Genomic DNA, 144,179 nt, shown 5'->3' with positions numbered 1-144,179 from the left:
GTCTTGAAGATTAGGGTCCATGTCAATGGTACGAAGCCAGGCAAGGCGACACATAGCTACAGAGCAAGCAGCTGCTCAGGCAGACAACTCGAAGGCATCATAAGATGACTGGAGGAGATGTAATCGGAGTTGAGATAAAGAAGCAAGGACTTCTTGAAATTCAAAGTGCTTTTGAGTATCCAAATAAGTCAAGAACTTTGATAATAGAGAAATGAGGAACTCAAAATAAGTAATAAAATGAAAATTATAATTGAGGACTTTAGAGGACATCATGGCATTTTGATAGGTACAACATCCGAATTTGTCCATAGTTTTCCCTTCCCTTCCAGGAGGAACGGTGGCATAAACCTTGGAAGGATGGGACCTCTTCAAGGAGGACTTGACAAGCAGGGATTGATGAGATAACTATGAGTTGTCAAACCCTTTGCGATGCACAGTTTTATATCTAGAGTCCAATTTTCCTGGTATGGTATAAGGTGTCTCCAGGCATCAACCAAAAGTCTGATTCAAAAGCTTATGAAGAGAAAGCTTAAGTGACTCTGCCGGAGGTTGAGGAAGATGACTTTGAGATACTCCTTAGAGCAGTGATGGCTAACCTTTTTGAGCCCGAGTGCCCAAACTGCCGCACAAAACCAAAGAATTTCCTCAAAGTGCCAGCACGTCAATTAAAACTTAATAACAAGATTTTAGTATCTAAAAACTCTTTATAAAGTTGCCTGAACTATGTAACATCATTTTTAAAGGTTGGAATCTTTGTATTGTCAGAGAATCAATTTGATTCACAATCCTTTGGATTTCATTTCAATTTATTGGCAATTTATAATGTTTTAATGATTTCATTCATGGGCCGAATACACACATACTTTTCTCTGTCACCGCACTCTTTGACCAAAAGATTTGTAAGCCTGCAACCACGTCAAGGTAGACTCCTTCAGCAGCTCCCCCCCTCCCCCTTACCTTTGTGGCCAAGTCAAAATGATCTACCAACAATAAAATTTTAAAAACACAAAGCACGCTGTATGCAGAGAAAATGTTAATTATCATTTATATTCCGCGGGTTTTCAAAGAGGTCAAGGCAGATGACTTTATGCAATGTCACCTCAGTAACAACTATACAAAAATAGACAAATATTCCCCCTCCCTTTTTACTAAACCGCGATAGCGGTTTTTAGCGCAGGGACCTGCGCTGAATGCCCCACGCTGCTCTTGAAGCTCATAGGCTCCCTGCGCTAAAAAACGCAATTGCGGTTTAGTAAAAGGGGGCCAAAGTGCAAAATATAGACAGCATATATAAATTCTCAAAACGGACACATTTTGATCACTAAATTGAAAATAAAATCATTTTCCTACCTTTGGTAATTTCATCAGTCTCTGGTTGCACTTTATTCTTCTGACTGTGCATCCAATATTTCTTCCCTTTTTTCAGCCTCCTGTATGCTTCCTCTCCTCCAGACCTCATTCCCTCCCCAAACTTTTTCTTTGTTTCACCCTGCCCCCTTCTTTCTTTTTCTCTCTCTCCATACCCCCTTTCATTCTGTATGTCTGTCTTTCTCTCTCTCTGTGCCCCCATTTTTCTTTGTTTCACCCAGCCCTCTTTCTTTTTTTTTTTTCTGGCTCCCTGTCCCCCCCCTTTCTTTCTTTTTCCTTGCCCTCCCCTATGCCACCACCATTGGGAAAATGCTGCCATCGCCACTGGGGAATAGGCTGCCACTGCCACTATCGGGAACAGGCCTGTGCCAAGTTCACCCTGCTTCTCTTCCCCGCGGGGCCGACCAACTCTCGCCACTCGACGTCAATTCTAACATCGGAGAGGACATTCTGGGCCAGCCAGGCAGCGATTGGCTGGCCCAGAACGTCCTCTCCGACATCAGAATTGACGCGGGTGGCGAGAGTTAGTCGGCCCCACAGGGAAAAGCAGGGAGAACTTGGCACCGGCCTGTTCCCAATGGCGGCGGTGGCACTCAAGTGGCTAAAGAGATGCAGTTTGCCAGCCTAGGGAGAACACTGGAGGGTGGCCAGCTGTGCACCCCCTTGGGGCGTAAAACCGGGGCAGACCGCCCCCACCCCCAACTTGGTATGCCACCTTGGTATGCCACTCCCTCCCTATGACCAAAAATTCTCCTTTCTTCTATTCCCCGTGTACACAACCATCTCTTTCCCTCCCTTCCTCTCTCCCAAGTTCATGCCTTCTGTGTCCAAAAACACATTCCCTCCCCCACCTCAGCATCTATTTCCCTCCCTTCCTCTCTCCCAAGTCCATGCCTTCTGTGTCCAAAAACCCATTCCCTCCCCCACCTCCGCATCTCTTTCCCTCCTTTCCTTTCTCCCAAGTTCATGCCTTCTGTGTGCAAAAACCCATTCCCTCCCCCACCTCAGCATCTCTTTCCCTCCCTTCCTCTCTCCCAAGTCCATGCCTTCTGTGCCAATAACCCATTCCCTCCCCCACCTCAGCATCTCTTTCCCTCCCTTCCTCTCTCCCAAGTTCATGCCTTCTGTGTGCAAAAACCCATTCCCTCCCCACCTCAGCATCTCTTTCCCTCCCTTCCTCTCTCCCAAGTCCATGCCTTCTGTGTCCAAAAACCCATTCCCTCCCTTCCTCTCTCCCAAGTCCATGCCTTCTGTGTCCAAAAACCCATTCCATCCCCCACCTCAGCATCTCTTTCCCTCCCTTCCTCTCTCCCAAGTTCATGCCTTCTGTGTGCAAAAACCCATTCCCTCCCCCACCTCAGCATCTCTTTCCCTCTCTTCCTCTCTCCCAAGTCCATGCCTTCTGTGTCCAAAAACCCATTCCCTCCCTTCCTCTCTCCCAAGTCCATGCCTTCTGTGTCCAAAAACCCATTCCATCCCCCACCTCAGCATCTCTTTCCCTCCCTTCCTCTCTCCCAAGTTCATGCCTTCTGTGACCAAAAATGCATTCCCTCCCCCACCTCAGCATCTCTTTCCCTCCCTTCCTCTTTCCCAAGTTCATGCCTTCTGTGTCCAAAAATGCATTCCCTCCCCCACCTCAGCATCTCTTTCCCTCCCTTCCTCTTTCCCAAGTTCATGCCTTCTGTGTCCAAAAATGCATTCCCTCCCCCACCTCAGCATCTCTTTCCCTCCCTTCCTCTTTCCCAAGTTCATGCCTTCTGTGTCCAAAAATGCATTCCCTCCCCCACCTCAGCATCTCTTTCCCTCCCTTCCTCTCTCCCAAGTTCATGCCTTCTGTGTCTAAAAACCCATTCCCTCCCCACCTCAGCATCTCTTTCCCTCCGTTCCTCTCTCCCAAGTCCATGCCTTCTGTGTGCAAAAACCCATTCCCTCCCCCACCTCAGCATCTCTTTCCCTCCCTTCCTTTCTCCCAAGTTCATGCCTTGTGTCCAAAACGCACTCCCTCCCCCTTTTGTGTTCCCCGTTTGTCTCCCAGCCCATCTTAGCAACTTTCTCAGCAAAATGTAGCTCGAGCCGCGTAGGCTTGTCTTCTATTTCCTGCCTGTCCCGCCGCGCACACATAGCCGATCAGAAGTCTTCCCCGACGTCAGCGCTGATGTCGGAGGGTGGGCTTTGCTTAAGCCTTCCCTCCGACGTCAGCGCTGACGTCGGGGAAGATTTCCGATCGGCTGTGTGAGCGGCAGGGCAGTCGGAGTAGAAGACGAGCCTCGCAGCTCGAATTATATTTAACCCTGCAGGTCCCCCATCGTCCCCGTTCAGCTCTCTCTCCTGTGAACCCCCTGGTAGTACTGCCCTGACGGCGGCCTACGCGTGCCAGCTGCAAGGCCTTCACGTGCCACAGTTGGCACGCGTGCCATAGGTTCGCCATCGCTGCCTTAGAGTATTTGGAGCCAGTATCTAATGGAAAATCCAAGTCCACAGCCATCTGACGAAGAAAAGATGAGAAAGATAGTTTATCTGCCAATAATTTGCCTCGAGAAGGACTCGAGAACGTCAAGACAGCCTGGGTCAAAGATGAAGCTTCGGCAGGAAAAAAGGCATCAAAAGAATATGGAGACTTGGACGAAGCAATTGAAACCACTGCATCTTCGAGGTTCGGCATTGGAGACCTCGAATGAGGAGTCGGTGGTCTAGTCGAAATAGGGGTAGATCGAGGCTTAGTTGAAGAAGGTCGTTCTTTAAAAGAAGAACCATGCCTGGAAGGATGCCTCGATGAAGGCCTCGATCGTTGGTGAGAACTGTGCCTGGAAGCAGATCTCAAAGATCGAGGAGACTTCGCCTCGGAAACAGAAGCAGCCGATGCTATCAAAGAATGGATAGGACTGGAGGCTGTAGATCGAAGCTCCAGAGGCTTGATGGAGGAACCTCGATGCACTCCCAAAGACTCTGCTCCTTGTATAGAGTGTGAGGATTCCTGCTGAAGCAGTTTCAAAGATTCTGCTCCTTGCTTTACGTGCTTGGAGGCCAGACCAGACACTCACAGAGACTCTGCTCCCTGCAAAGAATGTGTAAGCTTAGACTGAGGCAAAGGAAGCGGCTTGACCTCACGGGAGTCTGCTGAATGCCCAGGCTGGATGAGAGGAAGAAGCTTCGGTCCCATATTAGTAAGGAACTGAATGAATTGCTTCTCCAACATGGTCTGGAAAGAAGCCGGCAAGGATGGATCCGCATCTGAAACCAGACCACCTGCTCTGGCTGGAGGTTCCACCGAGGCAGTGTGATTGTGCTTTGACTTGGAAGACTTAGGCACTTTAATCACTACTGCTGGAACTGTTTGCTGAGCTATCTGACCTGAGGAAACAGGGGAAGATACAGCAGATGCCGTCGAAGAGAGAGCCGCTGCAAACGACGAAGGTCTGATGAGGCTCGAGGTGGAAGCATTAGAAGCAGGAGGGGCCTCGGTCGAAGTCGAGGCCAAGGTCGCCTTCGAAGTCGAGGGATCAGAGGAAGAATCCATCCCGAAGAGCTTATTCACCAAAATACAACAACGGTTGAAGGCTCGAGGTTGAAGCATAGCACAGCGCAGGCACGACTTTGATTGATGTTTCGGCCCAAGGCATTTGAGGCACCGACGGTGTGGGTCCGTAAGAGAAATCACACGCTGGCACTTGCTACACTTCTTGAAGCCCGTGACAGGCTGGGAAATAGAAGAAAAAATAGCCGCCGTAACATCAAAGGCCTCGGGCTGCGGCCGAGCGGCCTGTTCCGGCAAACGGACGAAAGATGAAAAAAATTTTTTTTTTTAATCTAGAAATAAAACAAATAAAATAAGAACAGTGATTCATGAGGAAAAAAATACAAACCACGATTTAGAGAAGGCACGAAGTAACGAAGTTAAACACAGAGAGTCAAAGATGGACTTCTCGGCTCCACGGAAAACTGAGAACTGAGGAGATGCACTCTGTGCTGGGTGGGAAGGCACTCGCACATGCGCGGTGCGGGCAACTCAAAACTTCTGGTTTATTCAAGCAAGTCTGCTTGTGAGGCGTCCGCATCCGGGCTCCGTTGATGACGTCACCCATATGTGAGAATAGGCTGCTTGCTTGCCCTGGGATAAAAGTTTTTACCTTTAGTTCCCCCCTTCCTTTGTTATTCTTCCCTTGTGTGTTCTCTTTCTCTCTATCAATTGTAGTTCTATCCCTTCTTCCCTTTTGTTCTCGTTCGTCAATGTCTTTAAAAATTGTCATTTCCCCTGGTTTGTTTCTGTTTAAATTGTATTTTATTTGGTGCATTGTTTTGGTGTTTTTGTACACCGCCTAGAAGGCTTGATTGGGCGGTATAAGAATTTTTAAATAAACTTGAAACTTATTATGCAGACTTAGCAGGCAGCTTCATTTCAATAAATTGGCTTTATCATTAACCTTGAATATTTGTTTGCTATCATCTCTTAAAAAGCTATTTTTTTGCTGTGGCACCAAATTTATGGAATTCCCTTCCTGATGATCTATGACGAGCAAAATTAGAAGCATTTTCGCAAACTACTAAACACGGCTATTTCAAAAGCATTTATGTTATTTTAGTAACATATTAATTTCTGATATATGTATACCTAATTTATGCATTTTTTTTTATTTTCATTTTTGCTAAGCTAATGGTCTTTGGACTATAGTTTATTACTGTAAACCATCGAGCCTTTCTTGGTGTCTGACGGTATATAAAAATTACTATTACTATTCTGCATTAGATCTCTTAGATAAAATGTTACCAGCAGTGGCTCTGTTTTGCATAGACACAACTCTAATGAGCCGCTTGCTACAAGTATTACATTCCAATGACTGTGGAAAGACAGGTACAGCTAATTTAGCCATCATTTTTTCAGAACTGCTAATTCTAACAAGTTCCAGGAGGGAGATTTTAAGATAGCCCTGATTTATTTGTTTATTTCTTTTGAAAGGTTTTACCCTCCTTATTTACAATTCAAAGCAGGAGTGAAATAAAGCATTCACAAAACAAATAAGACAATCACAAGATACAAAAGACTGCACATAATTCAATATAAACTTTGCAGAATATACCAGCAACAAGCTAAGTACTCCAAAACATTAGGAATGATCTAGTATGGACAAAAGAGTGGTTACTCCAAGCTTAAAATCACCCAGTTTTCCAAATTTATAATTTCCCTAGAATACCATCAAACATTGTAAGAACATAAGAATTGCCGCTGCTGGGTCAGACCAGTGTTCCATCGTGTCCAGCAGTCCGCTCCGCTCCCGCGGCGGCCCCTAGGTCAAAGACCAGTGCCCTAACTGAGACCAGCTCTACCTGCGTACATTCTAGTTCAGCAAGAACTTGTCTAACTTTGTCTTGAATTCCTGGAGGGTGTTTTCCCCTATAACAGAAAAAGTTGTCCTCGAAGAGCGCTCACAAAATTGTACTTCACCCCTGTCAATCGGAATTTAAAACTGGCCACAACACAAAGACTGCCTTTACTTCCCTTCAAAATGTCTACCACTTTTGACAATGGAAAGATTGCCTTAGTTGTCTCCTTCAACCTCTCTGCAACCTTTGATATTGTGGATCATCAGATATTATTGTCTAGACTAGCAAAGTTACAGGCACAAACCATTGCTGGTTTGTGTCTTATCTTCCATTGCCGTTATTCTTCATTTTCAGTGCATGTTTCATCCTCCCAATACCACTTTACTTGGGTCCTATAAGGCTCCATCCTTGCTCTGCTTCTATACAATATTTTCCTCAGCCCTCTTGATCTCCTTATCCAATCCTACAATATTAGTGCACATTATAGAGAGAAGCTAACGTGGAATATAAGACCAGGTCTGCAGCGGTCAAAACGGCAGTTAGGGAGGCCAAACTTCGAGTGGAAGAAACTCTGGCGAAAAACATTAAGAAAGGGGACAAATCCCTCTTCAGGTATATTAGTGATAGGAAAAGGAACACAGACGGGATAGTACGCCTTAGGAGACCAGACAGAAACTACGCGGAAGCAGATTCCGATAAAGCCGAACTACTGAATGAATACTTCTGCTCAGTCTTCACCTGCAAGGCACCGGGACACAGTCCACAGTTGAAGGCAAAGCAAATCGCGGAGGACCCGTTTCAGAATTTTGAGTTCACACCAGGAGACGTATACAGCGAACTGACAAAACTCAAGGTGAACAAAGCCATGGGACCGGACAATTTGCTCCCAAGAGTGCTCAGAGAGTTGAGCGACGTCCTGGCGGAACCGTTGGCCGTGCTCTTCAATCTCTCACTTAGTACGGGGAAAGTTCCCTTGGACTGGAAAACAGCTAACATCATTTCTCTGCATAAAAAGGGTTGCAAGGCAGAGGCTGCAAACTATAGACCGGTGAGTCTCATATCGATAGTGTGTAAACTCATGGAAACACTAATTAAACGTAGATTAGACATGATCTTGAATGAGGGGAGTCTACGGGATCCCAGTCAACATGGATTCACCAAGGGTAGATCCTGCCAATCCAATCTCAACAGCTTCTTCGATTGGGTAACAAGAAGGTTGGATCTGGGAGAGTCCTTGGACGTCGTGTACCTGGACTTCAGCAAAGCCTTTGACAGCGTCCCACACTGCAGGCTGCTGAGCAAGATGAAATCGATGGGCTTAGGAGACACGCTAACTGCATGGGTCAATGATTGGCTAAGCGGCAGACTTCAGAGGGTGGTGGTTAACGGTACCCTCTCTAAAACATCGGAGGTGACCAGCGGAGTGCCGCAGGGCTCAGTCCTGGGTCCACTCCTTTTCAATATATTCATAGGTGATCTGACTCAAGGGCTTCAAGGTAAGATAACATTATTCGCTGATGATGCTAAACTATGTAATATAGTAAGTGAATGCAATCTACAGGATACTATGGCGCAGGACCTGCTTACATTAGAAAGTTGGTCCTCGACCTGGCAGCTAGGCTTCAACGCCAAGAAATGTAAGGACATGCACCTTGGAAGAGACAATCCATGCAGAGCTTACACCTTGAATGGAGAAACTTTAACTAGGACTACAGCAGAACGAGATTTAGGAGTAATCATCAGTGCAGACATGAAAACTGCCACTCAAGTGGAGAAGGCTTCATCTAAGGCAAGGCAGATAATGGGTTGTATCAAGAGAAGTTTCGTCAGCCGGAAGCCTGAAGTCATAATGCTGTTGTACAGAGCCATGGTGAGACCTCATCTGGAATACTGTGTGCAATTCTGGAGGCCACATTACCGTAAAGATGTGCTCAGAATTGAATCGGTTCAGCGGATAGCCACCAGGATGGTCTTGGGGCTCAGGGGTCTCTCATACGAAGAAAGACTGAACAAATTGCAGCTCTACACTCTCGAAGAACGTAGGGAGAGGGGAGACATGATTGAGACATTTAAGTACATCACGGGACATGTCGAGGTGGAAGATGATATTTTCTTTCTCAAAGGACCCTCAGCCACAAGAGGGCATCCGCTCAAACTCAGGGGAGGGAAATTTCATGGTGACGCCAGGAAGTACTTCTTCATGGAAAGAGTGATAGATCATTGGAACAAGCTTCCAGTGCAGGTGATCGAGGCCAGCAGTGTCCCAGACTTTAAGAATAAATGGAATACCTATGTGGGATCCCTACGAGGATGAAGATAAGGAATAGGGTCACTAGGGTATAGACTTAAGGGGGTGGGTCAGTGGAGTGGGCAGACTTATGGGCTATAGCCATTTTCTGCCGTCATCTTTCTATGTTTCTATGTTTCTATATGGGTGATAATTCTCTTAATTCACTTGTTGAATTTGATAAGATTGGGATCTTCAGAATGACTATGTCTGCTATTCCTAATTGGTTACTTTCCAGCCATCTTGCCTTTAAACCAGGGGTGTCCAACCTTTTGGCTTCCCTGGGCTGCATTGGCCGAAAAAAAATGTTTCTGGGGCCGCACAAATGTGCAAAAACTGCAGCAAAACAGAGGAGGGAGCCGGCAAGATGGTAAATACCCGGGAGCAGCAGAGGAAAACACTGCATCGCCCTTGACCAGGGCTGCACAAAATACTTCACGGGGCCTCAGGTTGGACACCCCTGCTTTAAACCCTCAAACTACCGTGTGTTAGCTGACAGGTTACCCTCCTCAGCTACTTTTGTCCCCCATTCTATGTGGTTGATATGTTACCCTTGTTGAAGAATTTAAGTATATAGGTATGATACTGGACTACTAACTTGCCTTCAATAAACAAAGCCTTCTCAGACGTGGGGAACTTGTGTGCTCACTTATTGAGCAGTAGTGGCTCGTGGCCAGTAGGGGGTGATGTTTATGGGACAGTAATGGAATGGATATCAGAACATGATAGTGCAGTATTTTTGTAGAGTTTTTCTACAAAAGTGCCTGTTTTTCGTATGATTCTGGGTAACTCTAGTTAGATACAAGCATATGTGTCAGTTAAGGCCATGCCCAATAGAAGCATACGAAAAACGGGTGAAGAAAAATCTGAATATGGATGCAGTCAAGGCCAGAAAAACACACTACAGATTAATATAAGGGAAAGTATAATAATATTATTTTTATGTACTTTGCTATTGGGCTAGATCATGGAGGAAATCAGGATGTGCATGGACTCCATTTTGTGTTCAGTTTTTTCCTTGTCTTTGTTTAGTTTTCACGCTTCTCAGCATCGTGGTGTTAATTGATACCAGATGTGCCTTAGGCTGGGTAGGAAAAGTATATTGGATTACGTATCCTAAACTGAGATATAACATTTATGAAATATGAATGGCCGAGATATGAATGAAAATTATGAATGCTTGGGCCCAAGCAAGTGCTGAATGTGTGGTATGAATGGATTTGTAGTACTTAAAATGAAATGGTTAAGTTAGAATCAGAGATCTGATTCTGATTCTGTAACAGTCTTTAGCAGGGAGAGGGGGAAAACAGCCCCTCCTTTTCGTCCTCCTTCTCCTTTATTGTAATGACAAGCAGGCTGACTAATTTTCAGCACTGTTTGTAGATAACATGAAACAGCTGACAGGCAAGCTGAGAACATTTCAGCACCTTTTTAATAAATGATGATCTTAATATACCTTTGTGAAAAGGATAATGTATATTCAGAAATGAATGTAAACCAACAAATGTAATTTCTGAAACTTTTTTCTTTGTCTAACTTTAAACACCACCTTTGTTGATTTTTATTGGCTGTCAAGCTGATGATGTCACACTGAGTCAAAAGTATATAATGGGAGTGTTTCAAAATATTGAACTGAGCTCGTTATCAGAAGGCCAGCATTTTGGCAACAATAACGATCTCCCGCTAACGTAACTGCTAATGCAATTATGCTTTATTCTTTTGGTGTCATGATTGGAAAAATTAAAACAATAAAATTATTTTGGTAACTTTACGTTAGCGTCATGTTGCATTTTTAAAATTATTTTTCACACCTTGAGTGAAAGCTAGCAGCTTACTTTACAGCTGCAGCTTATGAGTGTGCCAGCGTCCAGTTCCCGTGCTCACTTATTCAGAATGGCACAGGACCAAATAGAAAAGAAAATAGTTTGGACAAAAAATAATCTCCGACAGGCAGTCACATCTTTAAGGCTGACAGCTGGAAGACACCTTTAGCTAGAGCAGTGCACAAGAAACAACCAAATTGGATGAGTGGTTTCTCTGCCATCATCTACTATGCTATCAAAATGGCCGCGGCTTGTTCTTGTCTCACTTAAATACACTCACCCAGCCTGGACTGCTGATGATGATGTCACCAAAGAAAAAAGAAAGGGGTCAATATTCAGTGGGATTTATTGAGGTAGGAATGGGTCCTACCCATACAAGTTCCTCTGTCCAGGTATATATTAGGATTTTCAACAGCATTATTCTAATCAGACTTTCTTAGTACTATCCAGGTAGTACCAGGGTTGAGTGTACATGGAGCTGGGAATTACCAGTTGGTGGTGATGTTCAGTCTACCTTCTGGGTAATAGTCTGGATAGTTAGGACAAAAAAAAGCTATCCAAACTTTAACTGTTTACATATCTAATCTAATCTTCCATTTGTGAGTCACAGAAACCTATACAAGCTGAAGGCGACAGATCAAAGAGGAAGTGGGAAGGTTGTAGGGGGGGCAAGGAGAAGCAAGGGGAGGGGCCTAGAAGTAGGGGCTGCTATACAGAAGTTGAGACAGTTAATTGTCAAAGAGATGGGTCTTCAGGTTTTTCCTGAATGCTGTGTAGTTTGTCTCTTTTTTGATTGCTTCTGGTAGGTCATTCCAGGTTTTTACACCCAGATAAGTTAGCATAGAGTGGGAAATTAGCTTGTAGTGGAGGTATTTTGTGGATAGCAGGTTTAGCTGAACTCTGTTAAGGATTCTTCTTGATGTTGACCATACAGTAGAGAATAAATGGATGAGAGGGGCTGCTGAGTTTCCGTATAGAATCTGGTGTAGGATACATGAAGTTTTGAAAATTATTAAGGAAGATATTGGGAGCCAGTGTAGTTGCCTGATGAAGGTTGAGATTGAATCATATTTCTTTAATTTGAAGAATGTAGATTAGTCTAATGGCTGTGTTCTGGATGAACTGCGGTTTGTGGATAAGAGTGGTGTTGATGCCAAGGTAGGCAGAATTGCAATAGTCCAGTTGAGGTAAGACCATCATCTGAACGATCAGAGCAAAGTGAAGTGGGTGGAAGTATAGTCTTGTGTGTCGCAGTTGACGCACCAGGTACTGGTGTGAATAAGCCTGCTATATGACTAAATGGCACCACTGTTTCCTCTGAGTGGGAGTCCTCCAATCACATTGTTGTCAGTGGGGAGCAGTACTTCAATATTGTATTTTCAATCACTAGAGATAGGCAGGTTCCTTGGGGTCCTGACAGCTTGATTGAAACAGCACCTCCCACTGGCAATGTCCAGGAAGAAGGAGAAAAGCACCTTAAAAAGGTGCTCAGAGGGAACAGTGACTAGAACCAGCTAAACAGTATCTGGACATGCAGTGCCATCCAGTACCCAGATTCAGGTTCTCAATATTGAGTTATACATAGGCCTTATGTTTCCATGTTTCTATCTAGTCTGCCTAACCGTGCCATCTCCCCCCAGAGAACCAACCTACTTGTCCCAAACTTTCTTGAATTCAGATACACTTTTTTGTCTCCACCACCTCCACAAAGAGGCCATTCCAAACATTCACCACCCTTTCCGCGAGACAGTATTTTCTGAGGTTACATGGAGCTTCTGAATCTATCCCCTTTCACTTTCATCCTACACCCCCTCTTTCCAGAGTTTATGCCACATAGGTATTTATTTAATTCATTTTTTTATCCTGTTCTCCCCAAAGAGCTCAGAACAGGTGACAGGTTAAACATACATAGTATACAGTTAACAGGTTAGATTTTCCATAGTTACAATCCAAGATTTTTTAATACAAGTTTTTATCCTAACGTGACACATACCAATCATCTAGTACCAATATTATATCGCCCCTCTCCTACCGTTCCTCTAAAGTATACATATTGAGATCTTTAAGTCTGTCCCCGTATACCAGTGGTCTCAAACTCAAGTCCTGGGGGGCCACATGCGACCCACCAGGTACTATTTTGAAGCCCTCGGTATGTTTATCATAATCACAAAAGTAAAATGAAACTGTTTCTTGATCCTATGTCTCTTTAGCTATAAATTACAATATTATTAAGACTTAGCCAAAAGGAAAGATTTATAAACTACTAGCTGATGCCCCGGCGTTGCACGGGTATTTAATTATAGCAATAACACTGTAAATGGATTCAAATAAAGATACTTTATAGTGGTGAATGAAATTATTTTTTTACAGCTTAATAAAAATTATAATGTGAAATATTTGACAAAATGAATACAATACAACTAACGCAAAACGTGATTATAAACAACAATTTTAGTTTCATCTCCTGGAGCAAGAACATATAAATTATTGGGTGAACCCACCCTTGAGCAAGCAACATAGAGTTGTGGGCCGCGAGACCCCCAGAACACATCACCCCAGGTAGTGAGGGATCTGCATACCAAGTTTCGTTCAAATCGGTCAAGTCGTTTTTGAATTACTGTGAGAATGGCAGCTTTTTACATTTTTTCCATTGACATGAATGGGTGAAATCTGATTTTCTGTTTGTAGCTCCGCCCACGTGTGCAGGTGGGCCGCAAGACCCCCATAACATATCACCCCAGGTAGTGAGGGATCTGCATACCAAGTTTCGTTCAAATCGGTCAAGCCGTTTTTGCGTGATCGCGGCACATACACACATACATACACACATACATACCTCCGATTTTATATATATAGATATATATAAAATCGGAGGTATGTATGTGTGTATGTATGTATGTGTGTGAGTATGTGCCGCGATCACGCAAAAACGGCTTGACCGATTTGAACGAAACTTGGTATGCAGATCCCTCACTACCTGGGGTGATATGTTATGGGGGTCTTGCGGCCCACCTGCACACGTGGGCGGAGCTACAAACAGTTAATCAGATTTCACCCATTCATGTCAATGGAAAAAAATGTAAAAAGCTGCCATTCTCACAGTAATTCAAAAACGGCTTGACCGATTTGAACGAAACTTGGTATGCAGATCCCTCACTACCTGGGGTGATATGTTCTGGGGGTCTCGCGGCCCACAACTCTATGTTGCTTGCTCAAGGGTGGGTTCACCCAATAATTTATATGTTCTTGCTCCAGGAGATGAAACTAAAATTGTTGTTTATAATCACGTTTTGCGTTAGTTGTATTGTATTCATTTTGTCAAATATTTCACATTATAATTTTTATTAAGCTGTAAAAAAATAATTTCATTCACCACTATAAAGTATCTTTATTTGAATCCATTTACAGTGTTATTGCTATAATTAAATACCCGTGCAACGCCGGGGCATCAGCTAGTATATAGATAAAGAGTTTTACCTCATGCAAAATTGTCATTTCTTTAAATAACACAAAAGAAAAATCTCTCAACTCCCCAAAGAAACAAAAGGGTAAGGGGGAGAGATAGCCCGAACAACGTGCAATTATAATTTGAGTTGTGATTGCACGTTGTTCGGGCTATCTCTCCCCCTTACCCTTTTGTTTCTTTGGGGAAGTGGGGAGATTTTTCTTTTGTGTAATTTCTTGTTTTTTCTCCCCTATTTTTGGGTTTTGTTGGATGTTCTATTTCTTTAAATAAGACATTAACTATTTTTTTTTAGGCCCTCCAAGTACCTACCAATCCAAAATGTGGCCCTGCAAAGGGTTTGTGTTTGAGACCACTGCCGTATACCTTATAACAAAGAAAATTGACTATTTCAGTAGCCTTCCTCTAGACCAACTCCATCCTGTTTATATCTTTTTGAAGATATGGTCTCCAGAATTGTACACAATATTCTAAATGAGGTCTCACCAGAGTCTTATACAGAGGCATCAATACCTCCTTCTTCCTACTGACCATTCCTCTCCCTATGTACCCAAGCATCCTTCTGGCTTTCGCCTTCGCCTTTTCAAAATGTTTGACCATGCTATCACATCCAAGTACGAAGAAAGACTAAACAAATTGCAGCTCTACACTCTAGAGGAGCGCAGGGAGAGGGGGGACATGATTGAGACATTTAAATACATCACGGGACGTGTCGAGGTGGAAGAAGACATCTTCTTTCTCAGGGGACCCTCGGTCACAAGGGGACATCCATTCAAACTCAGAGGAGGGAAATTCGATAGTGACATAAGGAAGTATTTCTTCACAGAAAGGGTTGTAGATCACTGGAACAAGCTTCCAGAGCAGGTGATCAAGGCCACCAGCGTTATTGACTTTAAGAATAAATGGGATGCCCTAGTAGGATCCTTACGAGGGTCGAGTTAAGGAACTAGGTCATTAGTACTCAGACTTAATGGGGTGGGTCAGTAGAGTGGGCAGACTTGATGGGCTATAGCCCTTTTCTGCCGTCATCTTTCTATGTTTCTATGTTTCTAAGTCCTGCTATTCTTTTATATACAAAAGTTCTTCACCTCCCAAACTGTACCATTCTCTCAGATTTTTGCTGGCTAAATGCATGGCCTTGCATTTCGTAGCATTAAATCTTAGTTGTCAAATTTTGGACCATTTCTTAGGCTTTACTAGATCCTTCCTCATGTTATCCATACAATCAGGGGTATCTGCTCTATTGTAAGTAAAAGGTCTGTCATGGTGGCTATCATTTTATAAAACACTGATTGCCACCGGTTGAATATCAAGGAGAAAGTTTTTAGTTTTTTAAAAATGAAACATTATAAGACATTTGTTATGTTATTCAGGTTTTCTATTCTGCCTTTACCTATTCAGTTTAAGGTCGGATTACATTACAAGAGGTTGGGTCTGTTACTCAGGAAGTTACAATGGACAGTTTGACATGGACATTCAATATGGTTGCTAGTACTGATACTGTTAGGTCATAGTTACAAATTCATAATTACAAGTAGGCCATCGTTGGCTCTTTGTTTTGTCCCAGGAGTTGCATTAAGCAGTTTAGAAATGGGCTTTTACAATTACTATTTCAGTTACTTCAGGGTTGGCTCCCTGTCTTGGTACAGAAATGCTTTTAAATGTTTTCTGAACCTGAGATAGTGGTCACAAGATCGTAGTGTAAGTGGTAGTTGGATCTGCAGGGTAATTAGTGCTATAACAATTAGCTTATAGTGGTTTGGCTCGCTCGTTCATGTCTAAGGGGAATAGCACTCATTCCAAACCAAGGTCCAAACTTTTTGGTTGTCTTTGCAAACAGATCAGGAGGGACAAACTGGTAAATACAGTCTTTATTACCAAAATAGAAAAATGTATAGAAACATGTATCACTTGCATAAAACACACTACTGATTATCTAAATATATACTGTTACATAAACCATTGGTAAATACCGGCATACCCTCAGCACCAGAAGTAAATATATTGCACATAATATATATAAACTAAGATCTCCTAGAGAGATAAACAGCTATGATTCACACATGGCTAAATCACCAAAGTCCTGTAACCTTCCTCACACATACAAAAAAGGCATTTCTAAACTAAACCCCAAGTGAACTGTTAAAGGAATTCCTGCTCACCATTTGATCCCTGTCAATCCACAAGGCAGCCAGACCGTCTCTTCCAGGACAATGAGCCTGATGTGGACCCCCAGTTCTCTGGGCAGTTGCAGAATTTCAGCATGGGGAAAGAAGTCGCAGGTCTTACGATAGGATCGACCTGAGCTATCAGCTGATATCAGTCTTAGTATTTGGAGGAAAAGCTCATAAGTCCCTATGAAGAAGAGGGGTCCTCTTTTACGAGGAACAGCACACAGGAATTCTTCTCTGCAATCTTAGATCTGGTATGGCACAGCTTCTGTCCTCCTGCACAATCTTGTATGTTGCTCTTCCAGGCAACAACCGTTTACTTCTCTTTTTCTCTTCCTTTTTAAGGTGCTTTTCCCCTTCTTCCCGGACATTCTCAGAGAGACCAATAGCCATGAAGCCTGCTGGACAATATCAGATGTATCACAAATCATCCAATAGATGACTTGCGGTGCTAGATATCACATTGCTGCAGATTTAGTCCTTTCCCCACACATTCCATTGGGGAAAGTAAAAGGGTTCAATGTTTCAGTGTTGCTACAAGGTGACCTTGGCTTCACACACACAGCTTGCAGAAATTCCAAGATGCTTTAAAAGTGAGAGAAAATGGTGTTTGCTACTCAGGCCCTGTACAAAATGGAGGTGCATAAATAGCCCTACAGTTCTAGCATTTTGCTAATTCAAATTGTATGGATAGGGTGATTTGCATGGTAGGCTTTATATTGTTGCATGTTGGGAATTTTAAGTGGAAAAGATTTCTGGTGGAATATCTGTTGGAGGCACCCCGGTGTAGGGTGGCCAACTTTGTTAGGTAGGTGGAAGTATTCCCACTTAGGATGTTAAAGGCAGTGATATCTAATTTAAACTTGATCCTTGTGGTTATGGCCAACCAATGTAGTCTCATATAGTGGGTCTGAAGGTTCCAATTTCCATACTCCGTATATGAATCTTACTGCTACATTTTGAACTAGTTGAAGACGCGATAGTAACATTTTAGAGCAGAGAACTAGTGTTACATTACAGTAGTCCAGTCAAGATATGATTAGGGATTGCACTAAGATTCGGAAAGCCTCATTATGATTATTCAAGTAAATAGGCAATGTGTTCCAAAGGCTAAGATCTCTATGGAAAAAAATGAGAACGAACAAGGCTGATAAACTGATAGAACATCATGCAAACTGGAACCCAAACAACATAGAAGGTGTGCAGGTTTACAAATGTGTAACAACACTAAAATGTTAGAGGGGCCTTACCATAAAGCACAAAGAATCACAGCCAATATCACACACTTAAAGTCCCACTGAATAAGCTCAATATTATTAACATTCAGAGTTAATTTTTGGCAGATACAAATACAAGCCACTATATCTGCCATCAAATGATATTTCACATCTAAATTAGTTAAAAATCTACAGAGAGGACTCAAATATGAAAAGGAGTAAACCAGGGGGAAAAAAAAAGCCAACACATACCTGCTGCTGTCAATTACTCAAAAAAGATAGGAACCATTTGCAATATTCAGTGGGAGATACCTGGCTATCTCCCACTGAATATCCCTTTCAGCAGATTGGCCAGTGACCAGCTACATCACACAACATAATCAGTCACCATCAATATTCATCAGCTCAGCAGTTAAGTCTAGTGGGCAGACAGTCCCACCTTAAAGAATAGGTCTATCTTTGGCTGCTAGGCCGTAGTTGGCCAGCCGAGTCTGCAGTGCCAAAATTTAACCTGGAAATTTAATGTTGGTGGCTGGATATGGCCTCGGCATTGAATATCTGCATTTACTGCTGACTGTGGGAGGTAGCCAGGCTGCCTCCCATGGTCTAAAAATCCAGCCTATGTGGCCTATCGAGTCTGCCCATCCCTGTAATCTACTATCCCTTCCTCTCCCTTAGAGATCCTCTGTGCTTGTCCCATGCTTTCTTGAATTCAGATACTGTCTTCATCTTCACCACCTCATGATTAATGGAGACAAAGTTTACATTTGAACAGAAATATATATCTGAATCTAGTACCAGCATCAAAATCTCAATGCACCAAATATATACTTTATACCAGTGTCCCGCAAACGTTTTGTAGTCGCAACCCACTAAACTTGGGGCTGCAGCTGCGGGGCATCTGGAAATGCATGGACGTCGACACGATGATGTCATGTTCATGTGTGATGTCATCACAGGGATATCCGCGCAGACGGGGCCCTCAGCCTGTTATCACTATGCCGGTGAGGGATGCTGAAGGAGGAGAGGTGCTGGTGAGGAGGAGAGGCGCCAACGTAGGCGCTGGCTGACTGACTACAGGACACGCCTCTCGCCAGCACCTGCACCTCTCATCCTCATTGTCATCTTGCGGCACACCTGGAATAGTGTGCCTTGGCACACAGTTTGCGATACACTGCTTTAGACTATTAAGGTCTCAGTGCTATCACATGACCGGCAACCATATTGGCTGTGCAATTGTTTCAAAACAACAATAACCAAATCCAAAAAACCCCACCCAATTAATTGAAATTCAAGAGCTAGCTAGGCACCTCAGTACCACTTGCAAGTGAAAGAAAAAGCCTCAGATTCTTGGTGAGGTGAAACCACCCTCTACTAACCCATCACAGGCAGAAAAAAACTTTTGCCAATAGAAATATGTATAAAGCAAGGATATTACCATTAGAAATTCTATGCGCTGGTCAATCTCACTAGGTATGCTATGTGCAGCCGATGATTGTTTAATGGCAAACTGCACCACTTCTTCAGGGCCTCAAGATCAGCATAGCTATCTAATGGGTGAAAGTTTCCTCTGCGTCTTCAAAACAATCATCTTGATCACCTAGCCAAGAATGGTAAAACAAAATGGATCTATAATTTGTGAGAATCAATTTATCAAAATGAAGGTTCTTAAAAATAAACCAAATAACATCTTACTTAAGACGATCTGTGTTTTCCACTCAGAAAGACATCAACAATTGAGGCAATAGCATTGCAACCATAATCTCAAATCTCTTTCAAAATATGCGTAACACATGGATTAAGGAGATGTAATTCTTGTACTTACCCCCCAAATTCAAAAATCACTAGAAACAGAAGCACAGGTATCCCATATATCATCTGAATGAATGGGCAGACTCTAGAAAGTAGAATCTGGTAAAAATTTCAAACCATGCAGAATGAAATGAGTTATCAAGTACAGCAACCTCACCATCCAAAGTAGAACATGTAAGTCATGTCCAGATCTGGCAGTTATCTCATCAGTTTTCTCCTGGAAAAAGACATAAATAGCAGACTAGAAAAAGGAGAGATATTTGCATGACCTGCAGAATGACTTAAAGTGTTAGCAATCTATATATATATATATATATATATAAAATCGGAGGTATGTATGTGTGTATGTATGTATGTGTGTGTGTGTATGTGCCGCAATCATGCAAAAACGGCTTGACCGATTTGAACGAAACTTGGTATGCAGATCCCTCACTACCTGGGGTGATATGTTCTGGGGGGTCTCGCGGCCCACCTGCACACGTGGGCGGAGCTACAAACAGAACATCAGATTTCACCCATTCATGTCAATGGGAAAAAAGTAAAAAGCTGCCATTCTCACAGTACTTCAAAAACGGCTTGACCGATTTGAACGAAACTTGGTATGCAGATCCCTCACTACCTGGGGTGATATGTTCTGGGGGTCTCTTCACCCAAGAATTTATATGTTCTTGCTCCTGGAGGTGAAACTAAAAATGTTGTTTATAATCATGTTTTGTGTGTGTTGTATTGTCTTCATTTTGTCAAATATTTCACATTATAATTTGAATATTGTACTTTTTATAAAGCTGTAAAAAAATATTTTCATTCACCACTATAAAGTATCTTTATTTCAATCCATTTACAGTGTTATTGCTATAATTAAATACCCGTGCAACGCCGGGGCATCAGCTAGTTTAAAATAATTCTTACACACAATTATCAGCTGATTGAATCTTTCTTGAAAAGTATTCTGTCAAACAGGTCTTTAGGTAAATGCTTGTTCCAAAGGCACTCAGTTTCACTGCCTGAAGCTCCTTGGAAAACTCTGCTGGCATTTCACACCAATATCTTTTAAAGCAGGGGTGCCCAAATGGTTGATCACGATCGACCAGTAGATTACAAAGGCAAATTAATTAAGACCACTTTGTTCGATATGTTTATTACTTAGTGAGTTTTATTATTGAAATTTTATTTTACAAATATTTGTATTTTTTACTATATTATTGTATTTTGCTGATTGTCTAGTTCTTTTTAGTGTAAACCCCCTAGAACTTTGGGTTATAGCAGTATAAAAGAATAAAGTTATTATTATTATTTACGATCGGTCGTCCTGTCTCCCTGAGCCAGGCCAGGCATGTACAAGCGCTGGACCCACAAGCCTTTACCTCCGACATCAATTCTGATGTCAGAGAGGAAGTTCTGGGCCAGCCAATCGCTGTCTGGCTGGCCTGGAACTTCTTCTCATTAGGGGGAAAGCTTGTGGGCCCGGCATTTGTATGCGCCAGGCCTGGCTCGGGGAAGCATGGAGAAATCGGCACGGTGGCTTGGGGGGGGACAGGGGGAGAGAGAAAGATAGACAGGCAGGCAGGGGGAGAGAGAAAGACAGAAATAAAGAGGGGGAGAGAGAAAGAAAGAGAGACAGAAAGAAAAAGGGAGGGGCAGAAAGAAAGAAAGGCAGAAATAAATAAATATTGGATTTACAGAAAAAGGAAGTGCAACCAGAGGCTCATGAAATCACTAGATAACAAAGGTAGGAACAATTATTTTATTTTCAATTTAGTGATCAAAATGTGCCCGTTTTAAGAATTTATATCTGCTGTCTATATTTTGCACTATGGCCCCCTTTTACTAAACCGCGATAGTGGTTTGTAGCGCAGGGAGCCTATGAGCATCGGGAGCTGTGAGGGGCATTCAGCGAAGTTCCCTGCGCTAAAAACTGCTATCGCGGTTTAGTAAAAGGGGAGGGGGTATATTTGTCTATTTTTGTATAGTTGTTACTGGGGTGACATTGCATATTTTAAAATCATCTGCCTTGACCTCTGAAAAAACCGCAAATACAAATGATAATTAACATTTTATCTGCGTACGGTGTGTTTTGTGTTTTTAAAATTTTTATTGTTGGTAGATCATTTTGATTTGGTCATATTAAAAGTAGCTCACATAAGCCAAAAAAAAGTGTGGGCACCCCTGTTTTAAAGGAACAATTTGATCTAAAATTGGCAATGTCTCTGTTAGCCCATGTTTCAATTGGAGCTTGAATTCCATGGATTATGATCATAGACAAGTCAGGCTTCCATTAAATCTTCCTTCTACAAACCCTTATGGTTAGTGCAGTGCCCTGAGAACCAGGGGAACTGGATTTAGTTTCCACTGCAGCTCCATGTGACCCTGGTCAAGTCACATACCGTAATCCTCCATTGCCCCAGGTACAAAACTCCCCCCCCAAAATAATCCAACAACTAAAAAGTGTGAGCCCTCTAAGGCAGTGTCTCAAACTTTTTTTTAGCTCTGGTACACTAAACGGAGCAAATGTTTTTCATGACACATTATAATTGAAATTATAAAATTGCAAAACCAACAAAAAATGAAATTTGAGAGTTATTTATTGAAAGTTCTTTAAGTTCTGTATGGGTAATTGTAACAACAGGGAAACTAAAGTAGATAGAATAGAATTGCTAATCAGTGCGACGGATGTGTTTGTTTTTGACTGCAACTTAACTCAAAACGTGGCTCGATAGTCAACAAGCAAACACGCATTTCATCATCCACCAAATGCAGTTGTTCTCTTTTTTTTCAATTAAATTTCTGTCAGAGCTGGAAATCCAAGTTTGTAAAGATAAGAAAATCCAAATGGTAACAAAGCCTTGATTACTTTGTTGCTCAAGTTAGGATAACTACTACATAAAAAATAAAAATAAAATTACTTGCCATTAGTTTTCAAGGACCAATCACGTGAAAGAATGATGCTATTCTGGGCGTTGTTATCCTTATTGTGAGCCTGCCGGTGCCGGGTTTTGCAAATGGCCACCGAACAGTGCTCAGCGATTACCGAACTCGACGTGCCTTCAAAAGAAGTTGAAGGTCCTGCTGGTCTTAAGAGTAAAATAAAACAAAAAGTCAGGAACAATAAAGTTTTTCAATAAAACTGAGTCCAACTTTATTTCCTACGTGGCAAACTGCCACAGTTCAGGCTTTTAGCTCAAACATAAACACAAAATTGGGACTTGTAAAAAATACAGCCCACACCTTTCTTGCAGGTAAGTTCAAATGGTTCTAGTGTAGCCTTGCCCTGTCGGTCCCACAGTCACAAGGGCAAACTAAGGCTACAGGAATTACCCAGCCTTTACACTGGTCATTTGCCGTGTTTTAAACACTCTCAGAACGTGCTGCCTAGGCCTGGTTTTTAGCAGGCCTACCCTAGCCAACTTAACAGGTAGTTGGTGGGGGAGGGGAGTAGCTGAATCCACTTTATTTAAAGCTTGCCAAAGAATTGGCCCCACAATCCCACCCTGAGGATCTTGTGTGGATTCTCCCCACTTACTACCCCTTCAGCAATCAAGTCCCAAGCAAACAGCAACAGAAAAGGCAAAAAGTAAAAATGCCAAACAAAACCGCATTTCATTTAATGTCCCAAAAATTAAGGCTCCAACTCCAGCCGTGAGCTTAACACTGCTCACACTTGTGCTTTCAGACAATCCAAAAGAAAACTTCAAAATTCAAAAAGCACACAAACAGTCAGGAAATTCACTTAGCTCTCATCCATGTGGATTTCACCAGGTTCCATGGAGGTATCCATCAGCTCTATGGCATCCTGGCTGGCTGGCTGGTTTGCCTCAGGGACAGTAGTTGCATCCAGCATTTCAATGTCCTGATACTGTGGGGATTCAGGAGCCCAGTCCCTCGAGCCTCCTTCCTGGGCTGACCCAGGGTAGACTGACTTGTTCTTCCTAAGCACAGCCTCTAAAGCCCTGAGCTGGACACGCCCTAACCTGTGAGGGGGAGGAACAACCTGCTGCTTCTGCTGAGTTTTCTGTTTAGCCTTAATTGGCACCAGCAGTGGTTCATTAGCTGAGCTCTGAGCCTGACTCTTAGGCTGTCCTTTTGTGTAAGGCACCTCCCGCTGCTCCAGGCTGTTCTCCCACTCATCTTCCCCTCCCCAGGATTCTGTAACCTGATGGTTTGATAGGAACTCTGACCCTATCTGTTTGTCTGAGTTTAGCCTGTCCCTCTGATTAGCCCTTTTAGGGTAAGGCTTGGATTTGGAGGAGATAGACCTGGCACAACCCTAGTCTTAAGGCTGGGGTTGTGACATTATGCACACAGATGCTCATAACATTGACAGACTCTTGTGTACATTGACGTACATGTCATCTATTCTAGTGTATACTTATGAAGGGATTTTTAAAATTAAAGTACAATTCTAGAATTTCTTCACCGATTGTATTTGCTGATTGTACCCTTTCTCTGATTGTACTCATTCGCTGATTGTCCAGCCCTTCTTTATTGTAAACCGCCTCGAACTTCTACGGCTTTGGTGGTATATAAGAAATAAATTATTATTATTATTATTATTATTCAGGGCACACCGCTGTGCCATGGCACACAGTTTGAGAGACACTGCTCTAAGGACAGATAAAGCACCTCTGTATATTAAGTAAACTGCTTTGGTTGTACCATAGAAAGACATCATATGAAATGCATTATCCTTACCCTTTCTCCTCATCCCTAGCCCATCTCTTAGCAACCACAAAACAAGAAACGTCAATCAGATAATTATCTGACCAAGGCACAGGTTTGGAAGAGACAGAAACAGAATTTAAGTTGACCTCATGGTCATTAACAAAAGCTAAATCAAGCTTATGGGTAGGATCCTGAGCAACTTGAATCCAACCAAATGCAGACAATGCTTGATTAAAATTTTCACATTCAGAGGACAATGGGACCTCATCCACATGAATGTTAAAATCACCTAATAAAATGGTACGATTTAAATTAATTTGCAAATGTAAAAGAAACTCCAGCAAAGAAGAGTAGTTCTAGGATAATAACCCAGGTGGGCAATAAACTACGCAAATGCTAAAGACAGAGAGGTCACACATAAACTTCATACTGGGAATTAATATCCATACTCAATAAAATGATTTCCATTTGCAAATTGTCCCTAAAAGCCAATAACAGTCCACTACCTTGTTCAAACCACCGAGGCTTCTGTAAAACTTTATAACATGGAGGACAAAGCTTGTTCAATAAAACTGTGCTGGGAGCAATGATTAATATATCTGTAATACACAAGACAGCAATAGAGTTATCCCTAAGTAAATCATTAAAAAAAATTGGAGTTTTGTTTTTAACAGAACAAGTATTAAGTAAAAGAAAGTGATACTTACATAAGAACATAAGAATAGCCTTACTGGGTCAGACCAATGGTCCATCAAGCCCAGTAGCCCGTTCTCTCGGTGGCCAATCCAGGTCACTAGTACCTGACCAAAACCCAAGGAGTAACAACATTCCATGCTACCAATCCAAGGCATGCAGAGGCTATGGACTTTTTCTCCAGGAATTTGTCCAAACCTTTCTTAAAACCAGCTACACTATCTGCTCTTACCACAACCTCTGGCAATGTGTTCCAGAGCTTAACTACTCTCTGAGTGAAAAATTATTTCCTCCTATTGGTTTTAAAAGTATTTCCCTGTACCTTCATCGAGCATCCCCTAGCCTTTGTAATTTTTCTCAGAGTGAAAAATCAATCCACTTGTACCCATTCTACTCCACTCAGGATTTTGTAGACTTCAATCATATTTCACCGCAGCCGTCTCTTTTCCAAGCCCTAACCTTTTTAGTCTTTCCTCATACAAGAGGAGTTCCATCCTCTTTATCCTCTTGGTTGCTCTTCTTTGAACCTTTTCTAGTGCCGCTAAGAGGCAACAACCTACAATGAGATCATAGTCTAATCACCCTAATGACCACGTCTTCATATGTGTCTTTCCCTCTCACAAAAGGAATATGAGAGGCAGGAATGTCACCCTCAGGATTAAAGAAGACATCTTAGTCCTTACTCTTGGGTAAAAATGTATCAACTAATCAATGATATAGAGACACAAGAATGTGTACAAAGGCCATACAAAGCTCCATAGTGTTCTCTATTGTCATTGCACCATGGCTCTTCAATGCACCCATCAATGACCAATCTGGTTAGAAAGGGCTAACTAAGTCCTGAGCCAAAGCAGCATGCAGCTTTGATCCATCCTGGGCCAAAGAGGCAAGAGCAGATGGTCTTACAGGAGAGCAGATGGAAAAGATTCCTGATATTAGGTAAGTACAATGAAAGCCATATCCTGGCATAGTATGAGACCTGAAACTTCCATTTTAATGAGCAGAATCAGAAGCTACAACACCATACTGCTTTATGATGTAAGTTCAAAAAAAGGATTAGCCACAAAGCCTCCTACATAGAACTGGGTATCTTGGTAGCTCTGCTTGTTTTTCACTGTTTCCAGTGCTCACGGCACCTTTTCATAGGTATTTCTTTTTTTATATAATTAAATCTTTATTGATTTTCAATTTAAGATTCAAGCATAACACTTGTACAGAAAGCAATAATAGTAAATTATAATTGATTATACATCCGATAAAGAAAACATTAATTAACTATTTATGCTCAAGTCCTCTGAAATCCTCTCTCTAGATCCAAGTTTTAGAAACAGCGAAAAAATAACAAAAAATAAGGAAAAATACAATATATTATAGCAAGATGCTGAAAGCTATAGCACTGAAAATGAGGTCCCATATTTAATCATATTATAGGGTTCAAGATTTTCCTCCATCCAGATGAGACATTGCCACAAAAGTTGTCAATTGAGATGGTTCAAAGAACACATACTTAACAGAGCGGTAACACACATTACATTTACATGGATATCTCAAATAAAAAGTGGCCCCCAAAGATGTAACCCCAGGTTTCAAAAGAAGAAATTCATGGCGGCGCTTCTGCATCTCCTGTATAAGATCAGGGAACATCTGTATTTTACAACCAAGAAAAATTTTTTGTCTAGTTTCAAGTTTCAAGTTTATTGATTTTTGATATCCCGATCATAAAACAAATATCTGACCGGTTAACAATATAAAAAAATTTAAGATAGGAGAGAAGAACTAGTTAATGGTGTGTTTGAGAAATTTGCAAAAACATATTAGACATATACTGACAAACATGATAGTGAGGAGAGATGGGAAGGAAGGGAAAAGTTACATAATATTGGAGGAAATGAGATAGAAGGAAGGGATAAAACATGAGGGACAAGGGTGCATGGTATAAAAGATATGCGTAGAAATAAAGAAGAGCTTTTGGGACAATGATGAGTAAGTAAGTGGATATAAGTGATTAGGGATTGTTAAAAGCATCCTTGAATAGGAAAGTTTTTAGATTAGTTTTGAATTTAAGTAAATGAGTTTCATCCCGAAGAGATTGAGGGAGAGAGTTCCATAAAGTAGGCGCTGTTATAGCGAAATTGGTTTTCCTTGTATAAAAAGATTCTTTTAGGGAAGGGATGAAAAGGAGTTTTTGGTCCGTAGAACGTAAGGTACGGGGAGAACTTTGAGGAATAAGTAATTTGTCCAAAAATAAAGGCAGGTGGGAAAGTTTGATTTTAAATGAGAGCAGTAGAATTTTATAAACTATACGGTGTGTGACTGGGAGCCAATGAGCCTCCTTAAGAAGTGAGGTAACGTGTTCGAATTTGCCTATTTTGTAAATGAGTTTAATTGCAGTATTTTGTATAATCTGCAAACGGCGAAGTTCTTTTTGGGGTAGTCCATTTAATAATGAGTTACAGTAGTCCAGGTGAGAAATAACTAACAAATGAATGAGGATATTGATCGAGTTGGTATTTAGGATGGAGATAAGTGAGCGAATGATACGAAGTTTAAAGAAACAAGTTTTTACAACTGTGCTTATATGATCATGGAAAGTGAGATCTGTGTCTAGAGTAACGCCAAGTAGTTTTATTTTGGTATCCATAAGTAAGGGTGTGGATTTGATGTAGATAGTTCCTGGTAAGGTTTCGGATTTTTTAATGGGAAGGAGTAAGCCACAAGATTTAGCAACATTGAGTGAAAGTTTATTGGAGAACAGCCAATCACTTATGATATCTAATTTAGAGTTGAGATTAATGATATCTGAGGAGTTAGAGGTATTAATGGGGTAGAGCAGCTGAATATCGTCAGCGTAGGCGAAAATTGAGAATCCTAGTGATTGGGCCAGAGAAAGAAGAGGAGATAGAAAAATGTTAAATAGAAGTGGGGATAAAATAGAGCCCTGAGGAACTCCAAAAGATTGAGATTGTCTATTTTTAAAGAAAAGTCTTAACAACCATGTTTTATCTAACGGAAGCGCAACAGTTATAATCAAAGTTGCTGGTGATACTAAGTCTTTGTCAGAGGTCTCTAATAGTTCTGAGACATTTAAAATTTGTTGATCCAAATTTTTTTGCTGCTCTTCACAAGCTTTATCAGGTAAATAGTAAACACGTGAAAATGGTGGTAACATTTCCTCAGATTCTTCTAAAATTTCTACTAAATATCTCTTAAGCATATCTCTGGGAGTCACCATCTCAAGCCTAGGAAAATTAATTAACCTTAAATTGTTACTACGAGAATTGTTCTCAAGCATTTCAATTTTTCTTCTCAAGTTGGTATTATCTTTAATTAAAGTCTCTTGAAGTTGTTTAGACATGCACATTTCCTTTTCAAATTTCTGTATAGATGCATTAGACTTGGTCATTTCCTTTCTTAAATCATTCAGTTCTTTGATATGTTCTGTAATTTTCCCTTCCAAATATTGAAATTTAGGAGTAATAGACTTCGCAAAGCCAGCAATAAGGTCCCATAAGGAATCTAAGGTTACTTCAGCAGGTTTAATCAAAGAAATTGAAGCTTGTAATGTAGTAGTGTGCTCACCATTCTGTGGATGTTCTGGCCTTCTGGCCATCGCCCCCCTGTAAAGATGAATTATCACCAGGTATATCCATTAGGGCTCCTTGAATGTGAGCCCCAACCTCCAAGCCTTCTCCTGGATCCAAACCTGCCTCTGGGGGAAAGAATACCACAGGCTCCGGGGTTTCCCCACCCCTGGGAGAACTGGTAACTTGAGGTTGTGGGGGCGGCGCACTTACATCGAGGCTCAGAGTAGCATCATGCCCAGGAGGAACAACTATGGGTTCGCCTCCCTGTGTCCTCAGCAGGCCACCATCCGAGGTCCGTGAGACCTCCTGCATTCGCCTCAGGAGTTCCTCAATATTACCAAGAGGAGGAACTTCGGGGTGCCGCGAGGCAGCAGCAGCGTCCAGCCTCTTCTCTTAGGCATAACGGCAAGTATACAGAGCAAAAAAAAAATTTTCCGTTAGAGTCGCTAACCCGACGCGAGCAGCTCAGTGCGTCTAGCTTGCAGCAGCCATCTTGGATCAGGTATTTCTTTTTTCTGAGGTATAAATTCTCCAGAATGTGTTCACTCTACAATACCTCAGTTCATCACATATCCTTTCCACCATAGCTAGTTTCCCTCCTCTACACATCTCCGTAATTAAGGTATGTACCCCACAGAGAATACATGATTTTACATTTTGCTGCAAGAGGAGTGGGGTATGCATGAGTTGGGTAATACATGATTTTACTTACAAAATAGTGGTCAAGAGCAACTGAACTAACCAAATGTTTGGAGTTTATTTTACAGAATCAAACTTAGGAATTTATTGGAATTGCAGGTAATACACGGCTGCAGAGATGTGGACCAGGAGTGCCCACACTTTTTGGGCTTGCAAGATACTTTTAAAACAACCAAGTCAAAATGATTTACCAACAATAAAATTAAAAAATAAACCACAAAGCACATTGTACGCAGATGACTTTATGCAATGTCACCTCAGGAACAACTATACAAAAATAGACAAATATACCCCCTGCCTTTTTACTAAACCGATATAGCGGTTTTTGGTGCAGGGAGCTGCCCTGAATGCCCTGTGCTGCTCTCAATGTGCATCCAACATTTCTTCCCTTCTTTCAGCCTCCTGTATACTTCCTCTCCTCCAGACCTCATTCCCTCCCCTAACTTTTTCTTCCTCTCTCCCTGCCCTCCTTCCCTTTGTTTCTGTCTCCCTGCCCCCTTTCTTTCTTCTGTCTCCCTTCCCCCTTTCTTTCTGTCTGTCTTTCTCTCTCCATGCCCCCTTTCTTTCTGTCTCCCAGCCCCCTTTTCTTTCTTTCTGTCTGTCTTTCTCTCTCCATGCCCTTTCTTTCTGTCTACCTGCCCCCTTTTCTTTATTTCTGCCTGACTTTCTCTCTCCATACCCTGTTTCTTTCTGTCCCCCCCCTTTCTTTCTGTTTCCCTTCTTTCTTTGTCTCCCTGCCCCCCTCCCTTTCTTTGTGTCTCCCTGCCTGCCCCCTTTCTTTATCTTTCTTCCTCCCTGCCCTCCCCAAGCCACTGCTGCCACAATCGGGGAACAAGCCCCCAAGCCACCGCCGCCGAGTTCTGAGCTCTCCCTGCTTCTCGACCCCGTAAAGAGGACACAAAAGCACCGGACCAACGACCCTTCCCCACCCGACATCAATTCTAACATTGAAAAGGAAGTTCCGCAGCCAGGCAGCGATTGGCTGGCCCGGAACTTCGTCTCCAACATCAGAATTGATGTCGGGTGGGGAAGGCTGGTCAGCCTGGAGCTTCTGTGTCCTTTTTACGGCATCAGGAAGCAGATAGAATGCAAAGTCAACGCGAGTCTATTACAGAGCCCAGAATAGGCTCCGCGATTGACTCGCGTTGCCTTCGCGATCTACTGGTTGATCGCGATCAACCTTTTGGGTACCCCTGATATGTGTATAGTTTTAATTACAAAACCAGTGCTTCCTCATGGGTTGTACATGGGTATGGGTTATGCATGGTTGCCAGGCAATGGCATAGCGAGGGTGAGAGGTGCCCGGGGCAGTGGCGTCTCTCCCTGCCATTTTCTTTGCTCCCCCACCTCCACATGCCCTGTCCCCGCCCCTCCTGTCACACATGTGCTGCTTCCCTTCCTCCCTACCTCTGTAACGTTCCTGGCAAGAGTGGCAACCCCAAAGTTGCTGTTGCTCCAGCATTGGCTCTTCCTCTGATGTCACTTCCTAGGTGCAGGAACAGGAAATGATGTCAGAGGAAGAGCCAATGCTGGCACGACAGGAATGTTACAGAGGTATGGGGGAAGAGAAGCGGTGTGCATGCGTGGCAGTGGGGGGAGCAGAGAGGAGGATGGGTGCCAGTGCCCTCACCAAGACGGTGCCCAGGGTGGACCGCCCTCCCCCCCTTACTATGCTACCAGATATATAAGCAAAACTACAGAACTGTATGTAGTCTGGGCAAATGTACTTAATGCCCCATCACTAGGAGTGGGAGCAGCCATGGGAGAATGAGCCACAGACATCAACAATGCTTCTCATCCCTCAGCCTGATGCTTCTAAGAGCCATGTGGCAGACTGGCACTAGTGGCCAGAAATATTAGAAAAGCCACTGTGGCCACAGGGCAGCAGGAAGGGAATGCGGCAGAGGGAAGCCACGCGGCAAAGGGAAGGCCTTGTCGAGGAAGGCTGCTGCTGTTTTTTTGGGAGCTGCTGCACAAGGGGATGGGTGAGAGGTGAGGAAAGATGCTGCACATGGGGGTGGGGGAGAGGAGAAAAGAACAGAAAGAGGAAGAATTGGGGTGGAGGAGAGGAAGGAAGAGATGATTGTTGTACATGAAAAAAGTAAAACATTCACCAAAAATAAGCCCTAGTGCATTTTTTGGAACACAAATTAATATAAAACCCTGCCTTATTTTTGGGGAAATGCGGTAGTCCCCTTATTTTCTAACTCCTGTTCCTCTGACTTATCTATCTATATGTTCCATCTTTGCTTACACTCTATGCTGCCTATTAAAATGTTTGATTGCAATTGTAACGTAGCATAGTTTGCCATACTTGGTATTCTTATTTGAACATTTTTACTACAGTCATTGTCTATTGCTTATGTTTGACTTATTCTTCCTGTACACGGCCTTGAGTGAATTCCTTCATAAAGGCAGTACATAAATCCTAATAAATAAATATAAGTAAATAAATTTTCATAGGAAGAATCCTCCCCCCAGGCAATTCTCCCACCCCTAGAAAATATCCTGGTAACCTTAATCATAATCATGCCAAGCCAAGGTAGCATTAAACATACTGATCTGTTAGGCCTTAACCCTGATATCTTGTGAAATTCTGACCCCCAGAAGTAGAGGCTGTTTGTAATTATTACATTTTTAATAACAGTTGAGATTGCCTCTACAGTAGTATCTGGTATCTGGAAGTTTTCCCATTTGAGTTCTAAGGAATCAACAGCGATCAGAGATTCCTTAGTGGAATATTGAGGTCAAGACACTCACTCACACAGTTCTTTTTGTATGGACGTCATGGAACACTTTATAAATCCCACATGTATTATATATTGGCATAATTCTCTGGTCACAGAGATAAAGTGAGATCACCGTGAACATTATACCGACCTGGTCAACATCCTCCCAGAGTTGTTATCAAATTTAGAATATGCATGTTTCCTTTAACAAAGAGACCCTTGCGCATACTGTTAACAGCAAAAATTCAAAGCTGCCTGAATCCCCAATGCCCATTCCTGTTCATTGGGGCCATGTGCTTGATGTGTCACCTCTCAGTCAATTGCAACAGATTTGGCAAATTCAGTAGAAGAAACTATATGCACCAGCCAGAGTTGTTCTTAGCAGGAATAGGACCTGGTACAGTAAAGAAACAAAGGGTTTTACATACAGTGGCGTAATAAGGGTGAGCGGTGCTCGGACGGTGGCACCCTCCCCCACCATGCGCCAGCACCCCCTTCCCTTTCCCCGTACCCTTTAAACTTCTCTAGCATGAACAGCATGCTGCCCACATCGGTGTCGGCACCCTTTCACGTCGCTTCCTAAGCGTGGGTCCCGGAAGTGATGACAGAGAGAGCGCCAAAAAGGTAAGGAGGGAAGGCAAGAGGCACATGCAGCAAGGAGAGGAGCAGGGAGCAGGCGGGCAAGTGAGCGAGCGGGCAGGTGAGCAAGCAAGTGGTGGGGGCAGAGAAAAGGAGGGGTGCCGCCATGCCCTTAGGAAAACTGCGCTCAGGGTGGACCACACCCTCCCTTACTACGCTACTGTTTATATATATATATATATATATATATATATATATATATATATAAATAGCTACCCGCCCCCCCAATTCTGTATAATGGCTCCTTATCTTGTGCGTGCAAATTGGAGCACACAGCTAATTTGAACACATAACTTAATTGTTTAATAGGCCTAAACAGTGTGATAATTGGCAAATAACACCTTGTAATTGATGCAAACTGGTACTAATTAAAAATGACATGCATAACTTGGAAAGTGCAATTCTATAAAACATATGCAGGGCCGGCATTTATGGGGGGGGGGGGGTTGGGCAAACAGGGCAACTGCCTTAGGCCCCAAGGCTCTGGCAGGCCCCCATGGGCCATACGACAAAACAAAGAAAGGATACTGCAGAGCTGATGTACGAGGGCCGTTCAAAAAGTATCAGACCTTTATTTATAAAAAATACTCGTATTTAGATACAACAATCTTATACTAATCTCCTTCAAAGTAGCCCCCTTGGGCTGCCACACACTGCTTCCAGTGGTTCTGCCACTGTTGGAAGCAGCGCTGGAACACCTCTTTTGAGATTGCTCACAACTGGTCCGTCACATTCTGCATGATGTCTTCTCTTGACTGAAATCTGGTCCCTTTCAGGGGCATTTTCAGCTTGAGGAAAAGCCAGAAGTCACACAGAGCCATGTCGGGAGAATAGGGAGCCTGAGGAATCGCAGGCGTGTTGTGTTTGGCCAGGAAAACTCTGTATCAAATGTGAAGAATGGGCACGTTCCTTATCAGCTTTGGCACGAACTTCGCTGAAATTCTCCTGAAGCCCAAATCCTCAGTCAAAATGGAATGAACGGATCCAATGCTAATGCTCGCCTCGTCTACAAGTTCTCTGATCATGATTCAATGATCCTGTATCACCAGGGTCTTCACTTGGTCAATGATGATCTCATTTCCGGATGTTGAGGGCCTACCAGAACGTGCTTCACTCTCCACTGATGTGCGGTAGAGAATGACACGGTGAAAAAATTGGTCCCCGTCACCGCCCCGTCCCCGTCTCACCATCCTCTGCACCGCCCCGTCACCGCCATTCCCTTCACCGCCCCGTCACCGCCACTGCCACCCCATTCACCGCCCTGTCACCGCCACTGCAACCCCATTCACCGCCCCGTCACCGTCACCGCTGCATACATAAAAGCCTCAAACGGGTACGATTTTATATACTTTTCTTTATTTACGTATAAAGGAAATCTTCCACCACCCCTGGGGCTAGCAATGCACAGACATAAAACTACACAGTCTTACATGCAAAGGGGTTGGAAATAAAATAATCTTATTCGCTTTGCACTCTGATTAAAAAAAAAGAACCAGCTCAGTGCTGCAAGAGTAGCCCAGCCAGACTTCAGCACGGAGCTGGTCCTACTAGAAACCTCTAATGTGGCTTAGTAAAAGAGACCCTAAAAGCAAATAATCTCACCTGCATCAGAGCAAATGAAAATTTCAGCATGAGAATGTGTATGCTTTTGGAAAGAGTAGCTCAGCCAGACCTCAGCACGGAGCTGTTTGTTTTTTTTTACACAAACATTCCTTTCCTTACCTCAGCTTGTAACCGACGAAGTTTTCAGGTTTTCAAGAAGCTGTGAAATCCAAATCCTCTGCTCGGCTCCGAAATCACAATCGCTACTGCTGCACTACAAGCCATTAAATATCATGTGCGGCAGTAGCGATTGGTCCCCTACTTTGATCTGACAAATGAGGAGCCAGTATATTGGGGGGCGGAGTCAATGCGGCAACGTGCAAGTTGGATCGAGAGTTGGAGGAGACAGACAACATGGCGGAGACATCAAACACCCGGTCACGAACACGGTGAAACACATGTAAATAGCGGTTCCTAGAAGGGGGTACATTGGCCTGCGGGGACAAATCTTTTCACCGTTTTTGCGGGCGGTGAAAACTTTTGTCCCCGTGTCTGCGGCGATTTGGCTTTGGAGTCTCCATAACCCGCAGCCAAACCGCAGCCACGCCGCGGCTCCCTGCGGGGATCGCTCCCCGTGTCATTCTCTAATGTGCGGCTATCTCTGAAGTGGTTGTACCACTCCTTTATCTGTGTGGTGCTCATTGCTTCGTCCCCGAAGACCTGTTGAATCTTGCGGATCGTTTCCATTTGGGAATCGCCAAGCTTTACACAAAATTTAATGTAGTGTGTTGTCCAACTTTTTCTGTCATTTTGTCAAAAAAGAAAATCAGACGGCGCTCAAATACACTTCCTCACTCATTGGTAGTCTGCCGGCGACTGACAGCTTCTGTAGGTGGGAAAAAAATTCAAGCATGCGCATTAGTGTCGCCTACATAAGTGCACCAAACCACGCCTCCCTAGCTTTATTTGTTTACACAAGAAAAATTAAGGTCTGATACTTTTTGAACAGCCCTCGTACAAGGGTATAAAAGTCTAATTATTAAGAACAATGCAATGTAGCATTCCAAACAAATGGTCCTCTTGTTTGGAATGCTACATTGCATCGTTCTTAATAAAGATTAGACTTTTATACCCTTGTACATCAGCTCAGCAGTATCCTTTCTTTGTTTTGTCGTTTGACTTTTCTACTGCAGATTGGTTGGATTGTTTGTTTCTGGTTGTGTTAGGCCCCCAAAGGTTGGCATGTTTTCTCCCTTCTATCCGCCCCGATCTGATGTTGCCCTCACCTTCTCCTTCAGTCTTCTTGTTGACAAAATACATTTCTGTTGCAGGGGACCACCAGCCATGGCAGCAATTCTGAAGCGCTGCCTGTGCCCCCCCCCCCTCCAAGCTTTCCTTCAGGTGGAGCCAAGCATAATAACAATTCGTTTAGACATATAGACACAACTTTACACACTAGAGATAAACACATTGGCCCCTTGAGAACGGGTGTGAATCGCAGGTCTAAACTTAGCTTACATTTTGCCTGCCTCAAAGCAGGAGTACATGATGATATCCACAGGATTTTTGTTTTGTTTTTACTGTAGGCATGTATTCCAATTTTCAAATCAGAAATGCATTAATAGTTTTGGTTCTCACATGAACTATACCTAAACTACATCTATAACGTGCTTATTACATGCCCACTATATGTTCTCATCCAAACTATATATCCCGTAGTTTCCATGTAAATAGCAGCTTCCTAAAATTGCTGTCTAAATAGGTTGGCTATTTTCCTAAGTAAAAGGTATAAAAATGATATCCAAAGACCTACAAAACCTAGTAGCATGCAATAAAGGTTCAGAAATTGGAAGGTGAAATATATAAAGCCTGAAAGCGAAAGTACTAGAAGCCAGATTCTGCATGGAAAAATATAGAGATGCATTCCTCCTATACAGTAACTGAACAAAATACAAAATATTACAGATACACATTTCTAAAACTGACATATTCCATTCATTAAAATCTGAAAATATAATAGTATTTTTCTACTTTTGTTGACTATACTTTTATTAGGCATGTTTTGCCCCAGCAATAATGCTTATTTGGGAGGCTCCATTTATCTGTCTGCACAGATAGGCATAAAGACCCACCACACATTCACAGAGACACCCTCAAATATGATCACACAAAGAAATGTGCACTTCCCCATGTCTTTCACTCCCTGAATTGGCATGCATGAGTTTGCAAATGGAGGATGAGGAAATGTGCCATTTTGCCACATTAGTTGTTTTGTAATCAGCAATAGCTCTGGTCTATCCTTTCTACTTTCCTTTTATTTTAATCTTCTCTGAACACCTTTACTAGGGTCTCTTTTCAGTTTTCAGTTTTTCTTTTCTCTTGGTTTTTTTTCCTATCTTCATCTGTCCCTGACATTTAATTTTTTTTTTCTTTTCATCCCTTTGTTGTCCATTTATCTCGTCCATGCTTTTATTATTACCTTTCAGCCCTCCTTCTTCCCCTAGTTCTCAGACTCCCTCTTTTCAGCTCTCATCAGCTTTCCTTTCATTTATTTGCTTTTAAATATGCCTTACAAAGAAAACACAAAGAAAAAGAAAAGCTTTATAGTAAAAATGCATAAAGAAAACTAATATTCTGTCTAGTCCACTTTAAGAAGAAACATGCATCAGACTACAAGCTTGAAACAAAAATACAAAACAAGAGAGATCAAGTACAATAACTAATCAGAAATGGGTTTTCTAATCCCCACCTGCAAGTCTAAGTTAATGGTTCCTGGGCCACCTGACTCTGTACTAAAGGTTTGTGAACTAAGAAATGAAATGTTCCAGGTCGGAGGGATCCAATAATATGCATCTAATAATTGTTCCCATATGTGACTAAACATAAGCTAGTGAGCTCTGAAAGGAATGGAAGTTTGAGTGAAACACTCCGGTGAAATCTGCTCAATAATCAAGAACATCAATTCCAAACAACTTAAAAATATCTGAAACATAGTCCAGATGTCTTCAGGACAAGGTAATAAGGGCCAATCAGGGACTTCCTTAGACTCCTCCCTAAGGAAGTCCCTGATTGGCTGAAGCATACCAGGCCCCTCCCAAAGGAGGAGTCTGAGGCACCTCAGCCAATCAGGGCCTTAGGCCCAACCCCATGCATCACATGATGCACCGGGGCAGGGCCTAAGGCCACACTCGTTGTCATCGGAGGCCTGGAGCAGGCGGGACTGAGCACCCCTTATGCTCCCAACTGATTAAAGGTACGGGGAGGGGGTGGGTCCAGCTGGGAACCAGGAAGGGGTATCCCTTGGGTGGCAGGAGAGTGTCGGCAACCCTCCTGCCATTTGTTTTTGGGGGTGGGGAAGTGGTAAAGATGGCAGGAGGGAGTGGGAACCCTCCTGCCATAATTTTAAAAGTGGTGTTTAAAAGTATGGGGATGAGTGGGTGGGCCGGGCCGATGGCGGGTTTGTGATGGCAGGAGGGAGTTGGCATCCCTCCTGCCATATTCATTCGTTTGTGCGCGGGGGAAGGGGTGGGCAGCGTCGGGCCCGATGGCAGCAGTGGCGGCGGCAGATTTCGGTGCGGGGGGATTTTTTGATTCGGGGAGGGAGGCACACTGTCGGGTTAAAACCATGGGCTCACAAAGTTTTGCATTGCGAGCCTGTGGTTTTAAATGGCAGAAGAGGGCAGGAGAGTCGGTAAGGATAGAAGCGACTGGTTTTCAGCAGTTGCTTCTTTTCTGATCGGCAAATTGTTTAGTGAATCGCTGCCTTCCACAATTTGTCCTGGGAATTAGGCCATCCAAGGGCCGATTTATGCCACTTTTTGGATGTCTTAATGTTTTAAAATGCCCCTAATAGAACGATATGGACTCCTTTTAAGCTCTCTAAACTTAAAACTAGTGAATCTGGTAACTGCTGGAAATGTAATAAGAAACCAAGAACATTTCTCATTTATTATTCCATTGCTTCCATCTACAATCTTTCTGGTGTAAAATAAGAACATAAGAATAGCTATACTGGGCCAGATCAATGGCCCATCAAGCCCCGTAGCCCGTTCTCATGGTGGCCAATCCAGGTCTCTAGTACATGGCCAAACCCAAGGAACACTATTTGTTCTCCTCTCAACATTAATGAGAATTTAACATTCATCATTGTCATCCTTGGTTCTGATGGCCTCACAATACAAAATTACTATGAATACTGTTAAATTTGTCTATTAACATGAAATTTCATAAATGGAAAGTCAGTTCTTCCACTGACTATAACATTTATTGGAATACAGTATGCATTATGTCTAAATATGAAAGAGTTGCTGCTGAAAGGAATAACAGTGTGGCTACATTTGAGAAGATACGGGAACCTCTTAACGACTCTTAATAGGTTGCTCTATTAAATAACCTAGATAAGTAACACAATGGATCTCTCTTAATTATTGTTTATACATCCATGCTCTCTACCTTTTATGTTTTATAATTGCTAAATTTAATGAATATTATTTGTTATCCCTTATCCTTTTCCTTCGCCTTTACCTTTTATTTTTGTAATTATGTTCATAAATTAAATACAATATTATTGAACTAAAAAAAAAAAACAAAAACGAAAATTTAAGAAAAAGTGTTGTTCCTATAGCCAAAACCTTAGACTATAGGTACAGGAATGTCTTTCTCCTCAGTTGTGCTGATCTAGCCACTTCAGACATCATAATACCAGTTTGAAAATTATCGTTGGTGACAGAAATCACAGCAGACTGCAAGGCAGTAATCTGCATTTCAGTTTTATGTAAATCCCGTTCCACAATCACAATTCACTTATCATGATCAGAAATCAGTTCAGAAGCTTTCTCTAAAAATAAGAACATAATAATAGCCTTACTGAGTCAGACCAATGGTACATCGAGCCCAATTGCCCATTTTCATGGTGGCCAATCCAGGTCACTTAGACCTGGCAAAACCCCAAAGAGTAGCAGCATTCCATGCTACTAATCCAGGGCAATCGATTAAACCAGCTGAAAATTATTACTAAAGATTTGCAATTAAACCAAAATCATCAAATAATGCAAATCCAGGGCAAGCAGTTGCTTCCTTTATGTCTTTCTCAATAACAGACTATGGACTTTTCCTCCAGGAAATTGTCCAAACCTTTCTTAAAACCAGCTATGCTATCTGCTCTTATCACAACCTCTGGCAATGCATTCCCAAGCTTCACTATTCTCTGAGTGAAAAAATATTTCCTCCTATTGGTTTTAAAAATATTTCCTTGTAACTTCACTGAGTGTCCCCTAGTCTTTGTAATTTTTGACGGAGTGAAAAATTGATCCATTTGTACCCATTCTACTCCACTCAAGATTTTGTAGACTTCAATCATATCTCCCCTCAGCCACCTCTTTTCCAAGCTGAAGAGCCCTAACCTTTTTAGTCTTTCTTCATATGAGAGGAGTACCATCCTCTTGGTTGCTCTTCTTTGAACCTTTTCTAGTGCCGCTAAATCTTTCATGAGTTAAGGAAACTAGAATTGAACGCAATACTCCAGATGAGATCACACCCTGGAGTGATACAGGGACACTATAGCATTCTTGGGCCTTAATTCACTAAAGTCAGTGATCATTACTAAACCTGATTAGTAATAGGTTTAGCAATGATCGTTGTTAACAGACCCGATTCACAAAATGGCCCACTACTTGTTTTTCCCCTTGTTGCCCATTTTTCAGTCTGGCAATGCAAATTTGTAAAACCCCCTGCAAAATAGCCAAGCGATTGATTCACTTACATTGCTTGTCTATTTAGCATCGGGTTTTACCAATCCTAAAACCCAACTTTGTCACCTATCCCATGACTCTTTAATTTTCTCAGGAGCCTCTCTTGAGGAACTTTGTCAAAAGCTTTCTGAAAATCTAGATACACTACATAAACTAGCTCACCTTTATCCATATATTTATTTAAACCTTCAAAGAAGTCAAGCAAATTGGTGAGGCAAGATCTCCCTCGGCTGAACCCATGCTGACTCTTTCATTAAATAATGTTTGTCTACGTGTTCCACAGTTTTATTTTTTATAATTGTTTCCAACATTTTGCCCAGCACTGAAGACAGGCTTACTAATCTGTAATTCCCAGATCTCCCCTGGAGCCCTTTTTAAAAATTGGTGTAACATTGGCCACCCTCCAATCTTCAGGTACTACAAACGATTTTAGTTACAGGTTATAGATCACTAACAGCAGGTCAGCAATTTAATGTTTCAGTTCTTTTAGTACTCTGGGATGTAAACCATTCGGTCCAGGTGATTTATCACTTTTTAACTTGTCAATTTGGCTTAGTACATCTTCCAGATTCACTGAGATTTCTTTCAGTTCCTCCGCATCATCACCCTTGAAAACCATTTCCAGTTCAGGTAGATCTCTTACATCTTCTTGTATAAAGTCCAAAACAAAGAATTCATTCAGTCTCTCCACTATGGCGTTATCCTCCCTGAGCGCCCCTATGCTCCTTGATCATCCAACTGTCCCACAGATTCCCTCACAGGTTTTCTGCTTTTGATGTACCTAAAAAATTGTTATGAATTTTTGCCTCTTTGGCAAGTTTCATATTCTTTCTTAGCTTTCTTTATCAGTGCTTTGCATCTAACTTGCTAGTGCTTGTGTCTCTTCTTATTTTCTTCATTTGTATCCTTTTTGTTGTTGGGTTTTTTTTGTTTGTTTGTTTTTTTTGCTCTAATAGCTTCTTTCACTTTACCTTTTAACCATGCCAGCTCTCGTTTCTTCTTCTTTCCATCTTTGCTAATATGTGGAATACATCTGGTCTGGGCTTCCATGATGGTATTTTTATATAAAATCCATACCTGGTTTACAGTCCTAACCTTTGCAACTGATCCTTTTAGCTTCTTTTTAATCATTTTCCTCATTTTATCATAGTTGCCCTTTCAAAAATTAAATGCCTCTATAGTAGATTTCTTTTGTGACATCACTCCTGGTATCAGCTCAAATTTGATCATGTTATGATCACTGTTTCCCAGCAGATCCAGAACAGTTAACTCCTGAACAATGCTTTGCATTCCACTAAGGATCAAATATATAATAGCTCCCCCTCTTGTTGGGTCCTGGACCAGTTGCTCCAAGAAGCAGTCATTTATGACATCTAGGAATTTTACATCCCTAACACTCCCTGATATAACTTTTAACCAGTTAATGTTGGGGTAATTGAAATGAAATATAACCAAGAAAAGTTGTATGTGTGCTAGCACTTTTGTGTGAGAAGACTGAAAATTGCCAATTCTGAAATCACTTCAACAAGCCTTGCAGTACACAGTTAAATAAGTGGAGAAAAAAATCCTGAATTTGGCTTCATAGGTTTAAAAAAAACCCTCCACTTACAGTCTACAATGTATAAATTCTTCAGAACTACTTATCTGTACTACCACTTCAATTGTATCGAATTCACAGCATGGCTTATCAGTCAATCACACACTCCATTAAAAGCAAGCTCATAACTACACATTCAGCAACTCAAATCAGGTATAAGTGCAATAAAAGCCAGACTTAGCTGAATTTCTGTGAACAATCCTGCTCAATCTGCAAGTCTGATGCTAGTTCTTCATCACCCCCCAGCGCACCAACTCACAATCCAGTGCTAAAGGTCCAAAAGGGTTTCTCTGATTTCACAGCATCAAACAACATTGCAGGCAGATGCACGGTCACAAAAATCTTTCACCCAGAAGTGGAATCCCTGTTTCGCAAAGATTGATGCCTCAGGGTAGCATATCTGTAATGCACAATTCAGTGCTGAGTAGTCCATTTCCAGCAAACGGCGGCTGAGCTTCCAGATGCCAAGATCAAATCCACTATAACACTACTGGTCATATCCCTCCTTCCTATCCACCATTCAGATAAATCATAATGTCATCCTAAATTCAGGGGCATTCCAGACAGACTGCAACGACTCCAATCAGGCTAATAAGGTGAAAGTTTTCATATCTACCACTTAGTAGAATACTGACTATTCAATCCTGGCATCAAGCCCATAAGGGCTCACTGTGTTAAGCTCATACACCCACTGTTGCTCCCGCTGGCGCAAAAAGCGGCACCAGTCACCTCTTTTTTTAGATTGCTGACATCTCTCCAAAATCATGCACTTAATTTGATGAAACTCATGATGATAATGTCGGCAATGTTCCACCAAAGATTCTTCCAATCTACCCATTATCCTAATTAGAATAATTGACAATAAATTAAGTCTATAAGTAAAGAAATGAGCTAGGAATGGGCAGGAGGGAATGGAAACTAAGCCAGACCCTGCTCTGCCTGCCAGAGACTATCTCTAATACTAGGTTCAAGATTACAAAACTCTAGAACTATAAAAGGCTATTATTCTATGGAAACTAGCTAAGTAAAGTTTGCTTTTTTTAAGATCTAGCATTTCTCCCCAAACATATCAAAGCTCAGAGCAAAATAATGCATACTTACCCAAAGATATGTCTTCTACTCTTCTCCTCTTAGAAAGAGAATGTCCTTTTCCCTCTTTCTCTTCTCTCAGAAATCTGCACAACTGGACTAATGGGGGATGTTTATTAAAGTGTCATTAAAGTTGAGCTGTTACCAAACCTTGATTTACCATGAAATTCATCATTTTAATACTGCAAGTTATTAAATGCTGAGGAAAAAGAATAATACTGCTTGAGTGTGCCCAGGTGCATCAGGCCTCAAAGCTGAAGCCCAGTGTTCTAAGGCTGTATCTTATAGGGGCCATCAGAGCTTTCCCCCTCCCCAATCCAACTCCCAACCTCCTCCCATCAAGGACCCAGACCCCTAACTGAAGGCCCTACCCCAATCAAGAACCCAACACCCTGATCAAAGCCTTGTACCCCCCTCCCCCAAAGGGCTTCTCCCCCTGAAAGGACCTTCCATTTGATTCCCTAGTGGTCCAGTGGTCATCGGGCAGGAGTGATCCCCAGTCACTCCTGCTCTGTCTGATGCTATATCCAAAATGACACTCCTAGCAGTAGTGGCAAATAACATGAGTTAAAGCCCTAATGCAGCTTGATAATTTCCCCTCCCTTTAAATTGCTTTGTAGTGTCTTCTCCATTTTCAAAATAGCTGCTTAAATATATTTTAAAGAAACCTCATTAGAAGAAGGCACAGCTATTCCAGGAGCTAAATCAGTAGAAGACAATATACCAAGTGTAAATTTAACCTGGGTCAAGCACTGGAATCAAATTAGTAACTAAGAAGAATGTAGGAGAAGTTTCCCTCAGAACTCCTGTGATGCATCAGGTTGGGAGTTGGGATTTGCTTACCTGAAGATAAGGATATCACAGAAGAGAAAGAACACTAAGAAAGAAAAAAAGCAAAGAAACTAGATTAAAAAATGAGAAAAAGTAAAGAGATATTGAGCCAGAAAATCTAGCATGAGACATCAAAGGTTAGAAGCTTTTATTGCCTAATATAGAATATCCTGAGATCGAGTACAGAGTGTCTGACCTGGATGTGTCGCCCACACATAGCTTTTATATTAATAACATCTGGATTGTGTTTGCTGTTGTGACTTTTTCTAGTGTATAATCAACATATCAAATAGCCTGAGATTTTGAAAAATTGGGACTGAAATATTTTGAGGTCAAACAACTTAATGTGCTTTCAGCTGTATATTAAAAGTAGATGACTACAGTTTTCCGTGGGGATAGACTACTGGAAAATTCCAATTCTTCCTCCCCTCTCCCACCCCAGCCAGTCCCCAGTGAACTGCTTTCTTACTTCTGGCCAATTCAAACTATCCCAAAGAAGGAGTACCCCAAAAAGAAAAGCACAAATCTCTCTTTCTCTCTCTCTCTCTCTAAATTACATGGATGTAAATTACAAATGATTAAACCCAGGATATCTGTATCAGCCACAGAACAGATTAAAGAAGACCAACCTGAGTTCCACCCAAAAAAGTAAACAATCTTCCTAGTATAGTATTTGGACAAAAGGATAGGAATTAAAAAATTATTGATTGATTGATGTGTTAGAGCAGTGTTTTTCATTGCAGGAGACAAGTTTCTTTGCATCTAGCTTGTTACTGATCAGAATGAAGATCTCCGGGTGATCGTAATCTCTTCATTTTCTATAATTCTCTTAAGGTCATGATCCCACTGCTTTTCTAGTACAGCGATGTAATGTATACAAGGTTTCCAAAGGATGAGATGTGCCAGCTCTTTGTGCCTTTCTGTTATCAGAACTTTGTAGCCAGCGACCATTTCCAGCTCTTTTTTTTTTTTTTTTTACTGCATCTACAGATTTTTGTTGTACCAGTTTTTATCATGCTTGGTATAAACCATTTTATCTGTAATCCTGTGTTCAGGGCTGAAATTCTCAATTGTTCATCCTTAGGTTTCAATCTCCCTCTCCTTAACCATTCATGTGTCTGATTTTGGTCATGAAATAGTTCCTAAGTAACACTTTGTATTTTCCACTGTACTTATGCTTTTTTTTTCACTTGTTTTTTCCTTTCCTGATCTAACTTCTTGAAGAACCTTTTTCCTTTCTTATTAATTTCAAAATTTTAACACCAAGAACAAATATTCTTACAATAATGAAAATAATAATAATTTCGATAAAAATACAATATTTATTTATAGATATTGTGACAGGGCCAGGGGTAAGCCTAGCACTGGCAACCCGGCTCCCTCCCCAGGTGCAAGTATTAGCGCTTTTTGGAGGACCACTCTGGAATAAGCACAGCAGAGAAAAAGAAAAGGAAAAAAACTTTCACCAATTTCCAATTCCAAGTTTTATTATCCAGTTCAGTTTGCACTGGTTCTAATATAGCCACACCGGCTGATGATTCTTGGAAAACATTTATCACAAATAAAGTCCTCTTTTACAGCAAGTCCTTGCTTCAATCAGGAAAGAAAAAAACAAAGACATTTCCCTTTAAACAGGGTTTCTTTCTCACAGCTCCGCTGCAACTTCCTAGTTCCTGGGGGGGGGGGGGGGGGTCAGAAGAATGGACTCCCCCTCTTCCAGTGTCCTGGAGGGAGAGATGACCAAAGTCTTCAACTGGCGGGACTTGGGTATCCCAGCCAGCCATATTGCTGCTGGGTGGGATTGAGTCCAAAGTGGGTGGACATTTTTCCAAAGAGAAATAATGAAATGTCACAAACTAGCCAACTGCTCAGTCAGATAAATGGCTTCAAAGTATAGCAAATTAATACATATACCACTTTCATAGAGGATGCATCCAAAATATTCTCTATTGCGACTTTATCTACTCAGGAAAAGGCCTCAGAATTGGAGCCTACGCACAGTCCTATCATAGCAGTAAAATAGCAGTAAAATGGCAGTAAACAGGCAATATATGAAGTGATAGATACAGCAATGGCAACGCTGAGATAAGTGTTCAGTTGTCAAACATTTTTTCAAACTGAAAGAGAGATGCACCCATGAGTTAAAAATTTTTAAAAAAGTTTACTATTTAAAACGTTCACTATTTAGAATTATTTAAATTATTTTAAAAGTATTTAAAAATTACAAAAAATATTAAAAGATAATAAGAAATGGTTTAATAAGTATCAAAATAGAATCTCAGGTTTTTCTGGCCGATGACTAGAGCAAGGAGCAGAAAAAGCTACGCTGATGGTTCAGTCTATGATAGGACTGTGCGTAGGCTCCAATTCTGAGGCCTTTTCCTGAGTAAATAAAGTCGCAATAGAGAATATTTTGGATGCATCCTCTATGAAAGTGGTATATGTATTAATTTGGTATAGTGTTTCTTGAGCCACTTTGGGTGAACATATTTTTTAGGTTTCAAACTATAGCACACAGCAAGTATCTGTAAAATGAGGAAAAGGGTTCTCAGAAACCTGCTCAGAAACTGATAGAAAGAACTCAATCTCAGTCTCACCATCTGCAGATCTCAATCACTGAACCCAAACCTCCCCTCCCCACACACACACACACAAATTAAGGCACATTCTATGTGGACTAACACATTAAATTCAACATATATGTATTATAGCCTATGGGGTTCATAACCAAAAGTCCTAATAGCAGGGATGTCCAAGTGCCGATAATCAAAACCAACTTTCTGGACGTGCAGCAGCCCTTCTAAGCTGTTTTACTTTCAGAGTGCAAAGGGGCATGTTGTGAGGTGTGTTATGGGTGGGAATCGGACGGGCTTCAACTGGAAGTACCCCAGCCATAATCAAAAATTTCCTAGAGGGAACTTAGACGCCAGCAGTTAGATTTGTTTGAGTTCTGTTTAAGTTCCACAAAGGTGCCCAAACTAAAAGATCACTGGAGGATTTAAGGCATGACCCCCTTCCCCTTACTCCCCCAGTGGTCACGACCCCCTCCCACCACCCAAAGAGCAAAAAAAAACCCAAACCTGTAGGCTTCCCATCAGCTGATCGCTGCAGAGGAATGCCTATCAGCTAAGCTAGTTTCGGGATTCCTGGTGGCTCATCTGATGGGGATTCCCCTTGCCAGAATCAGCTGAGCTGCGGAGCCCTACATTCTTCTCCATGACATCCCCCTGACATCCTCCCTGAAATCCCATCCCCTTCATACCTTGATATCCTGTACCTCCCCCTGCCAGGATCAGCTGAGCCGCGGAGCCCTACATCCTTCTCCCTGACATCCCCCCTGACATCCCATCCCCCTTCATATCCTGACATCCCCCTGATATCCTGTACCTCCCCCCAACATTTCTGCCCCCCAACTTCCACATCCCCAGTCCCCCCCCCCCGTACCTTTGGAAGAGCAAATGGCAGGAGGGAAGCTCACTCCCTCCTGCCTATAGGGCCGTGTGCTGCAATGATGGGGCTTCCCCTTCCCACTGAATCTGAATATGCATTGGGAGGGGCCAAAGGCCCTGATTGGCTCAAAATGGCCCCTCCCAACACATCCCAAGAGGGGAGGGGCACTGGTTAAATAGACTGAGCATCCCTCCTGCCGGTGGATGTCTTTGTGGAGGTGGGAGGGAGACTGGTTGCCACTAAACTTATTGTAGCAGACACGATTCTCTATAGGACACCCATGTGCAATTTTTAAAAGCCTCCTAGGTGGCTTCTGAGACTTGCCTCCTTTTTTATTAAACTGTGTTAGCAGTTTTTAGTGCAGAGAGCCGCACTGAATGGCCCGCACTGCTTCCCGATGCTCATAGGAACTCTATGAGCATCGGGAGCAGCACGGGCCATTCAGCGCGGCTCCCTGCACTAGAAAACTGCTAGCACAGTTTAATAGAAGAGGCCCTAAGTATCCTATACAGAATCCAGCCCTAACTAGACATTTTCAGCAGCAGTAATCTGTTAAGTGCATATGGTCAGTTAGCTCCAGACAGGTGATTAAAATGGCCAGGAGTTCCTTTTTCTCCTTAGACATTCTTTAAAACATTTGAGGATGCTGGGGAGTTTTTGTGGACATATTTAAAATCTTTTTAAGATGAACCAATCTTTTGAACAAGTTTTGTTACTATTGGCTAGCAAATTTTTGTACACCTAAAAACCCCGAATTGGAGGTGCTGGAGAAAAAAATCACGCTCAAAAAATTAAACTCCAGTAAACTATTCTGCTGGGTCTGCCTTCACAACTCTACCCTCTTCTGCCAGGCTATACTAGTGAGGTTTCTGAGACCTTCCCAGACTCTCTAGTATAGCTTGGCAGTCAAGGGTAGAGTTGTGAAGGCAGATCCCGCAGAATAGTTTACTGGAGTTGTTTAATTTTTCTAGCAAATTGTTGCACACAAAAATGCTTTGGTGGAGTGTGTGTAATTATCTAGGTCAGTGTTCTTCAACCGCTGGTACGTGGACCGGTGCCGGTCCACAGAAACTTCCTGCCGGTCCGCAGGGCTGGCACGTGCATTGTGCCCGACAGTGCTCTTCAGCCGCTGGTCCATGGTGCAACGTCAGAGAGAAGGCTTCTGGTTCAGGTGCAGGATGTGCGTAGGAGCCTCTGCCCATGGCTTTGTACACTGCAGCACTGTGGAAGAGGGAGCCAGCCCGAAGATAACACCGGAGGGGGGGGGGACAGGCCAAAAGGCAAGGCACAGCATGGAGGGAGGGAGACAACAATGGTAGGGGGAATGATTTTATTTTTTAATTTAGTGATTGATTTACATCTGCTGTCTGTTCAGGAAGAAATGCATTTGTTTCTTTTCTTCTGGGGTTGTACTGCATGCAGAGTCTTGCATCTTAGGGTTTGTTTGTATATATTAGTACTTTTAGTTTTTGGTCCAGTATTTGCAAAGGGGTTATCTGTGTTCTGGTAGGAATTAATATTGAGAAGCATACATATTGTGTATGTATATATGAAAAATGAATGGAAAAAATGGTTACAATTAGTACTATTATTTATTTTACTAGTCTTTAAGCCCGTTACATTAACGGGTGCTAGAATAGATGTGTCTGTCTGTCTGTGTTTCTTTATCTCTCTCTCCTTGGCCGCTGTCTGTGTCCTTCTGTCTCCCCCCCCCCCCCCCGAGCAAAGCTGTCTGCCCCCCGCACACACCTCCCCCCAAAGCAGCCCCCTTTCCCTCTCCCTGTCTCTCCATGGCCCTCTTCTGTCTTCCCCCCCAGAGCCAAGATGTATGCCCCAAGCACATCCCTCCCCCCCCAAAGCAGCCCCCTTTCCCTCTCCCTGTCTCTCCATGGCCCCTTCTGTCTTCCCCCCAGAGAAAAGCTGTCTGTCCCCAGCACACCTCCCCCCCAAAGCAGCACCCTTTCCCTCTCCTTGTCTCTCCATGGCCCCTTCTGTCTCCCCCAGCACACCCCTCTCCCCAAAGCAGTCCCGTTTCCCTTTCCCTCTCCCCCTGGCCCCCGATATTGATCCGCTTCATACCTTCCCTCCATCCCGGCATCTTCTGGCCTGCTCCTCTTCAAAGCAGCCTGCGATCGTGGTGGCCGGCTTTAGCGAACCTTGCAGGCTGCTCTCCAACTCGGTAGCACATTCCCTCTGACGTGATCCCGTGCGTCAGAGGGAACGTGCTACCGAGGTTGGAGAGTGGCCTGCGAGGTTCGCTAAAGCCGGTCACCATCGCAGGCTGCTCTTTAGAAGAGCATCAGCAGCAGCAGCGGTGGCGGCGAGTGATGGCAGGACAGGCTGCTCTGAAGAGGAGGATCGGCGGCAGCGGCAGGGCCGCCATCAGGGCAGTACTACCAGTCCTGCATTCAGGGGCCCGGAGCTGACAGGGGGCCCGGGCTCCCCAGTGTTCTCCCCAGCGCTTTTCAGCCGGGCGCAACGCCCAGCAAATTTAGATGCCTGCCCGGCTGTCATCTGCTGAATCCTGCTGCTGCCACTGCATAATGCGCAGCCTGAAGAGCTGCCGAAAAACCTCCGGACTTAAAAAAAAAAAACAACCCCAGCGAGCGACTCGAACCCGGCTTCCCTCTGAAACCAGAAGTTATGTCGGGGGGGGGGGGGGGGGTAGAGAAGAGAAGCCGGCACGGACCATTAGAGCCCCGGAGCATGCGGGAGATAGACCAGCCACGGAGGGAAGCTTACTTGCTCTTGCTTACTTCGGGCCTTTCTCGCTGCCGGGTCCTGCCTCCTTTCTGTTTCCATGAAGGCAGGACCCGGCAACGAGAAAGGCCCAAAGTAAGCAAGAGCAGCAAGTTGTAAACTTCCCTCTGTCGTTGCCCTTTGGGAGATAGGTCAGCGACCAAGGGAAACTTGCAACTTGCCTTTGTCTGTAGCGAATCTGCCGGGTGTGTGAGACGGGGGGGGGGGAATGGGAGGAGTAATGCTGCTGCACCCAATTAGGGGGGAGGGGGAAGAGAAATGCTGCTTCTGCTGTACCCAATTGGGGGGGGGGGTGAAAGAGAAATGCTGATGATACTGCTGTACCCAGTGGGGGGAAGGGGGGAAGAGAAATACTGCTGCACCCAATTGGGGAGAGAGAGGGAAGGAGGGAGAAGGAAGATCAGGAAAAGGAGGAAAGAGATGCAAAGACCATGGGAGGGAGGGAAAGGAGATATCATACCATGGAGTGGAAGAGAGAGATGTCAGGGCATATGGGGTGGGAAAGCAGGGCCAGATTAAAGGATAGGCCCAGTAGGCACAGGCCTAGGACCTGAAATAATCAGGGGGCCTGCCAGTGCTGTGCTTTGGGGCCTCACCCTTGCTGGATTCGCTGGCAGCAGCAGCAGCCTCATCATCATCCCGGGCGACCCCCAACCTGATCCGACCCTCCTATCTCTCCTTCCTTCCCTCATCAGTGATGTGCCAGAGGGAATCACGGCAGGAGAAAGCCCTGAACCAGCCTGCTTAGAGTAGAGCAGTGCTGTTTAGAGTCTCGTGATGGGAGGGAGGGAGAGATAGGAGGGTCGTGGGGGGGAGAATAGCAGTCTGCCCCGGGTGTTCGACCTGGCATCATGAACTTCTTCGGCTAGCATCAGCATTTACAATTCACTGCTGTTGCCAGCTTCAGGCCTTCCTCTCTGCCGGGTCCTGCCTACTTCTGTTTCCATGAAGGCAGGACCCGACAGAGAAGAAGGCCCGAAGCTGGCAACAGCAGCGAATTGTGAATGCTGCTGCCTGAAGAAGTTCATGATGCCAGGTCATGGGTGACAGAAGGAGGAAAGGGAGCAGAGTGGGAGAGACTTGCTGCACCCAACTGGAGAGAGAAAGAAGATGAGGGAGGGAATGAAACGAGATGCCAGGGATTGGAGGGAAGGGAGGCAGGAAGAGATGCCAGGGCATGGAGGGAAGGAGGAAAGTATACCAGATCAAGGGAAAAGGAAGGGGGAAAGGAAGGAGGAGATGTCAGAGCATGGAGGGGGAGGGAGAAATGGAAGAAAAGGAAAGGAGTGAGATGCTAGAGAATCAGGGAAGGGAAGATACCAGACTGTGGGGTGCGAAGGAAAGAAAGGAGAAGAGAGAGATGCCAGAGCATAGGGGACGGGGTAGTGACAGAGAGAGAAAAATGGAGAGGTGGCAGAGCTGAAATCAATCATGTACAAAGGAGAAGAGAAGGGGCACAGGATAGACAGTTTATTGAAGGAGCATAAAAAGAGGGAAGATGCCATATGGAACGGGGAGAGGGCGGACAGTGGATGGAAAGGGCTGATGCTGTATGGAAGACAGAGCGGACAGATGCTGGATAGAAAGAAGAGTGAAGACAAGATGATTAAAGCAAAAACGACAAAAGGTAGAAAAAATTGTTTTGTTGCTTTTCGTAGAATCAAGTAGTATTGTATCTATTGATTAAAGTTTATAAATAGGAAATGGAAATGAGGCAGTTTTTTGGGGACTAAACCCCTTTCCTCAGGTCAGGACAGGATACCTGCAGGATAACAGCAGGAGTGCCCAAATGGTCGAGCGCGATCGACCAGTAGATCGCAAAGGCAATGTGAGTCGATCGCGTTGCCTTAGCAATCTTTTTCTTCCTTCCTCCCTGAGCCAGGCCAGGCGCGTAGAAGCGTCGGACTCACAAGACTTCACTTCTGACGTCAATTTTGACATCAGAGAGGAAGTTCTTGGCCAGCCAATCGCTGCCTGGCTGGCCTGGAACTTCCTCTCCGTTGTTAGAATTGACATCAGAGGTGAAGTCTTGTGAGTCAGGCGCTTGTACATTCCTGGCCTGGCTCGTGGAAGCAGGGAGAAATCGGCATGGTGGCTTAGGGGGTAGGGAAAGAATTGGGGAAGTGGAGAAATTGGCGCGATGGCTTGGGGGGGCAGGGAGAGAGAGAAACAAAGAGAGACAGAAAGAAAAGGGGAGGGGCAGAAAGAAAAAAATATTGGATTTATAGTCAGAAGAAGGACGTGCAAACAGAGACTCATGAAATCACCAGACAAAAAGGTAGAAAAATGATTTTATTTTCAGTTTAGTGATCAAAATGTGTCTGTTTAGAGAATTTATATCTGCAATAGCGTTTTTTAGCGCAGGGAGCCTATGAGCATCGAGAGCAGCACAGGGCATTCAGTGCATCTCCCTGCTCTAAAAACCGCTATTGCGATTTAGTAAAAAGGGAGGGGGTATATTTGTCTATTTTTGTATAGTTGTTCCTGAGGTGACATTGCATAGAATCGTCTGACTTGACCTCTTTGAAAACCCGCGGAATATAAATGATAATTAACATTTTCTCTGCATACAGTGTGCTTTGTGGTTTTTTTTAAAATTTTATTGTTGGTAGATCATTTTGACTTGGTCATTTTAAAAGTAGCTCGCAAGCCCAAAAAGTGTGGGCACTCCTGCTGTAGAGCCATTTCTTGTATGACTGGATGAGCTATATTTATCTTTTTTTTAGATGTTTAAATTCATGCAGAAATAAATGGCTAGATTGAACCTAATGACTTCATTAACGCCTGTCCCTTTTTTTAACTTCTATACCATTTGAAAGAGGGCAAATACTTCTTAAATTTAGTAAAAATATTCTGGCACAAGTGTCAAACCTTAAAAAAGGAAGTCATATTGAGCATTGGAAAATAATAATAATAATTAACTAATAAAAATAGAGCTCCTTTTACTAAGTTACGATAGTGGCTTTAGCGTACGCCACGCGCGCTAGATGCTAACGCCAGCATTGAGCTGGTGTTATTTTTCCCACGTAGAGCAAGGGTTTGTGCGCGCTAGACATATGTTAGTTTAGAATAGATAGGTATAGATTAGTTTAGTTTAGGTTAGGTTAGGGCCCTGCTGAAAGAGTCTATCTTGGAGGTTGCAGGCTTACAAATCTTTTGGTCAAAGAGTGCGGTGACAGAGAAAAGTATGTGTGTATTCGGCCCATGGAAGAAGGGGGGGGGGTCAGGGGGGAAGGGGTGCATGGGGGGCCCAATAGGATTGCTCAGTAAGGGGCCCAGAAATCTCTGATGGCGGCCCTGGGCAGCGGCGAATGAGGGCGGGAGGTGTGTTCCCTGCCGAGAATGCGGGCAGGGACAGAGCTTGCCTGGCCAAATGGTGAGTGAAGGCGGGAGGAGAGGAGTGGTCAGAATGTTCCCTGCCGCTGGGTTCTAAAATGGAACACTGCCACGGATCACACATCATGGTGGCAGGGAACACGAAACCCTAAGTGTGCATGTGCGCTTATGGTTTTATTATATAGGATTTATTTCTTCCATTTGTGTGTTGCATGTACCTCTTTCCGCATCCTCTGTCTAGTTCAAATAAAGCTGATAAATAATTGAAACTCTGTTATTCTGTAATTCAAATAACAAATCTGTAATTCTGATAAATAATTGTAAATCTGCCTGTCTAAGCAGACCCTAATGTAACTCAATGTAAACCGCCTTGAACTCGCATGGGTATGGCGGTATATAAAAATAAACTATTATTATTATTATTATTATTATACAAGCTCTAGGCAACATTACAGAGGAAGGGGTTAGAAGAGGGTAGGGAACACTATGGAGGGCAGGAAGGAGTGGAGAGGATAGAAGTAGGTAGAATATTTCATAGAAATTCCTAACTTTACAGAAAGGAGCACCATCTATGTAAATGATATCTAAATGAATTAAAGTAATTATGGGGATGGAGATTGGGTAGAGATGTGCGGGGTCTGGCCTATGACTTAGCTCAGTGTTCTTCAACCACCGGTGCCGGTCCACAAAATAATTATTTTATTTCTGCCGGTCCATAGGTGTAAAAAGGTTGCAGAACACTCATCTAGGTTACTTTATCTTCGAACCTGATTTTATTTTGTGGTAGGAAGAGAGAACCAGGAGGCCAGTGGAGGGAGAAGGATTCTTCACGTTTTTAGGGATTGGGCAAGGAGTTTCAAGGAAGTCTGGTGCATGCATTTGGCTGGAGTCTCCAACGGGTATTTTCAGCTCCTCGGAGAGAACTCAAGTGCTCTTGAATGTTCAGCAAACCTTCATCTGAACCCTGTTAGGCCTGCAAAGGATGAATCGCTCTACAGCGTCACTCTCTGCTTGAGAATCAGTGAATTAAGGGATACAGCTAGCAGCTCCAAGCAGGAGCTGACAACAGAAGGAGCATTGCTTGGCTGCAAGTTTCATGCCAGCTGCTCTCCATCATCTCACTGTGCCGTACTCTTTATTTTTCATGAAGCGTTCTGATCATAAATATTCAGTTATCAGAGGCGCCCAAACGATCTTGGGAGAAGCTAAACTCCATATAAATGACCTATTTTAAAACTCCACGAGGCTGAGGAAAGCTAATCACACAAGAGCGAGTTTACTGGAGACTGGGGAAGGTCTCAGAAGGAGGTGGAGGGGGCGTTTAGGAATTCTTTGCTGCTCTGCAGAATAACAATGCAGACTTCTTTGGACTGTTTTGCATGCAGATGCATGAATGACTTAACTTTCATTGCTATCCCCTGTTCATCCTCCTCATGACCTCCGGATTCTAATGTGAAAGGTTCCACGTGCTGGAAATTTAGTAATTATTCCCTTCTCATCTTGGCTCCTGTGTGTCCCATTTTCTGTTATTAGTATTGGAATGGAACAATAAGGAGATGGAGAGTGAAAGGCTGGCATCTAGTGGACAGAGGAAGAACGGCAACAGAAGGAGCTTGGAGTGAGCTGCATGCTTTCTTAAGTCACACCGTTGTTTAGATTAATTTTCAGTTAAAAATCTAGGATCCTCCTCCTGACTTCCAGGTTCTAGAATATGTTCCTAACTTAGATCAATACATCTAGGGGCTCAGATTTTTTTTTTTTTTTTTTTAATACTGGCCTCCAGCCTACTAAACTAAGAGTTAGGTTCCTAGATTTACCTAAATGAAAATCTCTCCCTGTTGAGAGCCTAGATTTAACGACTTTGAAAGAAAATGGTCAGGTTGGGAGAAGTAAGTTGCCTACCTAGCTCTAATAGACAGAAAATGAAGGAAAATAAACAGTGGGCCTAAAATATAGACCAATGGTCCATCAAGCTCAGTATCCCGTTCTCACGGTGGCCAATCCAGGTCACTAGTACCTGGCCAAAACCCAAGGAGTAGCAATATTCCATACTACCGATATAGGGCAAGCAGTGGCTTCCCCTATGTCTTTCTCAATAACAGACTATGGACTTTACCTCCAGGAATTTGTCCATACCTTTCTTAAAACCAGCTACGCTATCCGCTTTTACCACATTCTCTGGTAACGCGTTCCAGAGCTTAACTATTCTCTGAGTGCAAAAAAATTTCCTCCTATTTGTTTTAAAAGTAATTCCCTGTAACTTCATTGAGTATCCCCTAGTCTTTGTAATTTGGGACGGAGCAAAAAATCGATCCACTTGTACCTGTTCTACTCCACTCAGGATTTTGTAAACTTCAATCATATCTCCCCTCAGCCATCTCCTTTCCAAGCTGAAGAGCCCTAACCATTTTAGTCTTTCCTCATACGAGAGGAGTTCCATCCCCTTTACTATCTTGGTCAATCTTCGTTGAACCTTTTCTAGCGCCACTATATCTTTCTTGAGATAAGGAGACCAGAATATATTTGCAATATAGGTCCTTTTGAAGTGATATTTAATAATAAAAAGGGAGGCTATAAAGCCCTTTCCATGGGGGAATAAAACCAAAATGTGGGCTCTTTTTACAAACCTGTGCTAGTGATATTGGTGCAGCAAATACAATAAAGTTCATTCAAGTTCTATAAATTGGTCGCACTGGAGTTGCTGGTGTGGCTTTGTAAAAGGAGCCCAGTAGTTTTATTATTGCTGGATAAGATGGTGTAGTAACCATGTTAGTCCACTTTTAAAGGTAAAAATAATCAATAATAATAATTACCTTAGCGCGCATGCGCACTTCAATTTTTGTGACTCCGTGCATCCGTAGCTCCGTGGTCGGCAGACAAATTGGCAGAGAAGTTGGTAAAGCATGCGTGCGTGCGCGACGCTTGCGATGCGTGAGGCGTGCGCGCGCACGCATTCGATTTGCTTTGAGTGGCGGTTTACTTCTCCCAGCAGCGTTATTCTGTGCCGGTTGCCGTTTGCTGCTTGAAAAAAAAGGTAGGTGGGAGAAGGGGCGCAATAATTTACATCCCGCCTAAGATTCACAATATTCCCCCGACATCCCGGACCTCCACCGACATCCCCCTGACATCTCCACACACACGGACAGGGGCCAAACAAACAGGACTGACAGACTCACAGAAAAGGTGGCAGTGAAAGACACAGAAGGACAGGGAGCTAAACAGACAGGACATTGACAGACTGACAGAAAAGGTGGCAGTGAAAGACACACACAGAAGGACAGGGAGCCAGGGAGAGAGATTGAAAGAAAAATAAAAACAGATAGCGGACAAGGAGAGAGAGAGACACACAGAAAAAGACAGACAGACAGCGGCAAAGGAGACAGTCAGCAAAAAAAGACAGACAGACATACAGCGGCCAAGGAGACAGACAGCAAAAAAAGACAGACAGACAGCAAAAAAAGATAAACAGCGGCCAAGGAGACAGTCAGCAAAAAAAGACAGACATACAGTGGCCAAGGAGACAGACAGCAAAAAAAGACATACAGCGGCCAAGGAGACAGTCAGCAAAAAAACAAACAAACCCCAGACAGACATCAGCCAAGGAGACAGACCGAAATAAAGACAGACAGATAGCGGCCAAGGAGACAAAACAACAACAAAAAAAACAGACAGACAGACGGAGCCAGACATACAGAAAGAAATCAACTGTACAATGGATATTAAAGCTCTCACAGTAAGTTTTCAGTAAATTTTTTTAACTGTTAAGTCTGCACATCTATTCTAGCACCCGTTAATCTAACGGGCTTAAACACTAGTTAAAAATAAACCAGAACAAACAAACAAAAAAAAAAAAAAAGAGGAAAACCATGATATCTTTTTTTATAAGGGATCATCTTATTTTCTGATTTTTTTTATTTATGACCTTTTATTATTGCCTATCCTGTATATAGATTAACAAATGCATATTAGGGAGTAACGTCTGCCCATCAACTTGCATGAACTCGGATGTGTTCCCTGGTAGGTTAGGTAGTTGGAGGGAATTTATTGCATATACTAGAGTGAATCAAAAATTAAAGGCACTTGTTAAATTATGTGATAAACAGAAGAGAGCTATCGATTAAAGGGTAGGCCCAGTAGGCATGGGCCTAGGGTCAAAAATGGTAAAGGGGCTTGCCGCTAGAACCACCCTCCCTATTCTGTCACTGCTGCTTTCCTTAACCAGCAGCAGTGGCCCAGCTTGTGCTCCCTCTTGAGTCCCAACACTACCTTCTCCCTCCCTTCCTTCTGTGCCTCCCTCTGGCGGATGTTTCGCTTCTGGCCAGTTCCCTTGCTGCCTGCAGTTGCTTTTCTGTTCTAAACCACGGATGTCGACTCTTTGCGCGATCCACGGCTCCGTCAGAAGCCTTCTCTCTTCGGGGAGGGGCGGAGTGTGCTCCCACACCGGCAAGCCTCCCTGCCTGCTCCTGGGTCCAGCGATGTCGGCCCTGTGCAGTCCCGTCAGGAGAGGGGAGGGGCAGAGTGCGCTCCCACGCAGGCAAGCACCGGCAAGTTATGCACCATGCATAGAATCATGCCTAGCAGCATCTAAATTGGACTTTAGGCGCCAGTAGGTGTCTAAATGTTAGATGCCCCCCTATTTAAGCCAGAGTTTTCATGATCTAATACTAATGCCTAGGTTAAGCGCCTACATGCAAAACATGCCCATGATCTGCCCACTATCCACCCTTAACCATGTCTGCTTTCTGACAGGTACCTAGCTGAAAGTGGTAGGCGCCTAGAAAGCAATTAATTTTTAATTTAAGCCAATTATGAGTTTCTAACTGCTTGTTATTGGTGCCGATTAAGCTTTGTAAATAATTAATTCAGGTGCTTAGATCAGCTAGGCACACCAATCTAGGAGCCTAACTTTAGGCATCTTTAGGATCTGGGCCAAAATGTACCTGTGTGTGCAAATATGCAGTATATTTATCACACCGTCAACATTAATGTTGCTCTAGGCAGTGTATTACATGCATTTGCATGTTTAGAAATATTTATTTTAATTTTTTATTTATATACCACTTATATCCTAAGTGGTTTTACATTCAGGTACTTTATCATATGTCCTGGTGGGCTCAAACTCTATCTAGTGTACCTGGGGCACTCAGGGCCTTAGGCCCCTCCAACTGTTTCCCAAGATGCATTGGGAGAGGGAAGGCCCATTCATAGCACACGGCCCTGTAGGCAGGAGGGTGTGGGCTTCCCTCCGGCCGATTTTGCAGCGCAAAGTATGGAGGAATTAGCTGATGGGGGGGAGTTGCCTGAAGGGGGTGTCCAGTCATGTTTGGGGTTGCCTGAAGTCGGGTGGTGTCCGGTGATATGGAGGAGTATTGTCCAATGTGGTGTCTGGTGATGGGGGGCAGGAATGTTGGGGGATGTGGGGGGGGAGGGGTGTAGGGCTCCAGCTGATCCTGGCAGGGGGACTCCCCTTCAGCTGAGCCGGCAGGAATCGCTGAAACCAGTTCAGCTGATGGGGATTTCTTTGCCCCGATCAAACAAGGTAGTTGGGTACGTCTACAAAACTTGCTTTTGTACGTTTTTCACATGGACGTTTTTATTTTTGAAAATGGCCACAAAAGGTAGACATCCTAAGGACCAAAACTTATACCTAGGTCATTTTCAAAAATAAAAGATACACGTCCTGCAGCTTTGAAAATGGCCATTTTTTTCTCCTGGGTTTGTGGGCGTCCTGCCCAAAATGTCCAACCTTAGACTTATATGTCTTATCAAAAATGCCCCTCCATGTGTTTATTACAAAGAGATAGAGAGATAGATATGAAGGTGTACATATCTTTGTGGTCATACAGGCTGGTACTTATATGTGTGTTTTTATATATTCCTTAGTGGAATGTGGGTGCCCAGATGCTATTATAGAACAGGTTCTTACCAGGTGGCATCAAGGAGCCTAAATAGAAGTGCCACTTATACAATCACCCCCATAGTGCTAACACAAGCTACAATAGGCTTTCTTCAGTGAACATACAGTGTGTAGCAGAAGCCAAGTCAGGCATGTTTGGATTCATGACAGAAATTTGGGAGGGACCCTCAAAGCTTACAGGCAAACTGTATCTTTCTTGACTTTGGATATGTTTGGGGCCAGCTATAGTGTAACTGCAGGTGCCTAAATGCTGAAGATAAGTGCACACTTTATACAGAAGTATTCTATGAGGTATATGTAGTATAGAAGTGTGAGTTCTACCTTTGTATATGCCCCCCTTGCAAATACACATTATGCAAGACAGGCACATATTTACCGAATAACGTTTAGGCAGAATTTTGGCATGTAAACGTGCATGTGCATACATATTCCCAAATTTTATAAATGACTCACATTTTAATTGTGCAACAAGCCAATTAGTGCCAATATTAAGTATTAACAAGGCAACAATTTGGATTTATAGATTATAGGGATGGGATTAGAGGTAAGTTACAAAATTAATCAGGGATCACTGTTCAGGCACTAGGCCTGATGGGCCGCCGCGGGAGCGGACCGCTGAGCAAGATGGACCTCTGGTCTGACTCAGCGGGGGCAACTTCTTATGTTCTTATGTTCTTACATGCATCTTGCAAGGCGCTGTTCTATCAAGATACGTGTGTAAATATTTCCAGCACGCAACTAAAAGGGGGGAGGGGCGAATGGCCATGAGAGGGACATGGGTGGGTCAGGAGTATGCACTAATGATGCATGAGGTATTAGAGAATACAGGAGATCTGTGCCTAATTTAGGCATTAGGATTTATACCATAAAACCATAACATAAGAATAGCCTTACTGGGTCAGCCCAATGGTCCATCAAACCCGGAAGCCCATTCACACGGTGGCCAATCCAGGTCACTAGTACCTGGCCAAAACCCAAGGAGTAGCAATAGTCCATTCTACCAATCCAGGGCAAGCAGTGGCTTCCTCCATGTCTTAATAACAGACTATGGACTTTTCCTCCAGGAAATTGTCCAAACCTCTCTTAAAACCAGCTGGTTACAGCTGGTGCAAATCCTTGTGCCCAAAATTGGGTGTGGATCTCGGCACTATGCACTAAGCATGAAACATTTAATTATTAATGTTTAGAATACTAGCGTGTAAGCATGTATATTGCGGACTATATTCAGTAACTGGCATCCAACTTGGAGCACTGTTTAAAGAACGGTGCTCAGCACTCATGAATGTACTGAATCTAGTCCACACTGCACGTGCACACGTTAGTATTCTAAACCTTAATCACTAAATACGCTTCTATTTGTCATCAAAAAACAAAACAGGTACATGTATGTGTCACAAGGGCACTGCAACAAGATACCACTGAGATGGTTTCTGACAGTACAGGTACTTTTCATTGTTTCCTCCTTTACATAATATAGCCAATGTAACAGGGTGGGCCATGGAAAAGTAGCCTGCCTCCGGCGATAGTATGACAAGATGGCCAAGCCATTTCCGAATCAGACTCTGAATACAATGTTTAGCTGGTAGTTTTGTTCCTGGGTAATTGTCGGCACATAGTCTTCAACAATCACCATTCGCTGTTCCACGGAGACACCATCTTCCTGACACTGGTATTAGAGGTGGACTACTTTTCCTTGGCCCACCCTGTATTTATGTGTGTGCATGTATCTGTTTTCTGAAGATATTATGGTTTTTTGTTGCTAAGTCTGTGCAGTGTGTTCATGATGGCTGTGGTCTAAAGTTTGAGCAGGAAGGGATGATCGCCTTGATAAAGCCTTTTTAGGCGAAACATGTTGGCCTGATATCCCGTTATTGCGACCATTAAGCTAAGTACTGATTAACTAATACTGATTTAAAGTATAAAGCATTAATTAGAAATTGAAAGTATAAATATTAAATACACTAGTGTTTTAGCCTGTTACATTAATGGGTGCTAGAGACTCCTCTTCCTCCTGCCCTTGTTCCCTGTTAGGCGGTGTGTTTTTTTCCCACTCAATTTGAAGCCGTCACCGAGATCACCGTTAAAGCTACAGAAGAGCCTCTGTTCGCCTGTTTAAATTTATTATTATTTTTTTTTTCGTTGTAGGCTTCCTCCCCCTCCCTTTCCCCTTCCTGTCTCATCTTTCGCTTTCAACCCCTTTGCATTTCCCTTTGCATGGTCTCCCTCGTGCTGTGGTCATCCGCTCCTTCTCCTAGCCTCACCCTGTGGCGGTGCTGAGTTAACTTTTCCCTTCCTTCCCTGCTTCCCTCCCCCTTCGCGCTATTCAAGGAGATCGGGTAGCCTTTCCTCGCTTTCCCCCCTTCTCACCTCCCTTTCCTGTGCCTGTTCGGAGGGGAGGCTCTTTTCTGGGGTCTCGCTGTCACGGTGGAAGGGAGCCTGCAGAAAACTCCGGAGTGGTGGCTTCGGTCTTGCCCTCCTCCTGCTTTTTATTCCGCCTTCTTCATTGCCCCCTCGGACTTCAACTTAGAGACGATAACGGGATCAAGGCCGGCACGTGAAAAAAAAGGTACACATTCCCTACCTGTATCACCAACTGCCTCGCGCATGTGCACTCTTGCCTGCCACGGACATACGGATCACAGATCACGCATGTAGGAGTGTGCATGCGCACTTAGGGTTTTATTATAGTAGATGAGGAGTCCAATGAGGAGTGGACACATAAAGCCATGGACTATGAAAGCAATTGAGTCCATGGTGGTGTTGCTGAGTACTATGAGCTAATGGTTTTGGGAAATGTTAAAGACACTGTTTAAGAATTGAACAGTTGTTTCATGATATCATACCCTGAAGCAGCCATGAATGTGACATGCTGGCCATCGTCGGTGCGACAGACCTTTTCTAATGCAGATAAGCCTTTACAGTATTTGTTATTTATTTAATTTGTTTTCTATCTTGTTCTCCCCAAGCTCAAAACGGATTACAGCAGGGGTGTCCAACCTGTGGCCCGAGGGCCGCATGCGGCCCCGTGAAGTATTTTGTGCGGTCCCAGTCGAGGGCGATGCAGTGTTTTCCTCTGCTGCCCCGGGTGTTTACCATCTTGCCGGCTCCCTCCTCTGTCTTGCTGCAGCATTTGCATGTTTGTGCGGCCCCAGAAAATTTTTTTGTGGCCAATGCGGCCCAGGGAAGCCAAAAGGTTGGACACTCCTGGATTACAGGTTAACATACATAATACACTTTACTTGCATTGCACAGAGCACTGATTTAATTTGTATATGAGGAGGTTTTAAATGCCTATGAGGTGTGTTTTTTTTAACCATTATACCTGTCACCTATATCTTTAGGGCGGAGGTTGAGATCTGAGGCTTTATCCTCCTCATTTTTCATTTTATTGGTTGCTCTGTTTCTCTGGGCCCTTGCTGTAGTGCTCTTGTATTAGTGTTTGTGACACTCATTTGTACCTGTTTTGTTTTTTATGACAAATAGAAGTGTGTTTAGTTATTATGATATTTTTCTGCATTCTTTTGGTTTCTATTAGGTTAGAGTATTCTAAACATTTACATGCTTCATGCACACATAAATATTAATGTCTATTTTATAGAATTGCCCTCCCATATAATAGCAGCGATGAAGCTACTAAAATAGTAGTTTTAAAACAAACCGGAGAAAATATTTCTTCACTCGTGTAATTAAATTCTGGAATTCATTGCCAAAGAATGAGATGACAGCAGTTAGCTTGGCGGGATTTAAAAAAAGGTTTGGATAATTTCTTAATACAAAAGTCCATAAGCCATTATTAAGATGGGGAAATCCACTGCTTATTCCTAGGTTATGCAGCATAAAATCTGTTTGGGATCTTGTCAGGCGCTTGTTATCTGGATTGGCCACTGTTGGAAACAGGTTTCTGGGCGTCATGGACCTTCGATCCATGCCAAAATGGCAACCTTTATGTTCTTGTATCTTACATACATATATGTATATACATAATATATTTCTGTTCAAGTATGTATTGAGGTAACTTAAAATAACTTGTACGGTAGTTACTATAATTAAGGCCCCCTTTTATCAAGCCATGTTAGGGGTGTTTATTGCTGGTCGCTACGGTAAAAGTTCCGACGCTCATAGGAATTCTATGAGCATCGGAGCTTTTTACTGCAGTGGCCAGTGATAAAAAAACCCTAATGCAGCTTGATAAAAGGGAGCCTAAATGATGGAAGAAAACCTTGTACAGCAGCATCATTTCCTTTCCTATTTGCTGAACTTTTCATGTTTTGCTCATATATTTTGCTGTGGTTATTTGCTATAGTGGAGTCCAGATAATTAATTTGTTCAGCATGGTAATAAGAAGGAGACTCCCTGCCTCCCCTGGGAACCTCAAACAGATCATTTTAAAAGCAGCGCATACAGAAAGAATCAACTGGTGCCTTCTTTTTAGTCTTCATGCCATTAATATCCACAGTAATAAAGTCCAGTAATTATTCAGATGTGGGTTGTAGAGAAATAGTAGAAAACAAACAAAATAATATAACCTCTGTATATTATGCATTGCTCTCCCCCCCCCCCCCTTGCTTCATAAAATGACACTTTTTTCTTTTTTTCTTCTCTCATTTCTTGGAGAATGTAATGTAATAAAGGAGTAGAGGAAAGATGGACTGAAGGTCAAAAAATAAAATAAAAATGTATCAGGTCTGATACAGGAAAAGCAATATTTAAAGATATATTGACGAATTGTTAAAAAATATATGTTTATTTGGAAGTCTGTATTATATGGACAATGGTCGTAATCATATGTAATGATAGTAAAAATGATGGCAAAAAATGAAGGGGGGGGGGGAGACCCAATATGGTCCGTGTTTCACTCCTAGGCCTTCGGTCCACTTTTTCTCTGTAGCTTTTGTGCTGTGGACCCTTACCCCCACCTTTCTTTGAATGCAATAAAGGAGAACATGAAGCCTGTGTGAAATCTGATACAATTTTCCAGGTGTGGTCAGACCTTGTTGTGCAGGCTGTCAGGATGTTAGCGCTTTCTGCTTTAGCCACACCCTAACACCCTAGATTGGAGCTGGACAGGTTGTTACATAGAACAGAATCATGTGGATTGGGTTTGTCACAGCTCAGTAGAGTGGATGAGTAGTCTAGTGCTTAGAGCAGTGGCCTGATAACCAGACAAACCAGGGTTCAAGTCCTACTGCAGCTCCTTCTGATCTTGGTGAAATCACTTATACCTCTGTTGCTTCAGGTACAATTTTTTTAAACTTAATTTTTATATGTTTATATACTTGTTTATTGCACTGTTAATATTTGGAAAATCAATAAAGTTTTAAATAAAATGAAATACATTTTTATTGTTTTCCAAAGTAGCTAGTCGCCATCGACTTGTGCTCGAGTCCTGGCAATTTGATGAATTACAGATCTAAAAAGAGATCAGTCTTGTGCTAGTCCAGTAAAGTCCTCCAGCGTCATCCCCATGGTTGTTTTCAACCAACAAAATTATATGGCCTCCGTGCATTGCTCTCCCATCTGATTGCAGGGCGCCTTCTTTGCCTGGTTCCTTTGATCTTCCCAAACATAATGTCATTCTCCAATGATTTTTCTCTTCTGAAGGTGTGACCAAAGTAAGACAGTCGTAACTTCATTTGGGGTTCGCGTGACATATCCGGTTTGACTTCTTCCAGAATCGGTTTGTTGGTTCTTCTAGTGGTCCAGTGCATGCATAAAATCCTTCTCCAGCACCATAGTTCAAATGAGTCAATCTGCTTTCTGTCTTGTTTCCGTAGTGTCTAGCTTTCACATCCGTAATTGAAAATGAATGTATGGACAAGTTTGATCTTTGTTTGGAGTGTTATTTCCTTTCTATTCTACAGAGTATTTCTTCCCTGCTAGTTGCTTCTTTGTTTATGAAAGAGCCAAGGAGATTGAAATTCTATACTTCTATTCTATTGCTTTCAAGCTCAAAATCTTCATAATTTTCCATGCCCATGATCTTCATCTTGTTTATGTTCAGTTCTAATCCCATTTTATGACTTTCGGCTCAATGGATACAGCATGTCTTATTTGCTGCTGGTGATGAGTGTTGTATCATCTCCATAGAGCAGGTTGTTTATATTTCAGCCATCAACTTTGAAACTGCCACTCTTTTCTTCCAAATTTGCATTTCTGAAGATAGCTTCACCATAAAGGTTGAACAGGTACGGTGACAAAATGCATCCTTGCCTGACACCATGTTTTATTGGAAGCCAATCAGTGTTGCCATATTCTGTTCTCACTACAGCTTCTTGATTTTCGTAGATGCTCTTTGTCAGCTAAGTTATGTGTTTGGGTATTCCCATTTGTGCTAGAGTTCTCCATAGTTTATTGTGATCCACATAGTCAAAAGCTTTGCTGTGGTAGATGAAGCAAAAGGAGGCTTTTGGTATTCTTTGCTTTTCTCCAATATCCATCTGAAACCAGCTTGAACTTCAGGTAGTTCTTGTTCAATGTATGATTGTAGCCTTCATTGTATTATTTTCAACAATATTTTGCTGTCAGGTGGAATTAATGCGATTGTTCTGTAGTTGTTACAGCACTTCATGTCACCTTTCTTCATATACAGTATATATAGGCATGAACAGTGATATTCTCCAATTGGTTGGCCATGTTTTTTCCTTCCATGGGATTAGAACTGAACATAAACAAGATGAAGATCATGGGCATGAAAAATTATGAAGATTTTGAACTTGAAGGCAATTGAAATTCTTTACTTCTATTCTATCTCCTGGGCTCTTTCATAAACAAAGAAGCAACTGATGCAATCACGGATAAGCAAATTTACACATCGCAAATGTGCAGATAATGAGAATGGAATGTGTATGGCTCTGCCTGCTCTTTCTTCCACTCTCACTCATATTGGTTCAAATTTCTCATTCACTGAAACTGGAATTCCCCAGTGGACATCTTGGTTAAGTCTGCTTACCTCTAGCAGCTTACTGGTTCACTGCATCCTCTCACCTCTGTGTACAGTTGGCCAAAGGATATCTGAAGACCTGTCCTAGACAAAGCTTCAGCCATGCACCCACTACAGGGGCAGCTCAAGGCCCTATCCCCCTCTCCAAGGTGTCCAGCATGGGTCCCAGAGGCACAGACTTTATTATTAATATTGGAAAGATGGAATTGGCAACCCCTACAAAATGATTTTTTTTTTTTCATTATTGGAAAAATGAGAGGGGTATCATGCCCTACACATAACTTTAACTTGCTCCTTGGAGATGGAGATACAGAGGCTGGCAGACCTTGCACAGCTATTCTGTGGGAGGGGGAGGGAGAACTAGGACATAGATAGATAGATATTAAGTAAATTCAAGTACAGAATCCTAGTTATATTAAATTTTACTGCATGTTTCAAGTAACCCAATGTTTCAAGCAGAGGGCTGTAACCTGCACCCAAAAACCTCCATTAATGAAATTTACCATATGTTAAATAATAAGCCCCATTATTCTTAATTAGGTATATTTACTATTGATGTTTAACTCAAATTAATATGTATGAAGTGATTAACACATGTTAGTAAATGAGGCTGTAATCCTCTGGGGCAAGAATCTACTTACTGTACTTCAATATCATTAGTCTTGAGCTGGGATTTGGATAGGTGGGTAATTAAATCCAAATATTCATCACTACTTTTAATCAGGTTAGTGCTGCTGAAAATCCTGGATATCTTTCTCACACATCAAAAAACCAATTTTTTACATGCAGGAAACTTTTTTTCAATACTCCTGCTTGCTGCCCTGGAGCAGTTACTGTCCAAGGTATTGAAAACAGCCACTCTTTCATTCGTGGCTATTCACTTTGCACGTGCTTAATTTTCATTCACAAACGTAGGTGCACAGCCCCAGTTCTCCTGCCGCAGTTGAAGGGTAGATTATATTGCAAAGGTTAGAACTATGTTCTGAAATTTTAAGGATTAAGTGAGCCCAGAATAGGATACATACACAGTAGTTTTCAGGATCAGTAACATACAAGCTACACTACAGGATCAATAATGAGCTACAGAAAATTTGAGATGGTTTTCGATAACATACATGCTATGGGGAAACTAAGAACACACATGCTATAGTGAATCTACATGCTACATGATCAATAACGAGCTTCAGGAACAGTACACACGTGTTACAGAAATTTGAGATTACTTTTTTATATAACACGCATGCTATTGGGGAGGGGGGTTGAGAACACCTATGCTTTAGTAAAACTAAGTATCACCCCCCAGTCAAAAGTAAGACATTGATGAATGCATAGCCGCTAACGTTTTCAATGTCCGTTATGCCCTTTTTTTTATCTCATATAATCTCTTCTAGGGCTTCAGACATGCCATTAGGTGCCAGGCATTTCTATGGTCACCGATCAAACTTTCAGCCATGGTTTCCATTTATATTCTTTTTTTCACGTTTTTTTCTTTTATTAAAGTGCTAAGTGCTATATTTGACTCAATAACTTATTTCTTATATAAGCTTAAAACTTATCATAATTTAGTTAACTTATCTTAATTCAGTCTGTATCTAATGTGTATATCTATATACACTATAACTATAACTATAAACTATAAACAGTGATTGAACTTTATTGAACAAAAGTGGATATTCACATTAGATACAGTGGAACCAGAAGGGTTGAATCAAGAAATTGAATGGATTTCCCTGGTGTAGGTCCTGATTCGCTGCCGGCACTACTGACGTCAGGAATGGGGGAGGTATTTAAAAAGGAGAAAAAAAGGCGCCGCGGCCATCTTATCTCAAGAATTGTTATGCAGATCGGGATGGTACAAATAAGCTTGAAAAGGGGTAAGGGTTTATTATATATTTTTAAAACCAGATTGCTCCTAAATAGTGATTTAGTATTATATATAGATAAAAAGTTTTTAGGTGTAATGCCTTCAATTTTTTCATGTTTTTAGGGGACTTTTCTTGAAACAGCCAAGAGGCGAAACATGTCGAATGACAGGTCCCTTCCCGATGATAATATGAGAAAAGACCGAATTAAGATAAGTTAACTAAATTATGATAAGTTTTAAGCTTATATAAGAAATAAGTTATTGAGTCAAAATATAGCACTTAGCACTTTAATAAAAGAAAAAAAACCGTGAAAAAAAGAATATAAATGGGGCTAGTGAGGAAGCTATTGCCGAAAGTTTGATCGGTGACCATACAAATGCCTGGCACCTAATGGCATGTCTGAAGCCCTAGAAGAGATTATATGAGATAAAAAAAATTACATAACGGGCTTAGTAAAACTAAGAGCATATGAACTATATATTTGTTTATCTTTGTATATGTAACAGAAAACACCTCTTTTTTTAAATTGAAAACCCAATTGTTCTTTTAAAATTAAATTAGTCCTAGAATATGTGAAATTAAAGGACTTGTGGTCTAATGCAATATCTGCTATGAAGGGGATTATTAAGATTTCAGCAAGCTGGACTGATTGTTAGAGAGATACAGAAACACTGGATAATCATAGAAAGCGAAGTTACTTACCTGTAATGGGAGTTCTCCGTGGACAGCAGGATAAGTCAGCCACACTTTTGGTGACGTCATCTACGTTCCCAATTCGGATTTGCTCTCCCAGAGCTCAGGTGAGGCTTTAGGAGCCTCATCTGAGCATGTGCAGGTAGCCCTATATATACCTGTGCTGTCCCTCACTAATCCAGTGATTCCCCTAGCTTGAGTCTTATTGCAGTGTCACCCATAGGGGAGGAGGGAGGGTCAGTGTGGCTGACTTATCCTGCTGTCCACGGAGAACTCCCGTTACAGGTAAATAACTTCGCTTTCTCCATGGACAAGCAGTATAAGTCAGCCCCACTTTTGGTGACTCTCCAGCTGCGGGGTGCGGAGGGTGTAAGAGGACGGGGTCCCCGTCGGGGATGATCCCCTCTGCGTTCCCGCTACCTCGCTGCGGTAGGGTGAGGCTGCATAAATGTCAGGTGAGGGACAGAGACAAAGCCCCAGTTACTGAGACCAGTCAGAGGTTATGCGTTGTAAACAATAGGAACTTTATGTTGGTCCTTAGAACTGGACCAACACTCCCTTTCTTTTTTTTTTTTTTAATCTACCAACATGGTAATGTATCTCAATAACAGATAGCGATTATAACAAATATATATCACCAACGTGGTGTTTGAGTAACACTTTTTTTTTTGATTGTGCAAATTGTGCCAACATAGCAGAATATAAGCTGTCTAACAATCTCTTCTGTCTGATTCAGACAGATCAGATAGTCCTGTTCATCTAGTCCAGGTATTGGTGTCTTTTGCTGTGTCTGTTTTGGTCACCATTCGTAGTATGTTGAGACCAAAGTCATTGGAGGTCTGTTTTTGGGCGATCCAGGCAATAGTGTCTGGTGAGGGTGTGTGGGGTAGACCATGTGGCTGCTCTGCAAATGTCCTGAAGTGGCGTGTTGCTGAGGTTTGCCAATGTTGCGGCCATGGCTCTTAGTTGGTGTGCTGTGGTCTTTCTCTCAAGGGACACTCCCTCTTGCTCGTAGCAGGAGGCAATGCAGTTTGAGATCCAGTTGGGTTTCCCCACTGGTGTTCCTGGCTTGTTGGGGTCAAAGGAGACAAATAGTTGTACTGCCTTTCGCCAGTGTTGCGTTCGTTAAATGTATAGGCGAAGTGCACGGGTGCAGTCCAAGATGTGTAGGAGTTGTTCCGTGCTGTTGGTATGTGGTCCTGGGCAGAAGGAGGGGAGCACTATCAATTTGGTTTACATGGAAAGATGAGACTACCTTAGATAGGAACTTTAGATGAGTTCTCAGCACTGCGTGATCACGAAAGATCTGTGTGTCTGGTGGGTATGTCACCAGGGCCTGTAGCTCGCTGATACGCCTTGCTTATGTGATGGCAATGAGCAAGACTACTTTCCAGGTGATGAATTTGATTGGCGCATCCTCCAATGGCTCGAAGGGGTGCGCTGTTACCCTGCGGAGGATGATGCCCAGGTCCCACGCTGGCGGTGAGCGGGGGGTGCAGGTTTATAAGCCCTTTCATGAATTTGGACAGTAGTGGGTGTGTGGCTAGAGTCCTGTCCTCAATGCGGTTGCGGAACGCTGATATTGCGCTCAAGTGGACTCTTATGGAAGATGTTTTCAGGCCTGCTGTGGATAAGTCAAGTAAGTATTGGGATACTACTGGGACCTGGCAGGTGAGTGGATCTTCTTCTTTCGAGACACACCATATGTGGAATCTTTTCCACTTGAGCCTGTATGATTTCCTGGTTGCCGAGCGTCTGGCTGCTCGCAGTACCTCGGTCACCCCGGTTGACATGTGGAAAGGGTCCAGGATTAGCTTTTCAACATCCATGCTGTCAGTGTTAGTGCTTTTAATCTGGGATGCAGAGTTTGTCCCTGGTCCTGGGTGATGAGGTCCGGTCGCAGCGGTAGACTGATTGGCGGCTGTGCCGACATCTGGTATAGGCAGGGGAACCACACCTGTCTCGGCCAGTGGGGCGCAATGAAGATCAATGTGGCTGCCTCCTGCCTGATCTTCTGTAGCATTCTGTGGATGAGTGGTATGGGGGGAAAAGCATAGAGCAGGCGTTCCCCTCCAATGTATGGAGAAAAGTGTCCCTGGTTTGACTGTATTGTGCCGGTCTTTTGGAGCAGAATTGAGGGCACTTCTTGTTGTCCTCTGCGGCGAGGAGGTCCCTTGTTGGGAGGCCCGATTTGTGGAAGAGATCCTGGGCTACCTCCGGATGGAGGGACCATTCGTGGGGGTCCAGCTTTCTGCTGAGGCTGTCCGCCAGGGCGTTGTTCAGGCTCGGGAGGTAGGTGGCATGGATGATAGTATTGGTTGATAAAGCAAATGTCCAGATTTTTTTGGGCTTCCCTGCAGAGGTGAGTGAGCCCGTGCCTCCCTGCTTGTTGATATAGAACATTGCCACCTGATTGTCTGTCTGGATCAGTAAGGTCTTGTTGGAGATCCAGGGAGCAAAGGCTTGTAGGGCATTCCCAATTGCCCTGAGTTCTAGCGGGTTGATGTGTTTGGCCTCGGAAGGTGACCAGGGGTTCTCAGATGGAGGAGGTGGGCTCCCCCACCCCTGTTCTGAGGCATCTGTGGTGAGTGTCAGTTGGTGTTGTGGCTGCTGGAAAAGCTTGCCTATGTACAAATTCTGTTGTTGTGTCCACCACTTGAGGTTGTTGCGAATTTTCTGATCCATTGGGACCCTGAGACAGAGGCTGTGTGTGTTGGTTCCAATTCTTTCTTAGGAACCACTGAAGGGGTCGCATGTGGAGTTTGGTGCGTGGGACAACATGCATGGAGGCTGCTTGATGGCCCAGGAGGCGTAGTATTGTTCTTGCTGTGAATGTGTGTGTCTCTGATATTTGCTGAACCAGTTTTTTGTATTGCTTGTCCCCTTGAGTGGGGCAGAAAAGCTGCATTCAGGGGCGTGCAGATCCTTGCCCCAATGAATTCTATTGATTATGCTGGTTGTAGCACGGATTTTTTGGTGTTTACTCCTGGGATTGCAGGAGTGACATCGTTGTATTGACTACTGTTGTCGTTTTCCAGGCTGATGGACCCCCCAGCAGCCAGTCGTCCAGGTAAGGGAACATGCATATGGCGCTCTTGCGGAGGTGTGCCGCTGCTACCATGACATATTTTGTGAAGACTCTCGGTGCAGAGGAGAGTCCAAAGGGGCAGGACCCTGTATTGGAAGTACTGGGTTTGGGTCCTGAACCGCAGAAACATTCCTTGGGAGGAATGCATAGGGATGTGTGAATACGCATCTTGGAGGTCCAGTGAAGCCAGCCAGTCATCCTTTTGAATTAGTGGTAGGATTGTTCTTAAGGAGTGCATACGAAATTTCTCCTTGGTTACATACTTGTTTAGGCCTCGTAGGTCTAGGATGGATCTCAACCCTCCTGTCTTTTTGGGGATGAGAAAATAGTGGGGGTAGAACCCTTGGTTGTGCTGTGACTTGGATATTGGTTCTATTGCTCTTGCTTGAAGGAGAGCTTTGATTTCTCTGAGGATGAGTTCTTTGGTAGGTTGGCTGGCGGGTGTGTAGCACCCATTTTTCTGTTGTTATCTTCTCCCAGGCTTTGTTGAATGCGGAGAGGTGGCCCCCAACAGGGGTGGAGGGCCTTGTTGATGAGTCAAAAGCTAGGCCCGGCTTTTGCGGTGTTGGAAGTAGCTGGCTTCTGCTGTTTCCCTCTCTCTGGCGCTGCCTTTCCTAGTAAGGGGCGCTGCAGGGTTGTGCTTTCTGTCTGTGGGACGGCCTTCTTGTCTGGTTGTCGAAACGCCTTACGGTGTTATTTTGTCGACAATAGTGGTTGGTTCTACTCTGTTTTTGCTGGGCTTCCTGAGGCAGCAGGTAAGCAGGGGCTGCTTTTTGGCTGCATTTTTTTTTTCTCTTCCTTTGCTGGTCTTCCCTCATGGTGTGCAGCTTTTGGAGCCGATTTCTTCTAGCCCTCTGAGACATTTTTAGGCACTGAGGTCAGGCTGCCATGAGGTGTGCTTCTCCTAGGCAATGGACAAGTTTCAAGTTTCAAGTTTATTAGGATTTTATATTCCGCCTATCAAGGTTATCTAAGCGGTTTTTACAATCAGGTACTCAAGCATTTTCCCTCTCTGTCCCGGTAGGCTCACAAACACCTCATGGGGGGTCCAAGGAGCTCCTTTTTCGTTTGCAGTCCGGGCACTTCTTGAAACCTGGTTTTCCTGCAGGCTTTTCGTTTTTTTTTGTTTTTGTGGGGTTTTGTTTTTTTTTTGCCATTCTTCTTCTTTTCTTTCTTTCTGGGGTTTTTGTTTTTTTTTTTGAATGGAGAGCTGTGATCCGTCCGTTTGGGAAGGGCGGATTAACTAAACTGGATTAGTGAGGGACAGCACAGGTATATATAGGGCTACCTGCACATGCTCAGATGAGGCTCCTAAAGCCTCACCTGAGCTCTGGGAGAGCAAATCCGAATTGGGAAAGTAGATGATGTCACCAAAAGTGGGGCTGACTTATACTGCTTGTCCACAGAGAATACAATAATCTTCTAGAGGTGCTGAAAAGTTCTCAGTCCAATCAACCAACATCCTAAATTCTGAGCATTGTTTTGCCACTGTAGCTGAAAATCATGTTATCTTATTTAGTTAAGTGCCAATTTACAGAAACAAAATTCTTTGTTTTGACATTAGATCAATGCTTGAACTATAGCCACATTAGAGAATGACAGGGGGACAAATTTTCCCCGTCCCTGCGGGAAATCAATTTCCCCATCCCATCCCCGTGAGTTTTATCACTGTCCCTGCCCCATTCCTGTAAGCTCTGCTGAACAAGCTTCGAACACTTATGATTTTAAAGTGTTTGAGGTTGGTGCAGATGAGGACAGAGCTTGCAGGAACGGGGCAGGAAAAGAACTTGCCGGGACGGGACAGGACGGGAAAAATTTGTCCCCGTGTCATTTCTCTAATCCACATCATTCTCTTCTTGGTTGGGGGGAGAATTTTTCAGCACCCCCTTGTAAGATAAAGTCTTGTACCTTGCAGTTTTATTGGTTAACAAAAGGTAATACAAAAGTCTTGAGTAGATGATGAAGTATGTCCTTTCATATATAAGATTTATCTTATGCATAAGATGGCACTATTTGAATTACAAATACTCAATGCAAATAAAAGCAGAATGTTTGTTGTATAAGCAGCTATGGAATTCAATTTGTAAAGACAAATCCAAAAGAGTAGGCACACTAGTTTTTCATTCCATCACTCTCTCATCACTGGTTTTTGGTAAACAAAACAAATTTGAGTGTATTAAAACAAATGGCTGAGAATAAGTGGGCATGAATGCTGTGGAAAGTGAATGGGATGGAGGTTTTGTGTGGAGAAAATGAACAGAAGAATGAAATGGGACACAAGGAAAGAGTTTCTGAATCTATTCTTTGACACAGTAAGCTCATTTATTGATTGGAAAACTGTTCTTTCATGTTCAACTCAATAGAATGAAATGAAATAGTTCTTCAACCTGCCTAAATCATTTTCCTTTTTATTCTTTTCAATCCAATAGAATGTTGAAAAAGAATTATACAGTATATAGGAGGTTATAAGTGTATGGCCATCTGTCTGCTGGGACACTGTCTGACTGGAGATTGAATGGTCTAATGCAGCGGTGCCCAAAACGTCAATCGCGATCTACTGGTCAATCGCAAAGGCAACATCGGTAGATCGCAAAAACAGGGTTCTCCCTAGCGTATTTTCCCCCATGGTCAATGTCTCACCTTTAAAGTAATTACGGCAGCCTGCAAAGCGAACGTAAAAAGCTGCCGTCAGAGGAGGTGCGGGACCGCGGCAGAGGGAACGTGCTACAGAGGCCGACGGCAGCCTGCTATGTTCGCTCTGCAGGCTTCCGTAATTACTTTAAACTGTGGTAGGCCCAGAGGGAAGAACGGAGGCAAGAACTGCTCGATGATCCAGTCTGAGGAAAGCAGCGGAGGTAAGGCCCTGCACGTCGGGGTAAGACTTTGCCTGTCGTGAGGACCCCGGCGGGATGGGAGTTGCCTTAGAGACGCTGGATGTCAAACAAATTGGTGAGGCAAGATCTCCCTTGGCTGAACCCATGCTGACTCTGTTTCTTTAAATCATGTTTGTCTATGTGATCCACAATTTTATTTTTTATAATTGTTTCCACCATTTTACCCGGCACTGAAGTGAGGCTTACCAGTCTGTAATTTCCCAGATCTCCCCTGAAACCCTTTTTAAAAATCGGCATAATATTGGCTACCTTCCAATCTTCAGGTACTACAGATGATTTTAGCGACACTAACAGCAGATCAATAATTTCATGTTTGAGTTTTTTAAGAACTCTGGGATGTATATCATCCGGAACAGGCGATTTATCACTTTTTAACTTGTCAATTTGGTTTAGTACATCTTCCAGATTTATCGAGATTTCTTTCAGTTCCTCCGCATCATCATCCTTGAAAACCATTTCTGGTTCAGGTAGATCACTTATATCTTGTTCTGTAAAGACTGAAGCAAAGAATTCATTCAGTCTCTCCGCTATGGCCTTATCCTCCTTGAGCATCCCTTTTGCTCCTTGATCATCCAACCATCCATGGATTCCCTCACAGGTTTTCTGCTTCTGTTTTACCTAAAAAAAATTATGAGTTTTTGCCTCTTTTGCAAGTTTCTCCTCATATTCTTTCTTAGTTGTCTTTATCAGTGCTTTGCATCTAACTTGTCAGTACTTGTGTCTCTTCTTATTTTCTTCATTTGGATCCTTTTCCCATTCTTTAAAGGATTTTTTTGGCTCCAATAGCCTCTTTCACTTCACCTTTTAACCATGCCGGCTCTTGTTTCTTCTTTCCACCTTTGCTGATAAGTGGAATATATCTGGTCTGGGCTTCCATGATGGTATTTTGAAATAACAAATGTATTAAAAAATGTGGGAGCAGGTCTCTTATGTGGTCCTATTTTTAAATAACATCCACGCCTGGTTTAGTCCTAACCTTTGCAACTAATCCTTTTAGCTTCCTTTTAACTATTTTCCTCATTTTATCATAGTCACCCTTTTGAAAATTAAACGCCTCTACAGTAGATTTCTTTTGCAACGTTACTTCTGGTATCAGCTCAAATTTGATCACATTATGATCACTGTTTCCCATCGGACCCAATATAGTTAACTGCTGTACTATGCCACCAAAGACATATTTCTTATTAAAAGCGCAAGGCTCACTTGATTGAGAGTTGTTCGTTGGGCTTTGTTATAAACTCTGTGTTTTAATTTTTATTTTGAAATTACTATATGTGAAATTTGGGAGGGGGGAACTATCCTTTATTGAGTGTGTCAATTTAAGTATGAACAATTTCTATCCTTTTGAGTTCCTTTTCTGTTTGTAGGTACTAGTCTGTACACCACCTTGTCCTATGGAAAGACAGTATAGAAAGTTTTTTAAATAAATAATAAATAGTCTTGATGTACCATCTTACTGCTGTTGATAATCTGTTTTTCACAACATGACTTTGTCAGGTTTGGATTAATAAACATTCTTAACATGTCCCTTCTGTCATGTCTTCATTGTTACATATATCTGGGAAACAGCTATTTGCATGTTTTCCAAAGCTACACACATGACTGTGTTGGCTGCATGGCCATGGTACCTGATGGCTACACAGAGCACTGCTCTTGGCCACTATGCTGTTTCAGTGACCTGATCTATAGTTTCAGGTCCAGGTCAGTGAAACGACATGAGTGGATAAAAATGGTCATGGGGTGTTTCTCTCTGTCAAGAATTTTGAATCTCTGAGTTTTTGTTAATAATAATCATTTTTTATTTTACTCTTTCATTGTGAAGTATATAATAATAATGCTTCCACATTTCGGGGAAATATAAATTAAAACAGAAATTCTAGAATATTTGTTAACAACAGAGTAATAGAAGAATAGGCATAGAAAAAAAATTGCTTCTTAAAGCCAAAATTATATCAAATTAGTCTAAGTGGAGCAAGACTGGTCTGCTCAATTAAACCAATGTGTTTAACAGTGTCTGATCTGTTCAAAGAAGAATTTCCTTTCTGACCCTTAAATGGTTTATTTCTCTTAGCCTGGCACTATTCACTGAGCATTTTCTCAAAGTGTCATTAATTACTTGGTCCTCATCACATTCCATTCTATGAGCTACCAAATAGCCTTTATTATTTATGGGCGATTTCAGACCTGCTATAACCTACAGTACTATGCAGCACTGTTTCATAACTCAGGGACCCAGCAAAACCATGTCTCCCCTACTGTAGTTATAGGATTGGGACACACACATTTTCAAAAAACAATTGCAAACTGTGGTAACCTTAAACAGCACCTTGTAATTAGCTTTTCCAAGATAATACATCAACTTTTGCAATTATTGGTAGTGAATGTGGTGACAGCATTTAGCATAGCAGTCAGTAACATCAAATAGTCTGCTAATGTCCCATCACTTATATCCACATGTCCTGATGAAATGCAGTTGGTAAAGTCCACAGGATATGGTAACATTAGGAATCACAATGTCCTTTTCAGTCATTGGGATGTTTCCAGCTACTTGTGAGCTGAATTGGCCACAGCTGGAAACAGTATCTGGCTCTTAATGGACTGTTGGCCTGTCTGGTGTGGCCACTGTTGTGCCCCTCTGGCCAGTCTCTTAATGAGGCTACTGGAATGCCTCCAGCAGCTGTTGCAGGAGCCCCACAATCTGGTTTAGGACCAGCCTATTTTGTTGCAACTCTTGCAAGTCTTTGTGCATGACAGACTTGAACTGCATATGAGGCTTGGGGAGGGGGGGGGCACTGCCATAGCAGCAGGTCATTGGGGATGGGTAGATGGCCCCTGAGACTCCTCTACCTCTTCATCATGCTCGTCACCCTCCAAGGGTGGCATCTTCCCAGGGATCCTCCTGTGCCTCTGTTGACTTCCACTTCCTCAGCTTCCTGGCCCTTCTGTCCCTCCACCTTCTCAGCCTGAACCTCCTCCTCAGCCTCCTAGCATCTGTAATACACACATAATATCTGGCCCATTAAAAAACACACACACACAAAAAAAAAAAAGCCAGCAGAAGCCCTGACAGCAGTGACAGGAAGCTGTTTCTCCTGTCACTCCTGTCAGGGTTCTCCCCGACACAATCGCTCACTGCAAATCACTCGTGCAAATCACTTGCATGCAGAAAAGATAGCGAATCAATCGCTGTTTCAAAATCGCCCCGAGAATCGGCCCTAAGTCTTGATGACTAAATCTCCTACAAGACACAAGCTGGTGGAGAAGGGTCAGTTGATGGGCCTTCTTGGCTTTATATACTTGATTATTACATGTGACATCCACACATTGCCTTAAACAAATAGCTAACAAATAAGACACCTATGAAAGGTTACTGCAACCAGGGCCGCCATCAGAAATTTCTGGGCCCCTTACTGAGCAATCCTATTGGGCCCCCCATGCACCCCTTCCCCCCCTCCGATCCCCCCCCCTTTTTTCCATGGGCCGAATACACACATACTTTTCTGCTAATGCTCCACCTAAGCCAGTCCCTTAAAATCTTCTCACGTCCATTGGGTGATTTGGCATAGAGGAGATATTCATAAAAAGAACGTCCATCAAGATCTTTACTCATAGACTGTGCCATTTGCTTTAAATCATCTTCCATCATTAATCCAAATTGCACAATTCTTTCTCTGTCTTTGTCCTGAATGACATCTGGCCACATTGCTGGATCCTTCCAGTCAACAAATTTATGAGCAGGCGCGGAGAACACATTTTTAAACAAATGTAGTTTATCCTTGTACTCCTTATGTAATTTTAATCATCTATGGATATGTTTGTATGTTTATTGTTCAAATGGTTTTATTTATTTCCCCAAATTTATTTTTGTTATACGCATTGAAAATATTTGATATTGCGTTTAAATCAAAATCTCAATAAACTTGAAACGAGTGCCCTTGAGATTGTGGGAGGGTTAAATACTCAAAACTTAGAAGAATAACAATTTACTTAAAGTTTTTGCTACGCCAGCTTTCTGGTATCTTTACATACAGTGGCGTACGTAGCATATGTAACACCCGGGGCCCATCATTTTTTGGCACACCCCCCATCTGTAAGAAAAACATGATTTTTAGTAACAAACCACACGTCACACATGAGTACCTAGGAAAAGGCAGCATCTTACATATTGCAGTGAGCAGTACATCAATACACCCATTGTAAAACTAAACAAGCCAGACCAGCACAGATCAATCCTACACCGTCAATCCTAACAGAAAACCATGTCTTTCGAACACACAGAACACAGAAAACACCTTCGCCTAGTATGGAATATGTCATCACAAACTAACCCCTCACCCTTTTACAAAACTGTAGTGTGGATTTTAGCCACAGTGGTAACAGCCCTGACGCTCATAGAATTCTGAGCATCAGAGCTGCTACTACCACGGCTGGCGCTAAAAAACGCTCCACAGTTTTGTAAAAGGGGGGATAAAATAGAAATACACAGTTTCAACACTCTAGCTCAGAGATGCCCAAACTTTTTGAGCTTGTGAGCTACTTTAAAATGACCAAGTCAAAATGATCTACCAACAATAAAATTAAAAAACACAAAGCACACTATACGCTGAGAAAATGTTAATTATCATTCCTATTCTGGTTTTTTTACAAAGAGGTCAAGGCAGATGACTCTATGCATTGTCACCTTAGTAACAACCATACAAAAATAGACAAATATACCCCCCCATCCTTTTTATTAAACCACAATAGCAGTTTTTTAGCGCAGGGAGCTGCTCTGAATGCCCAGCGCTGCTCTTGACGCTCATAGGCTCCCTGCGCTAAAAAACACTATTGCGGTTTAGTAAAAGGGGACCATATTGTAAAATATAGACAGCAGATATAAATTCAGAACTGTGCATAGTAAGTTTTCATCTCTGGGAATTTACCCAGTTAACTATTAAGTTATTTGGGCAAATTCCTTTGAAAACTGTGGTAATACTGCCTCCACTTTGCTAAATTTAAAATAAAATAATTTTTTCTACCTTTGGTGATTTCATGAGTCTCTGGTTGCACTTTCTTCTTCTGACTGTGCATCCAATCTTTCTTCCCTTCTTTCAGCCTGTATGCTTCCTCTCCTCCACACCTCATTCCCTTCCCCAACTTTTTCTTCCTCTCTTCATGCCCCCTTTCTTTTTTTCTGTTTCTCTTCTTTCCTTCTGTCTCCCTGCCTGCCCCCTTTCTTTCTTTCTCCCTGCCGTTCCCCAAGCCACTGCCGCTGCCATCGGGGAACAGGACCCACCAATGGATAACAGGCCCCAAAGCCGACGCCGACGCATGCTCTCCCTGCTTCGGTCCGATCAGTCTTCCTCTCCCCGACGTCAATTCTGCCGTTGGAGAGGAAGTTCCGCCCAGCCAGGTAGCGATTGGCTGGCCCGAATTTCCTCTCCGACTGCAGAATTGATGTCGGGGAGAGGAAGACTGATCGGCCCGATAGATTAGATTGCCAAGACAAAGTGAGTCCTGGGTGATCGACTCACTTTGCCTTGGCGAGCTACTGGCGCCTCTGCCTTAGAACACTGCCTAGGACCCTGGGGGAGCCCGGGCCCCCTGTCAGCTCCGGGCCCCTGAATGCAGGACTGGTAGTACTGCCCTGATGGCGGCTCTGACTGCAACACATACTTATAAACTGTGGAGAAAAAAAAAGACCTCAGAAACAAATATGCCCACACACCTCAGCACAACAATGTCATGCAAATAGGGCTAGTCACAGGCCTCTGAAAAATACTCCACAGAACATAAATGTTTAAAACACCAGTCTTCATATAGTTAAACACAGGAGCACGCAGGAACAAAATTAAAAATAAAAAAAAGTCTCCCCAAATATCCTCAGCAGTACATAACTTATCCAAAGTATACAAATAAGTTCAAAATGTAGGATAATGTTTCACGTGTTCTTGTATTGATATACTAATTGCATTTGTGATGTTTTTTGTGATTTTATTATGTATGTTATCTTGTAATCCGCATAGAATTGTAGGATATGTGGAATAAAACTTTTTAAATAAATAAATAATAATGCTGGACTATCAGCAAGCCAAGTTTAGTACTTATTATCCAACAAAGTTTCATCAGCCAGACCTGACAGCGACCCTGTTTCGCACATCAGCTATTACAAGAGCACTGGCAAATAAATCATTTCTCTAACCACCAACATCAATATTCATATAAACAAAAAAAAGAAGAAGAAATGTCCCATATCAGGCTCACCAGCAGATTGAAGCTTCATTCAATAATCCAGCACCTTAAATCCTCTTCTTCAAGCTCTTACCAGCAACGCCTCAGGCGTCACGTTACATTGTGAAGTCACCATGCTCAAGCCAGATGTTCCATCACGTCCTAGATGTGATGCGCCCACCTCTTGTCTGCATCTGCAACCCCCAGGACCTCAAACAAGGAGATGACATGGAAAGGATTGGGGGAGGGGGAAGGCATATATTCACAAATACCTAGTTGTGTGTCGTCAAAGAAAATGACAGCTCCTTTGGTCCCTCATTGTGTGGCAGCTCGCCATGATTTTATGGATTTGTGCTGTTGAGAGATCATATTTCGATTTGGAGGGGAATCACACAGCGACATATATGGCAATTGGAACAGAAATGGATATTCAGTTGGGATACTGTATTACCAACGAGTCTGAATAGCGGCATTAAATTGAATGCTTTTTACAGACTATGGGGCTCATTTTCAAAAAAGATAGCTGTCCAAATGATGGCATAAACTGGCACTTGGACATCTTACTAGTCAAAATGTCCAAGTGGGCATTTTCAAAACTGACTTTCTGGGCATCTAGTGGGACTTCTTACCCATTGTGTGTCCAGAGTAGAAATGGTGTGTTGGTGAGCATGCCATGGGCAGGGAATGGGTGGGCTTTGGGTGGACTTAGACTTGGATGCCCTGCAGCTATAATCAAACCTTTCCCAGGATGTCCTAGACCAGGGGTATCCAATCCACGGCCCACGGGCTGCATGCAGCCCAACAAGGAATTTCGTGCTGCCCATCTTCTTCTTCCCTCCCTTCAGTGTCTCCCTCCAGCAGGTAGTTGCAGGTAGTTTTTTGGCCGGCTCCCTTGCTGCAGTCATATGCAGTCAGCGTTGGCTCCTTGTGCGCAATCTGCGGCTGTGTCAGAAGCGTTCCCTCTGACATCATGACGTCAGAGAGAAGGCTTCCTAAGTAGCCATGAATTGCGTGCGAGGAACCGACACTGCCCGCGGACGACTGCAGCAAGAGAGCCGGTCATAAAATAAACACTCGCCAGGAGACACAGAAGGAAGGGAACGCTTCCAGCACAGGTATGGTTCACTGACGGCCACAAAATAAACTCTTCCAGCACATCCTCGAATCGCATGAGGCGCCAGCCACTGATGCTCACAGCTTTCACCAGAAAAATGATTGCAGCTAGTGAGCCAGCCAGAAGGTAAATACCCACCGGAAAGAGGCACAGAAGGGAGGGAGGGAGTAGGTTGTGTTGGGACTCGAGAGTGAGGGAGAACAAGCTTTGGACAAGTGATGAAGGAAGGAGGGAGGGTGCATGAGCCATAGGATTGAAGAATGGAGGGAGTGAGAGAGGGAATAGTAAGGGAGAATTGGGTGTCTGAGAGAGGGAAAGAGATGGTGCACATGGAGAGATGAAGAAAGAGGAGAAATGTTGGGCAGAGAGAGGAGGGAGAGAGAGAGAGAGAGAGAATTGGACATGATGGTGGGAGGAGTGAGGTAGAGATGCATGGGCGCAGAGAGAAGGAGGAAAAAATGCTAGGCTGAGGAAGCCTCCTGGACTGGGTTTGTTAGTTTTTTTAAGTACAGAGGGAGAGGGTATTAAAAGAAGTACCAGTTTGGGTGTGGGGGAAGAGCTAATGGGGCCAGAAACAAAGGACAGAGAGAGAGAGATGGTAGGCAATGGTCTGAAGGGAGAGAAGTTGGACCAGGAATGGTGTGGAGGAAGAGATAAAGAGATACTTGAAGGAAGAACTGTTGGGAAAAGAAAGGGAGAAATGCGAACCTGGGGGAGGGAGGCAGGCAGGCAGGGGGAGAGATAGGATGGGGACAGTTGGGAAGAGAAAGGGAGAGAAATTGGATCTGGGGATAGAAGGGAGGGAGGGAGAAATGTTAGGCCTGTGGATGGAAGGCAGAGAGATACAGCATCTCTTTTTTTCCCTCCATTGTTCAGCATCAAGGGGGGGGGGAAGGGAAGAAGAAAAACAGAAAAGAGAGGGAGCAAAATGTTGGACCATGGGGATAGAGGAGGAGAGATGGACCCATGGGAGGGAAGGAGGGAAGAGAGCTGGAAAAAGAAGATGCTAGGGGATGCTTTCATTGTATGCTAACAGATCTCATGTATATTCATTGAAGAAATCCTGAAAACCCGACTGGATTGCGGCCCTCAAGGAGGGACTTTGGAAACCCCTGAATGAGAAGATTTTTTAAAAAAGTGGACATCCAGCATTTTCAAAAATGGACCCTTCTGGAAGTCCAATTATGGATGTTTTGTGGGCAATGTCCAAAGTTGGACTAAGACGTCCTATCAAAAATGCCTCCCATCCCCTCATGATAAGGGAATTTTAGTTTTGTTTTTATAATGTTTGAATTTTGGCAGTTTTTTTGTAACTGGTGATGTCATCACTTTGAACTGCCCCAGGTGCCGCTCACCCTACTATACTATGTTTGTATACTTTGGATAAGTTATGCACTGTTGAGGACTTTTTGGGGATTTTTAGTTTTGTCCCTGGGTACTCCTATTTTTAAGAGGATAGCATTGCATAACTATATGAAGATTGGTGTTTTTGAACATTTATGTTCTGTGGAGTTGTTTTTTTTTTTTTTCAGAGACCGATGACTGACTATCCCTATTTGCATGACATTGTTGTGCTGAGATGTGTGGGCATATTTGTTTCTGAAGTCTCTTTTTTACCTACATATGTATGTGCTATAGGTGTCTTTACTATATCTTTTTCTTTTTTGTTAGTTACTTATTTATTTATAGCAGTGTATTGCAAACTGTGTGCCGTGGAACACTAGTGTGCCTCCTGAGATTTCAGGGTTGCCGCGAAACACTGGGAAGGAAGAGAGGCGCCTCTCCTTCTCTCCGTGTACCTTCCCTTCTGGCACCCCCATCTGGAAGGCCTTCGTGCATGCGCATGATGTCATCGCGTTGACGTCTGCGCACTTCCAGATGCCTCGAGCCGCAGCTCCACAAAATTTGCGAGATGCTGATCTATAGTATAGTTCTTTTTTATTTTCTGACTTAGACAAAAAGCGACAGGCTGCATTCAGGGAAGGTCAGAAGAGCTAGTGGGGGCTGACATCATTGGGGCCCCTCATATTAGGAGGCCATAGGTATTATATGAGCCCTGCCTGTGTATGGCTTAGATAGGGGAGGTCACTGGCTGACACCTCTGGAGGGTGCTCCAGATAAATCTCCAGACCCTGACAGGGACACTGCAGGGGGACCTCCACTGGTGAAATTCAAACAGGTGCCTCCTATAATGGAGGTACAGCTCCACAAGAACCTACATCTTCCATGGGGAGTAATTTGGCTCCCGCCTTTTCCCCATCACACATTCTTTCACTCATATACTCTCTCAGTCTCTCGCTCACACCCTCTGGGGGTCACTCTCTCTCTCTCACACACCCTTTCTCACCCTCTATCTCTCACTCTCTCTCTCATACTCTCTCTAGCTGTCATTCTCACTCTCACACAAACACAGCTCAGATGATGGGGATTCCCCCTGCCAGGATCAGCTGAACTGTCAGGGAAATTCCTCTTTCCCTCCCTCACAGACATCCGCAGAGAGCCTCCACACTCCACCCTTCCCCCCAACATCTCTTGACACCCCTGACAGCACTGGCAACACTCCCCATCACCCAACACTCTGGACAACACTGGCAACAACCCCCCCCCCCCCATCACACAAAACCAGTAGAAAAAATGTACATTTTCAAAGATGCCTATACATAAGTTTTGGTCCTTAGGATGTCTAACTTTTTTGCCATTTTCAAAAATAAAAATGTCCACTTGAAAAACGCACAAAAGCAAGTTTTGTAGACGTACCCAACTATCTTGGCTGATTGCGGCAGGGGAATTCCCATCAGCTGAGCCAGTTTTGGGGATTCCTGCCAGCTCAGATGATGGGGATTCCCCCTGCCAGGATCAGCTGAACTGTCAGGGAAATTCCTCTTTCCCTCCCTCACAGACATCCGCAGAGAGCCTCCACACTCCACCCTTCCCCCCAACATCTCTTGACACCCCTGACAGCACTGGCAACACTCCCCATCACCCAACACTCTGGACAACACTGGCAACAACCCCCCCCCCCCCCCCATCATCCAATACTCCCGTACCTTGCATTGCAAAATCAGCAGGAGGGAAGCCCACTCCCTCCTGCCTACAGGGCCGCGTACTGCGAATGATGGGCCATCCCCCTCCCAATGCATCTTCAGATGCAGTGGGAGGGGCCTAAGGCCCTGACTGGCTCAACATCGCAACTTAGGCATGTTTTTGGATGTTTTAAAGTTTTAATTATGTCCCCTAAGTGTCTGAAAAATTGCCGTCTAAGAGTCATTCTACTGGACATCCAAGATTCGATAATACGTCTAAAGTAGACGTCCCATTAATTGTCCCAGAAAACATCCCTAATGATGTCAAAATTTCACCACGGTATTAATAGGATGTTCTCAACGTCCTGCACATCTGTATATAGCCCTGCACGTGGAATGACATTTTTGTGGGTGTAGTGAGGAGTTTGGTGGCGGAGAGAGGTTGTTCGAGAGAAAAAGCAATAAAGAGACAGAGAATGAGAGTGAGAGAATACTAGTGTGTGAGACACTAGTATTCTCTCACTCTCATTCTCATTCTCTGTCTCTTTATTGCTTTTTCTCTCGAACAACCTCTCTCCGCCACCAAACTAGTGTGTGAGACACTAGTATTCTCTCACTCTCATTCTCTGTCTCTTTATTGCTTTTTCTCTCGAACAACCTCTCTCCGCCACCAAACTCCTCACTACACCCACAAAAACGTCATTCCACGTGCAGGGCTATATACAGATGTGCAGGACGTTGAGAACATCCTATTAATACCGTGGTGAAATTTTGACATCATTAGGGATGTTTTCTGGGACAATTAATGGGACGTCTACTTTAGACGTATTATCGAATCTTGGATGTCCAGTAGAATGACTCTTAGACGGCAATTTTTCAGACACTTAGGGGACATAATTAAAACTTTAAAACATCCAAAAACATGCCTAAGTTGCGATGTTGAGCCAGTCAGGGCCTTAGGCCCCTCCCACTGCATCTGAAGATGCATTGGGAGGGGGATGGCCCATCATTCGCAGTACGCAGCCCTGTAGGCAGGAGGGAGTGGGCTTCCCTCCTGCTGATTTTGCAATGCAAGGTACGGGAGTATTGGGTGATGGGGGGGGGGGTTGTTGCCAGTGTTGTCCAGAGTGTTGGGTGATGGGGAGTGTTGCCAGTGCTGTCAGGGGTGTCAAGAGATGTTGGGGGGAAGGGTGGAGTGTGGAGGCTCTCTGCGGATGTCTGTGAGGGAGGGAAAGAGGAATTTCCCTGACAGTTCAGCTGATCCTGGCAGGGGGAATCCCTATCATCTGAGCTGGCAGGAATCCCCAAAACTGGCTCAGCTGATGGGAATTCCCCTGCCGCAATCAGCCAAGATAGTTGGGTACGTCTACAAAACTTGCTTTTGTGCGTTTTTCAAGTGGACATTTTTATTTTTGAAAATGGCAAAAAAGTTAGACATCCTAAGGACCAAAACTTATGTATAGGCATCTTTGAAAATGTACATTTTTTCTACTGGTTTTGTGGACATCTTGCCCAAAACATCCAACTTCAGACTTAGATGACCTATCGAAAATGCCCCTCCATGCTAGTAGATTTTCGAAGCGTCTTATTTTTCCTGGCCATCTTTTTAATTATCACTGCTACATTTTGGATGTCCAGCTTTATTTATATGATCTATCATCAACACATTTCACTTTTTCAGTATTTCACACTAGTGGTTCATTTATACCTTCAGATTTCACTCATATACTTTTTTGGGTCTCCTTGGTCAACTATCATTCATTTCTGTTATTTTTTCTATTCTTATATTGATTTTTACTTTTTGACAGACTTGTGTATGTTTCCATATATTTTAGCATATGTTATGTTTTATTTAGTTTTATTGAATATTATGCAATATTTATTATACAGTATTATGTGATCTTTTGTGGTTTAATAGACTATTGATAAAAGTACTATTGCTGAAACACTGTCAGTGTCGAGTCTACATAGTGCTACTATCAATAAAGTGCATCTAGAATAGCCCACGGCTGATTGGCATCTTTTCCTCACGACGCCTTGAGTTGGCTAAATTTGATTTGCATATACTGCCTCCATTATATACAAATTTCTTTCATGCATATTTACTGTGGATATCCTGAAAGCCTGACTGGCAAGGGGGTACTCCAGGATCCAATTGAGAAACACTGCTCTAAATGGATCTACCATCATTCTTCATATTTGTAGCTGGCATTCATGAAGGGCTGAAGGTAACTGGTAACTGGGTAATTGGTACGCAAAAGCAATAGGAAAAAATACAGCAAGACAACCAGGTGACACAGATGACTTAAAGTAGATAGGGGCAGACAAAAGGTCAAGGTGTGAGATGAAACAAAAGCGGTGATATAGGTCAGTAAAATTGTACCGTGCATGTTAAAATAGGCCATAACATGCTATGTAATATATTTTGTTGATATTATTATTCCAACAATAACGTAGGCTTTCACAGTGATGTAGTGACAATGAAACAATCACAGATTGATAACTGATCAATTGTCTGATCCAGTAACCAATAACAAAACACCAAAAACCTAGTACTCCTGGCAATTTTAAATGGCTTTTTCTAAAATATATGTGCTTCTTCCAACAGATAGTAATAGGGTGGAAAAAGTTATATAGAGTACAGATGCTGAGTTAGAGATACTGGATCACCTTTTGTTATAATTTGAGGATTGTTTCCAATTAATCTCATAAACAGGTCTTCCCTATACAAATATAACTGCAGTCCAGACAAGAATACTGCAGTCCTCGATAAAGCCAGTAAGACTGCAGAGTTGGCTGGATTTCTGAACCGGAAAATGTGGGAGCAATCTACATTTTTAAGCTTCAAAAGGTATCAAAGCAAGGCAGAATCCCTGCTCCTGACCATCCCAGAGGTACGATTAAGCATATAATTCCTTTGGGCATCTTGATTTGATTATTTCTTCAACTAAAAGAAATTAAATTTAAAAAAGCACATTTCCATTTGTACCATCTGTGTTACACAAAACATGAACAGCTCTCGAAGCATGATACTCAGAACTGTGCTTGGGTGATGAATCTTCAAACCGTGAGCCTTAAGGTTCATTTGTAACCATTCTTTTCTCTCTCTCTCTCTTTCTTTTTTGATGTAATGGGACCCGACAGCAGAGTTTCTTCAATAATAGAGTGAGATTATCGAGGCGGGGAATTCTGTATTTGTAATGCACTGAGAATTTGTTTTAGAAGAAATAAAAAAAACCCATATATGATTAAATTCAAATAGATTTTTTTTGTAAGGTTTTTGTTTGTTTGTTTTGTACAGGATCTCAAGAGAAAACAATTCTATTTGGAAGAAAATCTCTCTTTGCCTACTGATAGCATGCAATACACCTTTCTTATTGGAATGTACGGACTGCAGCTTGTAGCTGCTGGGCAGATGAGCTCACCTGCCTCTGTTCATATATTTGCTTACAACAGACAGCACAGGCTTCATTTCAACTCCCGGTCCTCTGATGACCAATTTCTGTATAGAAATTACTTTAAATAAAAAAGAGAGAGAAAGAAATGAAACCTTTGGATCACACGTGTATATGTGGCTACGCTTTCCATTTCAGCTCCGTTTCTGCTAATCAGAGTTGTTTGCAGCTTGCAACATGCCAGTTTACCAATGGCCACCCCTGATTTAAGAAGTCCTAATATAATTCAGTTAAAACTGGAATGGTGATCTAGAAATATAAATTGTTATTATTATGCGCCATTTATTCTCCATCTTCTGTGTCGGCTCTCTTTTTTCTCTCTCACCAAGTCAAATTTTATAATCTTTCTTACAGAATTATACTCCGGTAAACAGTTAGATGAAGGTTTCTAACTTATGGGAGCAAGTTCCATTTCCAATCTCCGTTTTCACAGACCCTTTTCCCCCATGCGCTTCTCTTTCATTTTTGCCTGCAGTTGTTCGCCGTTTGTAGAAAACTTATTAATCCAGTTCAGAAATAATGGTAGACAAACCAGAGGCATTCATAATGCATAATAGTTAACAATAGTGCTTACTGATATAAACTGAAAACATATAGGGCCAGATTCAGTAAATGGTACCAAACATTAGATGAAATTAAAAAAGAGAAATACCCTGTCAAGTTTCAAATATTTATTGAATATATTTGTTAATATGTTAATTCAGTCCATCTCTTGTTGCTCTGATATGCCCATTGAATCCACTATCTTTTATTATTATGCTCTTTAGAAGCATTTTATTTAGGTTTGTATTTATTTATTTATTTTAATCTTTTTGTATTTTTAAATTATTTATATTCTTTATTTGTTTAAGGCTGACATTGACTCCTGATGCAGGCTTAGTTGCTGAAACACGGCTGTGTCGAGTCTCCCCTATGTAACTACATCTGGAATAAAAACTGTTCTTATTGCAGACTGGTGAACATTTGTGTGTGGTTAGAGCTACAGCTTCAGCACCCTGAGGTTGTGGGTTCAAATCCCATGCTGCTCCTTGTGACCCTGGGCAAGTCACTTAATCCCCCATTGCCCCAGGTGCATTAGATAGAGTGTGAGACCACCAAGACAGATAGGGACAAATATTTAAGTATCTGAATGTAAACCACTTAGATTATAAGTGTTATATAAATACTTAAATAAAAATTAGTTGACCAAACATTAGGTGCCAGGAAAATCTGGAGCGCACTCCCTCTATAGAAAAGCACCTAGAGCTGATTACCAGCCTCAACTTTGGGAGTGAGGACTTGGCAAATCTATAACATTACACCTAAATTTTGTGAATGTTCCTAACCCACACATGCCCCTCCCCTGGCCATGCCCCCTTTTGAGTTGCAAGCGAGGTGAGAAGTGGCCTAGGGGTAGAGCTGCTGCCTCCACATCCAGAGGTTGTGGGATCAGGAACAGTAGCAACTTATTTACACAGGACCTCCTTTCTTCTCTCCTCCCCTCCAAAAAGATTTTACAATATAAAAGTTAGAATGTCATCAACTGATTCCCATCATCCTACCCTGTGTAAATTAGCACAGTTCATATTAGATGGGAGTGTGTGGTGTAGTGGTTAGAGCTACTGCCTCGGCTCCCTGAGGTTGTGGGTTTGAATCCCGCACTGCTCCTTGTGACCCTGGGCAAGTCACTTAATCCCCATTGCCCCAGGTACATTAGATAAAGTGGGAGCCCGCCGGGACAGTTAAGGAAAAATGCTTGAGTACCTGAATAATTTGTAATCCTCATAAAATTGTAGGATATGCAAAATATCTAATATAATAAAATGCTAGGCCGCGCACGCGCACTCCCACCTGCGTGCGTCCGTTTTCCGTGAGATGTAGGGCACCTTAGGTAGGAGTGCGCATGCGCTTACGTCACCAGCCGCCGATGCCTCCACAAGCCGGGACCGCAGCCAGCCGCCGATCTCTGTTCCTCCAGGGGGCGAGCAGGCGGGGGGGGTCTCTGAGGAGAGGGATCGCCGCCGCTCAGCGCCCCCACCGAGGAGCCCAGCAACTTTCTGTCCCGGCTCTTAAACTGACCCGAGTCCTTTGCCGCCGCCCCCTTCCCTTCCCGCGGGCCCAACTACCTACCCGGCGATTCAAGCAGCGTTTGCAGCAGTCTTCACATGCTGCTTCGGGGCATTCTACTGCCCTGATTTGCTCTGCCGCGTCTCTGATGATGTCATCAGGGACGTGCCAGAGTAAATCAGGGCAGTAGAAGGACCCGAAGCAGCGTGTGAAGACTGCTACACACGCTGCTTGAATCGCCATGTGTAATCGGGCCTGCGGGAAGGGAAAGGGGGGTAGAGGAAACGCTAATGCTGCTGTACAGGGAACTGGTGTGGGGGGTGGGAAATGGAGGGGGAGGGAATACTGCTTTGGACAGACAGACAGAGGGAGGAAGGGAGACAGAAAGAAAAGAAGAAAGACACAGGGGCAGGGACATACACAGAAAGACAAAGGGGACCAGGGACAGAGACAGACAGAAAGAAAGACAGCGGGAGTTGCGTCAGGAGGGGTGCGGAATGCGGGATGCGGCAGAGGGAACTTTTCCAATGGGTGCAACTGGGCGGCTGTTGGGAACCTCTGATCAGGGGCAGAGCAAGGTAAGAGTATCATAGGGATAAGAAGGAGGGGGGAGAAAAAGGAAGGAAAGAGGTACTGATGGACAGGGGGGCTGAAGAAAAAGGAACGGAGGCCTAATGTTGGACAGGGGGAGAAGGAAAGAGGTGCTGCTGGACAGAGGGGAGGTAAAACAAAGGGAGAAGGGCTGCTGCTGCATAAGGAGAGCAGTGAAGGGGTGGTGGTGGACACAGGGGAGGTAAAAGGAAGGGAGAATGGACAGGGGGAGCAGGCAAGGGGTGGTGATGGACAGCCAAGGAAAAAGAAAGACAGAAAGAAAGAAAGTGGCTAAGGAGAGAGAGAGAAAGAAATAAAGACAGACACACACACATATATTCTAGCACCCGTTAATGTAACGGGCTATAAGACTAGTAAATTATAAAAGATTTTCTTCTTAAACACAATACCTTTGCTGTGGAAGTTTGGTAACCTTATTCTATGTGCAAAGTTCTTAATAATTACTATCCTCTGACATAGATGTAGGTTCCCATAGGTATGGTATATAGGCTACCTGGATGGTAGTGCTCCCCAACCTAAGATTCCCTCACTCCTCTTAATGAGACTCCATAGGGCCATGGGGTCAGAAAGTTCTCCACACGCTCTCACTATAGCAAGTCAGCACTGGGTTTTGGACCTGGGACTTGCCCTGACCTCTGATTCCTTGCTCCTGCAAATGCTTATAATGGCTAACCTAGGTATAGACAGGCTGAATTTGTATCTCCCTTGAGTATTCAGGCATAGGCAGTCTATTCTTCTAATCTCTTTAGACTTTGTCAGCAGCTTTCGACACCGTTGCTCATCATCTCCTCCTCAATCGTCTCAAAAATGTGGTATCACAGGCTCCGCTCTCCTGTGGTTTACTACTTACTTTGAAGACCGTAATTTCAAAGTCTTCTCAAAAGAAACAACTTCATCACTTATTACTCAAACTTATGGCATTCCTCAAGGCTCAATTCTATCCCCTTTACTATTCAATATTTTTCTAGACCCTCTTCTTACTTTGGCCCAGTCTATTGGATTCACAATCTTTACATATGCAGACGATATTCAACTTCTTCATCCCATTGATCCCGCCGATATTCGTGACATACAGGAAATAAACTCTAAACTGGATAAAATCAGTAACTGGCGCCATAAAAACAAACTTTCTCTCAACATAATCAGAAACAGCGAAACCATAAACAGATAAATTGCCATCAAATCCTGTCCAATACAAATGGAATCTAAAATAAAATTGCTTGGAGTCATCTTAGGCAAAGATTTAACTTATCACGATCAGATAAGCTCCGTCATAAAAAGTTGCTTCTACAAACTTAGTCTAATCCGCTCCTTAACATCTATCCTCGAAACTGCTGCTATCACAACTCTGATTCACTCATTGGTCATTTCTCTAGACTATTGCAACTCTCTCTATAATGGGATCTCCCAAAAGGAATCATGTCGCCTGCAGCTTATTCAAAACACGGCAATCAAACTCATATATAAGGCAGGAAAATAGGGCCATATCGCTCCTCTTCTGCGAGAAGCACATTGGCTACCCATCTCACATCGCACCACATAAAAAATCCTACTACTAGCTTTTAAAATCAAACTAATGCATTTACCTGCTTTTCTTGATAAACTTATCATCCCTTACTCTTCTCCACGGACCCTCAGATCAGCTGACCTTTAGTCCTACTTCCTTACAAGAGAACATAGAAGAAAAAGTGGAGATCTCACTGAATCAATCATTTCCTGGTTTTTGAAGAAATAGTCAATGAACAAATTTGCTGCAGTGGATGCATGCAGCACTGGGAGAGAAAAAGATCAACCAAAGGAATAAATTGGTAAAAAGACCTCTTCGCTGCTGAGTCCTATGATTATGACATGGCAGATCTATATGCCTTTTTTGCCTGATTGGTTTTTGTCTGTGCTGCTCTTTTTTTCTGGTGTCTTTGAGCCAATGATAGTTAACTGTACTCCATGAAAGCACAGATGTGTGGTGCTAGCTGCCGGTCTATGCTTGATGAGTCTTTGAGTCTCATTTATTACTGGTTATGGTATATCATTTTTTCCCCAGTACAGATCAATAGCTCGAATATATAAGCATACTATTTGTGATATTTAAAGCGATTAGATCTACTGTATATGTCACCCATGTGCCTACTATTCCTAACAATATATCAGTCTTTGTGCATATGATACTAAGATTTGTAATAGTGTTGACACCTTGGAGGGAGTGGAAAACATAAAAAAGGATCTGCAAAAGTTAGACAAAAGGTTTAATGTTTGGCAATTAAAATTCAATTCAAATAAGTGCCACATGTGTGTTCCATAGACCTACATATCTACATGAACTGAACCTATTGAATTCTGAGTTGATTTCTCACCATATATTGTATACGAGGGGCCGCTGAAAAGTTCTCAGCCCATCCAAGAAGAGAATGATGTGGAGCCATGAAACTTACAAATTATTCCACACTTCTTTCGACACTTTTCATTTCAATGATAATGATAATAATAATAATAATAATAATTTTATTTCTATATATCGCCTAACCAGCAGTTCATAGCAGTTTACACAATAGGTACTCAACATACAATCTACTATAATAAAACGCTAAGCGCGCATGCGCACTCTTACCTGCGTGATCCGTGATCCCTGATCCGTGATCTGTAGGGCCGTGGCTGGTAGGAGTGCGCATGCGTGCATACAACGGTCCCTCTCTCGCAGACCCCAAGGTGATGTGCGGTCTTGCCAGCTCCCTTACACTTCACACCCGGCCGAAGTTTATTTTTAAGTTAAAAGCTGCGGCAGCGGCACCCCCCTCACTCACTGTAAGGCAGCACTCACTATAAGGCAGTTCGTCGTTGTCGCTCCCCCCCTCCGGCGCAACCCTCCTTGGCATGCCCAAACCCCCGTTGACCCTCTCATCCAACCCTCCCACCGCGAGACGACCACAAACTTTCCGACTCCAGCAGCGTCTGCAGTACTCTAAACACGCTGCTTTGCGGCCTTCTACTGCCCTGATTTCCTCTGCCGCGTCCCTGATGACATCGAGACAGAGACGCAGCAGAGGAAATTACGGGCAGTAGAAGGCCGTGAAGCAGCGTGTTTAGAGTGCTGCGGATGCTGCTGGAGCCAGGATGTTTGTAGGTCGTCTTGCGGTGGGAGGGTCGGATGGGAGGGCCAGTGGGGTCTGCTGCACGGCGGCAGTAGTGGTGGGGGGAGGGGTAGATGGAAACATGCTGCTGAACGGTTCTACTGCACAGGGGGATGGAAAGGAGGGAGGGATAGAAAAATGCCGGGTTGTACTGTACGGGGGATGGGGGGGTAGAAATGGAAAGATGCTGCTCAAGGGGGATGGGAGGGAGGGAGGCAGGCAGGCTTGCTTCAGGGGGTGGTGGTGGGACAAAGTCTGGAAGGCAGTGAGGGGGACGTAGGAATGAGGCACTGGGTGCACTATGGACATAGGAAGGGGAACTGAGGGCACTAAGGACACAGGACAGAGGCATTGGGGGCACTAAGGACATGGGAAGGAGACACTGGGGGCACTAAGGACGTAGGAAAGGGTACTAAGGACATGGGAAGGAGGCACTGAGGACACTATGGACATAGGAAGGGGGCCACAGAGAGACAGGCAAGCATGGCGCAACAGAGAAATACAGGCAGGCAGGGGGCCAGGAAGACAGAGACAGAAAGAAAGACAGACAGACAGACAGACAGGGGGCCAGGGAGAGACACAGACAGAAAGAATGACAGACAGACAGACAGCATCCAAGGAGAGACAAAGCAAGAAAAAAACCCAGACAGACAGACATCTACTCTAGCACCCATTAATGTAACGGGCTTAAACACTAGTATAATAATAACATCATACATAATAAAATTCTACATAACTAATACAAGCATTAATACTAATGAATAAGGAAAACACAATATAAACTAAAATAAGTATAGATTAAAAGATTAAAAGTACATTATAACTACATGATAATATAAAAATCAATAATGTATATTATATTGTTTAAATAAGTGGGTTTTAAGATCTTTTTGAAATTGATATTAAGTAAGAAATGGAGAAACAAGAAGATTCAAACATGAATGCATTAATCCTGCTTGGAATGCTAAGGTCCTATCCAAAACTTTTTGTAATGACATGCATTTGCTGAAGGAAAATAAAACCAACCAAATCTACGAATATTTTTCTTAGAAATAAAAAACCTTAAATGAGAAACAAGGTAAGCCAAATAAAACTTTAAAACAAATGCATCCAAATTTAAATAGCACTTTAGCCTGAAATGGTTGCCAGTGAAGCTTTTGATAATATACACTGATATGATCATGTTTTTTTAGATTAAAAACCAAACGAATATCTATATTTTGTATGATTTTTAGTCGGCTAGTAGTTATTTTATATGATCCCAGATAAATAACATTACAATAATCCATTATTGAAAGGACTGAAGATTGAACCAGGATTTTAAATGATATAAAATCAAAATATTTTCTAATAGTACGTATTTTCCAGACGACAATAAAACATCTCTTAACCAGAAAATCTGTGTGGGCCTTAAAAGATAAGGACCGATCTTGAGGCAAATGCATCTAGTAAATGGGCACAAGTATAGGGAAACCAAGTCATTGTGACATCACCAATAAGGTTGCCTCTTAGGCGTTGGTAAAATGAGGCATTATGGCATCACAATACAAGGGGCAGCTGAAAAGTTCTCAGCCCAACCAAAAGTGTCAAGAAAAGTATGGAATAACTTGTAAGTTTCATGGCTCCACATCATTCTCTTCTTGGCTGGGCTGAGAACTTTTCAGCGACCCCTTGTACATTTTTATAGAGTACTCTTAGTATTATCCAACATTTGTAGGGCCATATAGACTATAGGTGAGATATAATTGTTTACAAAATAAATTAATATATGATTATTGCTCCTACAAAGCCATGCATATATTTTTGTAGAGTAGGGTTGGCAAATACCTTCACCTAGAGTTGGGATTCATTTACACTAATATCCACATACTTTCTATTTTCACTTTTCTCTACATTATTGTAACCTAAAAGATTGGAGTTATATTTAATTTGTGCATTGAAGCATTTTACTAAGGCAACTAATATTATTAACTAAACTCTTCAGCAGCGGGTGCTCTATTACTGCCTATGTAGTCTTATTGCTAATGTAATGTGCCATTCTAATTATAATTTGAACTGACCTTATCCACCTTGCTAGAAGCTATGAACATTTCATTAGACACAGGAATGACATCCATACGCACTGGATCACCTGGTTAAAATCCAAGAAGTACCATCTTGATGAACTATATTAAAACCACAACTTCAGTCCACATAATAAGGACCCTCTACAGGTTGCATTATGCCCTACATTCTACATTTCATGCTTTGATGTTTTCTCGACTGTTAGGTGAGATTACTTGTCTCAAGCACTGACTTTTCTATTCATGGAGCCAAATGACTTAGAATGTAGCATAAAAACATAAGAATAGCCATACTGGGTCAGACCAATTGTCCATCTAAGCCCAGTTTCCTGTTTCCAACAGTGGCCATCCAGGTCACAAGTATCTGGCAGAAACCCAAATAGTAGCAACATTCTATGCCAGTGGTTCATAAACCTATCCTGGGGGACCCCCAGCTAGTCAGGTTTTCAAGATATCTCTAATAAATATGCATGAGCGATATTTGCCTATAGAGTAGGTAGTAGGATGGAAAGGCAAGGCTTGAGACTGAATGTAGAAAAGACCGAGGTAATGTTTGTGGGTAAATCTGACCGGGTCAATTGGCCAATAACATTAAAAGTGATAGATGAGGTATTGTTGGTGAGGGAGTCAATGACAGTCCTGGGAGCAAAACTGGACACAGGACTTACAATGATTTGTCAAGTGGTAAAGACAGTACAAGTATGCTTTGCACAGATCCATTTATTGTATCGTTTAAAACCAATGCTGTCACCAGTTGACTTTCGTGCTGTTGTACAAGCGATGATTTTGTCGCGGCTGAAGTACTGCGATGTCCTGTACCTGGGAATAACTAAAACCAGGTACAGGGCATTGCAGGTGATCCAGAATGCCGCAGCCAGATTGATAACTGGAACGCCAAGATATGAGCATATTACCCCATATCTCTGACAACTGCATTGGCTACCAGTTGTATTTAGAATCCAATATAAAGCAATTATGCTATGTCATCAATTTCTATATAGAACAAAAATTTATGGTTTTCAAAGTATCATCAACTTAAATCTCTAAAAGGAAAACCAATAGTGTAAGAAATAATTGGTATGGTTTTGTTGTACTTTCTCCCAAATATATCTAAATATGTTTCATTACATATAGATTTTTCTTATGGGGTGGTATGCCTCAGAGTCTGGAGCCTTGTACCCATTGTGGGTTCTCTCATAGAGAGACTTTCATTTTCACTCCTGTTAACATCATGGGCTTCCACCCTCCTTCCTAACTTTTTTTAAAATTAAATTATATTTCTTCAATCAATTAATTTAAAAATAACAAAGATAATTCTTCTTTGCATAGGTATTGATCTTTCTGACTTTAAAAGTCTAAATTGATTCACGTTCTGTAAAACTATATTTCCACACCAACCAAATTATTTCAAGGAATCGACAGTGTGATGCAAAGTTTCTTTTAAACAGCTTATCTTAAACCATGTAGATCCTTATTACTTATCTTAAAGAACATCTTCTGCTACGAGATTTTTTGCATTCTTATCTCGAATGGAACCGTTGCTAGCGCTGAGTACTTTGTACTTTGTTTTTCTTTCCACTCTGACGCTGTCAGTGTTTTGAAGGGCTCTTTCCACACCGCTGCATCAGGGATTCACGCAACGGCTGGAATGATTTTAAATAATAATCCATGAGTCACACAACAAGGGTATAACTAGGAAAAGGCAGCATCTTAAACACTGCAATGAGCACTAGAACATCAATGCACCCATTGCACAACTAAACAAGGCAAATTAGTACAGATCTATCCTGCACAGAAAACCATGTCTTTTTCATACACACATAAACAAAACAAAACTGCAGATAATGTACAAGATGCAGGCACTGTTTATTGCAACATTAGTGGTATAAATCCTTATTACCAACCAAGGGACCTGACACGGTCCGTGTTTCGGACAACACGCCTTCCTCAGGGGTCCGTGGTAAATAAGGTATTGAAACAAACAGCAGTAAATGGAATAAACAAGTGCCGCTTAGACTCCGATGCGACACATTTTTGCACTCGGCATTGGAGTCTAAGCGGCACTTGTTTATTCCATTTACTGCTGTTTGTTTCAATACCTTATTTACCACGGACCCCTGAGGAAGGCGTGTTGTCCGAAACACGGACCGTGTCAGGTCCCTTGGTTGGTAATAAAGATTTATACCACTAATGTTGCAATAAACAGTGCCTGCATCTTGTACATTATCTGCAGTTTTTGTTTTGTTTTTGTCTCCTAATACCGTGCATAATATAAAGATTAAGATAGGAGATGTAAATTGGAAAAAATGACAAATAACAATCACTATTTTACAAATTAACAAATAAAAAGAAAAGAAAAAATTGAAAGTAAGATAATACCATTTCATTGAACTAATATGTTTTAAAATTAGCTTTCAGGGGCCAAATTCTCAGTCCTCAGGTCAGAATAGTATAAGGACAACAGTGGCGTAATAAGGAAGTGCCCTCCTCTCCACCTCATTGCTTCTTTCCTGCCCCCATACCACACTCATACCCTTCCTTCCTTCTGTACCTCTTTAAATCTTCTCTGGCATGAGCAGCTTCTCCAGCCTACTGCTTGTGCTGACGTTGGCTCTCCCTCTGACATCACTTCCTGGCCTCGCGACCAGGATGTGATTTCAGTGGGGAGTCAGGCTGGTGCGAGTAGCAGGCCGAAGAAGTTGCTCATACTGGCGAAGATTTAAAGAGGTCCAGGAGGAAGGAAGGGAGGGAGCGAGCATGGCATGTTGGGGGAGGGGTCAGAGAGGTGATGGTACCCCCCAACAAGATGGCACCAGGGTGGTCTGCCCCCCCCACACACTTACTATATCACCGACTAACAATATCCTGTCCTGATCTGAGCAAGGGGATTTTGGTCTCTGAAATTTAGTCAAAAATGTATTAAAATTAATCCAATAAAAAGATCACCTTATTTCCATTTTCTATTTATAAACATTTATCAACACACCTGCAGTACTACTTTATCCTAAAACAAAAAAAAAGGAAAAAAAAAAGTTTCTACCTTTGTTGTCTCTGGTTTCTTCTTTTCACTCTTTTCTTCTATCCAGTGCCTGCCCTCTCTCTCCCTTCCATCCTTCTGTTTTCTTTCTCTGCCCCTTCCATCCACTGTCTATGCTCTCTCCTTTCCATCCTGTGGTTGACATTCAGAGCGATTTAAGTGTGTAGAAAGCTCTCCTATCTGCTTAAATTGCTTCTGGCCACCTAAGAAGGGATATTCAGTGGCAGTTAACATATGCACTCCAGATTTGGTCCCAATCCCAACAGTTTTTCAAAACCAGGACAAAGTTCCGGGTTTTGAAAAGCCGTCCAGACGCCCGGTCAGTCCTTTAAAAAGGGAACATATCCAGGTAAATCCGGATATCTGGTAACCCTACCTTCACCACAAAAAGTAAATTTGAAATAGAGTGGTAACTGTTTGGAACCTCAAGGTCTAAAGTTGGTTTCTTGAGGATATATTCCTGAAATGATAATGAGATGCCACCATAATTGCATGCTAAGACAATCACAAACTTCCAAATTTGACTGTTTTAAAGTGGTTAGGAAGGGGTCCAAAACAAAAAAAGAAGAATTCATGCAAAAGGATCTAACGTTATTTGTTTGAAAATTATCTCAGTGTGTCACCACCAGCACAAATTGATTGGAACAATCTATTACCGTATTTTCACGCATATAACGCGCATACGTGTATAACACGCATACGCGTTGTCACAAGCCCGAGTCCAATGCCGGCCTTGTGCCAGGGAAGAGTCACAAAAATCACTCCCTGAAACTAGTCCGGGCCAACCATGTTATCCCTGATAGACAAGAGCAAGATCAGGAAGCACAGGCTGTGCTTAAACCTGAGGCAGAACACAGCCTGATGAAAACTGGTAAGGGCTCTTTAAATCCGCCATTTTGTGTCAAGCTGGCTAAGCAGGGGAGAAGGAAAACACAGCTGAAGGAAGTTCAGCCCCGGAGTAGGGCTGGGCGTGGTACAGCAGCTTGGCAGCATTTAGAGGGCTGGCTGACCAAGAGGAAGGGAGACAGAGGAGAGGCTCTCATGTGGAAGGAGTCTCCTAGTCCCCCTGAGCCAAGGGACATTGAGATGTTGGACACTGAACTAGAGAATACAAGCTTGGTAAATCCTGAAGGTGAAGCTATGGAGTACAGCACTTTACCTGAGGTGGGAATGGGTGAAGAAATGGAAACTGATTAATTTGGAATTGTTTTTTTTTTGTGTGCTGAGTTTTGTTAAATGTTTCCTTTTCTGTTGAACCTGAGGATTTGCTGGAAGTCTGCTAATGAATGAAAGATATACTAGTCAAGGGTTTTGCTGTTGTGAGTTTTTTTTTCTCTTGCTTATCAAGAGCTGCTGTGGAACAAAACTTCAGCAAGCAGGTGTGAATATCCTGGAAGTTTTGAGACAGGATTTACACTGTGTGCTGGTGAATAGTTTGGGAGTTTATTTTTCTTTTGGATGCCACAGAACCCTTTGACAAATCTGCCAATGTTTGTTGCTGCATTTGCTGAGGCTGTGCAGTGCAGTGTAGCATACAGAGTTTGCCAATTACCAATAAGACTCTGGAGGAGTTAAAGACTATTAAGGGACTTTATTCCACCTGGGACATTGCTAGGGAACTTTGGAACATGATCCAGACCAGGCTGGTTTCTTTCATATTATGTGGTATGTTTTTGCCAAAGACCTTTTTCTTTGAATACATTTTTCTTTGGATGCATTTTACTTTGATTTGTGAATTGAACAATAAATTTGACTTTTGTTATTCATTACTTACTTGTGTGAGGCCATCCTGTTTTTTCACATAAGTTTATGTACAACAGGGACTTCCTCCTTCTTGAGGAAGCACGCTGGAGGAGAATATTGCTAGCGTGAGCCGGTTACTGCAAGCTCTGAGGACCGGCCACGCTACGCGTGGTATCAGAGTGGGATACAGCACCCCCTGTTGTTGAAAAATTTTTTTTTTTTTGAAAAAAAAAAAAATAATAATTGTTTTTTTTGGACTTACTTTTGAATTTTTGGTTGGAGCTGATTATTGAGAAGCTGTGGACTTATGCTGGTGGACTAAGGACTTACAGACACCGGAAAACAAGCCACAGGACAATCGGAAATCAGCTGCGCTGGGACCTTGGAAGCCAGTATTCCAGTTCTTTTGGAGAGCAGTTCCAAGCTCAGAGAGGCTTGGAGTCGGACGCAAGACCCATCCTGGAGAGCAGTGGTATCCAGACCAGAGTCGGTGTGTTCCCGAGTACCAGAGTGATACAGTGCGCAGACTCATCAGTACCGCGGGTAAGAGTACCTAATTCAACGGGCTGTTGAGGATAATAAGTATCACTCAGGGAGGCTGGTCGGCTACACTGTGGGAGGAGGGTCAGGCAAAACTTAAAAGGAGCCACACTTGGTTTTGTTTTCTTTTGGATTCCATTTCAGGTGTTGGAGATGGAGCAGCAGCAGGTGTTGGCCATGATAGCTGGAGAACGCCAGAAGCAGATCCAGGAGATGCAGGAGGTCTTCCAGACAAGTCAGGACCGCTGGAACCAGGCGCAGGACCGCGCACAGACACAGCACCAAGAACTCATGGCTGCAATGGGGGAGCAATCAAGACTGTTTGCACAGTTTCTTCAAGCCCCAAGGCAACCGATGATGGGTGCACCGCTATTAAATCCAGCACCCCAACAGCTGGTAGGAGCCAATCCTTTGGCTTGGATGCACTTACATAAAATTACACCCACTGATGAACCTGATGACTTTTTATCAGCCTTTGAAAGGACGGCCAATGCCGCTGGTTGGCCGCAGGAACAGTGGGCAGCACGATTGCTACCATGTTTGGCGGGCGAGACTTTGGCTGCCTTCCAAACCTTGAACCCTGATTTAGCCAGCAACTACCAAAATGTTAAAGCACACATTTTAGACTACTTAGGCTACACACATGAACATTATAGGCAGAAATTTAGATCGGCCATAATGGGTGACTATGAAAGACCTAAGGCCCTTGTCCAACGCCTAACTAAAATGGCTGAACGCTGGTTACAACCTTGCCTAGCTGACCCTAGGGCACTCTTTGCTGAAATTATTAAAGAGCAGTGCCTCGAATCAATGCCCAAGGAGCTCAGAGGCTGGGTGCAAAAGCAAGGATGTAAGAGCCTTATGCAAGTTTTGGAAGTGTCTGAGGCTTATTTGGATGCTAGGGGTTCTGCAGGGGAAGTTAGGGTAGTTCCTTCTTCCCGAGGTGAGGTAGGGAAAGAGTCTATACCTACCAATAGACACACCATTCCCCAAAAACCACCCTTTAGGGAGATGAAAACTCCTGAGCCCGGGGGTCCCGCACGTAGGGAGGGTCCCAAATGTTTCCGCTGTGGTAAAGTGGGCCATATACAGCGGAACTGCCGGGTAAGAAGAGATTTTGTAATAGGTCGGGGAGGCTGTGATATAACTTCAGGGGAATATAGAGTACAGGTGGCCATAGCAGGACGAAAAGTGAATGCTCTGGTAGACACGGGGGCTGAACAGTCGGTAGTGTCTCAATCCTTCTGGCACCAGCTGCTCAGAAAGGAACAAAGTAAAAAGTTTGATAAAAAGGTGCCCATAGTTTGCATACATGGGGTTATTAGGAAGTACCCATTACACCCTGTTGTAGTTGATTATGGGGGGGTAAGAAGACATCTATCCGTGGCTGTCTTAGACGCCTCTCCTTATCCAGTGATTCTAGGGAGGGATTGGCTTACCCAGACCCCAGTAAAGGACCTAGCGGGAGGGGGAAAACACGAACAAAATGATTCCCTTACAGGGGTAGCCAAGCAGGTGCTAGGTGCCCACATCCCAGAGGAAAGTGGTCAGTTTAGGCGTCCCTCCTGGCGCAGGTCCCAGGGATGGGGGCCTCATCGGAAAAGATGGACCCCAGTAATTCGGTGGGTGCCTCTTTCTGATAATGCTCACGCCCCTACACAGGCTTATTCACGGGCAGCGGGCTTTGATTTGTATGCTGCGGAGGAATTGATAATTCCCTCTAAGAGTAGAGCCCTGGTACATACAGACCTGCAGGTGTCTATGCCGCCTGGGTCCTATCTTAGGATAGCCCCACGATCAGGTTTGGCCCTAGAACATGCCATTGATGTAGCTGCAGGAGTAGTGGATCCTGATTTTCGGGGTAACCTAGGGGTTGTATTAGTCAACCAAGGGAACGCAGACTATAGCGTTAAGCCTGGACAACGTATTGCCCAAATGATATGTGAGCGCATTTGGCACGCAAAGTTGGAACGTTGGACCCATCTCCGCGACACAAAGAGGGGTCAAAAAGGGTTTGGCTCTACAGGGAACACAGAGGGGGCTGAGATTCAGTGCACTTCCCCGGAAGGAACCCAGAAGAGTGCTGACACTCAGGGAGAAAACCTAGGGGCTCTGCGGGAAGATATTAAGACGCTGAAAGGGGACTTACAGCAGATAAGCGCCCAACAAAGGGAGGAGTGGAAGAAAGAGCTGGAAGCAGCTCAACATCAGTGGTCAATTCTGATAAGCAAACAGAGGGAAGGCCATGACACTCCTACCCAGGAACCCCCTGAAGGTTGGTCTAAAAAGCTTACAGGAGATATTGTAGAACAATGTCAGCAAGAGTCTAAGAAACTCCAGAGTTTAGTGACTCATATGGATGACCAGGTACAGCAGGTTAGGATACAGCTTGCTAGTAATTTGTCCCAACAACAAAAGGTTGTCCAGAATATAAAAGACCTTGAAACGGTATGTAAAGCTTTGACTGACAAACAGCAGGAGTCTGATAAGTGGTCAAAGCAGAATCACATCCCTAAAGAGCAGGTGGAACAACAGAAACAACAGGTTAGCCTGATACAGAACTCCTTAAAGGGATTGGAAAAGGGTATGGCAGACATTCAAGGTCAGGTTAATAAAATACGGGACGAAGAATTGGGTAGTATGGCTGAAGTTATGACTGCCTTAGCCCAACAAGTCACCGATATGGCAACTGAGGAAGAGGAAGAGGCCAAGAGCTTAGAAGCCAAGTATGGCGGGCCGGTTTTGCGATGGCCCGATGACTTCAGGGACCCTGAGCCACCTCCAGTTCAGACAGGCAAGAAGGGCGGTAAGGCCCGTAATCGCTATTAGGCTTTCCCGTTTGCAGGAGAACCCGGAGGAAGTTAGACCATGCCCGGGTGGTCATGGTTTAAGGGGGAGGGTATGTCACAAGCCCGAGTCCAATGCCGGCCTTGTGCCAGGGAAGAGTCACAAAAATCACTCCCTGAAACTAGTCCGGGCCAACCATGTTATCCCTGATAGACAAGAGCAAGATCAGGAAGCACAGGCTGTGCTTAAACCTGAGGCAGAACACAGCCTGATGAAAACTGGTAAGGGCTCTTTAAATCCGCCATTTTGTGTCAAGCTGGCTAAGCAGGGGAGAAGGAAAACACAGCTGAAGGAAGTTCAGCCCCGGAGTAGGGCTGGGCGTGGTACAGCAGCTTGGCAGCATTTAGAGGGCTGGCTGACCAAGAGGAAGGGAGACAGAGGAGAGGCTCTCATGTGGAAGGAGTCTCCTAGTCCCCCTGAGCCAAGGGACATTGAGATGTTGGACACTGAACTAGAGAATACAAGCTTGGTAAATCCTGAAGGTGAAGCTATGGAGTACAGCACTTTACCTGAGGTGGGAATGGGTGAAGAAATGGAAACTGATTAATTTGGAATTGTTTTTTTTTTGTGTGCTGAGTTTTGTTAAATGTTTCCTTTTCTGTTGAACCTGAGGATTTGCTGGAAGTCTGCTAATGAATGAAAGATATACTAGTCAAGGGTTTTGCTGTTGTGAGTTTTTTTTTCTCTTGCTTATCAAGAGCTGCTGTGGAACAAAACTTCAGCAAGCAGGTGTGAATATCCTGGAAGTTTTGAGACAGGATTTACACTGTGTGCTGGTGAATAGTTTGGGAGTTTATTTTTCTTTTGGATGCCACAGAACCCTTTGACAAATCTGCCAATGTTTGTTGCTGCATTTGCTGAGGCTGTGCAGTGCAGTGTAGCATACAGAGTTTGCCAATTACCAATAAGACTCTGGAGGAGTTAAAGACTATTAAGGGACTTTATTCCACCTGGGACATTGCTAGGGAACTTTGGAACATGATCCAGACCAGGCTGGTTTCTTTCATATTATGTGGTATGTTTTTGCCAAAGACCTTTTTCTTTGAATACATTTTTCTTTGGATGCATTTTACTTTGATTTGTGAATTGAACAATAAATTTGACTTTTGTTATTCATTACTTACTTGTGTGAGGCCATCCTGTTTTTTCACATAAGTTTATGTACAACAGGGACTTCCTCCTTCTTGAGGAAGCACGCTGGAGGAGAATATTGCTAGCGTGAGCCGGTTACTGCAAGCTCTGAGGACCGGCCACGCTACAGCGTATAGCGCGCGGAAACAACGCATTTATGTAAAAAAATTCTATATAGCACGCACACGCGTATCCCACGCATGCTGCTAAAACCTCCTCCCGCCACCCCCGCTTATTCCCTCTTCTGGCCCTGCGAACGGCATCCCCCCCCCCCCCCCCCCCCCCCACGATCCTACATTCCCCCCAGCACCGCAAAGACATCGCTTACCCCGATTGGGCACCGGCACCTGCACCAATTCACAGGACGTGCCAGTGCCAGTGCCCGAAGATCCTCCCTCGCCTAGGCTGGGCTGGGCTGGGCGGTGCGAGGGAGATCCTCCCTCTTCCCTGTGCCGGGCTGGACTGGGCTTTGAGCATTTGCGCATGCTCAAAGCCTTCTGGTCTCGCTCTCTCTGAGATTCTCAGATTCCCTTCTTCCTCCTCTCTGGGATCCGGTACATCTTTTTCTCCCCCCACCCCCTTACAAACTGCAGCAAGCTAAATACTTTGTTGGCCCTGGAAGCTTTCCCCCTGCTTCAACTTCCTGTCCTCACATAGGCAGGACACTGCATCAAAGGGAAAGCTTCTGGGCCACCAACGGCAACTTGTTTAGCTCAGTGACAGTGCCAGCGGCCCGAAGATTGCAGACTGTAGCGTGAGCGTGGGAAAGCACCCTTTTTGATTTGCACCTGGAGTGGACTGCCCCTACCACCCTGCCCTTGATGCGTGTAAAAATTACGACGCATACCGATGCTAAGCACGATTCTATAAGGTGTGCAGAATTTGTATAGAATTGCAGTTAGGGCCGCACTAGTTGGCGTTTATTTATTTATTTATTTTTTAGGCTTGATATATAGAATCAGGTTCTGAGTAAAGAAATGTTTTCCCCAATTTGTTTTACATTTACTACTTTGTAGCTTCATTGCTTGCACCCAAGTCCTTGTATTTTTGGAAAGAGTAAACAAACAATTCAGGAGGGAGGGTGTTCTGTCCATAGAAAGCAAAACTCACTTTGTTTGTGACTTGCCTAGGCTCCAGGTAAATAAAAAGAGCCAGAGGCAGCATCTGGCACCTGTCTCTCATTAAATCCCCTCAAGTAGGCTAGCGTTACGCTCTGGGGGGTCTCTGGTGAGCTCCCTGTTAACATCACTTGTCAGAGCAATCCTTCTACTGAGCACTGCTGCCCCTCAGCTAGGAGCTAATCAGTCACTTGCTTGTACAGGCTTCCAGCTTAGCTAGAGGAGATCGAAACACGTGGTGACACTGTGCTTAAATATTTCATCCGATTTCCTATAGATGGCTCTTCCCTTTCCTCGGCTCTCTTCCCTTGGGACTGCTGTGACGGGGTGTGTGTGTGTGTTTATAAATATATATGTGTGTGAGATTCAAGACTTCAAAATGTTTAACTTAGTTTGCACACATCATTAAGCCAATGCTGGGAACTATACGAGGCCCAATGGTGTGTCCAAGTCCATACCTCTGTGCTGTGACAACTACACTTCACTTGCCCAGTACTTCTAAAACATGGCATCAGCTTTGAGGCTCACTGCGTAAATCCTGCTGCAGAGAGGTTTAAAGATAAAATATCCTAAAAGCAGGGTAACATGACCTGAAACTCCCAGGGCCAGATTCTCAAAACTCACCGTGCATTTAGTGATGGATGCTACACCAGTCCTAACCAGTTAGCATCCAAGTATTTCACTGGCCGTTTCTCAGAATGGCTCACCATGCTCTTTTCCGTGCTTCCTAGCAGCCTATGATTGCACTATGCAAATGTAGTACATTGAGGTCATTAATATTAAAGCGCTCTGGGTGATTCTCTAAACCAGGGGTGTCAAACTCAATCGCATTAAGGGGCAGAAATCCCAAACACAGGGTAATGGCCTCTTTTACAAAGCCGCACGGGAACAGCCCCAAAGCCCTTTAAATCTCTATGGGCTTCAGGGCCGTTAGCGCAGTGCAGCCGCTAGCACGGCTTTGTAAAAGAGGCCGTAAGTCGTGAGCTAGACCCCACCCAATCTCCGCCCCAGACCCCACCCCATTAATAGTACTAATTATAACACCATTTTTTACATTAATTTTTCATATATACACACACAATATAATCTTATTAATACATAATGGTTAATCACAAAATTAAACTACACAAAGCACACTGTATGCTTCTCAACATTCATTCCTACCAGAACACAGATAACACCTATGCAAATACGGAACCAAAAATTAAAAGTATCAAAATATGAAAAAGAAACCCTAAGATTCAAGACTCTGCATGCAGAGTCCCTGCATAACCCCCATACCTGTCTCAGATGTTTTTATACTTCCTAGCCATTCGGAAATCTTTTTGATAGGTAACTGTGTTATGACAGGTCTACCTGTTTTGTTTTTAGTTTTTTATGGGGGGGGGCATTTTTTTTTTTTTTTTTAAATGGCACAGATGTTGTGTTACACATGCATAATATATGCCCCATTAAAAAATAAATGCTGTGCAGATTCCCCTCTCCCGCTGATGACAGTCCTCCCCGATGACCCCACTCCCAACAAACAGGAATGGAGGCAGGAGAGATGCCCATTCCCTCCTTTCACTGTGAACCCCCTTCCCCCCCCCCCCCGGCGCCAGCCAAAATTGACAGGAGAGATGCCCATTCCCTCCTTCCACTGTGGAAACCCCCCCCCCCCGGCGCCAGCCAAAATTGACAGGAGAGATGTCCACTCTCTCGTGTCACCAGATGCCCCCCTTGCACCAGAACCCCCCAAAGTCCCCTCCCCTTCCTATACAAAAAATAAGCAGGAGGGATGCTCACTTCCTCCTGCCAAACGATGCTTCCTCGCCCCCTTACACCCCCCAAATCTCCCCCGTACCTATCTCAGAATTTGACAGCAGTAGGGATGCCTAGTCCCTTCTGCTCCAAGGCCAGCCACTCAAAAATGGCAGGCCTTCCCCTTCCTGGTGATGTGATGCATAGGGAGGGGCCTAAGGCCCTGATTGGCTCAGATGTCTAGGGTCCTTACCTTAGGCATCTGGCCTTAGGCGTCTGAGCCAATCAGGCCTTAGGCTCCTCCCTCTGTTTCCCAGGAAACAGAGGGAGGAGCCTAAGGCGCTGATGTTTGGGAAAAAAGCTTGAGGACTTGTTCTGATCACTGCTGTTAACAGAAGACTGAGATGCTTGAATTCCCTTTCTTAGTCTTGCTTAGGCAAATCATAAGGTATGGGTAGGTACCAGTATTTCATCTAGAAATATAGATTCACTGGATAAGGTTGGTCTAACGGCTTAGATAAGACAAATCAGCAAATCAAGTTCTGGTTCATGGTTCAAGGAGGTGGGATGATCAGACATGATTGGGTGGCTATCAGTTATGAAGACTTGTATGCAGGGGAAGGGGTTCACTTGTTGGTTATTGGCAAGGATCTTTTGATTAATGATATCCAGGAGGCCTTGGAATGGTTGGTTCAGAGTGAACTTCTTAAGTGTGTGTGTTTGGGGGAGGGGGGAGGTTGGAGGTTGCTGATGAAGTTTCACGCAGGCCATATAACAGTCACCTGAGCTGTTTTTGTGAGATTTGGAGGGAGGAAGTGAAACGAGAGCCTTATTGTTTCATTAGATGGTAGGAAGTAAGGCCTTCATAGGTGGGGTCAGCCACAGTTAGTAGCAAGACAGGGCTTGCATATGGGCAGCACAGTGTCTTATATGTGAGAGGAAACTTGTTTGGCCTGGGTGGGCTACCTAGGTAGTATGGTGGGTAGCCACTGCAGGGTCCAAGACATTCAGATACTCTTTTATGCACCTCTCAAATGGACACTGTTTCTCGCAAAAAGACATTCCTGACCTAACCCTCCTGGTGCTTCTATCCCTCAAAATCAGAGAATTTGGGATCTTCATGGCAGTGTTACCCTCTCCTGCTCCCTAGGGTGTCCTTGTCAAAGTTGTTGTATTATCCCTCTCCTGGTGCCATGGGGCTATCCTGCCAGTTTTATTGCTGCATTGCCTCTCTTCCCATTCCACTGTTTTGCCACTTTGCCCTTCTCATGGTTTCTTGGAGACTTCATACCGGTATTAATGCCTTTTCCCTCTCCTTATGGTTCCAGGAGGTCTTCACACCATTCTTGATGACTTAGGCTGCTGTTGCTTTTATAGTTAATGCAAACCAGCAAGTTTCATTAAAATGGATGGGAAATCCCACTCTGAACAGTACAAAATTTCATTTCCTTTTAGCCTTAATTGACCCAAATGATCCAAATAATTTGAAATCCAAAAGAAATAAATCAGGTGGCTGAAATGAACACAAACTGAACCAAAAATGTCTGCCATGGTCATCCCTAGGAGGTCCTAGCCATCCTCATTCTGTATATTTCTTTGTTGGGGAGAAGGGGTTCTCACTCATTTGTCTGACTCTTTTGTCTTTCCTTTCCACACTCTGCCTTGCACTGTCCGATGTCCAATGTATCCTGTTGCTTCCTCCTCTATAACATTACCCAAATCCATCCTCTTCTCTCTGAACACATGGCCAAAACCCTTGTCCACGTTCTTGTCACCTTGCGCTTAGACTGCTGCAACATACGTCTCTCGGGCCTCCCGCACGCCTGTCTCTTGCCTCTTCAATCCGTTCAAAATGCTGCTGCGCGATTCATATTCCGTAAGAGCCACTATTCTCACATTACCTCTCTCCTCAAGACGCTTCATTGGCTCCCCGTCTGTTTCTGAATACAGTTTAAACTCCTCTTGCTAACCTACAAGTGCGTTCGCTCTGAAGCCCCCCAATATCTCTCCTCGCTCATCTCCCCCTATACTCCTCCCCATGATCTCCGCTCATCAAGTAAGCCCCTCTTATCGGTACCTTTCTCTTCCACTGCCAACTCCAGACTCCATCCCTTTGTTCTTGCGGTGCCGTATGCCTGGAACAGGTTGCCGGATCAATACGTCATGCTCCGTCCCTGGCAGTGTTCAAATCCAAGCTAGAGGCCCACTTTTTTGAAACTGCTTTCAACTCTTAATTCCCCCTCACTGCTGTCAGATACCTACCCACTATAACCTCCCCAACCCTGAAATGTTCTGTCTAAATTAAATTGTAAGCTCTTCTGAGCAGGGACTGTCTATTGTATGTTAAAATGTACAGCGCTGCTTACGTCTTTCAGCGCTATAGAAATAGTAGTAGTACGGTAGTTCTCTCCCACATGCATATTCATCTTCATCTTGACAATGTGGATTCTTGTCTTTGAAAGTTCACTGCTCAATAAATTATTTAGTGTATAAGATGCCACCAGCCTCTATCACATTTGTTAATCAAGACTACCACAGTGTCCAAAAGTTTTCATCTCCTTGTCTGTCAGCTCCCATTTTCCATTCACTAGTTCAGCCCTGCATTTTCTTTTTTTCTCTCTCTTCCCCCCCCCCTCCCCCCCCCCCCCCCCCATTATCTGTAGTCCAGCCTGCACTTGACTGGCTGGACTCATGTGCAATTTATATTTGATTTTTTTTTTTTATTTCACAGATTTCCCCCCCCCCTCTTCTTCTTCCCTTGACTCCTTTATCCTCTATTTAAACAGACTCATTTGATGCCTTAATGTGAAGATGTTAGGTGTAAATGGACCTCTGATCTGGCAATGCACGGGGTGCTCTGTGCTTAATCATAGAGACTCTCCATCTAGACAGACTTTAAACAGATGGCCAAATAGATCAAAATGAAGCAGGAGACGGCCAACTACTCCCTCAACAGACAGGATTTGCATTATTTAGTATTTAAAGGTGAAAGAGAACACAGACATGGTCATTCTGCAAAAGGTTCAGTGCGTCAAGAATACAGAGTTCTTGGAAGCTAATTAGCTTTCTTGGCTGTGGTTAGTCCAGGTAATATGCCTCATTGCCTTCTATAGATCAGCTATTACAGACTGCCACCAGGAAATCAATGATTTTTTTTTTTTTAGTTCAATAGATTTATTATTTTAATGGTTAAGGTAACGATTTTACATAAAATGGGGAAATACAGAGGTATATAAAGTTTGTTAACAATAATCATAACAAAAAATGATGGTAGTACTAACAGCTACCAATAACTACCAATAACCAACAATAGCTAGCAGCATGGATGTACAGTACTTATTGATTATGGAGAAAATGATAAGTCAACAACATAGATATGATATGCCACTATATTTTATAAGGGGTTTCCAGATCTTTTGAAATGTGTGCAAACTAACTTTTTTTTCGACCGTCGCTCTTTCAAACTTAGCAATGAGGCTGACCGAATTCCACCATGTAATGTATTCAACCCTCAAGAAATCCTTCCAATGATTAAGAATTATTTTTATATTTGGTTACTTTTATGACTGAAATAGAAAAACAAGATATTCTTAAATTGTATTTTATAAACAAAAATGCCTTGTTTTGTGTTCAACAGATAAATATTTTTCCAGACGTTTCTAAACAGGCGCAACACAGGAGGAAGCAATTCCTGCAACTCAAGGCCAGAGTCTTGGGTATGGGTGCTTCATTTTTTCTTAAATTCTCATGCAAGTGCTTGGTGACATAACAGAATACTAGATATATTTTTCTTGATCCAGCTCATTTAGAAAATTTTCTTCAAGACAAACCCAAATTGGATATATTACCTGTAACTTGTGCAGAGGTTGAGATGGAATGAGAATGAACATGGATAATCATTTGCCTGACTCTAGAGCAGGGGTGTCCAACCCGTGGCCCATGAAGAATTCTGTGCGGCCCCTCTCACGATGCAGTGTTTTCCTCTGCTGTCTCCCTCCTCTGTTTTGCTGCAGCATTTGCTTAAAGCCGCGAGCAGCGGATCCTATGTGCCTCTTGCGGCTGACCCGGAAGTGTTCCCTCTGACGTTGCGACATCAGAGGGAACGCTTCCAGATCAGTCGCAGGAGGTGCATGGAAGACGCTGCTCGCAGCTTTGAGCAAACGCTGCAGGCAGAGCTTTTGCTCCAAGAGCCGCAAGTTCAGTGCCGCCTGTAACTTCAGCCAGATCCTGGGGAGCCCATAGTGACCGAACATCAATGCGGCCACTGAGAAGGAACTGATGACCCTGCCAGGGGTGAGCTGGGCTGGGGCAGCTGCAGGTGGCACATGCACCCATCGAGCCCTTCCCTGGCATGTACAAGTGCTGACCCTTGCTGCGCATGGCCATGTGGAACCTACAAGCTGCTCCATGGACAAGGCCAACAACCCAGTGCTCTGCATGACCCTGCTGGAGAACGGGTAAGGGATCAGCGGTATTAAGGAAATGCTTCATTTGGCCCTCAGGGGTAATTTGGGGGTGAACGCTGTGCTGCTGATGGGTGTGTGAGGGGGAGGGGGGAGAAATGCTGATTCTGCACAGGGAAGGGAAGGGGTGAAGAGAAATGCTGCTGCTGCTGCTGCACTCAATTGGGCAGAGAGAGAGAAGGATGGAGAAGGAAAAAGGAGAGGAATGAGAGATGTCAAGTCCATGGGAGGGAGAGATGCCAGGGCATGGGAGGGGAGGGGAGGGAAGGAGACAGATGCCAGGTCAGGGGAAAGGAAGGAAGGAAGGAGAGAAATGAATGAGAGGTGATACCAGATAATGGAGGAGAAGGGGGAGTTGGAAGGGGAGGAGAGATGCCAGGGCATGGAGGAGGGAAGGGAAACTAAGGAGACAAATGCCAGACCAGAGGGAGAAGAGGTGCCACAGAGGAGGTACCAGGGCATGGGGAGGGAAGGAAAGGAGAAGAAAGAGATGTCAGAGCATAGGGGAGGGGTGGAGACAGAAAAATGGAGAGGGAGTGAAGCTGAACTGAATCATATACAAAGGAGAGAAGGGGCACAGGATAGACAGTTTATGGAAGGAGCATAGAAAGAGGGAAGACATCATATGGAACGGGGAGAGAGCAGACAGAGAAATGGAAGGGGCAGAGAGAGAGAGAGGGCAGACAGTGGATAGAAGGGGCTGATGCTGAATGGAAGACAGAGAGAGGACAGATGCTGTCTAGAAAGAAGAGAGTGAGGATAAGATGATTAAAGCAAGTGGGATTTGTTCAGAGATGGGTTTTTTTGGGTGGGAGGGAGAGCTTATGGGACCAGAAACAGAGGACAGAGAGAGATGGTAGGCAATGGTCTGAAGGGAGAGAAGTTAGACCTGGGGTAGTACGGAGGAAGAGGGAAAGAGATACTTGAAGGGAGAACTGTTGGTAAGAGAAAGAAAGAAATGGTGAACCTGGAGAAGGGAGGCAGGCAGGCAGGGGGAGAGATGGGATGGGGACAGTTGGGAAGAGAAAGGGAGAGAAGTTGGATCTGGGGATGGGAGAGAGGGAGAAATGTTAGGCTTGTGGATGGAAGGCAGAGAGATGCAGCATCTCTCTCTTTTTTCCTCCATTTCATTGTTCAGCATCAAGGGGGGAGGGAAGAAGAAAAACAGAAAAGAAAGGGAGCAAATTGTTGGTCCATGGAGATAGAGGAGGAGAGATGGAACCATGGGAGGGCAGGAGGGAAGAGAGCTGGGATAAGATGATGCTAGGGGATGGAAAGAAAGGGACGGCGTTATAGCCTGATCAGTGGAGAGAGGAAGGGAGATTCTGAAAGTAGTGAGCCATGTGGATGAGGTCAAAATGGAGATGACAAGATGAGTGAGCGAGCAGTGAGTACAGTGGTAGAAATGTGGTAATGGGGAGTAGATAGAAGGGAATAGGAGGCTGGGAAAGAGTGAGATGGAAAATGGGAGATCTAGAGACAGAGAAGATGGAGAAATGAGAGATAGCTGAACATTTAAAAAGAAGAAGGGTGAGAAAGAAGGCAAGATTAGAGTAGACAGAGGCAAAAAAGAAAAAATTAAGAAAGCTGAAAGGGAAAAGTCAATACGTTGGAGACAGGCATAAGAAGGAAATGTAACGAGAGAAGAGGAAAAAAAATGGACAGCAGACACTGGAAAGAGAATTAGTTGAAGACAAAGAAAAAACAGAAAGAGAAACTGGGACCAAGATGATGGAAAAACAAAACATCCAGTCAACAAGGTAGAAAAAATGGTTTTATTTTGAATTTATTAACTGGAATATGTTAGCTTTGGGATATGTGCATCATAATTATTTTTGTATTCAATGGCTTAGTCATATACAGCTGATTTGGGGGACGGACAAGCCCAAAATTAGTGGATGGACACCAAAGTTTCTCTCTGCCTGAGTGCAATTTATAAATACTTGAACTAGTGGGGATTCCCAAGCCTTGCCAACTGAAGAGATCTTCCTCCAGTCTGGCAACTCAAAATCTCCAAACTTTGCAGCCAATGGCAATATCCTCAAGCTGCCCTTGCTTTCATGCATGCATGAAAGCAAGGGAGGGGAGGGGGAAGCAGGAAGAAGGGAAGGCAGCAACTCTTCAATATTGCTACCAGCTGTAGAACTTGGGAAGTTGGAGGGGAGGAGGTGGCCGTCAGTTGGTGAGGCTTGGGGATCCCTACTAGCTACAACAGGGGAGATGTTCATTTTGTGGGAGCCTAAGCTCAAAGTGGGAAGCCCAAAAAAGCAGTAATATTTACCCTGATTAAATGATCCTCCACATGCGCTCCTGACAGCTGATTCAGCATCCCCACTCTGATGAGGCTCACCTCTGAAGAGGCTCACCATAGCTGTAATAGAAGTGAATGGGAGAACCAGGAGCGTGCATCCCTGCTCATCAGAGTGGGGATGTGGAAGCCTGTGGCTGCTTCCACTGTCAGCGGTGCACGTGGAGGATCATTCAGTCAGGGTAAGTATTACTGCTTTTTAGGGTTCCTCTCCACAGTGTCCCTTTAATGAAGGTTTATTATTAGATACATACATCTTCTATATTAGTGATTGCAAATTTGGGACCTGCTCAACCTTTTTTTGGCTCATTGGCTATTGTTAGTGTTTGTGCGGCCCCAGAAAATTTTTTTTCGGCCAATGAGGCCCAGGGAAGCCAAAAGGTTGGACACCCCTGCTCTAGAGTGTATTAGTATATTTTTGTTTTTATCTCCTTCTTGTTTAATTTAGAGACTATGGCAGAAATAGCCAGCTCTCAATAATGTGGACTTGATAATATTAGTATTTCTTAGTTTGATTTATTTCCTTTACATTTGTGTATTTACCTGAACTTGTTATATGTTTTAACAAATCAATAAATTTATAAATAAATAAATAAATAAAATAATTTTTTTTTATTGCCAAGTTAAGCATAATTCGTAATCATTTAGCCTGATCATCTGTAATTGAGATGTTCAAACCAAAACAACCCAACAAAATAATAATTTATACCAAGTCGTTACCACTCCTTTCTTAAAAGATATTTTATTAACAAGGTCTAGTAGACTTGGTGTTGTACTGGCAAGATGTGAGGTTTTAAAGTAGGCCGAAGACAATGTTGAAGTTGGGTCCATTTAAAGGATTGATTATTGGGTAGTCGATATCTATCCTGAATTTCTGAAAAGGATAACCATTCAGTAGCTGATCTTAGTTGTTCAAGAGTCCAGATGTCAGCCTCCTGCCACATTTTCCAATTGATAGTTTTGTCTTGTGTTTTAAAGATGGCATTGTTCCAAATGGGCATAAATGTTGTACTTAACCAAGCAACAGATAGAATAGAATCAATTGATTTGACTACTTGTGAGGAGCTACGAAGCAGTCTATCCTTGCATCCTTGCACAGTATCATTAAACAAGAGAAGAAAATTAAGAGAGTAATTATTCCATTTGTGGGCTATGGCATACATCCAACTAGGTTGGTCTGATCAAGTATTTGTTACTAAAAAAAAACATTTGGAGACATGTTTAATGATATATGCAGTATGATATTCCAGAAAACTGGGGAAATTGACCCCACTAGCATCTTTCTTTGCCTTAAGTTTTTTTAAGAGTGATGGGTATAGGCTTGTTATTCCATAAAAAATGACATAAGTAAACTTTCCACTTTACAATAGAAGTTTACATTGAAATAGACCTGCAGCATACTCAATATATAGTTGATTTTGGGAGCAATAATCATCTCCAGATGAGTGATATCTTTTCTGATACATATGATACTTCGGTTTCACAAGCCACGCAGCTTAACAATTTTTGTATGCTTATAGCTGAGCTGATTGCCATAGTGTAGGTGTTTGGGAATGATTTCTCCCCCCCTTTTTTCTGGACAGATCTAATAGGTGACACTTTGAAAATATCAAAAATATCGAATAAGAGAGATTGAAAAATTGAAAAAATATAACACTTCGATGTATGAAAGTTATTTATAATTGTACGGAGTTTTTTTTAATAAACCTGTGATGATGAGGGCGGCTTAGGGCACTTGTGTAGTCCCGGCTGCTCTCAATTGAGGTTTATTTTTCTCCGTTTCGTTTTATGATTTTGTCAACAGTCTTTTCTGTCCCTTCTGCCTAACATCATTTACAATATGTGTTGAATTTAAATTTTTGTGATTAAATACGATTGTACCTCTTGATTTATTTAGTCTAATCTTCCCTACCATGACAATCTTAATGGCAACCATTGGTTAAATCTTTAACTATTTATAGTAAAAGGTCCTCATTTAACTATAGTTTCATCAACGGAGGAGCTAAAATAAACGCTTTTGATCTAGCATTCTCCCTTTTAGTTATGAATAGAGGAACTCGATAAAGGAGGCGCTACTATTTACATTCCCAATAATGCAGAATTCACCTGAATACTAGTACATTCATAAGTAAATGCTGAAAATCCGCCTGAGTGCTATTCTGTAAATATGTGCATTTCTTACCTAGGAACAAAAGGAGGAGATGATGTCCAAGATGCAGGTTTTATTGAAAATACTGTCAATTAAGCCACACGACGAGATGTCTAGGACCCAAGTGATTGGGACTATGGACCCAACACAGTCCGTGTTTCGACAACCCTGTCTTCCTCAGGGGTCCCTGAAAGTCCTAATGTAAAAGCTCATGGATCAAATTCTAAAACCTAAGGTGGTCACATATGGCAGTAAACCTCTAACGACTGAATAAGAGTGGCCAAAGACCTACAGCAAAAACTGAAGAGATCGGTGCCAGAACAGAACGCTGAGGAACCCCATTAGTTAATTGTGGTCTAGTAGACAGGAATGCACGAAGGGAGACCTCCTGCGCCTTATTGTATGAAAGATTCTGAGCACAACCAATAAAGTTGGGGCAGTCTCCAAAGAGGGCTAGACACTTTAGTCAAGTGATTTTTCTGTTTTTTTCATTCCGTAAGAAAAATATGGAATGAAAAATGTGGAAAATCAGTGGACTAAGTGTATAGCCCTCGGTGGAGACTGCCCCAACTTTGTTGGTTGGGCTCAGAACTTTTTAGTGGCCCCTCGTGTACACCTGTTCTATTCTGTAAAGGAAAGAAGATACCTAGGGATCAATATTCAAAGCAATTTAAACTGCCAGAAAGAGTTCCTGGCCATATAAATCACTTGTCTGGGGCTAACAAGGCATTTTCAGTGGCACTTAACCAGGTAGTGTTGCTGAAAATGACAGGTTAGCGCTTAACCAGAGAAGACAACTGCATAAAGTTCACCGCATAAAATACAGTCCTATCTTTATGCGGTTTATCGTAACCGGTTAAGTGCTGAATATTGCACTTAACCATTTATATTATGTGCAGTCTTATATACCTCCAAATCCTCACAAATCAGATTTCTAGGCATGTTACAAGCAGCATATCGCTACATAAAATTATATATAGAATCATACATGCTACATAGAGTTATACATGTTTACATAATACTATATTTTTAATCTAAGATAAGGCAGGTCCATTAGTTAGATTGTGAACCCACAGAGACAGGGAAAAATACTTGAGTACCTGAATGTAAACCTCATGGAGAAGTTCAAGTTCAAGTTCAAGTTCAGGTTTATTTTGATAAATCGCCTAAAGAAAACTTTCTAGGCGATGTACAATAAAATACAAGTTTTAAAAACATATTATCATATTAGTAATATAAGACATCCAAAACATCAACATAAACAATTGTTAATTAAATTAAATAAAATGAAGAGAATTTCTCTTTACCTAACACTTAACAAAACATAACAAGGGGAAGGAGGGAAAGGATTACAATGTTTCTCTTAATAAAGGAAGGAACATAAGGAAGGGAAAGACAATATAAAAGAGGGAGAGAAGGAAGGAAGTTAAGCATTAAAAACATCATTAAATAAAAAAAAGGAAGGAAATTAATCATTAAAAGCATCATTAAATAAAAAAGTTTTCAACAATTTTTTAAAAGAAATAAGATCTTTTTCCTTTCTGATAAAAAGAGGCAGGGTGTTCCAGAGTTGGGGAGCTAGTACAGAGAACATATCATTTCTCCTTGTTCCAACAATTTTTAGTGAAGGGACCGATAATAAGTCTTGCTGGGAAGATCGAAGGAGGCGAGTTGTACAATAAGGGGTTATCATTCTAGATATGAATAATGGCGTATTGAACAATAGTACCTTGAAAACTAAGAAAGCTATTTTAAATGTTATCCGGTGATTAATGGGTAGCCAGTGAGACTTGATAAGAAGAGGAGTAACGTGATCGTATTTTTTTCCTTTGTGTATAAGTTTTATGGCAGTATTCTGGATTATTTGAAGTCTTTTCTTTTCTTTTTGAGATATGTTATACAATAAAGAATTACAATAGTCTAATTTTGAAATTATCATAGAGTGGATCAGAATATTAATAGATTTTGGTTCTAGGAAAGATGAAATTGATCGTATTAGGCGCAATTTATAGAAACAGGATTTTACCGTTAGACTTATATGGTCGTGGAAAGATAGATTCGTGTCAATGGTTACACCTAGTATTTTTATAGATGATACAGATTCTATTGGATTATTTTCCAGCATAAATGATGATTTAGATGTGATATCATTTTTCCATGTAAATAACATGGTTTGTGTTTTTTTTATGTTTAATGAAAGTTTATTGTTGTAGAGCCAGTTTTTTATTATATCAAGTTTAGTATTAATTTCTGTAATTTCATTATCGTTCTCTGGGTCAATTGGGTGAAGGAGTTGAATATCATCAGCATAGGAGAATGAGGTAAAGCCCAGTGATTGACAGATAGTAAGTAGAGGTGAGAGAAAGATATTGAATAAAAGAGGAGACAGAATAGAGCCCTGAGGTATCCCAAAAGGCAAAGTGTAAGAAGTAGAATGATCTTCTTTCATTATAACAGTTGAGAGTCGATTAGAGAGAAAAGATTTAAACCAGTCCAGTACCTGCCCTCCGACACCTATAGATTCCAGACGATGGATTAGAATAGCGTGATCTATAGTATCAAAAGCCGCTGAGAGATCCAGGGAAAAAAGTGCAACCGATTTATGGTGATCTAGATAGTAATGAATAGTATTGACAAGGCCTAGCAGTGAGTATTCTGTGTTATGGTGTTTCCGAAAGCCAGTCTGGTTAGGATGTAATACGTTTGATGTCTCAACAAAATCCGATAATTGTTCAAAGACTAGTTTTTCTGTGACTTTAGCTAAAAATGGCAAATTTGAAATGGGGCGATAGTTGGCTGCGTCATTACGGTCAGCATTATATTTCTTCAGAATTGGAGTAACAATAGCTTTTTTCCAATTAAGAGGGACTGTAGATGAAAGAAAACTATTTTTAATAAGCGAGAGTATGGAAGGACCAAAACAACAGATAAATTTTTTTAAATAAAATGGGGAGATTAGTTCTGTTCGAGAGCTTTGAGAGAAGCATTTTCAAAACATACGTCTAAGTCCGATTTGGATGTATAGCATTTAAGCCTAACTTAAGCCTAACTGAAGCCTAACTGAAGCCTAACTTTAGCCTATCTGAAGCCTAACTTAAGCCTAACTGAAGCCTAACTTTAGCCTATCTGAAGCCTAACTTAAGCCTAACTTTAGCCTAACTGAAGCCTAACTTTAGCCTATTTTCGAAAAGCAAACCACCATACGTCTAGAAATAATTTTTTTTATCTGGACATCCAGGTCATTGGGACACCCAGACCGCCAGGATGTCTATCTTTATACCAGGGATCTCAAAGTCCCTCCTTGAGGGCCGCAATCCAGTCGGGTTTTCAGGATTTCCGCAATGAATATGCATTGAAAGCAGTGCATGCACATAGATCTCATGCATATTCATTGCGGAAATCCTGAAAACCCAACTGGATTGCGGCTCTCAAGGAAGGACTTTGAGACCTCTGCTTTATACCACATTTTCAATCAAAATTTAATCCAAGTCCCAAATGCCCAGAACAAGACCATCTAGATGTTGGAGGGGCCAGTCCTGTAATGCACTGGCCACCCAGACATGACAAGATCCAAGAGGAGCAGAGTTTGCCTGGTCTTCAAAACCTTTCTTTATTGGTAACAATTAAAATATGTTTGCAAACAGGAAGTTGAATCAGAGGCTAGAGAGAGGGAGGAACCTAATTAAGATGGCGCCCTGAATGAGTGCGGCGGAACACTGTCGAACCTTTCTCAAATCCTGATGGTGAAACGGAAATCTAAGACCCAGTTTTTCCTTCAGGTCAGAAGTATTGTTACCTAGTCTGATGGATGCTTTCATTGAGCTGCAGCTTAGAGGGGCAACAAATGAGAAGTCCTTGGCTCAAAGTCAGAGTTAGTCGGAGAGCTCTCCAACTTCTTTCGAGGCGGTCATTCTCTCTCCAGAGGAGCGGAGAACGCCAGTGCAGCCATTCCCCTGGCCATTGTCGTCGGCCATGGCAAGTAAGGGGAGTGAAACAGCAATATCGGAGTACAGCGATGAGGGAGAAGATTTTACTGTACAATGGGTATTAGCTGCGTCAATGATAGAACTACCACCATGTGAACTCTTGTCGACAGAGGAACGGCAGAATCTATCTTCAATAATTGCATCTACAGGTACTGTGAAACCTAAAGTCTTAGGAGTAAATTTTTCAATTGCTCCCTTGAAAAAGCCCCCAGTTGTTGACTTGAATTCTATATGGGAAACCATATCAGAATTACAATCCTCTTTGGGAACTCAGATGCAAAATTTAATAACTCATTGCTCTGGAGTACTTTCTGAGGCATCAAAATTACAACAAAGATTTGGGAAACTTGAAACAGAGTTTGTGGAGCAAAAACAAAAACGGGAAGCTATGGGGGTACAAAATCAACTCATAATAAAAGAAAGTGGAAATATTAACTTCAAATTGGAGATGCTGGAGAACGCATCAAGACGGCATAATTTAAGATTAATTAACTTTCCTAAATCGCCAATAGTTTCAGACCTTGATATGTTCAAGAAGTATCTCACAGAGACCCTGAATATTCTGCAAAATTCCTATCCGCCTGTTTCAAAGATTTACTATCTCTCAATTGAGTAGAAGATAATAGCTGAGGATCTACAGGCTCCAGTGTTGGATATCTTGGATCTGACAAATATATTAGAAAAATCAGAAACAGAACAGATGTCGGTACATAAGAACATAAGAACTGCCATCTCCGGATCACACCTTAGGTCCATCAAGTCCGGTGATCCGCTCACGCGGAGGCCCATCCAGGTGTAACCTGGCGAAAACTTAGTCATCCGTATCCTTCTATGCATCTTTCAAGGAGATGTGCATCTAACTTGCCCTTAAATCCTAGAACAGTGGGCTCTGCAGCAATCTCCACCGGGAGAGCGTTCCAGGTGTCCACCACTCACTGTGTGAAGTAGAACTTCCTGGCATTTGTCCTGGGCTTGTCCCCCCTCAGCTTCAGTCCATGACCTCTTATCCTAGTCACATTTGACATCGTAAATAACTTTTTATCCTGCTCTATCTTGTCAATTCCTTTTATTATTTTAAAAGTCTCAATCAGATCCCTCGCAGTCTCCTCTTCTCAAGGGAGAACAGTCCCAGTTTTCTAAGTCGTTCTTTGTAGTTCAAGTTCTCCATACCTTTTACCAGCTTCATTGCTCGCCTCTGCACCCTCTCCAGCAGTTTTATATCCTTCTTTAGGTAGGGAGACCAGTGTTGGACACAGTATTCCAAGTGTGGTCTGACCATTGCTCTATAAAGCGGCATTATGACACACTCCGATCTACACTCTTTGTTCAATTAGCCTTGGATTCCGTTAGAGACTGGCTTCTAAAAATCTTTAAAGATAAACTCTTTATGAATCAGAAAATCAGAATGTACCCAGATGTTTCTAGGGTAACTTAAAAAAAGAGGAAACAATTTCTGATTTTGCACCTTCAGGTCTTAAAATTGGGTGCTACCTTTGTACTTAGATTTCCTTGTAGATATTTTGTTAATTATCAGGGAACTACTGTAGATACATTTTCTTTGAGTTTTCACAGTTATCAAGATTTATTTCGGGTAAAGATGTGATTACTGCAAGTACCCCTGTTAATATACAAGAGGAAAGCTCGAAGATTAAAGAGCTAGGCTATCTTCAGGTTCGCTTGTCTGATTTCTTAATAATATTGTAGATTTACTAAAGTCCGAATTATTTAAAAGCTCTCTCCTCATAATTGTGGACTAATTAACAGAACAAAGAGGAAAAATTATTTCTTGTTCTAAACTTCTTATTACTCTTTATTTTGTATGATTGTTGTGATCATGAAAAATTTGAATCAGAGAAGCGTTGATGCTGCCATGTCAGGGGCCCTCTGAGAGTGAAAACTTTGGGTTTGAAAAGTGCCGTGAAGGTGAGGTGAGGGGAAGGGAGGGAGGGAGATGGCCCGACAAAGGGAAAAAATGCCCGGATGTGGGGCCCCTTGGAGCTGTGGGTCCCAGGGCAGCTGCCCTGTTTGCCCTCCCCTAATGGCGGCCCTGCCACCTGGGCTGTAATAAGCCTCAAAGCTGATGTCCTTTGTGCACACAAACTCCCGCCGCCACCCTCCTCCATGCATCACGCTTACCATTAGTACTGGAAACCTGCTGCTGCCATCAATACTGTATTCTGATCAGGTGTGGGGCCTTGAGCATCTGTGCATGCTCAAGGCCTGACTCCTCCCGCCTTCTCTGAGAATCTCGGAGGGGGTCGGGAGCCGGCAGGCTTTGGGCATGTTCAGTTGCTCAAAGCTCCGCACCAGATCAGAATACAGCATTGATGGCGGCAGCAGGTTTCCAGTACTAATGGTGGGTAGTGGGACGTGCATGGAGGAGGGTGCTGGCAGCAGCAGCGGGGGTTTGTGTGCATGTAGGATAGCGGCTTTGAAATTCATCACGGTGGGGGAGGGGCATGTATTCAGCAAAGGAAAGCGGGAGGTTCGTTCTATTGAATATTATAGCCCTGGTGGTCATCGGGAGTTGAATGGGGGCCAGCTGCACCATCGGTCGGGTAGTGTCTCAAATATAAACCAAGATCCCCATTTTGGGGCAATTTTTGGGCCCAAAAATCTCGGTTTATATTTGAGTATACAGTATATGGTACTTTGCACCTGGGGCAATGGATACATTCCATTAATGAAAGATTAACAATAATAAATATTTGGTTTGGATCACATAGATTATTTGGGTTAATCAATGGCAATGATTTTTTTTCCTACTGAAGAAGATTCAATGACTTCACCACATACACTTATCATTTATGGAGTCCCGCTACCACTGGTTACCTCCATGAAAATATTAGGTGTCATTTTAGACTCGGGCTTAACATTTTACCCACATATATCCTGAGTGGTTCAAAAATGATTTAAGCTGAAAGTAATTCACTCAGTTTATGGATTGTTCCAGCAATGTGTGTTGAAGACCTTAACTATAGCACTTATCCTCATGCACTTAGATTAGTGTAATGCATTACTTTGTAGATCATCTATGACAGAAATCCAGCATTTCCAATTGGTACAAAACACAGCAATCAAATTGATAAATTACACAAATAAAATTGATAAATTACACTAATAAATTTGATCATTTCTTCATAGTGTACACTGATTATTTATTTCAGCTAGGATTCAATTTAAAATCCTGACTTATAGTCCATAGAATTTATATCAAGAGCTACTGTGTTTTTTAAGCACACTTTTTAACTTTGTATGTTCCACCCAGGACCCTTCACTTGCTGATCCAGAACCTTCTTATAATATTGTAACCTACTTTATAATTATTAAGAACATAAGAATTGCCACTGCTGAGTCAGACCAGTGGTCCATCATGCCCAGCAGTCTGCTCACGCGGCGGCCCTCTGGTCCAAGACCAGCACCCTAACTGAGACTAGCCCCACTAGCGCACGTTCCTGTTCAGCAGAAACTTGTCTAACTTTGTCTTGAATCCTTGGAGGGTGTTTTCCCCTATAACAGCCTCTGGAAGAGCGTTCCAGCTTTCTACCACTCTCTGGGTGAAGAAGAACTTCCTTACATTTGTACGGAATCTATCCCCTTTCAACTTTAGAGAGTTCCCTCTTGTTCTCCCTACCTTGGAGAGGGTGAATGACCTGTCCTTATCTACTAAGTCTATTCCCTTCAGTATTCGATCATGTCCCCTCTCAATCTCCTCTGTTCGAGGGAGAAGAGACCCAGTTTCTCTAATCTTTCGCTGTACGGCAACTCCTCCAGCCCCTTAACCAGCTTAGTCGCTCTTCTCTGGACCCTTTCGAGTAGTACCGTGTCCTTCTTCATGTACGGAGACCAGTGCTGGACGCAGTACTCCAGGTGAGGGCGTACCATGGCCCGGTACAGCGGCATGATAACCTTCTCTGATCTGTTCGTAATCCCCTTCTTTATCATTCCTAGCATTCTGTTTGCCCTTTTTGCTGCCGCCGCACATTGTGTGAACGGCTTCATCGACATAAGAACATAAGAATTGACATAAGAACATACATCTACTATGCTATTTGTAATATGGTTAGACTAACATTTTGGAATGCACTTCCTCAGTATGGTTGGCAAAGTGCATTTTTGACATGACATCTAAATCCAAGTTTAAACGTTCTGCGGAACACACACAAAAATCCAGTACCAAACATGCCCAATTTCAAACCTGAAAAACGTCTATCTCGTTTTTTTTCAAAAATGGATGTTTGTACTCTGTGCAGCTTTCTTTTTTAATTATTTCTGAAAAAACATGTCCAAAACAAAAAACAATGCATTGGAATGTAGGAGAAGCTAATATTTTTTAGTAGACAGGCCATGCAGAAATCCCAGCAGAGCAGTGGTGCACTCTAGGGGAAACTGCAGTGAACCTCACATAAAAAGTCCCAGGTATACCATAGCACCCTTATATTGTATAGTGAACCCTCCAAAACTCACTGTATCCAACTGTACATCACACAAATAACCCTTATGCATGCAGGTGACACCTATATGTGGGTACAATTGGATTAGGATGGGGTTTGGAAGGTTCACAAATTTCACCATAGGTGTAGTGGTTAGAGTGCAATATGGGCCTAAGTTCTCATCACCACCTATCAGGAACCTGCTTGCTGCTGTAATGGAACTGGCCATATCTGAAGCTATCATACAGGCAGGTGTGCACTGTTGCATTCACATCTATGAGTAGGAGGGGGTTAGTTACCATTGTGGGAGTGGGGAGGGGGTATGCTTACATCCCTCCTGTGGTCATCTGGTCAGTTTGGGCACCTTTTTGGTACTTATTCGTTGTTAAAACAGGTCTATCCCCAGACATCCAAATGGTGCCCTGGATGTATTCTTAATTGTAAATGTTTGATTATGGCAATATATAAATACCTAATAAAATAAAAACAAATATGGTTCTTACTAGATGGCCTTCAAATGCTTAAGTACATGGTCTATGACATCCATAGAGTCTCAGAAGCCCTGCCAGAAATCTTGTCTCAGGAACTGCATCTTAAGAAGGATCTCCAGATCTTCCAGGACCTCAGGGACTTCATGCAAGCTCATCTGGTCCAATAGGATAGGACATGCTTCTGATGCTGAGGCCAGAATCTTACAAAGATCTTTGTCCCCTTTCTCATGCCTTTTTCCTTCTTCCTCATCTGAGATTTCTTTTTCCTCTGAATCCTTTCAGGTCCTTCTCCATCCTCCTTCAAAGTCTCCTCAATTTCTTCCTCTACATTAGAGAATGACATGGGGATAAATTTTTCCCCTTCCCCACTGGAACTCATTTTTCTGTCCCATCCCCGGGAGTTCTTTTCCTGTTCCTGCCTCATTCCTGGAAGCTCCATCCTCATCTGCACAAGCCTCAAACACTTTAAAATCATAAGTGTTTGAGGCTTGTGCGGTTAAGGCATGGGGCATGGACAAGGATAGCAGGGAAGGGACAGGGACAAATTTGTCCCTGTGTCATTCTCTAAATCTACTACTAGGGAAGGTCCTCCATTGGCTTGTTGGCTGGCTGTAACTTGGGATGTTGTGGCTGCAAGACACAAAGAGAGGGAGTTAGGCACAGGTGTGTGAGGACTTTCTTAGATCAGACTCCACAGGTGCCCCTTGAAAGGAGGAATGTTGGCCTAGTGCCTAACCCTCAGTAAGCCTGGTTCTGAGATAGAGGTTGTAGAGAATCAGCATTAAAGTTTCTGGCAGGCCCACCCCTAGCTCATTTCTTTACTTACCGCAACCTGTGAACTACAGTCTTCCTCTGGAATAGGGCATTACTGTAAAAGAACTGAGAGAGGAGGTGGCAAGATTGAGAAGCATCCATGAGAATAAGAGGTACATTGATGAAATGGTTCATGAGGTGTCAAAGATTTCCAGTAGCAGGGAAGAAAAGGCTGTGCCTGCTGCCATCAACCTGCCCTGGAAGCCGCTTCTCTGCAGCAACTTCCTGTTCCCGTGTAGGCGGGACCTGCAGAGAAGTGGCTTCCGGGCAGGCCAATGGCAGCAGGCTCACCACGTTGCCACTGCCACCAGCTGCCTGTGGAGTCGGGAGAGCTGGCTAAACCCAGACAGATTCACCATTTTTTTTAAAACCGTCTGGGCACTCGGACAGTCCTCCAAAAAGAGGACATGTCCAGTTTTTCTCAGATGTATGATAATCCTATGCAGAATAAGAACCAGTATATTATATGTAAACTGCTTTTGAGTATAACTACAGAAATGCAGAGTATCAAATCCCATCCCCTTTTCCTCTCCCCCTTCCAATTATATTAGAAGATATATATATATATACATATGCATACACACACATATCCACTTAGTCTGCAGCCAGATTTTCATTAACTGTCTTAAAATTTAAGTACACTTCCCACTCTATAACTGTGATGCACTAAGATACTCATAACCTCCACCTTCTTCCTGTCCTGTCTTGTCCTTCTACCTCAAAACTGTGTCTTGCTGCCACATGATCACAGGCTGATGTGAACTAGTTCAGGCCTCGCTCAGTACAGGCCTTCCACTGGCCAGATTACTGCAGGAAGAAAGGAGAGCACTGAGACACTGTAGTCTATTACTGAACAGATGCCCAGGGTTAAATGGTTGACAGCTCTCAGGAGAGCCATTGCTGAGCTTTTTATTGACTGCGTTGGTGGATGGTTGATGTCTGAAGAGCAAAGTAGTGGAAGGGGATTAGAGAATCTGTAGCATCAATTTACCTATAGACCAATAACCTATCTCCCACCCCTCAAAATGAATGCAGAAGCCATAGTATGCTTCTGAGAATGCTTGACACATGACATTTTTATTCATTAATAATTTACTCATAAAGAGAAAGATGAATCATGTGAGAGGGAGGGAACTCTGCCAGGAGCACTTAATTTGAAAACCAGCTAAAATTGCAAAATTGTATTGTGGCTAAATTCAGGTGAAATTGTGCACTTGATGGTAATGAAATGACCGAGCAGAGCTTTGCAGACAACAGATCCTTGTCGTGAAGCTGTTGAGACCACGAAAGTCCCTTCTCCAGATGTCTTTCAACTCTCCCAAACTGTAACAAAATTCCAGGGTTTTTTTTCTGGGACCAATATAATTACTAGAACACTGCATTATGATTTTATTTTTGTAAGTCCGGATGGAACGTTCTGAGCCTGCACTAAAGGTCACGGCAGTCCACGCTCCAGGAGATGCGTCGGCCAAGCCTCCTGGTGTGATCCACAGCTCCCCCAGGCGGAGGCTGCTTTTAAAGTCCGCTGCCTCCCTCATTAACCCACTAAATAATTTCTAGCCAGAAACCCAGCTGATATTTCACAGACAATGCCAGCAGGGTCAGAGGGGTCATCAGCCTTTCTAATTAAAGAGTAAATTGACTGCGATTAATTGAATAATTATGAGGCAGCAACATGGAATGGAATAAAAGAGATTGAAGAGATAGTGGCCACTGATTGCTCAGTGTGAGTTCTTCTAGCCTACTGTGCTGATAACCCAGGCAGTCTCAGGTGTTTCTATCCTCTCGCCTCCCCCTCCAAAACGTCCCTCTACAAAAAGAAACAAACAAAAAAAAAATACCCCACATAATACAATACATTATTTAACCCAAACTATTTTAAGTGGTAGATGGTGCCTGAGCTTCATTACAATTTTAAAACATACCCATCCCAAGTAGTAACTGAGTTACCCTAAAGTTAAGTATGTATGTTCCCCCTGACCTACCTTGGATCAGCCAGGCCTAACTGTGTTTTTGCCTTTTATGGAGTTAGCTCTGCCATTTATTTCCAACGTTGGCCCCATGACTGACTTGCCTAGCTCTTCAGTTTTCTAGGATGTGATTCCAGATATAATAACATCATTGGCCAGCTAGCCAATCTTGACTCGCCACTGCCTTCCATCTCCACCTATAATGACATGGTGGAAACCCCCACACCAGCACACAAGAAGTGGCATGCGGTTAGGACCTTCTGTGAATACCCAGCACTGCAGCTATGCTTTTTTTTAGTTTACAGTAGTTTAGTTTTGGTGTGTTTGGTTGTTTTTTTTTTTGCTTGATGCAGTTTGATTGGTTGAATAGGCTGCCAATCAAACTGCATCAGCAAAAAGTAAACAAAAAAAAATCCATCCAGCCCCCTGAAGGCCCTGATGGCACTACTCTGAACTTGACTGGTTGTACTGGCAGCCCCTCCTGCTGCCTTCTCCCTGCTTCCCACTCCGCCAAGAAAATTCTAACAAGTAAAAGTGGCCCACCCTCTGGGGATTCAGGAGGAAGCTCTGAATCCTCTGAATGATTTGCTTTGACTGCAGTGCTCTGAATGGCGCAGAGAGGACAGAGCTCAGCTCACCTCCCATTGAGCAATTCCAATCCTGGGGCAGGATTTGTGGATTTGTGTTCTTTCTGGAAGCCTGCACATTCCTGTTTATTGTTGAAGCCACTTTTTGCCTGTGTGTAACAGGACATGCAGCTGTTTCACCTGAGGGCAGCCATGTGGCTTCTACTGCTTTCCCTCAATGTACAAGATAAGCATTAATATTATAATGTTACAAGTCATTGCATAAAGATCTGTAGTTTGTACATAAAATGCATTCAAAAATAGACAATCGTTTAAAAAAACATATTTAATCCTTATCCTGGGGCATGAAACTCTGGAATTGTTTTTCTGTCATTTGCTGCATAGTGTTAATTGCATTCAATAAGCCTTCACAATGTGAATTTTTTCACTCTCTGTAGAGAATGAGGTTAATAATGTAGCACTTGATTTGATATTGTCCTGGGACTGTTGGAGAAAGAGTAGTTGTGGATGAAGGTTCATGGCATAGAATCCCAGCAAGAAAGGAACAATGAGCAGGCCAAAGCACTGGTTTATTGTGCTAATTCATAGGCAGCAGAACACTTTTTTGTTTGGGAGGGCTCAAAGACTCTGCCATAGACCCCACCTCAGACCCTGCCACCATAATAATAGCACTAATTGTAAATGCCATTTCTTCCATTAATTTTTCACATACAATATAATCTTACTAGTCTTTAAGCCCATTACATTAACGAGTGCTAGAATAGATGTGTGTCTGTCTTTCTTTCTCTCTCTCTCCTTGGCCGCTGTCTGTCTTTCTGTCTCTCTCTTTCCTCAGCTGTCCACCACCACCCCTTGCCTGCTCCCCCTGTCCAGCAGTAGCCCTTCTCCCTTCCTTAATCTCCCCCATGTCCAGCAGCACCCCTTCCCTGCTCCCTCTATCCAGCAGTAGCCCTTCTCCCTTCCTTTTACCTCTCCCCTGTCCAGCAGTAGCCCTTCTCCCTTCCTTTTACCTCCCCCCTGTTCAGCAGCACCCCTTCCCTGCTCCCCCTATCCAGCAGTAGCCCTTCTCCCTTCATTTTACCTTTTACCCGGTTTTTGTGGTGATCTGCAGTGGTTTCGGGGTCGTAGCGTCATAGAAGAAAGGCAATGTTTAAACTGCTGCAGGCTCCTACTGATGGGGAAACTGCCGCACGCTCTACTGTGCATGTGAAACCGCCAAATGAAACAGCAGCACTCTCCTTCTTCTGCCTCCTTCTGCCCCTGACGCCGCAAGCTGCCCAACGCACCTCAAATCAAATTCGGCACATATCACGGAGGCAGGGATCATGGCCTCCTAAGTGCGTATGCGCGCTTACGGTTTTATTATAGAGGATTAACAATACATAATGGTAACTACAAAACTACACAAAACACTCTTTTTCCCCTCCCATCCCTGCACAGTATTTCTTCCTCTCTCCTCCCTCCCCCTCCCCCATGTGCAACGTCTTCCTCTCTCTCACTGTCCACCATCTCTCTCTCTCATTCCCTCTCTTGCTACAAAGGGAGTGGGGAAAGAGAGAGAGAGGGATCCAGATTGCATCTCTCCAACTCCCTCTACTGCTACATTGAACATTTCTCTCTCTTATCCTCCGGATTGTGTGCAGCATCTTTCGCCCTTGCCCACCAGCTCCATGCCCAACATTTCTCCTTCTATCACCACTCTCCAGCACCATGCCACATCTCTTCCTTCATTCCCTCAACCACCATGTCCAACATTCCTTCCTCTTGCATCCATTTCCATCTGTCCTACTGTTTCCTCTCCACCACTACATCCAACATTTCTCCCTCTCATCTCTCTCTACCTCACTCCTCTCCCACAACTATGTCGAACAATTCTCCTCTTTCTTTCTTTCCCCATATATACCATCTCTTTCCCTCTCACTCATACCCATGCTGAGAATTTCTTCCTTTCTATTCCTTCCCCACCTCAGCATCTCTTTGCCTTCCTCCCTCCCTTCTGTGTCCCAACACATTCCCTCTCTCCGTTCTGTGGCCCAAATTCATGCCCCCCTCCTTCCTTCCTTCCTTCCTTTGTTCCAAGTTCATGCTCCCTTCCTTCCTTCTGTGCCTCAATGCACCCCTCCCTCCCATGTCCCAACATGCCCCTCTCTCTCTCTTCCTCCCTCCCTTCTGTGACCCAATGTCACTCCCTCCCTCCTTCTGTGACACAATGCGCCTCTCTCCCTCCCTCCCTCCCTCCCTCCCTTCTGTGTCCAAAGTTCATGTCCAAGGGTGTGTACCTGTGTTCTGGCTGGCTCTAAGACATCCAAGTAGGCCTTCTTCTTCTTCTTTCCAGCTGCACTTCTTTCTTCACAAAGCCACAGGCAGCAGCAGCAGCAGAGTATGCCAGAGGTCCTGGTGTGCTGGCTGCATGGCCTGCTACCAAAAGGTATGCAACCACGCAGCTTAGAGGGAATATTACTTTATTCCTTTTCACTTTTTATCTAATCAACTTTCTATCTCCTTCTCTCATCCCCTAACTTTCACATTTCTTATCTTCCTATTCCCTTTTATCTGCTTCCCATTACCACATTTCCACACTTATATACTCATTCTGCTAAATCATCTCCTTGACAACTCTCACATGGATCCACCATTTCTAGCATCTTCTCCCCTCATCGCTTACTCCACCCTTGTAACCCAGCATTTCTTTCCTCTCTTTCTTTCTCTCTCCCTCTAACAAGTCCATCATTTCTCCTTTCTTCCCTTCTACTCCTTCCTCTCAAGTCTGACATATCTTCCCCTCCCCCCTTATGGCCCTCAGCCAATATCCCTTCCACCTTTCCCCATTTTGCTTCGTCCACATCCATTTCTCCCTTTTTCCCCCTCTGCCATCTCTCTGACCCCCTCTGCCTTCCCTCATGTCCATCTCACCCTCTCTTGTTCCCTCTGTCCTCCTCCAAATCCATCTCTCTCACCTGCCCCCTCTTCCTATCCTCCTTCTGCCCCCCTCTGCCATCATCAAGTCCATCTCTCCCTGTCCCTCACAAATCTGACATCTTTCCCTCCCTCATTTACTCCATTCCTCACATCTCTTCCTCCTTCCTTCATTTGAGTCCAACATCTCTCCCTTCTCCCACTCCCACCACCAAGTTCTATATGCTCCTTCTCTACCTTTTACTCCTCCGCCAAATCTGAAATGTCTCAGATAGGGTCTTATTTCGAGGGCACTCCAGTGGAAAAGGCACTTTGCTACTGGGCAGTGTGCCTGCTGGTTGTCTCTCTCTGCTGTGTCCCTTCCCCAATATCTACTCCTCCCCCCCTTCCCTGCCGCTGTGTGTCTATCTTAACTATCTTGTAAAAGCACAGCGTTGTGCTGCCACTGGCCCCAGCATCTTCCCTCCACTGTGGCCCACCCTCTCTGACAACTTTCTGTTTCTGCTAGGGCTAGCCGAAGTGGAGGGATGAGACTAGGGCTGGTGGCAGGGCATCACTGTGCTTTTACAAGAAATTTAAGATAGATGCTGCTTGCTCCCTGCCTCGCAAGAGGTGCTTCTTTCCCCGCAGGATCCCCATTAGGTCCTGTTACAGTTACCAGCAATTTTGGGGGAGGCCATGGCCCCTGTGCCCCCCCCCCCATTCTGACACATACGTAAGTGACTGACTCGCTATTCACTCCACACCTGGACTAGCTTATTAGGCAGTGTTTCTCTCCATACAGAGAGAATCTGCAGTTCTACACTACATAATTCCAGTCTGTATATAACGCTGAAGGATAGATTTTGGAAAGGTGGAAGCAATGCAGAAGTCAAAAGTAGCAAATATTATAAGTGACTGAAAGAGACTAAGACGTGACTTTGTTCAACACGAACAGTGAGTACATTAACCTTAGCTAAGGGTACTTATTGCACTGTTTAGCACAGGAATGTCCAACCTCAGTCCTTGACCGCCTCTATCTAGACAGGTTTTCAGGATTTCTCCAATGAATATGCAAGCACTGCCTCCACTGTATGCAATTAGATCTCATGCATATTCGTTGTGGAAATCCTGAAAGCCTGACTTGGTATGGGCTGTAGCTGTTCACCCCTGGTTTAGCTCATGTACTGAATTCCCTGCCATAAATGAAACTGCACACCGCTGGTGGGCAAGTTCTACAGCACCGCACCACAGGCACAAGAAGCCAAAGCCAGCAGTTGATAGCAGTCAGGGGTGGCCCCAGTTCTGCTAATTGCAGCCCAGTAGCTTTTCTACAGTGAACTAGTTGCAACCACTAAAAAAGGAACTGGGGAAGTGAAATGTAACACACAATTTACAAATGGACAGTAGGGTTCCCATTTCCATAAGATGTCTCATTCATATACTCTTTATTATACCAGAGTTTCCAGTTAATGAAACACTTATCCATATGAAAACCTATGTTCTGTCATGACTCAGTTTTTAGCCATGTGTGCCAAAATATGAAGGGCGATGAATCCACTGCTCACACTGCTGTGTATGTAGCAGCCATGGCAGAAAAATCACAATATCTCATTAGTATAAGAATACCTGTAAGATAACACTGACTTTCAAGTTGTGGCCCAGTCAAACAGAGTGCAACCAATACCGGGATTGTCAGTTTCAACAAAAAAAAAAAAAATCTGCAGCCGATATGTGCTGCTTGGTTTTGTCTAAAACTGATATCAAAATTACCACCACCCGCTCCCCACCTCACCAGTTAGGCCTGCTATTTTTATGGCCTATTTTAACTGCTAAACCCAATGCTGTAGGTTGGCACTATCTTTAACCACTAGGAACTGAACCAGTTATCATTGAATATCGGCTTAACTGGTTAAGTTCCGGTGGCCAAAAAATGAAACCAGAAATTCAATTCCGATTGCTTCATATGGTGCAGCACTGAATTTCTGGGCTCAGTACCAGCAGGGGCTTTAACTGCACTACCCACTGTTGTCTGATTATCTGCTTTTTAGTGTTCTAGTGGATCTTGGGCAGGAGCTCCTGCCTATCCCAGCTACGCAAGCAAAATAACTGTCAAGGCTTCTTGCAGCAGCCTTGCGAGACTGTCACAGAAACCTGGCTCACCGCACCAGATATCAAGTTTATTAGGATTTTATATACTGCCTATCAAGGTTATCTAAGCGGTTTTTACAATCAGGTACTCAAGCATGTACCTGGGGCTATGGAGGATTAAGTGACTTGCCCAGGGTCACAAGGAGCAGTGTGGGGTTTGAACCCACAACCCCAGGGTGCTGAGGCTGTAGATCCAACCATTGTGCCACACACTCCTCCTTCATCAAGCCACGCCCGTGCACTATGCTAACTTTTGCTCAAACAGATCTGGACATTGTGGACGAGATCTAGCCCTTATTTACTCGGTCCGAGCCCACCTTACAGCCTTTACCTCTCATTTCATTACTGGAGACTCTCTGTTTTAATATCTCCTCATCTCTCCCGACAGAATTTCTCCAAGTTTACCATCCTCCCCCATCACCCCAAACCTCCCTAGACATCCTATATTCCACTATCGCAGATCGTTGCATGAATTCATCTAACCCCATTATCCTCGGAGACGTTAACAGTCCTCTAAACTTACCTCTTAATCCGTATTCCAAAGATTTTCTGTAGCTCATGAAAAACCTAAGCCTTGTCTCAAATTTTTCAGGACGTACCTATACTATGGGTAATAATTTGGATTTAATTCTCTCATCAGCAAGCACCCCTCATAATCTTCACAATTTAAGCACAAATCTTTGGCCATAGATAGATCATGCCCCTACTCCATTTCAAAAAACACCCACTGTACCATGTTCCCATCCAGACATTCCCTCCCCCCCCCCCCCCCCCGACTATAATAATCCTAGAAGCCCAAATAGACCATTCAAGTCTCATACCAGACTATTTTTTTTAACTTTGATGATCAAGTACATCTTTGGAACACTTCTGTTCTGGATTCCATTGACATCCTACTATAATAAACCAAGATTAAAAAAAAAAAACCCTGGTATACTTTTACCGTGCCAATTACGTCAAGTAGAACGCAAATTGAGACACTCATCAAGCAGCACTACATAAGACATCTTTGCTGCTGTTGCCAAATCTTGTAAATCAGCTCTCCAAACAGCCAAAAAAAAAAAACTGTTCTAAGAAAATAGTAAAAGCCCCCACCTCATCCGCATTTTATCACATCCTCAAATCTCTTACTCCCAAATCTTCTTCATTAGACATTTCCCAGTTTTCATCTTCACAGGGTCTAGCTACCTTTGAGACTAAAATCACTAGTCTTCATAATTCTCTACAAGCAAATGCCCATACAGCTCTCCCACCAACATACACTACCACAGCTCTCCCTCATAGCACACTTCGCAAGTTCAAGGCTCCATCTGTTCAGACCTTATCTGAAGCTATTAATTTAGTAAGTTCCTCTACTTCCCCTGGGGATCCAATACCCACCGTTCTGATTTTTAAAAAATCCAGCTCACTTCTTATATCTTTTCTTTTGTCTATGATTTCTGCAAGTCTTAGCCCTTGCCAGGTACCTGCTGCCTGGAAAACTGCCTAAATTCAAACTAAGATCAAGACCATTCTGCTTTTCGTAGCCTATGTTCAAATCATAGGCCAATTGCATATCTGCCATTTATCTCCAAAATTGCTGAATCACTAGTTCACATAAAATTACAGGGCGACTTAGATAAAACTAATACATTACATCTGAATTAAACTTGTTTTAGACATCGCAATATGTCAGAAACAGCATTACTTGGTATTACCACATTTATCTATTACCATCTCAGTCAATCCAAAACAGTTCTTTTATTGCTCAATCTTTCTGCAGCTTTTGATCTTGTTAACCATTCTGTTCTTCTATCCAGGCTTTACGACATTGGTCTACATAACACTGCTCTTTCTTGGTTCACATCTTACCTATCTAATCATTTCTATACTGTACACATGAATCAGGTTTCCTCTAAACCGGCAGTGCCCACACTTTTTTGGCTTCTGAACTGCTTTTAAAAAGACCAGGTCAAAATTATCTACCAACAATAAAAATTTAAAAAACACAAAGCACACTGTATGCAGAGAAAATGTTAATTATCATTTATATTCGGGGGGGGGGGGGGAGGTTTCAAAGAGATCAAGGCAGGTGACTTTAAAATATGCAATGTCACCTCAGTAACAACTATAGAAAAATAGACAAAATATAGTGCAAAATATAGACAGCAGATATAAATTCTCAAAACTGACACATTTTGATCACTAAATTGAAAATAAAATCATTTTTCCTACCTTTGTTGTCTGGTGATTTCATGAGTCTCTAGTTGCACTTCCTTCTGACTGTGCATCCAATATTTCTTTTTTTTTTTGCCTTCTGCATGCTTCTTCTCCTCCAGATCTCATTCCATTCTCCCACCAACATCTCTCTCTGTCCCTCCAGGAGTCCAACTTTTCTTCCTCTCTCATCCCCCAGATCATGTGCAGCATTTTTCACTAATGCCCAGCAGCTTCATGCCTATTTCTCCTTCTATCACCCCTCTCCAACATCATGCCATATCTCTCCCTCCATCACTATACCCAACATCCCCCCCTTGCATCCCCTTCAATATATCCTTCTGTTCCCTCTCCACCACCATATCCAACATTTCTCCCTCTCATCCTTCTATTCCCCATGCATCTCTACCTCATTCCCCTCTATGCCCAATTTTTATCTTCCTTTCTCCATGTGCTTCATCTCTTTCCCTCTCACTCACACACTCAGGCCCAACAATTGTCCCTTTCTATTCCCTCCCTCCCTCCTTCCCATATCCCAAGTTAATGCCCCCTTCCTCCCTCCCTCCCTTGTGTAAAATGGCTGCATTTACTATTTTTCCTAATAATGTCCCCTTCCTTCCTTCTGTCCTATTAATGCCCCCTCCCTTCCTTCTGTATCCTGAGTTTGTTCCCCCTCCCCCCACTGTCTTCCAGCCTTTGTCCTACCTCCTTCTTTCCTACTTCCCCCAAAGCCGACCCACACCGAAGCCTGCCTGCCCCCAAGCTGACCCATCGCTGATTCTTCCTCCCCTCCCAGTCTGCCACCACCCGCCACCATGACCCACTAGCTCCATTCAATTATGCCCCGGCACAACTCCAGGTAATATCAGAATTAAGTTTGGGGGGAAGGCTTATGGGCTAGTGGCATGCAATTGCTGCACACGCCTGATCCTTCCTTGCCCAGAGTTGCAGCGGTGGGGGATAATTGAATGGAGCTGGCTTGTGGCAGCGGCGGGCAGTGGGGATTGGGGGGTGGCAGGGAGGAATTGGTGGGGCAGGCAGGGAGAGAACCCGGGCGGCGGTCAGCCCATGTACCCCCAACAGGCCTGTGTCCTGTGAGTCCTGCGTACTCCCCTAGGGTATGCATACCGCAGGTTGAGAAACACTGCTGTATAAGACTCAGGTGAGACCTCTGTAGAATATTGTGTACAATTCTGGAGGCCGCACCTTCAAAAAGATATAAAAAGGATGGAATCAGTCCAGAGGAAGGCTACTAAAATGGTATGTGGTCTTCATCATAAGATGTATAGGGACAGACTTAAAGATCTCAATATGTATATTTTAGAGGAAAGGTGGGAGAGGGGAGATACGATAAGAGAAGTTTAAATTACTATATGGCATAAATGTGCATGAGGTAAATCTTTTTTGTTTGGAAGGAAACTCCGGAATGAGAGGGCATAGGATGAAGTTAAGAGGTGATAGGCTCAGGAGTAAGAAAGGGTGATAGATTTGTGGCATAGTCTCCCGGTAGAAGTGGTGGAGACAAAGACTGTGCATGAGTTCAAGAAAGCATGGGACAGGCATGTTTGATCTCTTAGGGAAAGGAGGAGTTACCCTATTCAATCTACTATGAAGGTTTTGGGTGTAATACTGGACCAGGGCCTAACCATGAAAGACCAGGTGGACTCTTTGATTAGAAAGGTTTTCTTTACTCTCTGGAAGCTTCGGTCCATTAGAGCATATTTTGACGCTTCATCATTTAAAATTTTGGTACAATCCTTTACACTGAGCCAACTTGATTACTGTAATATCGCCTATTTGACAATTTCCCAGAAGAATATGTAGCTATTACAACTGGTGCAAAATGCAGCGGTCAGGCTGATTTTTGGGTTGAAGAAGTTTGATCATGTAACTCCTTCCTATCAACTCCAGCATTGGTTGCCGATGGAGGCACACGTGAAGTTTAAGTTTGGATGTTTTTCCTTTAAGGTACTACTCGGTTTAGCCCCTAAATATATAACTGGCCTTTTCTCTTTCTCAACCAATAGACATAAGAGAAGCTCACACTTGAATTTTGTGTCTGCACCGGTTAGAGGATGTGAGTTTAAAAGACATCATCAACATCTTTTCTTATATCAGGCAGCATTATGGGGTCAAGATATGGAACAATTACTTATGCTTGCTAATACTTATGGGGAATTCAGGAGACACCTAAAAACATATCTGTTCCTGAAGTACCTAGGTAGCTGATTTGCACAATCTTTCCCACAATAACTGATCTCTAGAGCTGTTAGACACCAGTTTTTGTAACAATTTGTAGCAATTTGTAATATTTTTAATCACTGTAAACCGCACAGAACTTCACAGCCCTGCGGTATATAAACTGCTATTATTATTATTCTTCATGTTTCTATGTTAATTTACAAATGAGTAAAAGTTAGGAGTTAAAAGCAGCCTCGAATAAGTGGCTATCTCCCACTAAATAAGAATGCTGAGTATCATGTGAATTATGTATAATAAAAAGCATTTCGGTGTGGTAACTATAGTGGGCACACCCTAACAGTTACTGCACAACCTTTGCACTTACTGTACATTAAATATTGCTGTTAAAGTGAGGTAAGTGCAAGAACTTACTGCAGTTTAGTAAAAAGGCCCAAAAGTTTGCAGTGGTATACTGTTACATGTAGACCAGGAGTTCTCAACCCAGTCCTCGGGACACACTTAGCCAGTCAGGTTTTCCAGATACTCACAATGATTATACATGAGATCATTTTCATGCACCTCCTCCATTCTATGAACTCAATGGCATAGTAAAGGGGGCGGGGACGGACCTTCCCGGGCACCAGCATCTCTCTGCCCCCATGCAACGCTCACACCCTCCCTACTCCACCCCTGTACCTCTTTAAAATCTTCACCAACGCGAGCAACTACTCTAGCCTGCTGCTCGTGCCAGCCTGGCTCCCTCTGAAATCACTTCCGGGTCATGGGTCCAGCAAGTGACAGAGGGAAAGCCAGTGCGAACAGCAGGCCAGAGAAGCTGCTTGTCCTGGTAAAGATTTTAAAAAGGTAGAGGGTGGGAAGAGAGGGCACCAGTGTGGTATGGGGGGGGTGCAGAAGGAGCAGAGGTGGGGTTGGCCTGGAGGGCGCAGGGGGCACCACCAGGACGCCTCCTACCCTGTGCCACTATATGAACAGCTCACATTCATATTCATTGCCGACATCCTGAAAACTGGATGGTTGTGTGTGTCCCAAAGACTCCTTGGTGTAGATATGGAGACATAATTAGGTTTAGCAGATTTCTTCTCAAAGAAAAGAGGACATGTGGCCCCCCGATCCATTCTGCCCCAGCGCCATCCTGTTCCATCCCTGACCTCTCATCTCCTTCCCCGAGTTTGAGACCGCATTTGGAAGGCCTCCGAGCATGCGTAGATACAACACGACGTCACAAATCATTATGTCGCATCTGCTTGGGACAAACTACCAGAGTTTGAAAATCCATCTGGGCACCCAGACAGTCCTCTAAACGGAAGGCATATCCAGGTTCTCCCAGATATCTGGCGACCCTAGACATACTGGGGCTCATTTTCAAAGCACTTAGACACACAAAGCACCATAGAAACCCACGTGTCTAAGTGCTTTGAAAATGAGCCCCGCCGTATATTAGCATCACATTTAACAGGATGATTGCAGTATTCTATAAACACTGTTGGTAACTGAAACATGAAAAGCTGAAGTAGTTCAGTTATCACTTTGGCAGCCTCTGGAGATCAGCAGTGAAAAATACAAAATGCGTTGCCTATTTTGGGAAGATGGAACAGCAGCTAATTAAAGGTTGCAGTAAAGAGTAAATGAAATCACCATTCCCCCATATTTTACTTGTGATTATTTATTTATTTATATTTTTTTTTTTTGGGGGGGGGGGTCACTTTTACTCATTTGCCACAAAGAGTTTTGCTGTTTCCTCCTCAGTTTCTAATACTCAAACCGCAAATCTTCTCCATTAAACTGCGTGCACTGTGTCTTCATTGCCCAGTATCTTTGAATGCGTGTTTTGCAATTCAGATTCAGAGAACAAGCCATAAATAAGGCCTGTCAAAGTCCAAAGAGAACCAGAAAAAAACCTCTACCTTCCAGACTCATCGACAGTACTGGTGCATACAGACTGCTGCACAGTCCATACAGAGAACTACAAACAATGAGATAAGATTCCACTATATTTAAAATAACTGTTTTAAGAATTATATTCAGCTTTAGGGAAGGACAAATATGCTTTCTGAAAGAGGAAAATTCAGTCACAAATTGTAATTTACATATTATAAATTTTTCAACAGTATCTATGATCTCTTCCAGGGATATACTGTATAAAAGTGCTATATGAAGGAAGGAGAAAGTCTAGGAAGAATCTAAGCCTCCATTGTCTAAAGCAGGGGTGTCCAACCTGCGGCCCCATGAAGTATTTTGTGCGGCCCTGGTCGAGGGTGATGCAGTGTTTTCCTCTGCTGCCCCCGGGTGTTTACCGTCTTGCCGGCTCCCTCCTCTGTCTTGCTGCAGGGTTTGCGCGGCCCCAGAAACATTTTTTTCGGCCAATGCGGCCCAGGGAAGCCAAAAGGTTGGACACCCCTGGTCTAAAGTGTTCTGTTTGGCTATAGCAAAATTCTTCTCTAGAGAGTCAGACCTTGTGAGACTGGAAGACTGGGCATCAAAATGGCAGATGACGTATAATGTGAGCAAGTGCAAAGTGATGGAGAAGAGGAACCCGAACTAGATGCTGGGCTCTGTGTTAGGAGTCACTGCCCAGGAAAAGAATCTAGGTGTCATTGTTGAGGATACATTGAAACTCGGCTCAATGTGTGGCTGCTAAAAAAGTAAACAGAATGTTAGGAATTATCAGGAAGGGAATGGAAAACAAAGATGAAAATGTTATAATGTCCTTGTATTACTCTATGGTACGGCTGCACCTCGAATAGTATTTGCAGTTCTGGTCACCATGTCACAAAAAAGATATAGCGGAATTAGGAAAGGTACAGAGAAGGGCGACAAAAATGATAAAAGGGATGGGATGACTTCCCTATGAGGAAAGGCTAAAGTGGCTAGGGCTCTTCAGCTTGGAGAAGAGATGGCTCAGGGGTGATATGATAGAGGTCTATAAAATAATGAGTGGAGTGGAAAGGATAGATGTGAATTGCTTGTTCACTCTTTCCAAAAATACTAGGACTAGGGGACATACGATGAAACTACTAAGTAGCAGATTTAAAACAAACTAGAAAATATTTATTTATTCAACATGTAATTAAACTCTGGAATTTGTTGCCAGAAAATGTGGTGAAATCTGTTAGCTTAGTGGGGTTTAAAAAAGGTTTGGATAATTTCCTGAAAGAGAAACCCATAGACCATTAATGAGATGGCTTAGGGAAATCCTCTGCTTATTTCTAGGATAAGCAGCTTAAAATCTGTTTTACTACTTGGGATCTGGGTTGGCCACTGTTGGAAACAGGATACTGGGCTTGATGGACCTATGGTGTGTCCCAGTATGGCAATTCTTATTGTTCATGATCTCCTCTCAAAATGCAAAATGGCAGTTCCTCAATGGCTTGGATGCCATATTGCCATTTTTGAGTAATGAAGTAGAGTATGAGGGTTTTTTTCTGACACAGTGAAACACTGCAGTAGATTTGGACCGTGAAGGATTGTTTTCCAATACGAGTCTAATTTTTTAAAAATGTTTTTATAGCGATGATTTTCCTTATGCAGAACAGTTGCTCAAAACATGATCATGTCGGCATTTACCTGCTTCAAGAATGATGGTCCATAAATCCAAGAAATTTAGTGATAATATTTATGAGAAATATATTTTAGTGGATATGAGATTTATATTAATGATATTTTATATCAATTAATACTGTTAATGGACGTATTCAAATACAAATCTTCCCCTATTTTTATATATTTTATAAAGGCAATATACTGTAGTTGCTTGTATCCCCGTAGTGCACATATTCACAGTTGGTCACATGGGGAGGAGGAGGGGGCTGGAGGGAAGGGAGAGAGACACTGAACTGGGGGCTGGAGCTGGAGGGGAAGGGAGAGAGGGTGCTGGATCCTTGGGGGGGGGAGGGGACTGATCCTCTGTGGGTTTTGGACCTGCAGGGATGAGGAAAGAGAAGGGAAGGCACAGAGCTGGAAGATGGATGGTGATCATGGAGAAATAAGAAAATGTCAAATGGACAGGAGACCCTGGCAAGCGAGTTAACAGAAGACAAACAGAAACCAGAGCCTGGGACCAACATGATTTGAATAATAAAATGACCAGACAACAAAAGGTAGGAAAAACAATTTTATTTACTATTTTGTGATTGCAATACGTCAGATTTGAAATGTGTATCCTGCCAGAGCTGGTGTTAGGCAGCGAGTGCAAGCTAGGATCTAACAGTAGACTCCTTTTACAAATCCGCGGTAGCAGCTACTACTGCAGTAATTGCTCCGACCCCCATAAAGATTTAACGGGCATCAGAGCATTTACCATGAGGCAGCTGCTACCGCTGCTTTGAAAAAGTGGGAGGGAGGAAGTGTTTGTTTTGTTTACACTTGACAGCGCTGTCTTGCATTGGAGAGGGCAAAGGGGTGGGTGGGTGGTGATGAGGCTGCAAAATAAACCCGCCAGCTAATTTTAAAGCTATGTCACAGAAAGTGAATCGAATCATATTGAACCCCAAAAAATCAATTCAATTGGCAAAATCAAATCGAACTGAATTTTTTTTCCTGAATCGGACAACTCTAGCCCGTATACTTCTGTGTGCTTGGGGGAGAATTTTTCAAGGTACTTTGATAGCCACAGACACCAAAAATAACATGTCACATGGTAACCCTCAGCCCCACCACATGAAGATACCAAGTACAACAGTATACCTAAATTATAGTTAAAGGACACCTACAGTGTAGGACTGTATAACTGTAGTGCAGTTAGTTTAACTGCAGTGTAATTAGAGGCAATGGCTTTGCGAGGGTGAGAGGCGTCCAGGGCGGTGCATCCCCTTCCCTTCCCCCGTACCTCGAGTTGAAATTGTTGCTCGCAGCGGTCAACAACATGCTCCTTGTGACCCCATCGGTTCTCCCTCCGATGTCACTTCCTATGCGTGGCATCTGGAAGTGACATTAGCGGGAGAGCCGACGGAGGTCGTGAAGAGCACGCGGTTGACCGCCGCAAACAACAACTTCAACTCGAGGTACCGGGGGAAAGGAAGGGGGCGTGCGCATGGGGGGGAGGAATGGGAAGAGGAAAGAAGCGGGGAGGTTAGAGAGGAGGAGGGGTGCTGGCGCCTCCATCAACATGGCACCCAGGGCGGACCTCACCCCTCACCCCCCACTTATTACACCACTGATTAGAGGTCATCTGTAGTGTAACTGCTTGTAGTGTGCTTTAGTCACAGTATACTGTACTATTGTTAGTGTTGTTGTTAGGTGCTTTCAACTCGTGTTCGAGTCCTAGCGACTTGATGAATTGGCTTTTCTCAAAAAATGTAAGTCTCCCTCCAAATTAGGAATCAAGGAAATTCTTTTATCTTGGCATCCCAAGTCCTCTAAATTTTCTTCACTCTTCTACCGCTAACCCTCTGTTGTAGTTCCTTCCTATTTCTTCTACTGTAAACCGCGCCGAGCTCTACGAACGTGGAGATGATGCGGTACACAAACCTAAGGATTAGATTAGATTTAGGCAAGTTACACTTTTTTGCCACTGCCCA

General features: G+C 43.2%; 1 long non-coding RNA gene across 1 annotated transcript; it reads left to right on the top strand.

Moving 5' to 3' along the window:
- The first annotated feature begins 32,463 nt into the window (after positions 1 to 32,463).
- On the top strand, positions 32,464 to 87,972 carry LOC117356799. Its single transcript, XR_004538716.1, has 3 exons — positions 32,464 to 32,524; positions 87,279 to 87,456; positions 87,864 to 87,972. It is a non-coding gene; the product is annotated as an uncharacterized LOC117356799 (long non-coding RNA).
- Positions 87,973 to 144,179: the final 56,207 nt, after the last annotated feature.

Source organism: Geotrypetes seraphini, chromosome 3 (assembly GCF_902459505.1).
Source record: "Geotrypetes seraphini chromosome 3, aGeoSer1.1, whole genome shotgun sequence".
Taxonomy (NCBI): domain Eukaryota; kingdom Metazoa; phylum Chordata; class Amphibia; order Gymnophiona; family Dermophiidae; genus Geotrypetes; species Geotrypetes seraphini.
Note: the sequence above shows the minus strand (reverse complement) of the source record. Positions and strands in the feature narration are given on the sequence as shown.